A 126,433-nucleotide genomic window follows, 5' to 3' on the forward strand; every position below is an offset into this window, starting at 1 on the left:
ACATGTCATAACTCATGTTGATATGATTTTCATATGACTGGTTTAAAATGAATCTCCATGGATCATAAGGAAAAATCATCTAAAACAATTGCTATGTGTATTTACAATACCCTTCTCCAAACGAATGACTAATTTACCTAGCTGTTATCAACAGCTCTGATCAATTTGTAGATTACAGTTAATGGAGAATGCTGTTATTTCTATTGGAAAAAGAAAGTAGATGCTTTTCCCACTTTGAGCCGGCAGGTTTGCACAACCTTATTCATGGTTTCCTCGCATGTAAAGGTGTCGGAATTATGAGGGAATGAAGTCAAGGTCAGAATATGGTGTATCTGTAGACATACCTCTGCCACACCTTCATTTGGTTGATCTCCACCCCAAACAAATAGTGGGTGAATAGCATGCGGTTCTCATGTTTCAGTTCAAGGTCAGAATACGCATAGAGAGAAAAGTGCACAAAAAGGGAATTGTGTTCCATGTACGCGTGCTTAACTCAGGTCGAAATTCCCCCCAAGGTGAAATAAAATATCTGTTTAAACAAGGAATCAGAAACCATTACAGGTGGCTCTATCTATACTGTAAACCAAACATGAAATGGAAAATGTATTCTGTATACTGTAGAATAAACTGAAAATGGTCAGAACAATACATGCAACATTGGTCTCTTGTTTTTTTTATTTGGGAGTCTAGTTAGTGCAACACAGGTATTTGGAGATTATACTTAATTTTGTGTAGTGAGATAAATCAGGGTCACACAGTGATTCTTAGTAGTCTTGAACAAATCTAGTTTGAAACAAAAGTATGCACCTTACACACATGGTTATGGGCTTTCAAAAATAAGACACCTGTACTATGTCAGATATAGAATTTAAATGTTTTTGCATCACAACATTACACATCATAGAAGACTGAAATATAACAAAACTGTTTGACAGAAACACTGGATTTGAGTTGTTTTTTAAAATTTATTATGAAAAATATTAATAACATGCCACACGTGAGGCCAAAGAGGGCGCTTTTGGTCATTGACTGCAGGAAAGGCTACACCATTGGCCCTTGGTCAATAATGTTATTGTTTTGAATATGGGTCCTGATTCAACTGTGCTAATTATTCAAATGAAAAACAACCTTTCCAGACAGATGCATTTTTTGTGTTAATCTAAAGAATTGTTGGTGTAATAACATCCACAGTAATTTCAATGAAAACAAAATTGAGTCCCTTTTAAAAAAAAGATTACCAGCCCTGCAAGTGACACTTACAGCCTCCAAATCAACAGTTTCCAGATGTTTCTCCAGCAAGGCTTAAAGACGCAATCTGCAGTTCAAACAATAGTAAAGCAGTCACCCACTACTGTTTTGGAAAAAGCTGAGGGATGGGACTGGAGAAATGTTACTACTCTCAAATTCATAGACAGAGCTATGGATGCAAAGATTCATATAAGTTAAATTCTTCTAAAATCAATGGGTATATAGCAGTCATTTAAAAGTATCAATCGCAAATTGCCCCTTTAATGTGTGCCATCTATAAAGAACCACGCTCTCCCATAAAACACTTATGTACATTGTGCTTATGAGATGCAGTGCCTCCGGAAAGTATTCAGACCCCTTTCATTTTTCCACATTCTGTTACGTTACTGTCACAAACTTTGTTGTAAGAATTGGACCAAGGTGCAGTGTGGTTTGGGTTCATCATCTTTATTTAATGTGAACCCGCAAAAAACAATAAAGAAGAAAGAAACGAACATGAAGCTATGTAGTGCGAACCAGCAACTATACACAAAACAAGATCCCACAAAAACCCAGTGGGAAAAGGCTGCCTAAATATGATCCCCAATCAGAGACAACGATAGACAGCTGCCTCTGATTGGGATCCATACCAGGCCAACATAATCACACCCCGACCTAACCCAATTTGAGAATAAAAGTCTCTAAGGTCAGGGCGTGACAGTTACAGCCTTATTCTAAAATTAATTTAATTATTTTTTTCCCATCAATCTACACACAATACCCCATAATGACAAAGCAAAAACACATTTTTAGAAATGTTTGCAAATGCACTACAAATAAATAACGGAAATACCATATTTACGGCAGGTAGCCTAGTGGTTAGAGCGTTGGACTAGTAACCGAAAGGTTGCAAGATTGAATCCCTGAGCTGACAAGGTAAAAATATGTCGCTCTGCCCCTGAACAAAGCAGTTAACCCGCTGTTCCTAGGCCGTCATTGAAATAAGAATTTGTTCTTAACTGACTTGCCTAGATAAATTAAGGTAAAATAAAAATAAACGTAAGTATTCAGACCCTTTACTCAGTACTTTGTTTGAAGCACATTTGGCAGCGATTACAGCCTCGAGTCTTCTTGGGTATGATGCTACAAGATTAGCACACCTGTATTTGGGGAGTTTCTCCCATTCTTCTCTGCAGATCCTCTCAAGCTCTGTCAGGTTGGATGGGGAGCATTGCTGCACAGCTATTTTCAGGTCTCTCCAGAGATGTTCGATCGGGTTCAAGTCCGGGCTATGGATGGGCCACTCAAGGACATTCCGAGACTTGTCCCGAAGCCACTCCTGCATTGTCTTGGCTGTGTGCTTAGGGTTGTTGTCCTGTTGGAAGGTGAACCTTCGCCCCAATCTGAGGTCCTGAGCGCTCTTGAGCAGGTTTTCATCAAGGAGCTCTCTGTACTTTGCTCTGTTCATCTTTGCCTTGTCAATGAAAAACATCCCCACAGCATGATGCTGCCACCACCATGCTTCACTGTAGGGCTGGTGTCAGGTTTCCCCCAGACGTGACGCTTGGCATTCAGGCCAAAGAGTTCAATCTTGGTTTCATCAGACCAGAGAATCATTTCTCATGGTTTGAGAGTCTTTGGGTACCTTTTGGAAAACTCCAAGTGGGCTGTCATGTGCCTTTTACTGAGGAGTGGCTTCGACCATAAAGGCCTGATTGGTGTAATACTGCAGAGATGGTTGTTCTTCTGGAAGATTCTCCCATTTCCACAGAGGAACTCTAGAGCACTGTCAGAGTGACCATCGGGTTCTTGGTCACCTCCTTGACCAAGGCCCTTCTCCCCCAATTGCTCAGTTTGGGCAGGCGGCCAGCTCTAGGAAGAGTCTTGGCGGTTTCAAACTTCTTCCACTTAAGAATGATGGAGGCCACTGTGTTCTTGGGGACCTTCAATGCTGCAGGCATGTTTTGGTACCCTTCCTCAGATCTGTACCTCATCACAATCCTGTCTCGGCGCTCTATGACATTTCCTTCGGCCTCTAGGCTTGGTTTTTGCACTGACATGCACTGGCAACTGTGGGACCTTATATAGACAGGTGTGTGCCTTTCCAAATCATGTCCAATCAATTGAATTTACCACAGGTGGACTCCAATCAAGTTCTAGAAACATCTCAAGGATGATCAATGGAAACAGGATGCACCTGAGCTCAATTATCGAGTCTCATAGCAAAGGGTATTTCAGTATTTTATGTTTAATACCTTTGCAAAAAAAATTATAATAATGTTTTCACTTTGTCATTATGGGGTATTGTGTGTAGATTCCTGAGATTTTTTTGTATTTAATCCATTGTAGAATAAGACTGTAACATAACAAAAGGTGGGTAAAATCAAGGGGTCTGAATACTTCCGAAGGCACTGTATGTAAATGTCAAAAGGCAACCTGGTTTAGAAATTAGCCTTTGGAAAGAGCTTTGGTAATTAAACCCTGGCAGTATGTTATTGCACAGAGAAGGGGATTGGGAGAAGTGTTTGTGGTGCAAGGGCAGAATATGACACCCATCAGGATATCAGCCAGAGAAAGTACTGTATGTGGGGAAGTGTACACTGCAGACTCCATAGTCCTTTATTTATTTATTTTTATTTAACCTTTATTTAACCAGGTAGGCTAGTTGAGAACAAGTTCACATTTACAACTGCGACCTGGCCAAGATAAAGCAAAGCAGTGCGACACAAACAACAACACAGAGTTACACATGGAATAAACAAACATACAGTCAATAATACAATTGAAAAAGTCTATATACAGTGTGTGCAAATGAGGTAAGATTAGGGAGGTAAGGCAATAAATAGGCCATGGTGGCGAAATAATTACAATATAGCAATTGAACACTGGAGTGATAGATGTGCAAAAGATGGATGTGCAAGTAGAGATAATGGGGCGCAAAGGAGCAAAATAAATAAATAAATAACAGTATGGTGATGAGGTAGTTGGATGGCCTATGTACAGGGGTAGTGATCTGTGAGCTGCTCTGACAGCTGGTGCTTAAATCTAGTGAGGGAGATATGAGTCTCCAGCTTCAGTGATTTTTGCAGTTTGTTCCAGTCATTGGCAGCAGAGACCTGGAAGGAAAGGTGGCCAAAGTAGGAATTGGCTTTGGGGGTGACCAGTGAAATATACCTGCTGGAGCGCGTGCTACGGGTGGGTGCTGCTATGGTGACCAGTGAGCTGAGATAAGGCGGGGCTTTACCTAGCAAAGACTTGTAGATGACCTGGACCCAGTGGGTTTGGCGACGAATATGAAGTGAGGGCCAGCCAACGAGAGCATACAGGTGATAAAACGGATGGCACTGTGATAGACTGCATCCAATTTGCTGAGTAGAGTGTTGGAGGCTATTTTGTAAATGACATCGCCGAAGTCAAGGATCGGTAGGATAGTCAGTTTTACGAGGGTATGTTTGGCGGCATGAGTGAAGGATGCTTTGTTGTGAAATAAGAAGCTGATTCTAGATTTAATTTTGGATTGCAGATGCTTAATGTGAGTTTGGAAGGAGAGTTTACAGTCTAACCAGACACCTAGGTATTTGTAGTTGTCCACATATTCTAAGTCAGAACCGTCCAGAGTAGTGATGCTGGACGGTGTGGGCAGCGATCGGTTGAAGAGCATGCATTTAGTTTTACATGCATTTAAGAGCAGTTGGAGGCCACGGAAGGAGAGTTGTATGGCATTGAAGCTCGTCTGGAGGTTAGTTAACACAGTGTCCAAAGAAGGGCCAGAAGTATACAGAATGGTGTCGTCTGCGTAGAGGTGGATCAGAGAATCACCAGCAGCAAGAGCGGCATTATTGATGTAGACCTGTTCAATGCTGAGAAACAGTGAACCAGCACCACAGCACACATTCAGCGCTGCTGTTAGGGTGTTTACAAAGTGTCCCCCTGCTGCCTAAGCGAAGTGTATTTGTAAGTAAATGCTTTCAGAGATTACACACACCAATTCCTACAGGGATTCAACCCCGTCTATTCTTAGGTAATATAACTCCTTGGTATTAACAAAGAGCTATTGAAATAAAATGACTTAATTAACATCCTTATGCTATTGCAATTACCGTCATCTAGCCCCATGTTAATGTGGATTGAACTGATATCCAGGAAGTATTTTCTTCAGAATAGCTTAGTGCTGTTCAATGTTGCTGCATTAATGGTGAACAGATATAATTCTCCACTGCTGAGGAGGTGCTCATTATCATAATGCATTGTTGCTGACTCATTTCCCTAACTCTGTATTTTCTAGGAATTGTTCCTGTCCCGCTAGTTCCATCTCTGTCAGCTGATCAGCTGATCATGAATGGTTACTGTCTGCTTGACATTTCAAACCAATGTTTATTGGGGTAAAAATACAAAAACCCTCTTCTTTCAGACATGTACCTCTAAAAAACACTCCATTAATTATCTATAGGGCTACTTGTTATTTACACAAGTGCACTAGAATACTGTCAGGTACACTAGAAATGTGGTTACACATCAAATGCAAATCTTCTGGCATCATTATGACATGAAATAATAATTGAATACCTCCCTTTCAAGGTCATGACATATAACACATTCAAAACACACTCCAGGTTGGCCAGTAGAAATGTCCTCAATTAATTCTAACACATCTAAATTCTAGTAAGTGGTGTGCTTTTGACTAATCAATGCTACAAAGGACTTTAATTAGCCTGCTGCTCTGACATTTCAGAGTATCTATCTACAAATCTTTAGGCCTTCATTTGCATCTGCGTTTGACAGGGTGGCTACATCAAAACATTGTAGATACAGTAAGCCCATTCCAACGTCTCAGGGCATTTAATTAATGTCCCCGGAACAACAGGAAGCTTATTTCACCTCTTAATTGAGCAATAAACCCTGAAGGTCATTCTCAATTATAGTGTACCTCCGAATGGCAGACAGACAAGAGGCAGACAACATACTGGTGTTCAGAGGTTTTCTCAACCTTACTGCAGCACTTAGTGGAAATCATATACAACCTAATGCTTTGAAAGTATAAGGACGTCTGCTTAGGGTCTTGAGACACTCAGCCATTAGACATGTTAGTAATGTAAACATGGGGACTGGAATGTCTAGCATGAGAGCATGTCAAACTCCCAGACAAAGTCTAATACGTATATTTTTCCTGTATTGATACACATTGACTTTCTTTTGGTCTTTTTTTTTAGACATGCAGCTCCCTCATAACATCATACGGTAATGGGCAATATAATACTAATAAGGAAAAATCTAGTTATACAATGCAGTCAGTGGAATGAGATGGGAGAGATGAAAATGGTAGAGGATACTGTATACAGAGGAAAAACTGGTAACAGGACAAAGTGTGCAGTCATGTAAGATTATAGTAAGTAACAGAATGAGACAACATGAAACTTTTAATAATGTGTTTTGAAAACCAACAAGATTAACCATAATAACATTATTCTCTCAATCAAGAGACTGGAAAATAGAGTATTTCAACTTGTCACATAATCGGTGATTAAAGGCCAACTTGAGCAATCATCGCCAACCCAAGTAATTGCTTCTTGATGCAAACTCATTACCATATTCATTCTCAGCTCACCCCAGGAACTTTGGAGACATGCAGAGTCATGTACACATCCACAAGAGGGAATGATTATCAATGGTTTCCACAATCAAACACTGCAATAAATACACGTTCCTTTTTTTCTCTGAAAGCTGGACAGAATCCACTCAGAACCTGGACATTTTACATTTACATTTTTTGTAATTTAGCGGACAGTCTTAACCAGAGCAACTTACAGTATTGATTGCATACATTTTCATACTTTTTTCATACTTGTGCCCCGTGGGATGTATGGTAGACAAACAGAATATGACTTCAGCTGATTATTTCAGGTTTATTAGCAACACCACATTATTCCCGGAATGATGCAAGTGTCTTGTGTAATTTATAGACCTACTTCCCACTTACTTCCCATTCCAGAGTGATGTAAACGTTAAAGACCAAATACCAAAAGGCTGTTGTAAATGTAATACTGTGGGTAATTCCAGAATGCTATTATTTTAGAATAATTGGCTGTCGCAACCTTATTAAGACTGATAAAGGCCTCCCGAGTGGTGCAGGTGTTTATGGCACTGCATCGCAGTGCTAGCTGTGCTACTAGAGAAAAACATACACAAGGCGTCAAATGCAGTGTTCTGTCTTTTTAATTGCAAATATCAGTTCATGTAATTACATGAATACATATTCTCAAAAGCGAAAGATCATATTATACAATTTAAGATACAGAAGGGTAATCTGGCTGGCAGATGGATGATGAGATGAGACGATCTCGTTGGTCACCTCTACACCTCCCAGCAGGGCCGGTACACCCTTCCCACCATACACCTCATGGTGTCCCTCCTGACGATGGAGATGCTTGGGCTCAGGTCCTGGCCAGCCTCTCTGCGGTCCATAGTCAGGGCTCTGTCAGGCCCGGCGGCTGCAGCTCTCAGCTTGTAGAAAGGAAGTCCTCTGTTTAGGTTCATCCACAGGCCAGAGTCTGCCAACAAGACAATCTTGGAGCTCCTGCCTCTGACTGAATCAGGGCTGTTTTCAGCCACCTCTACACTCAGTAGGGAGTCTAGGGTATCTTGCTCCAAGGCGACGTCGTCCGTCTTGCCGATGGGGATCGCCGTGGACGGTGTGTAGCACTCCAAGAAAAGTGCCACGGCAAAGGAGATGGAGAGGACAGAGTGTCTCATCTTGGAGAATGAGGATCTTCGTTGAGGTTGATGTTGCAGGTTGTTGTGATTTTTTTCGAGCTGGTTCTCTTCTGACCGAGATGTTTGTCTTCCTCTTTTATACCGTTTGGCCTTCCAGGATTTGCAACATTTGACATTTGTTTCATCACTGCTTTTCTTCTCATTGTGTTTCAGGATATTAAACAACAGTATGATGACGTGGTTGATGAGACCCCTATCAGTGTTGGAGTGTTGTGTCTTGTGGAGAGTTAATTAAGCTTATCTGTAAAGTGGCTGGTCTTTCTAAAGTCTGTGAGGATGAAACAGTGGGATTTCATTGAATGAGGACACAAAGGAAGACGCCATTCCAAGAGCCTGCCCTTTAAAATAACTGGAGTGCATTACTCACCCATTGACTACCTAGTGGTTAAGGACTCTCAATGATACATACTCCCCTCTCATGGCCACCTTATGACAATGTAAAATAAGGGATTTCAGGTGGGATTACAGTTGAAAAGTAAACTAGTGAAGTGATCATTGAAGAGCTTGGTGTGTATGTGGCACCAGGAAAACCAGCAGGGTTCTTTGAATACGTGTTGAGAGGAAATTCACAACGTCACTGATGTAAGGCTTTGGTGAAGATCGGAAATGTCTCTTAATTCAGAGCATATCCTTTACGTCTGCTGTCTGTGCTCTCTGTAAAGCTTTATTTGTTCACTTACTGGTACCTGCATATTTGCAACCTTACCTAATTAGGAAGATCAGACAGGGAGTTAAGGTTTGAAAACCTGCTCACATACTGTAGCCCTCTTGAAACAGAATGCTGGTGTGAGGCTGATGGGTTCAAAGTCAGCTTGGCTAGAGATATGCACAAAAAAGGAGATATTGGCTGGTGGACCGTCAATGGTTTTGTTTGGTGATTTATAGTGATGACCTCAGATCAGATATTGCTACGGTCAGATAATGTTACTGCATAATAACTTTTCAAATACGTACGACTCTCGTCCAAAGAAGTGTATCTTTTTGGGGAGCTGTTATTATTGTTCTATAAATAGGCCTACTACAGTATATTTTGGACATTTTGTCTGTTTATTCATACTAGCATGTCTTGCTTCAAATCTTAGCTTTGTTTGACAAGGGTTGGTTTTTGTCCAATGGTCAAACCCAGCTGTAAAACTTTAAAGTGGAGGATGTTTTTGTGTCTTAGAGTAGTTTTCCAGGACATTTTAAAGAAATTGATCACTATAGATAGGAATCCGATTTGTTCAGACATCGTTAGCACCCATATACTGTGTGAAAATTACACTCTAAGATGTTCTCCCATAGTTCCCCAATTAAGAGGAATAAACATGAAGTAGGTGGTCTCTGTGTGTTCGTCTCAGAGAAATGCTTTAATGGCCTCTTTTAATGTTATTTTCCCTTCTCCTTATCAGAGAGGAAATGGTTCTGTTGAAGGGGATCTAGAAGTTTGCATTATTGTTTTCAGCAAATGAATACTCCGGCCTCCTCTTTCTGCAGGTGAATGTTAAATGTCAAAAAAGAATTGGATGCAAACAAGCCGACTGGCTCGAACAGAAAATATTAAACTATATTGCAACTCAAATAATCAAACACGATTCTATTAAAATCAAGCAACTAGCTAGAGACAAAATCAAAATGTCATAAGTATTTCTAGCAGGTTTTAGTACGATATACAAGAAAAACAGCGTATCAGGATGCAGTACTATGGTTTTTTATTCAATTAATGTCCTCTTACTCCATTTATTTAAAAAAAGTTCATCACCCCCCCAAACAAATAATATTCAAGCACTTGATATTTCTTCAAAATCAAAACAACCTTAAAATCTATATCGAACTTACACTGAACAAAAATATAAACGCAACATGTAATGCTTTGGTCCCATGTTTCATGAGCTGAAATAAAAGATCTCAGAAATGTTCCATATGAACAAAAAGTTTATTTCTCTAAATTGTGTGCACGAATTTGTTTACATCCCTAATAGAGAGCATTTCTCCTTTGCCAAGATAATCCATCTACCTGACAGGTGTAGCATATCAAGGAGTTGATTAAACAGCATTGTAACGGTTTTCCTCTTCATTGTCTGAAGAGTAGCAAGGATCGGAGGACCAATGTGCAGCGTGGTAAGTGTCCATTTTAATTATATAAAACTGAACACTAAACAATACAAAATAACAAAGTGCAAAATACTGAAGAAAAAAAAAACCCGAAACAGTCCCATGTGGTGAAAACACTAACACAGGATACAACCACCCACAAAACACAAAACACAAAGGAAAACAGGCTACCTAAATATGGCTCCCAATCAGAGACAACGACTGACACCTGCCTCTGATTGAGAACCATACTAGGCCAAACACATAGAAAAAGACAACCTAGACATACAACATAGAATGCACACCCACATCACACTCTGACCAAACAAAACATAGAAACATACAAAGCAATCTATGGTCAGGGCGTGACAAGCATGACCATTACACAGGTGCACCTTGTGCTTGGGGACAATAAAAGGCCACTCTAAAATGTGTGGTTTTGTTACACAACACAACGTCACAGATGTCTCAAGTTTTGAGGGAGCGTGCAATTGGCATGCTGACTGTGGGAATGTCCACCAGACCTGTTGCCAGAGAATTCAATGTTCCTTTCTCTACCATAGCCTGCCTCCAATGTCGTTTTAGAGAATTTGGCAGTACGTCCAACCGGCCTCACAACCGCAGACCACATGTATGGTATTGTGTGGGCGAGCGGTTTGCTGATGTCAACATTGTGAACAGAGTGCCCCATGGTGGCAGTGGGGTTATGGTATGGGCAGGCATAAGCTACGGACAACGAACACTGATGTTTGGGATGCTCTGGATCGACGTGTACGACAGTGTGTTCCTGTTTCCGCCATTATCCAGCAACTTCGCACGGCTATTGAAGAGGAGTTGGACAACATTCCACAGGCCATAATCAACAGCCTGACCACTCTATGCGAAGGAGATTCTGCACTGCATGATGGTGGTCAGACCAGATACTGACTGGATTTCTGATCCATGGCCCTACTTTTTTTTTTACAAATAGGTATCTGTGAACAACAGATGCATATCTGTATTCCTAGTCATGTGAAATCCATAGATTATTTATTTCAATTGACTGATTTCCTTATATGAACTGTAACTCAGTAAAATCTTAAATTGTTGCAAGTTGCATTTATATTTTTGTTCAGTATATATTAAAAGCTAACTAAGTAAATCAAAAATCACCTGGCCACAGCAGTAAGCATGTATTTTTTTAAATTAAATATTTTTCAATTAGGCCAACAGTTTATAATGGGTCAAACAGTCCATAGTCACATTAAGAACATTAATGTCATTCTGAAATGTGTGCATTTTCTAAAACTATGACCTTTAATGGCTTCTAGTCTGGAACAAATCACATTGGTTATTTTAGTGTGGGTGATGTACTGCCAGTGTGGCCAGATGGGAAATGCCATGGACCATTTCTTATTGAAAAGCGTGTCTGTGTTCTGAATGGTCAAAGTTAGCCAGTCTGTGATGACTAATTAGTCTGTCAGTTGACCATTTCTTCACCTTGTTTTTTATATTCTTTTACAGGGCTCATGTATTTGTCTCTGTAGATAACAAACATTCTTTATTTTTAGAAGGTGGGCGGGTTGGGATAAAGTGCATTTCACAGGCCTTCTGTTCCATAAGACAACATGTAAGGACCAAATGGATGGATGCTATGGAGGGTGACTACAGCTAAGGTGACTGAAACAGGATGTCATCACTATAAATCTACTTTTATTTACAGAAAATCCAGAGAGGGTGACCGGAATGAGGACAAGTGGAGAAACCGCTCAAACAGACAGACATCACTGAAAGTTATGGAAAACACAGAGTAATGACACGGTGAAGACATAACTGAAACCCCATTGAACTTTTATAACCTGTGATTGAACTGATGATAAAACAGAACCTCCAAATCGTATTGTTGATCCATTCATTCATTACTTTCTTCATAAACCACATGTGGAGAAGACAAACAGTCCGAACCCCACCGAGTTATTCATTCGCAGTATGGAACTGTATTGACCTCTGTATGTGTCCAGTGGTGTTGTGGATACTGTAGTTATAACAGAGTGGGGTGTTTATCTGTTGGTGGCCAGTGTGTTTCAGGCCTCTCCCTCCTCAGGTGTTTGCTTGGTGATGTGTGTGGTTATTGGAGTACAGCTGTACACCACATGTTCATGACAGACCTGACTCTATAACATAACTAGAATGCTTGTTTTATGCACTATGGATGCCATTCTATCATAAATAAGGCAACATGAATGACTGCAGACTTTTTATACTCCTCAATATGTCTTTTCTTAACTTTTCTCTCCTTGAAAGTCGAGTGGCAGGGTAGAGGACAGGGTACCCCTTCCATGTTTGCCCTTGGGTGAGGAGAGGGGGTAGCAGCTAGTCCAGAGCAGCGTTCAATGTGTTTGTGTGTTACAGAGCATCACATATTAACTGCAACACTGCCTCACCACTATAGAAAAAAAGTCCCTTTTGAAGTGCGAGGCCAAGATGGGCAGACCAGCTGACTACACTGACGATGCCAACCCAAACACCAGGCCTGAGTCTCGGGGGTTTGAAGGAGGCAAAAAGACCCCAGCCACGCACCGAGGGGAGACAGTGCCTCTCACATAACGCAGGGCCCTTCTGGACACAGCAACACACTTCTTTAAAACAACACCAAGAGGCAGGCCGCACCAAACAGGCTAAAGTGTTATTCCAGCTAGGTAAATACAGTGATGAATGCCACATATTAACAGGCACAAATTTAATTATGTTGTTGAACTTCCATGCATTCTGCTGGCCAGTTTGAGATTGGGGTGATTGAAATCTATGAGTCTTTCCACTTACGGCGTGAGGATTTCTGAACCAAACTCACCTTTCAGAGGCAGATCATGCAATTTCTAAAGGATGGATGACATTGTCCTCCAGTCTTCTATCCTGTGAAGAACCTAGAGAAGGTAATCTAGTGTGTCTTTCATATAGACTTTGGATAACAGTCAGCTCAGCAGGGTAAAGCATTGACGTGGACACTTAGGATGTGTGCCCAAGGACGCTTTCAGGCAGCAGGCACTATTGCATTGGGATTTAGAGATGAATACAAACTAATTAGGGTCTGAATGGAAGATAGAAGTTCAGATCTGATGTAAGGTCAGTTTTGCTCTATAGCTAATGGATAAGGTTAGGCTTGGATAAAAGGCAATGGATGAAAGCCGATCCTAGATCAGAGGCCACCTCCACCTAAATCACTCATTAGATACAGTGCAGAGATACCATAAAAGCTATATGGACCCAAATAGGTCTGAGTCATGAAGGGGTCGCTAAATGCAATAACAAGAGGCAAAGCCATCTTCTCATCTTTGAGCACTTAAGGATGTATAATCTCCCACAGATACACAGGTTACACACACAAAGAGATCTGCAGAGATACCAGTAGCCATGGTGATGGTCAGACAACAAGTAATCATGATGCAGAGTATAAATAGCAACACAAGCTCCCTGGGTGTTGTGTAAGAGAGAGACAAAAAACATGTTTTGCAGAAAGTATTTCGTTTTTTTCCCCTTAGTGTAGCGAAGGAATAATTCATTATATGGACATGCTCGATAGAATCTGATCCCCTTCCAAAACACACACACCTCGGTGACCAACTGTTAATATTGGGTTTCGGAATGTTGTTCCAAGACTCTGGATTATGAGCATTAGTAATGTTGTATTTCAAAGGGGACTTGCACATTTGCTATGAGTGTTGTGCATGGACTATTTTTAAGTAGGAAATTGGTAAGGGTTTGTAATGTGTGAGACCTTTCCACTCTCTTTTCCAATGTCTTTGTTATCAAAGTGTTAATTCAACTAATTAATTCCAATATAAGTAATGCCAAGTAGAAACTGTGTGCGATTCATGGCATGATGTGTTTGTTGCCAAATTGTTATTCTGCTCCCATGTGGAATGATACAAAGAGAAAATGTCTCAAGGAATTCTGATGATTTCAACCAAAAAGTCTTCATAAATCATAACGCATGAATAATCTGGTTGGGAGGATCGTTTTGCACCATATGAAAAATCTAATCTTGACAAGTCTAGCTTCAATAAAACATTGACTGTATTTCTGACCACGCTTTATACTGTGGAGGTACATTCCAGACACATGGGCTGTCTGATGGCTCATGTAAAAAAGAATGGTTAGGCCTTTACAAGAAACTGGCGAAGGGTACCAAAACATTTCTGCAGCATTGAAGGTCCCCAAGAACACAGTGGCCTCCATCATTCTTAAATGGAAGAAGTTTGGAAGAACCAAGACTCTTCCTACAGCTGGCCACACGGCCAAACTGAGCAATCAGGGGGGAAGGGCCTTGGTCAGGGAGGTGACCAAGAACCCGATGGTCACTCTGACAAAGCTCCAGATGGAAGCTACTCCTCAGTAAAAGGCAAATGACAGCCCCCTTGGAGTTTGCCAAAAGGCACCTAAAGGACTTTCAGACCATGAGAAACAAGATTCTCTGGTCTGATGAAACCAAGACTGAACTTTTTGGCCTGAATCCTGTGTCACGTCTGTAGGAAACCTGCCACCATCCCTACGGAGAAGCATGGTGGTGTCAGCATCATGCTGTGGGGATGATTTTCAGTGGCAGGGACTGGGAGACTAGTTAGGATGGAGGGAAAGATGAATGGAGCAAAGTACTGAGAGATGCTTGATCATAACCTGCTCCAGAGCGTTCAGGACCTCAGACTGGGAAGGTTTACCTTCCAACAGGACAACGACCCTAAGCACACAAATACAGGTGTGCCAAGCTCGTAGCGTCATACCCAAGAAGACTTGAGGCTGTAATTGCTGCCAAAGGTGCTTCAACAAAGTACTGAGTATACTTATGTAAATGTGATATTTCTGTTTTTTCTTTTTAATATATTTGCAAACATTTCTAAAAACAATTTCATCCATTTTAGAATAAGGCTGTAATGCAACAAAATGTGGAAAAAGTCAAGGGTTCTGAATACTTTCCGAATGCACTGTACATGCAAACAGCCATTCACTCAGAGATATTTATTATTTCACTGAAATCCCTCTTGCAGGAATTTGAAAGGTCTAGTCATTTTGGGGATGATTGTGCTGTAAAGTTGAACCTTTAGGACGTATTAAAAGTGTGCAGGCACATATTTCTTTTAACAACGTACGTAATTGTTTTGCCTTGCACCTGAACTGAGTAAAGCTGGTGTGGAGCTTACCGTTTTTCTCAATTGCGTAAAAGCAATTTTCGGATCTGTGTTGAAACGTAAAGTATGCTCAAGTTCATTTCAGCACTAGCTAGCGATCTTGCTAACCTTGTCTAGCTAGCTCATGTTATGTTGTTGCATTTTTTTTTTACTACTACACCATATTAAAACGATTAGCCTGCTGGCTCTGGAGTTGGATTTGTCATAAGCATTGATTTAGGTAAAACTTCGCCACAGATGGAAACCACTGGACTACTTTGACTTCGCTAACTATTGTTATCTCCAAATGTGTGTAGTCTTCCATGAATTGCAGCCGCAAATCTGCCAGAAAAATAGTTCGAAAGAATAAGATGAAGCTCCGGTAATATGTATAACTATTGACATGCGAAATTCTAATGGATACGGTACAACCCTTGGTAGGTAAGCTGCTGGCAGGCTTTGGCTCCGGTACAGCAAAGCCAAATCAGGAAGTGCTCATGGTTCTCACATGGGAAGTGAAATTATAGGCTACAATGATTTGCCTCAATATCATGCACGCCGCAGATGACATGTATATTTGGAGCGTGTAGTGAGGCAAAATTCTAGTGGTCAAAACCATTCATCTTGGGGCGACGGGTGGGAGCGGATTTGCAAAATGTTATCATATCACACAATTATACAATTTTATAAAATGGTCAGATATGTATTTTAAATACAGACTAGCTCAAAAGTAAGTGAAAATTGACAAATTATCCAATGGATTCTGATAATTTTATGTTTAAAATAGTGGAGGTTAAAAAACATTAATTTCCAGACCCTATTTTAATTTGCTTCATGGCTCAGGCGGCCAAGTGGACACAAGGATGTTTGGCTCATCTCAGTTGCAAAGAGGAATAACTTTGCAGCTGTTTCTGATTAATTAACTTCTTGTGAATAGGGGGGCGCTGTTTTCACTTTGGAAAAAATTGTGCCCAAATTAAACGGCCTCATACTCTGTTCTAGATCATACAATATGCATATTATTATTACTATTGGATAGAAAACACTCTGAAGTTTCTAAAACTGTTTGAATTATATCTATGAGTAAAACAGAACTCATTTGGCAGCAAACTTCCATATAGGAAGTGAAAAATCTGAAAACGAGGCTCTGTTTCAGGGCCTGCCTATTCAACTGGCTTTTATTTATCGATATGTATGCACTTCATACGCCTTCCACTAGATGTCAACAGGCAGTGGAAGGTTGAATGGGGTGTCTAGCTTGATCTGAGGCCGAATAAGAGCTTTTGGAGTGGCAGGTCCGGTATTTTGTTTTCGACGGCGTGCGGGGGACCTCGACATTGTCTTCTGAAAAGCGTTCGGTATACACAGCGAATTGCTCCGGCTCTGATTTTATTTGATACATATGAGAAAAACATCATAAAGTAGGATTTTTCAACCGAGTTTGATCAGTTTATACAACGTTTATTGGGACTTTTAGAATTTTACGTTCTTTGCGCCAAGAGATGATGGGCATGTTCGCGCCACAATGCTAGCCAAAGTTGCTAATTCGACAGAAGAAATGGACATTCTAAAACCAAACAACGATTTATTCTGGAAATAGGACTCCTTGCACAACATTCTGATGGAAGCTCAGCAAAAGTAAGACACAATTTATGATGTTATTTCGTATTTCTGTGTAATATGTTGACTCCAACTCGGCGGAGAATAGGTGAGCGCTGTCTCACAATAATGCATTTTGTATGTTGTAGTAAAGTTATTTTAAAAAATCTAACACAGCGGTTGCATTAAGAACCAGTGTATCTTTCATTTGCTGTACAACATGTATTTTTTAGTAAAGTTTATGATGAGTTCTTTGATTAGATTAGGTGACTGTCCAAAATATCTCCAGAGAGATTTTGGTGAATTGTTGCTACGTATTCACAATGTATAACCACGATTTGCAGCTCTAAATATGCACATTTTCGAACAAAACATAAATGTATTGTATAACATGATGTTATAAGACTGTCATCTGATGAAGTTGATCAAGGTTAGTGATTAATTTTATCTCTATTTGTGGGTTTTGTGAAAGCTACCTATGCGGTGGAAACATGGTGAAAATATGCCGTTGTGTGTTTGGCTATTGTGGTTAGCTAATATAAATACATATTGTGTTTTCGCTGTAAAACATTTTAAAAATCGGAAATGATGGCTGGATTCACAAGATGTTTATCTTTCATTTGCTGTATTGGACTTGTGATTTCATGAAAATGATATTATATGATATCCCTGTCCCGTTAGGCTAGGCTATGCTAGTCAGCTTTTTTGATGAGGATGCTCCCGGATCCGGGATGGGTATTAAGTAATTAACAATGCCATGCTGGTGGGTGGTAACGTTCAATTAAAACCCAGCCCTGAAATGAAATTTAGGCTGAAAATAATTTGTGTGTCATATCGTAGGAAAATTCACATGGATATGTTACTTTAAGCCCAAATATATCATTCTTTGACTAAAATGATGACTTATTGCCTTAAATCGTTGTGCAACATCATGGGTATGCTCTGGCCATCGTCTTTCAGCTCGCTTTGCGTTTAAATATATATCATCATTCAATACAAAATTCACTGTTAAGTGTTTAGTTCACAGAATATTAACTATTGTTTTCATCACAATATAAATATGTGCAATTGTGTTTATTGTATCGGCAAGCAGTAAATACTACTGCACCAAATTCTAGTGTCATACCATGTACAATATACGGAAAGATCTAGTCAATGGGGACCGTCTAATTGTGATGATTTTTTACAATATTGCGGACATGCAGAGATGCAGAGAATGAAGTTGAGTTCTAAGTCATTTTGGGTTACTCCTAAGTCATCATCTTCAACATTGTGGCCTTCCATTATAGAGCTTTGCTTTGATGTTAATTGAGGCGTATCAGTTGTGTTCCTCCATTGTATTCACCTTTCCTTATTTCTATTGTGGATAGTGCTCCTGTGCACAATGGAAAGTCTACAAAACAATGAGCAAACCTGCCTCTGGAATTGGATTGTGATGATACCATGAATGAATCATGCACACACTATGCTTCTTTCATTTTTTTTTTTATCAGGAAAAATATTTGATTTGATGTGTATGAAATTAGTTCATAGGGGAGATGCTTTGGAGTGAAAAATATAGCTAAATTGTCAAGATTTAGACAGACACAGGGCAGTGTTTCTCCAATGCCTCCAAACACAAAAGCATCTTCTTTATTCACTGTAATTGTACCTCAGGGGGCCATTTCTTCTCTTGGAACCAAAGCAATGCATTTCACATACCTGCATTTCATGCCATACCTTCCATCCTCTACATATCCCTTTCATTTGTCTTTCCTCTCACAAGAGACACCTCAGTCTATATTGTTACACACACATACACGCACGCACGCACGCACGCACGCACGCACGCACGCACGCACGCACAAACACACACACACACACACACACACACACACACACACACACACACACACACACACACACACACACACACACACACACACACATCACATATACTTTTTAAGAGCAGAAAGCATTGGCATTTTTTAATAAAATGGCTGTCTGGTGAATGGACAGGAAGCTACATTTAAATTTTGCTCCATCATCTGGACAGCTGTTGGGAATCAGTGTATACCCTCCCATCCCTCTCCACAGCCCAAGGGTCTCGGGAGAAAACTTGTCATGACTGGCTGCTTTGTGCACAACCAATGGGCACATCTGAGGACAAATCCATCCACCCTTTTAGAGCACGTACGGACTATATGCCATGTAGCTGCACAGTGCAAATACTGAAAACAGGGTTTTGAAATAAGGGTGTGGACACAAATACACATTGAGTGATGTGAATGTTAGCTACATAAAATATAGTGCTTTATGCGCCAAATTATATAAAAACTTTACACCAAGGATTTAATAACAAAATTATATTATAGAATGTTGTATGTGCTGAAATTGCACGTCATGTTTACAATACCGCGTTGGTAATAAGGAATTATTTGTTCGACCGAATGGGAAAACGTCTGTGTGATCATTTGAAATAAGAGCAGGATCAAAAATGTAAAAAAATATCTTTGATACAGATGTTATTATAAACATCATAGCATACATATCGGTGAATGCTGTGACATATGAAATACGAGTGATGGCGTAATCAATGTGTAATCAATGTGTAATAACTACGTAAAAAAATTATGAACGTGTTAAATTATTATGTGACGTGCATTCAAATTCAGGCCCTGAACAAGCTTATTTGACCCGCAAAAACCCAAAAGGATCTCTATGCTTATTTTCTTCGAATGACGTCACGATGTCGTTTGTTTACAGTTGCTAGGGTTACACTTCCACAACAGAATAATAAATAGTGGTAGCTACATTTAGCTAGAAGCAAGCTAGAAGCAAGCTAGCTAGCTACCTCAACTATCTTGGTTTCACAAGATAAATTAGCGATTTCACACTACTAACTAAGTGCATTGTAATGAAAATATAATGACTGCATTGGGCGCTTCTGTTGAACAAAAATCTATTGGAAAATGTTTGCTGTATAACTGGGTAGAGGAGGTGAGTTTTTTTCTTGGCAAAAGTTTTCTCGATATGAAAGCTGGTAGTAGTGTGTGTGTGTGCGTGTGTGAGAGCGAGAGATGTAAGTTAGCGGTAGGCCTACATGTATAGCTAAGTTCAGGTATATGAGGGCTCGCATGTTCTCCCTCCTGTTTTCTCAGTTAGCTATGAGTGCCATCATTAATAGGTAATTAGTACAAGTCACCCCTTTAACTAATTAAAAATGATTGAAAACAACAATATGTTGTCACACATGGCACAGCTTTTTATTAATCTTTGGAATTACATTCATTCAGCGGGCCACTGCCGTCCTTGACAATGAGAGGCCCAGAGCGCACATCCACAAAAATGGACATAAAGGGATTCTCACTATGGATCTGTCATCCAAAGTTCAAGGTGTCACCACGGTGAATGATGCTTTCACCCCTCCCAAGGGTCATGGAGTGAGACAAAGAGGTAGGTACAGAATAAGAACATTGAACACCAATAAGCATCCTACATCCAGCCGACCTTGAATAGATTTTTCCTGGAATGAGTTTTAGATTCAGTGGATGCCACGCAACATTCAAACATACTGTAACCTTACTACTGTGCAAACTGTTCATAAGCATACTGTTGTGCTGTCTCACTGGCTGACTTGATTAAAATTCACTCAAGCATTTTAGAGTTCGGTATGTGTTTTGCCCATCTTTTATTTGTTTTATTTGTTAAGGCCTCAGAGGAGAACTTTTGGAAAATGATCTGCTCAAGAAAATAAGGTAGGCCTAATTGACCAAAGTTTCATTTCATAACAGTTATCATTGTGTGCACAAAACATTCAAGCTTGAAATATATATTTTTTTACGATGTGACTTACTCGAGACGTGACACAACACTGTTCCATCCATGCCTTGAGCGGAACTGGTAGGAGGAAAGGGATGTAATTTACAAGTCTTGGTTAGTTTTACAGTTCTATGAAAACTTTGTGCTTTTTGATTTGACTTCATTATCTGATTTAACATTTATGTGCATTGTAATGTGGTTAATAGAATGTGTCCACAACAATGTGGTTAACATCCCCAACAAGCGATTTTAACAAAGGGAGGTAAGACAGTTAAAACTGGTTGTTGGAGGGGAGAGAGTCTCAACTCATATTCACTGACTTATGCCATACAAAACCACACAGTCACAAAACTGACCTAGATTTTTACTGTATGCTCACAGTTAAATGTAAAGAACATTAACAAGGCTCTAACTAGTTTATTATGACAAAAATAACATCAATTTAAATAAGTAGCATTGGTCATAGAACCTTTAATAGTGGTTTGGAGAGTGTTGCTTTGTTTTTCCATGGCAATAATCTGCTGTAGGGAAACAGTAAGAATAAATGTCAACACATCAACACTTCTTGGAAGCTGCTCAACGTGAGAATTAAATCTGGATCTGTGGACACCAGTTATGAAGAGATAGGACAGGGAGTTTACACCACAAATAAGTATGTTATGACAACCTATATGAATAATGTAGAATAACAGTGGAACAATGTTATTTTGATTCACATGGCAATGCATGTATTATTATGCATATTCATGCACTAATCATGTAAGCCTAAGAATAACTAGCCTTTATCACTGCATAGACCTTACACACAGCAATGCAGCTACTGATAGATTTAAAAAATAGTAATCTAAAGTTGTTCAGCAATGTGAAAATGTGGAAAAACAATGTCAGAGTAGCAGAGACAGATAAGGACGTTGCTGTAGGTTCTCATGTTGATACGACCCTCCTCCTCTATCCCACAGTGAGCAGATACATGCAGAATTTAACCCTGACCCTCCGAAAACAGAGTTCTGCTCCACTACCAAAGAGGACTACAAAGTTGAAGGCTTTCAGCCTTCCCTGCCTTCACCACTAAAGGTCTTCTAAATCAAGTATATTCTATGAACATGATTACCAAATTCCGCTCTTTGTGAGACACCTTGTTTTGGGACTAGCTACCTTTTATAATTTTCCTGTCTTTCACATATATAATTGACATCAGCATTATTCAACTCATACTTGAACAGAATGTTCATTTCTAATGCATTCTTGGTTTGCTGTGATTAGGAGCATGACTACAAAAGCGATCAGGCAATTACCTTTTGGAGTGAGAATCATCATCAGATACAGGTTGGTCTGATTATTACATTACTCCCCCATTTACATAACCCTCTCTACATTATCAGAAATGGAGAGAGCACCATGTTTTCACTATTACTGGATGGCTGCTTAACATTATAGTCAACACTAGACAAAATGCCTTTGTTACATTTTATCATCTTTATTATTTTCAATTATTAAGTCAGCTTTTGTGTGATGGGTCATTTACTCTGCTATAGTACAGTGACTGTGGCGTTAGTGGTCTGTCTGTGTTTGTGAAGCATTTGTTGCTTGGCTATTCCACTTACAAAATTGAATACAATAAATTGCTGGAAGAGACCTCCCACATACCCACAACTCAGTAAAACATTACATGAGTGTGTAAAGAAAGCAATTATTTTCAAAAGCATTTTATTTACCCTATCAAGGTTAGAGGACCATAGCCTTATATTCTTAAGTATTCTTAGGTTTGTACTCTTTGGGACTCACTCCTAACATTATATTATATAATTATATAATATTAATATTCATATAGTATTCATATTATATAGTATTTAATCTCTACTGCACAATCTGGCTTTTATTCTCTCAATTAAACCATCATTATTGTTGGACATCTGGCCCTTGAGTTTTAGTATTTGATGGCTGTTGATATGTAAGATATTAACAAATGAAAAGGATTTAGCATATGTTTGTAATTTTGGTGTCATATTTGATGGCTATTTACAAGCCTCCATTTTGAATGTGGTCTCAAGGAGCCCTTCAATAAGACATCTTATTAGATTCTGCCAATAGACTTTAAAGAGCACAGCTGGTACAGGGTACTGTCGATTTCTGAATGAAATGATACATCTCATCCACTTTTGAACTCAGTTCAGTTAATTTAAGCCTTAAACGAGCAGCAGATACTGTAATAATAGCATACCTGGCATACATTTCACTGTAGTCTGATAATACTCTACAGTCTACACAAAAACCTTTTTAAACAACAGCAAGAAAACATTATGTCCTGTACCATGTTCTGCCGTCTCAGGGTGTGACAGCGGTGAGAACCAGGGATACCCCATTCAAGATGAACGCCACCTTCAGCACACCTATCAGTGAACACATGGATGACAAGCCTATTCTGTACACACCGGAGAATTAAGCTGTTACTCATGTGAGCATTGGACACAGTGGTATTAAATTATTGTTCCATAATATTGTGTATGAATATTGCTCTGTTTATCATTTCAATTAGGTCTAGGAAATTAGGAAAGTGTTTTTCCACCGTTAGAAAGAGAGGCACACAGAAGCCTCCGCCTTACAGATGTCAGAAATATTGATGTTCATGCAGCCTCCTTACTTTAGAGAGCATGGCTCCGATTCAGATTCGTGTTCTGTCAATCAAGAGACAAGTCTACATGGTGTTCCTCTCTCCTCTCGCTTTCAGCAGAGATTATAGGCGGTAGCTATGGCAACAAGTAATTTTAGACTACATTTATGCAGATTTTCCCCCAAAACATTTCATTACCTCATGGGATTAGAGGGGGAAACAATTGATGTCTGAAACAGATGCCATTTAGCTACTTCCAGCCAAGTGAAATATATTGCATATAATTGTTTTAATTCAAATTAACTGTGATAAAGTAAATATTTCCTTGAATAAATTTGACTACTAATTTTTGTCCATGATTCAATTCAATTAATAATGTCTGTTTTGATCTATCCATAACTGTGTATTTGTTTAAGTTTATAAAAAATGTATTGCAGTACTTCATTCTCTGTATTTCCATGTTGTAACGGCTTTCTTCCTGGGATGAATGAGAGGACCAAAATGCAGCGCAGTTAGTGTTCAACATGTTTAATCAACAGAATAAACGGTGAACATTAACCAATAGCAAAATAACAAAACGTGAAAGCCGAAACAGTCCTATCTGGTGCAGAATACAAACACAGAGACAGGAAACAACCACCCACAATCCCCAACACAAAACAAGCCACCTATATATGATTCTCAATCAGGGACAACGATTGACAGCTGTCTCTGATTGAGAACCATATTAGGCTGAACACAGAAACAGACGAACTAGACACACAACATAGAATTCCCACCCAGCTCACGTCCTGACCAACACTAAACAAGCAAAACACATAAGAACTCTGGTCAGGACGTTACACATGTGAAGGGAGCAGTGCTCTGAGTTATTAAAATGGATGTAGTGCTTTTGTCAGAGGAGACAAATGTTGAACCATCTTGTGAACTATGTGCTTGTGATGCAGTAGGCCTACATACCCGCAGTAGAAATTCCTTCAGTGCATTCCCCCGTCAAAAGTTCCCTTCTTGGCTGTTGTTGTCTTTCCTCCCAAATTGTACCAAAAATGCTAATGGTGTTCTTCACCCTCTCTTCAACTCTCTTCAAAAGATAAAACCAGGAGCCTTTGATGACTCAACAATTACTCAAATTCATCCTTCATTCTTCTACTGAATTCTACAGTATCATTTAATTTAATTTAAACATCTGTATGCACACACATGTACAGATTTGGATACTGTACACTCCCTGAAGGGGAGACAAAAGTGATGAGAGACTTATGTGACACTTACTTGGTTGATAAGGGCCCGATTCAGACTTAGGAAATGTATGCTACAGACAGAAATTGGCATATCAGCATTATTGACAGAGTCCCGTGGCGCTTGTGGGGGTCGTAGAGCAAAACCACCGTGTTTGTGAGAGTCATCTTTTCATAGAGTCGTCACATTAGTTCGGACGCTACAGACGTTTCTGTGAGAAGACTGATTTTTTGGGATGTCTTATGATCTGACAAACATCGCTGTAGCTCGGCCACCTTCCACTGCCGATGCGGAAGGCCGACATACGCAGATGGGGCGGATTGAGACGCAGCCCATGCAAATATCTCTAACTTAAACGGACAGATTTTGATGGGGATTTTTTCATTATGTTACTTAGATTGATGCACAGATTAATTTTAAGGATTAATCTGTCTCCTCCCCTTCATCTACACTGATTGAAGTGGATTTAAGAAGTGACCATAAGGGATCATGGCTTTCACCTGGATTCACCTGGTTAGTCTGTCATGTAAATGTTCCTAATGTTTTGTACACTGTATATTGGTGAATCAAAAAAATTGTTTTGATTCATCCTGAAAGTTGCCATATTCAATTTTTCAATCCATTAAACATTGGAAAAAGGGAAAAAGTGTACAATAGGGGTTGACCAGTAGTCCTATAAATCTACCCTAATAATCCTCACTAATCATGAAACTGTGATGACAACAGTTCAGTCTTCGTGAACCGTGTGCCAGGCTCCAGGTTTAAACTCATTATGGTCTGCATTCCATAATGATTCAAATAGGTTACATGTCACAAATTATAGCACAACTTGTAATACGTTAGCCTAACATGATCCACTATTGCTAGCGATCCCCAGAAACAACCACAGGAACGTGACAGAAAGAAATGTAAACTAACGATGAAATGGAATGATGCAAAATGGAATGAAACTAACACTAACATGACAGTTCTAAATTTATGGTGGTATAACTGACGAGGGCTACCGATAGTGGCTAATATTTAACATGATACAAACTGTAAAAAAAAAAAAAAAAATACAGTGAAAAGTTCAGGCATATAATTAAAGCATTCTTGAAATCATAAATCAACTCAGTAGGTTTGGCGCTATAGGGTCATTTGCGCATGGCTACAGGGTGGCAGGTGGTTAAAGCGTTGGGCCAGTAACCGTAAAGGTTGCTAGATTGAATCCCCGAGCTGACAAGGTAAAAATCTGTCGTTCTGCACCTGAACAAGGCAGTTAACCCACTGTTCCGAGGTCGTCATTGTAAATAAGAATTTGTTCTTAACTGACTTGCCTAGTTAAATAAAGGTTAAATAAATAAGCATTATCACTTAATTACGGAATTCCCCCTTAGTGAATTGGAGCAGAGATGAAGAGACACATGATGCACACTGCCATGTCACAGCAGCTAATGACTGGTGATGTCGTTGCAGCTGAACACAGCTGCATCCTGCACAACCTGATAATGACTGTTATTGTACAGTGTACAGGTTCTTCTCACTCTGATAATGACTGTTATTGTACAGTGTACAGGTTCTTCTCACTCTGCATCTCTTTTTTCTCTGTCTGTTCACACCTGAATTTTGCAAACAGTTCATTGTAGTCACTACCTGTGCAGTTTGACAACATTGCCATGTGAAAAGGCAAGAGATTTTTGTCAACGTGCATATGGTGGTGTTCTAACATTTACTAGAAGGTTTCTGATACTGGCAGATGCAATGCAAATACTAGGCTACAGATGATTGTATCGTGGGACTTTAGTTAAATAAAAGAAAGAAAACATTTAAAGCTACTTAGCATTGCATAACTTCTATCTTTCATGTGTGAAATGCAATAGCCACTGTTGGTTTATGAACCCATTAAAGTGATACTGTAATGGACTAAAAGGGACAAAGCAGGGGACAACGCTGTAATTAGAATTTAGGATGTCTAAGGTACCGTAGCAATTTCAACAGAAGGGCCATTCAAGATTCCCAACAGGTTATGCTGACTAACTTACACTTTCACTCCTAAAAAGAGAAACCTTTCAAACAATAAATGAAGCAGATTCTCGAACATGTTTAGAGACGTCATAAGGACACTAAATTCTGTCCAAGTTACATCTTGGAGAAAATATTTGGGTAAGGGTTATCAGGGGAATATGGCCCAGTTATTAAAGCGGGTCCGGTTCCACGAGAGGGAAAAAGGGGACTTAGCCCCCTCAGTTGAAACTTGTGTCCCCTCAGTTTTAGTTGTATGTCCTTATATAAAAATAGCATAAAAGTTCAAATGATTGAGTGACAGGTTTGCGCGAAATCTGTACCTCTGCTGCGCTGTATCAGCACCATAGACAGAGCGCTCCGCGGAGTATGTTTGTGTGTAGGGGGGCTATGGAAAGCCACCGGGTGGTTAGGTATGACACCTTTGGATTTCCATAAAAAGCCGCCAAATATAGATTGTGTCATGCCTTTATTGATCTGATATTTTGTCTATAGGCCTATAGTAGGCCTACCGCTGTTTTGTACTGTTCGCATTCATTCGTTCGCATTCGCAGTTGTTTCAGTATTCAAAGCCCAATTGTTTTGGCATGAATAACTAGGCTACTACTTTCAGCATTTAGTTTGCATTATTTTGGTAAGACAGATGTGTGTAGGGCTGCATTCACATAAAGTAATTCATCTTTTACAAACAGCATATTTATCTTGTAGCCTATATTCATTACCAAAGTGGCATTGCTTTAGTGTGTAGGGCGCTGTCTATTGTATTGATACAGCGCAGCTGAGATGGGCTACAGATTTCACGCCAACCTGTCACTTCAAAAGCACTCAATGGTCTCGGAGTCTCAGCCTTTGAACTGTATGTTTATTGTGATAGAAGCAGAATTCTATATAATTCCAATGCAAGAACCACCAAAAATGTTGCTCCCTCACCGATTTCAACTGCCCCCTTAGTAACTTTATCCTGGCACCGGGTCTGTATAAAAGTTAAGACGTACGGCCAGACACATAAATAGTGAGCTGGTTACAAGAAATGTCCCCCTTTTACCGTCAATGATGATATTTCAAAATGTTATTGTTTTGTAAAAATCTGATTTACTAAATCATGAAATGTTTTTATCAAAAGCACATTAACAATGCAGTGCACCGACTCACACACGACTATGAAAACACACAAGGTTGAACATAAATGATATTATCTGAACAATGTATGAAACACAGTTGTATTGTACTCAGTTTATTGAACAAAATATCTTACAATATCTTGGAAATACATATATCATCTTGTACTCTATAACACCACTGTGGAACTCGGACCTCTGCATTGACATCTATTACACTGTGTGCCCATCCGTTATGCACGCTGTATGGAAATATTAATACAGAATTGACTTCCAAACACATTATACAAATCTTAATATAGAAAGTACTCAATCTCAGGACAGAAAGATTCTCCATACAAAACATCTTACCATTTTTGGGGCAGTAACCGTACACAGGTATTATAAACATACCATTAAACATCCCTTCTTTTCCAAAAAGGCCTAATTCAGTAAATATTGTTGTTCTGCTTTTGGGGAGGGAATCACCTTTAGGCATTATTCTAGAACAAATAAAGCATTGGCTGACTGTGCCACTGTGTAGCCTCTGTGGTTGGCTCCACTGTGGGTACACGCTATCAGCAGGCCTCTCAGATAACGTACACATCAGTCTTCTCCCCCTCAAGCCAATAGGTTCTCATTTTGCCTTTGCCCTGGAAAAACACAGAAATCAATAGGCTCATCAATGGAGACGAGTGGGAGTGATAGATACACAAAAGGGCTTCTCTTCCTTGAAGGGTGACCCTGGCATTAGCTGGGCCTGGTAAAACTAATCTGGCATCCCTAGAGAGAGTACGCTACTCTTCATAACCAGACTTTATGGTTTTCTTCCATTTCAACAGGAGAGTACAGCCATCTTTTCTACGACACTCGTAATCTGAGCGATCCAGAGCTGCAGTCTACTGAAATGTACTGCATATAATAAACAGAATGGGAATCACAAGACCACATTTCACTATAGCTGACCCTGTAAAACAACAGATTTCACTGCACCTATCTGGTGTATGTGACGAAACACTTTTGTATTCTTTAAAAAAAATTCTATCATATTCATTTCTCAGACAAAATTGAATACATGAAGCCATTACAGATAATGCTGACAACAACACATGCATTATTCATTGTGGCCTTACCTTCATTTCTACCTCCCCTCTTTCTTTGAGTTCAAAATAGCCAAACTCATCCAGCACTTCTTTGGTTGCTGAGGAGAGGTGGATCCTCAAGGCTGTGAAACACATCAATGGGACAATAGACAATCACAGTGAGTGCTTTGCAGGGAGTGACACCGAGTAGCATTAATGAAACATTTATCCTCTGCCATATGCACTGTGGTAGATCATAACAATTACAGTACGCATACATACATATGTCAACCAAGTGTATGTTATGTGAAGGTCAAAAGTAGAAATGAACAGTGAAATCTTCCTGTTGCTGTAGAAATAGTCCCTAGAAACAGTTGTTGCCAGTCCAGCCCCAGAGGTGATTCCTACCACTATATGATATTTTATGGTATGCAGTTTATCACTATGGATGTGGCCTGGCTATAAGTGTTATTAATTATTTATCAACGGACGTGAAAGCACACAGCAGGAAGAGAGCAGGAAGTGAGTGGGTTAATCAATAATGTGATGAGTCACTCACAAAAAATCCTGGCCGGCACAGCACCAGCGGTCCAACTACCACCACACCAGTTAAGAACAGCTGCCAGTAATACCAGTCCAGATAACCACTATTAAACTATGATGACAACCTCCATCCCCTCTGTTGCTTAGTGATGATAAATATTCCATTCCCTGTCTACTTAATCTATCCCTTGATGCTTTGTTTCTTACAGGGAAGTATGTGCAAAGAGCTAGTCCACAATATTTTTGTTATGGATTCTCAGACACAAGCATTAGTCAGATTTAGTCAAGACAAATAATGACGGGAAACCAGTCTTTCACAAAACAATTGCATAAGCAAATATACAACAGGGAATGCTCGACAGACGAACAAAATCCAAATCCAAGGAAATACCACATAATCAACAGGAAATAATGAATACTTAGTTGTTTTAGTTTGTGTCAGCTGAAACATGCAGTGCCTTCAGAAAGTATTCATAGCCCTTGACTTATTCCACATTTTGTTGTGTTACAGCCTGAATTCAAAATTGCTTTTTTTCTCACCCAACTACACACAATGCCCGATAATGACAAAGTGAAAACATGTTGTTAGACATTTTTGCAAATGTATTGAAAATGAAATACAGAAATATCTCATTTACATAAGTATTCACACCCCTGAGTCAACACATGTTACAATCAACTTTGGCAGCAATTACAGCTGTGAGTCTTTCTAGGTAAATCTCTAAGAGATTTGCCCACCTGGATTGTACAATATTTCATCCTCAGTTTTCTCCTATCACAGCCATTAAACTCTGTAACTGTTTTAAAGTCACCATTGGCCTCATGGTGAAATCCCTGAGTGGTTTCCTTCCTCTCTGACAACTGAGTTAGGAAGGACGCCTGTATCTTTGTAGTGACTGGGTTTATTGATAACCCATCCAAAGTGTAATTAATAACTTCACCATGCTCAAAGGGATATTCAATGTTTATTTTTACCCATCTACCAATAGGTGCCCTTCTTTGCGAGGCATTGGAAAACCTTCCTGGTCTTTGTGGTTAAATCTGTGTTTGAAATTCACTGCTCGACTGAGGGACCTTACAGACAATTCTATGTGTGGGGTACAGAGATGAGGTAGTCATTCATATTATATTAACTGGATTCCAGAATGTGACACTGTTTAATGCGGCAAAATTTCCACATTAATAGTTTTAAGTGTTAAAGTGCTGACACCAATCAAAATAGAAAATAGGAAAACAGAGATCCAAATCTGAAACTCACCCTCTCCATTCGACTCCATCCGAGATGCTGTGTTGACAGTATCTCCAAATAAACAATATCTGGGCATTTTCAGACCCACCACCCCAGCACAGACAGGCCCTGTACAGAACAAAAGGCAGTGACATTTACTGGAAATGTCCTCCATGGAAAAGCATACTGTAGATGGATAACAATTTCTTTCATCACCAGAACCTCATGATAAGCTAAGTGTATTTAAAAGCATGATCAAGATATGATTGAACTCAAAAACAACATATTCACACAATGACAGGATCAGGCACCTCCCACACACAATTTTTAAAGACCTATCAGTGAAGTGTTTGAATAAGAATATAAATACTGCCTGCATGAGATAATTGTGTCCAAGCACAATGAAAAACCTCCTTTGCATGCAATACAGCTTGTATTTGTTGTATTTGATCATCATGTCAAAATATTGTAGGTACTGGAGATATCTCCAGAGATTTCTGAGCTGAAATACTGTATGTCTTAAAACCTAGATATTGTCATCAACTGTCATAACCAATCACAGCAGTTTATAACATTTAGTGAGCAAAAGCCCCATGCAATCATGAGGCAGGATACATAAGTGGGCAATTTAATCACAAATGACTTCTTGTCTAGACAACTATTTACCGTATAATAAATAATTTTGTGTCATAACATAATTCAGATATTTGTCATAGAATTAAATAAACTGTCATTGGCTAGGGAAGATCATGTAACATTTAGGAGGTATTGAAAGATTTAAATGTGTATGATTTATTAGAGGTTGAGTGGTAACTATATGGATGCTAAGGACCAGGAATAGGATTGGGCAGTCCCCAAAAGCACTGATTCATTCCATTTGAAAAAAACAACAACAACATCTATCTTCCAACAGTAGTTAATAAGCATAAGACATTTTAACCATCATTTCAAACTCTATGTGAAATGTGAAATTTATACCTGTGTGGATTCCTATCCTTAGCCGTAGTTGGTCTTGGGGTCTGTGACGAATCTTGAATGTTTTCACTTGTTCTAGTAAGGCTAAAGACATCCCAGCTATCTCCCTTGCGTGTAGTTTACCATTCCTGACTGGAAGCCCTGACACCACCATGTACGCATCACCAATGGTCTCCACCTCAGATATACATGACAACATGTTAGTAGGTTGAAACAGGTGACTATATATAAAATAACCATATTTACATTACAAAACATAATTCATCTGACTTACCTTGTACACATCAAAATTATCGATGATAGCATCAAAGCAAGTGTAGAGATCATTCAGCACTGTCACAACCTATGAAGAGTAAAACAATACTTTAGCTACAGTACTCAGGTAAACTAGAAACAATGGTTCAATGGTAAAACAATACTTTAGCTACAGTACTCAGGTAAACTAGAAACAATGGTTCAAGGGTAAAACAATACTTTAGCTACAGTACTCAGTTAAACTAGAAACAATGGTTCAAGGGTAAAACAATACTTTAGCTACAGTACTCAGTTAAACTAGAAACAATGGTTCAAGGGTAAAACAATACTTTAGCTACAGTACTCAGTTAAACTAGAAACAATGGTTCAAGGGTAAAACAATACTTTAGCTACAGTACTCAGGTAAACTAGAAACAATGGTTCAAGGGTAAACCAATACTTTAGCTACAGTACTCAGTTAAACTAGAAACAATGGTTCAAGGGTAAAACAATACTTTAGCTACAGTACTCAGTTAAACTAGAAACAATGGTTCAAGGGTAAAACAATACTTTAGCTACAGTACTCAGGTAAACTAGAAACAATGGTTCAAGGGTAAAACAATACTTTAGCTACAGTACTCAGATAAACTAGAAACAATGGTTCAAGGGTAAAACAATACTTTAGCTACAGTACTCAGGTAAACTAGAAACAATGGTTCAAGGGTAAAACAACACTTTAGCTACAGTACTCAGTTAAACTAGAAACAATGGTTCAGGGGTAAAACAATACTTTAGCTACAGTACTCAGTTAAACTAGAAACAATGGTTCAAGGGTAAAACAATACTTTAGCTACAGTACTCAGTTAAACTAGAAACAATGGTTCAAGGGTAAAACAATACTTTAGCTACAGTACTCAGGTAAACTAGAAACAATGGTTCAAGGGTAAAACAATACTTTAGCTACAGTACTCAGTTAAACTAGAAACAATTGTTCAAGGGTAAAACAATACTTTAGCTACAGTACTCAGGTAAACTAGAAACAATGGTTCAAGGGTAAAACAATACTTTAGCTACAGTACTCAGGTAAACTAGAAACAATGGTTCAAGGGTAAAACAATACTTTAGCTACAGTACTCAGGTAAACTAGAAACAATGGTTCAAGGGTGAAACAATACTTTAGCTACAGTACTCAGTTAAACTAGAAACAATGGTTCAAGGGTAAAACAATACTTTAGCTATAGTACTCAGTTAAACTAGAAACAATGGTTCAAGGGTAAAACAATACTTTAGCTACAGTACTCAGGTAAACTAGAAACAATGGTTCAAGGGTAAAACAATACTTTAGCTACAGTACTCAGGTAAACTAGAAACAATGGTTCAATGGTAAAACAATACTTTAGCTACAGTACTCAGTTAAACTAGAAACAATGGTTCAAGGGTAAAACAATACTTTAGCTACAGTACTCAGTTAAACTAGAAACAATGGTTCAAGGGTAAAACAATACTTTAGCTACAGTACTCAGTTAAACTAGAAACAATGGTTCAAGGGTAAAACAATCGCAAACACCACCACTAAAACCAGATAACTGTTACCCTCCTGCTCCTTCATTCTCTATTTTAGAAATACTTCTTCAGCTAGTGGCAAACATTTGTGAAACAAAGCAATTTCAAAGATAGTGTGCAAAGATAATAAGTTCCACTGTGTGTGTTCATGAGACATGTTCCATTTAGTTTGCCCCTGTGATTGACTGAGATGTGTTTCTGCATGAACTCCCAATGGTTCCCCAGTCAGATTAAAATATTTCTGCTCCCCCTGCCTTGGACAAGTGCCCAGAACCTCAATTTACTGAGAAATGTGCTTGCATGAGTTAAACAACGCAACAGACCAAATACTGGGAACACATTTTCACAATATTTTCCGGAATTTGAAGAGTAATACACATCAGCTGTTTATTCAAAATATGAAGTGTTTCTTGTCATTCATCAAATAAATGTTTGTATATTGTAATTCCTTTGAGGGTCTATTGGTCAAGTTAGGAGATTCAGTGGCTTATGGAGAGAGAAATGGTGATAAGAAAACAGTCTTAGTTCTAGTTTAACTTTCAGAGGGGCTTAGCATTATTTCTTAAACCATTACGACTTAATCTGGGGGGGAAATGGCTAAATGTAATTAGATATTTTAATTAAACAGAGCACTAACTGGTAGGTGAGATACCTAGACCTCAAAGCTACACTAATGTTGAAAGAATACCGTCTGTTTTGTGGCCTTAATTGAATAGACATGTGACCTTAAAATCAAGTGCGTAGAATATAAGTGACAATGAATATATTTCACATAATACATCGCCACTGAAACCTAGTGGTTGGATTCTTAGCTCTGAGCTATATTAAAATACATTTGATGAAAGGTAAGATTTATGACTGTACTTGTAAGTAGCTTCTGCTGGATGAATAGAATAGATCAGTCTGAGTGTACCACTCGCCAAGTACAAACTATCGCTCATGCAGAGTTATTGGAAATGATATGACTGACGTGTCTTCACAATTTTAGAAGAAACACTCCAGAAATACTTTGTCTGAATTCATGGCACAAGTAGCATCAAGAAAAAAACCTGGTTCCTCTGGATGAATTTCAGAATTCGGAACGACCAAAATGTCTGGAGAAAATAACATGTTGGGGCACTGCACTTAAAACCATTGAGACCATTGAGACCATTACAACGATCCCATCAAATCAAATCAAATTGTATTTGTCACATGCACTGAATACAACAGTGAAATGTGCACCTTACAGTGAAATGTGCACCTTACAGTGAAATGTGCACCTTACAAGCCCTTAACCATTCATCAGCCATTCATCATACAGTACTTTAGACCCTGGTGAAGGGATTCTCAATATATGAGTGGTCTTGAAATCTTCTTCTTCATCTTCTTCTTCATGAGAGAGAAGACATTTCATAGCAGCTACAGCACCCAGTGACTCAGCAATGCGTCAATGCGCTCTCAGCTACTCACAATAGCTATTTTGAGTTGTGGCCTCTGTGTGGGAATGCTTTGTAACTATGAGACATACGGTAGGTGCTTTAATAGGCTCTGCATGAGTGAGGTCGGTGTAAGTAACAAAGAAGCTCCTCTACATTTCCTCTTCATATTCTCTTCTCTTCCCATAATGTTGTTGGACCAGCATATTTTCAAGCTTTCTTGTCAACTACCTTCAAGTGTCTTGAGGGAGAGTTTACAGGAAGTCTCTAATATCCCATGGTGAATTGATACTTCGACTCAATAAACCTTGAGTGCATTTTACTTAGCAAAACTGACTGGTCACACAGTAAGATTCAAAGTGCAAAATCATGTTGTGGATTTGCTCCTGCTGTTGGTTGGTATAGGATAGCTACTGTATGAAGTCTGTACCTGTTTTTGGTTAGGAGTGAATATATCTACTGACAGTTGTTTACCTGTAGTGGTGTACTCTCAGCTGACATTGACGTGAAACCCACAATGTCACTGAAGTAGATTGTCACACTGTCAAACGCCTCTGCTTGGACCGTCTCCCCTCGCTTTAGCTGCTCTGCTACTGAGCTGTGGACAAGAAAACGCAAAATAAGTAAAACCACAATGAACAAAATGCTTATACAGTGCTTAAGAGATAATGTTATCGTTTGCTATAAATCAACAGTGACAGTAAGCTTGGCAGCTACGATCCACAATGAGTAAATAAGCAGATTCTACCAGTATCATTTCCTGTTCACCAGTACAGTAAAGAGCCAGAGGCACAGTGTAGCACTAGCAGCTAGGTTAATCCAGGACTCTGGTAAAATTATCTGAATTATCTGAATTCTGCAGCGAGAGAAGGTATCTCTCGGATCTATCAGGCCATTTTCTGTCTGTCAAATTGGCTTAAAGTTGGAGGGAGTCATTTGGCCAGACAATGGAAGGATAAATGAGTGTGACTACGGCGCTGAGACAGACAGCTTAAATAGATGGAGGACATGGCTTGTCGTTTGCTGCTTTCGTGTTATCAGAGGTGCTTAACACCCTATCACATTTCTCCTCCTAGTTCTGGTTAATGAGAGGTTTGCTTGTCAGCTCCCATCTTGCCTTGCCCTTTCATCTCCTCTCTGCTTAACTGTGAATGTGTATCTTTTTTTTAAGTGTGAGATATAGAAAGCTGAGATGCTCTTTCTTGGAATTTGAACAATGATCAAGTGGCACAGCATTATACAGAAAATAGTCTCCTCATTTTCTCAATTTGATAAGCAGAAGTTCAGACTGATAATAAGGATAATAGGGCAAGACGAAAATCTGAATAATAATTATTCTTACTGTGGCAAGATCTGGTAAAGTAGATTTTCAGCTTTTCTTTTCTCCTCCAGGTAGGCTTGCGTTCGTTCCTCTACCAGGTTCTCCAGGTTGTTGGCATACTGCTCCATCCTGGACAGCAGGTTGTTCAGAATACTGGTACTGCCCTCCCTGTGATGAAAAAAGACAGAAAGATAACATACCCATTCATTTGTTGCTATTCTGAATGAAAAATATCTGAACTTTCTATTCTGTTAACATCACCTAATGTACAATTCAATGCGTATTTCAGAAGTGACTTCATGGTCTAGGGCCTGATAAAATCTGTAATTTTTTAAGCCTGATTCCGTTGAGTTTTTCCTAAATCCATTTCTCCGTTTTGTTTTTCCCGGTTTCCATTTTTCCAATTTATTTTCAGGTTATCGGCCTCTCAAAATCACACTTTTTTTTATACATCAGGAGGCCACTTTTAGATCTGGGAGAAATCTAAGAAATGTTGAATTTTGTGTGTAGTTACCCTTTAATGCAAGTGTGCACCAGCCAGAGACCATTGTCTGGTTAGCAGGGTTTCTGTAGCGCTCGTGTGATTGCAGAGTTTCCTAAACGAAATGCTCACTGGATTGATGCAAATAATCATGATATAATTCTGTCAGGTAGGCATAGACTACACTGTAGTTAAAATGTAATTGAGAAGGTTTTTGGGAAATCTTTTCCATTTACCAGCAGACGGTTATTATTATCATTATCTCTAACGGCTACACAAAGTGGCGGGTTGAATAAAGAGAAAAAAATACCTTTAAAAAATCTATAAATTTATAATTCTTGTGCAATTTACACTGTGTACAAAACATTAGGAACACCTGCACTTTCCATGACATACACTGACCAGGTGAAAGATATGATCCCTTATTGATGCCACAGGTTAAAGAAGGTTTTGAAGCCTTGAGACAATTAATACATGGATTGTGTATGTGTGGGTGAATGGCTGTGTGAAGGGTGAATGGGCAAGAAAAAACATTTAAGTGCCTTTGAACAGGGTATGGTAATAGGTGCCAGGCGCACCGATGTGAGTGTGTCAAGAACTGCAACGCTGCTGGGTTTTTCACACTCAACCGTTTCCTGTGTGTATCAAGAATGGTCTACCACCCAAAGGACATCCAGCCAATGGCAGGCCAGTGGTCGAAAATGGGTCATTGATGAAAGCGGACAAAGGAGGCTGACGAATTGTGCAGAGCAACAGACAGGCTACAGTTAGTCAACTGACAGTCCAGTACAACATTGGTGCCCAAAGACCCATAAAAGAATGCACAACTCATCGTACCTTGATACGAATTGGATATGGCAGCTGATGACCTTACAGAGTTCCACTTCTTTCAGCAAAAAACAAGAAACTGTGGTTGCAGTGGGCTAAGGAACAAAAACACTGGACACTGGAGAATTGGAATTACATTGCCTGGTCTGATGAATCGTGGTTCCTGCTGTTTTATGCTGATGGGAGGACTATGGTATTGAGAAAACCACATGAGTAGATGCATCCATCATGCCGCGTGTTAACACTGCAGGCTGGTGGTGGTGGTGTTATGGTGTGGTCTTTTCATGGCACTCATTGGGCCCCTTGATAAAAGTGGAGCAACGTTTGAATGCCACAGGATATCTGAACATCATTGCCTATCAGGTGCATCCCTGCATGGCAGCAGTATATCCATGAATGGATTTTTTCAGCAGGATGCCACAAGGATAGGATTGTCCAGGAATGGTTATACGAACATTACAGTGATTTCAGCTTACTGAAGTGGCCTGCGCAGTCACCAGATCTTAGTTATTCAAGTATACATTACCAAAGTTACCATAGATTGACAAAAATGACCTGTTAATACCAATATTACTGAAGATTCTTTGGTAAATTACCGGTACCTTTGCAACCGTAGTTGTGATCTCCCTGGCACAACTGTCAGAATTCAAAAGGAGGATTTCTACTATACCAACACAAAAAAAGCCTTTGTTTGCACTTGTAAGAAATACAGAAGCGTTGAATAACATCAAAACACTTCTGCACAAAGGGGGCACATCTGAAAGTTGTAGGAAAGCTTAATCCAGCGACAAAACAAATACCAGGGTCTGATTTCCTCCCACAGCTCATTAAGTACTTTATTTTCTTTGTCACAGAGGTCACTCATCTGTACATCTTGAAGGTTTTCCTGCTTTTGATCAGTGACAGGTGTGCCCAGCTCAAGGGAAAACATGCTTTTTACATGCATACACGCACACACCACTGAACCAAAATATGCATCTAAATAAGTAAGCCATGAAAAGCAACAAGATAAATATAAACCACACACTTTTGGAGGGAGAAGACTTCCTATCGCTCTGATCTGAAATTATTTGTGTGTGATAAGCATCCCAATTTTATTTAATATTAATAGCAGATCCCTTTTCCAGCATCTCTTGATAATATCAACTTAATGCAATTATTTCCTCCATTCTCTTTTTCAAACATCTTCATAAAATAAATCCAAAGAAAATATTATCTACATGGTATCTGATACAAGATGAGATTGGGAGCCATTTTGGGGCACGACTGTGCTCAGTGCTCACTTGTTTAGTTTGGTGATGTAGATCTTGATGTGGCTGAAGTCTGGCCGCTCGACGGGGTCCTCGGCCCAGCAGCTGTCCATCAGGATGGTCAGCTTCTCACAGTGGCAGCTGTTGTCTGTGGTGGGCCGAAAGTAAGGACTCTGGTCATTACGCACCTTCTGCACTATCTCTGTAATAGACAAGATAGGGGGTGTGTTAGTGTGTGTGTTCTGCATTCTCTGGGAAAACAGTGAAATTGATTGATCAATTAAGGGCGTTTTCACACATAGTTTAGAGCTATAGTTCGAATCAGAGTCAGACTATTTGTTAATATAATGTTTTAATTTGGTCAGGTTGGTTTCACATTGCCAAATGTCAAACTAATAAAATTTCCTAAACGTGTCCATGCAAGTCATTTGCTTATTGGACAAAAATGCATTGATGATTATCATGAAGGATCACTTGTGTTCCCATCTTCATACTACTTTCGCTTTGGTCTTCCAACAACATGCGGGAGGAAACTCTAAACGCGATGTGAATAGACTATATTCAGTATAGCCCCGTCTCTACAAATCTGCATTGGACGCACTCATAAATGCGCTGCTACTCACAGAATGTTTCAGATATCTCAAGTTATGATGCTGTGTGCATTTCATCAAATGCTCGCAGTCAAACAACCAATAATAATGAGCGACTCTGGTTCTTTTCCTGTATTTGGTCTGGACTGCGTTCTCACCTGCAGCGAACCTCATCACGGTAAGAATTGAATCGGACCAAGACCACCCTTTTTGAGGGAACCACGGTACGTAGTTTAGTGCGCTCCCGAGTGTGGATAGAGTGTTTACACCAGTCCAAACGAACTGAACTAAGGGGGTAAATGCACCAGAGTTCGGAAAAACAGCACAAAACCAATTTGGTGTGAAAGCCCCCTAAGTCCCAGGGAGAACTGAAACCAGCAGTACTGCAGCCCTCGAGCCGAAGACTGGAGTTGTCCAACTCTGATGATTGTGACTTTTACTCCATTACTTTATCGATTAGGAACATTCAATCAAGCAGGAAATAATGGCACTTGAGTCATGGTGAACAGGAGGCAAGCTGCCTAAAGTATCTGAAGTGACAGAGTAATTGGCTCAATAATGGAGACAGACACAACAGGGCATTTCCATGTAAAAGGACCCATGAACACCAACGTGAAGTTCATAGGAGCATATCAAATTGGGTGTAAAATGAAAGCTAAGAGTCTATATTTTGGGGAAATGAAGGCATAGATACACTTTTCAACCAGTTTCAATCTTTAAAAAAGTACATCCAACCGGCCTCACAACCGCAGACCACGTGTATGGCGTTGTGTGGGTGAGTGGTTTGCTGATGTCAACTTTGTGAACAGAGTGCCTCATGGTGGTAGTGGGGTTATGGTATGGGCAGGTATAAGCTATGGACAACAAAGATAATTGCATTTTATCGATGGCAATTTGAATGCACAGACATAGATCGTAAGGCCCATTGTCGTGCCATTCATCTGCCGCCATGTTTCAGCATGATAATGCACGGCCCCATGTCACATGGCCCTGTACACAATTCCTGGAAGCAGAAAATGTCCCAGTTCTTCCATGGCCTGCATACTCACCAGACATATCACCCATGGAGCATGTTTGGGATGCTCTGGATCGATGTGTACGACAGCGTGTTCCAGTTCCCGCCAATATCTAGAAACTTCACACAGCCATTGAAGAGGAGTGGGACAACATTCCATAGGCCACAATAAACAGCCTGATCAACTCTGAAAAGGAGATCTATCAAGCTGCATTAGGCAAATGGTGGTCATACCAGATACTGACTGGATTTCTGATCCACACCCTTACCTTTTTTTAAGGTATCTGTGACCAACAGATGCATATCTGCATTACCAGTCATATGAAATCCATAGATTAGGGCCTAATGAATTTATTTCAATTGACTGAATTCCTTATATGAACTGTAACTCAGTAAAATCTTTGCAGTAGTTGCGTTTATATTTTTGTTCAGTATATATCATTTTGGAGAAATTGTTTACCTTCAGTAGGAATAAGAAATGCTTTGTGGGTTGTAATTCCGTTACCAGAAATCCACATATATTTAAGATATTTTCTAATTTAATGAATAATGAAAGTTCACAGAAGTAACAAGTACAGTATATTTGTACTCTACTGTACTGAACTCTGCTGTGCTGTATTGTACTGCACTGTACACTACTATGCTGTGATGTCCAAACTTGTGAAACAATGACATTCATATCCATAATTATGCATTTCTGTTTAGTACAGATCAGGGACCCATGATGTAATTCCATTACCGTAATTCTGTTACCGGGTGTAAATCCACTTCACTTACTGTAGTTCAATAACCAAAATTATATATTTTTCAAACTCAAGGTGCCATGTCATAGCAGACACCCCATTCTGCAAATATTTACGTGGTTGCATAAACATCTGAGGTAGATTTTACCGTAATTCCGTACTAAAGTTTTTTTTCAGTGGAAATTGTTAAAAGTAGGCCTTGTGCATAGAGTTGTATGGTTTGTTAAACTTTGATATCAATGTTTTTGTTTGGCATACATTTTAAAGTGAAACAACTGAATCAACTCGTAATTCCGTTATCAAGGAAATGCCCAACTTGATGTTCAATATGTCAGCCATGTGGGAACTTGCATCCACTACAAGACCATGGTACTTGCCTACGGAGCAGCAAGAACGACGAGACAGGAGGTCAGAGACCTGGCCGGGTGGTGCCAGAATAACAACCTATCAACGTAACCAAGACTAAGGAGATGATTGTGGACTACAGGAAAATGAGGACCGAGCACGCCCACATTCTCATCGACGTGGCTGCAGTGGAGCAGGTTGAGAGCTTCAAAATCCTTGGTGTCCACATCAACAACAAACTAGAATGGTCCAAACCCACCAAGACAGTTGTGAAGAGGAAAATGACAAAGCCTATTCCCCCTCAGGAAACTAAAAAGACTTGGCATAGGTCCTGAGATTTTTTTATTTAACTAGGCAAGTCAGTTAAGAACAAATTCTTATTTTCAATGACAGCCTAGGAACAGTGGGTTAACTGCTTTGTTCAGGGGCAGAATGACAGATTTTGTACCTTGTCAGCTTGGGGATTTGATCTTGCAACCTTTCAGTTACTAGACCAATGCTCTAACCACTAGGCTATGCTGCCACCCCTGAAGATTCTCAAAAGGTTCTACAGCTGCAACATCGAGAGCATCCTGACTGGTTGCATCACTGCCTGGTACGGCAACTGCTCTGCCTCCGACCGCAAGGCACTACAGAGGGTAGTGCGTACGGCCCAGTACATCACTGGGGCTAAGCTGCCTGCCATCCAGGACCTCTACACCAGGCAGTGTCAGAGGAAGGCCCTAAAAATTGTCAAGCATTTCACTGTAAGCATTTCACCTGTTGTATTCGGCGCACGTAACAAATAAACATTGATTTGATTTGATTTGAAGAACTGCCTTCAGGCTATAGTCAAACCCGACACCCCAACCTGAGTACTCTGTTCTGCCACCTCTGATCTCTTGGCCCTCCCACCCCTATGGGAGGCCAGCTCTCGCTCAGCTCAGTCAAAGCTCTTCTCTGTCCTGGCACCCCAATGGTGGAACCAGCTTCCTCCTGAAGTTAGGACAGCAGAGTCCCTGCCCATCTTCCAGAAAATGGCTGAAACCCTACATCTACAAAGAGTATCTTAAATAACCCCACAGCACCCTTGCCTCTTGTAAACTAATACTCGCACACACCTTTCTATTTTCTACTAGCATTGACTTTGCTGATAGCTACTATGATGGACATTTTTATTCAATTTCTGTGTTCTATTCATGTGCTTTTCTAATAACCAATTTCTTTGTTCATGCAAGTGACTGATTGAATGAATCCTCACTATCAGTATCTGCAATTTGGCAGTACGCCCAGAACCTTGTTTTGAGAAAGGGATGTCTTAGTTTCAAGGTCTCAGCTTAGAGAGAAGAAGCCTCATGAGATATTGGTCTGTCACATACCTGACCCAGTATTGGTCGGTCACATGAATTAAGCAAATGTTAGTGATTAATTAATTATGAATGATGAATAAGCTAAATCATGCAAATATAACTTGTCTGTATAAAAGAGAACTAACTGGACTGCCCTGGGAGGAGCTCCTGATCAACATGTGTACTTGAGATGGTTGGAACCTCTCCAGCACGCTGATAATAAACAATGATTCATTTAAGATTGACTTCGAGTGTTCCTGTGTAGAATATCCACGACACAGCTTTATTAAGAAAAAATGTACTTACAATGGCAGAGATATGTTTCTGCCTCACCTAGCTTCCTTAAGAAGAATACACTAACTGTAAGTTTCTCTGGATAAGAGCGTCTGCTAAATAAATGACTCAAATGTCAAAATGTCATTATAATTGTGTTTATAATTAATTTTACCTTTGGGGCTCAGATCCATGCCCTCCACATAGAAGGGTCCATTCCTCAGGGCTATCTCCTGGAGTATGATGCCAAAGCTGTACACATCTCCTTTCTGGGTGCCCTGTGGAGGGTGTCTGTCGTAGATCAACAACTCTGGGGCCGTCCACAGCTTCTCTGGAAACACAACAAACTCACATTATTCACTGAACACCTTTTCCTTTATCCAATCCTCCATTTAGTTTCCTTCCATTGGTGAAGAGGCAAAGTGATCACCTCCACTGACAATGTTGACCTACTTGCATAGAGTGTGTGCGAGTCGTCATTTTCACATGATGAATGGAAACTGGCCAGTCCGTAATCTGTAATTTTCAACACAAATCGACTGTCCACCACACAATTAGATGACTTCAGATTTCCATGGGAGCCGATGTAGCTGTTGTGCAGATAGTTCATTCCCTGGCGGAGCAAGCATGAAATGTACCGTTCAAGACATTTTTCCTACAGTATAGCATACATGAAAACATACTGATCATGTGGAAAATATGTGTTTTGAGTTTGATCGAAATGGAAATGTAATAAAAATTCTGCATGGATCCAAGTGTTCAGTTTACATGTCACATTGGAACTTATGTGGTATTAATGTTCATAACATTTCTACGGGGACTCAAAAGGATACTGCACTCTCATGTATACGTCTAATATTTTGAGGCACTTGTGTACCAGAATGTGGCTTGTAGGCCCTTTTGCTTGTCAGAAGGTCCCTGTTGTTGCCAGCTTGAAGGACTGTTATTTTAACAGCAATGTGGTTGGTGTACTCCATTCTCCATGTACTTCACCAATATAGTATCTCTTAAGATAGTGATTTCAAACAAACAGCCCCTTTGTTAGAGCAGGCTATAAATAACCATTGAAAACATATGGATGATTACTTTTTATTTTGTGGTGAGATTGTGATTATGTTGCTGTCCAAGTTTGATGTCATATGAAGTTTGATGCATATAGCCATGTGACCTCAAAACAACCAAACTGCAGTTACCAACATAGTATTGTTGGCTGCTATCTTACAGCAACATGTGACGTGGCTACACACATGGATTCCCTTTATATTTTCCACAGTATGGCACCTAAGTAGGTGAATAACACATACCTTGACTATGTCGTTGATGAGTGAATAGCGGAACATCCAGTCCAGATTGATGCTCTCATTCTCCAAAATGTCCTAAAAGTTAAATAAACATTTCTGGAATCTTGCTGTCATCTTGCTACATCACATGTATCTGTCTTTTAAACAGTAACACAGTTTTACAGCGTGTCAGTATGAAATGTTTTCACACAATAAGCTCCATTGCTAAAGGTTTCCTATAGTTTAACATTCTTACATTTCGGCAGTTAAATAGTAGCAGTATATCAGACTGGCATTTCAAACTGAAGATGAAAGTCAAGTGTATGTTTCCAAATGTCTCTCTGTCAGGGCATTTTAAACCATACATTTACAGAAATAGTATGAATGAATAGATTAGTAAGATCACACTGAATGGCCATTTTAATATTATATTGGTGGTCAGACAAAACATGCAATACAACTAATATTCCATTAAATATAATGATTGTGAGGTCTTACCTGAAGACTGCCTCTTGGACAATATTCAGTCACGATGCAGATGTTGGGAGGATCAATGCAGGCACCAATGAATCTGGTTAAATGGTTGAACTGCACATCTCTCATCTGTAACCAAACAAGTATAATTATTACATCATTATAGCTATATCGCTCAAGATTATATGGCAATAGATGCTAAAAAAAAAAATGGATGAGCTTTTCTAGAAAAGCTAACAAATAGGACAGACAAAACCTCATCAGAATAGTCTATTTACAGCTAGCAGGTTTGGCACCGTGTCTTTTCTACGTGTCGAGTATAGCATTCACTCATAGGCCATCCAGTTGACACGTGCATGTGAATAAATTAGGCCGAGAGGTTATGAATGAGGCAGTGTTGTGAAAAACCACAGAATGTGAAAAAATATGGAGGTGTTGAAAGGATGTACTAGCTATAATATGAGTGCATAGCTGGCTAACGTGTAAAATGCACTACATGGGATCTAGTCCAAAAATGAATAATGTCAAATAAAATGTCATGGAATTCACCTTGGAAAGCATTGTGAACTCTGTATTTAAAAGTTCCATATGCTGTGTATGTATAAACAACCGAGTGAAGGAATCTTTTAAAGAGACACACAAATTAATTCCTGTCCACATATCCTCTCGGTTTCAATACATCCATGCCCTGGCAGGGAGGATGTACATAATATCTCTGAGCAGCATGAAACTTCTAAAAAAAACGTGAGCATAACCTGTATGGTGTGTTTTGGTCTGGGGCCATTTCATGGAAAACAGAGGTGAGTGACAGCTGCTATAACACCAAAACCAGGGAGTCAGTCGCTCCTGTTTCACGACTCAGGAGAAGTTAGCATACCCTTTGGCCTATACCATTTCCCATGCTGAACGCTAGCTAAGGGAGGAGGGGAGGAGAGGCTCTGGAAGACAAGCAGTTAAGTTTCCATTGGCAGACCCCTCTCTCCCCCATATGGTTGACAGCCGATCAGGTCGCCGGGGCGTCTGAGGAGCTGCTAGCTCAGACTGTTGTCTCTCCTGTGCTCGCAGCCTGCCCACCGCCGTGTCTCACATCCAAAGCTCAGACACAGACATAGAGCGAGAGAGCCCAGGCCGCCCAGAGCCTTATCCACCAACACGGGTGATAACTCAATTAATACAGACCCAGAGATCAGATAATAGCACTGACGTCTGGCTTTTCAGTAGCTTTAACCCTCCTGCTGTGTTCCGGTCTAATTGGTTTTCTCTCTGAAAAATGTAGTTCACTTAATCTGATTGTCATAAGATTCCATGACTTTGTCCACACAGAGCATCTCAACACACAAAATACATTCGGATGATTTTCACTACATTTTGGGTGTTTTATTTAACTTTTGTACACCTGTGGTGTTCCAGGTCAAAGGAAATGAATAGGTGAGACTACAATTAGTGTATAAAATGTAGTTCAGGCATATGCCCATTCATCAGATGGACACATTTCTTCTCCCAGACCCCCACATGCCTGTGTGTTTGAGCACACACACCTCACTCCCCTTCTTGGCTTCCATGGCAACCCCCATGGGAACCTTTCCACAATAAAATCTTTCCCCCACGGGAATCACACCTGTTGGCATTCTCACAAACAATCGCAACATTGTTTCAATAATTCATAGAACTTTTCTCGCAGCTCTGGTATATAAAGCTTTTTTGAGTCCTTGCTCACAATTCATTCCGTGGAAGCACAACGACCAAACGATATACTGTATGTTAGGCTCTTGATCATATCTGTGATCATGACACTGGTGAGGAGGAGAGATAGTCCTTGTTAAACTTTGACACAAAGTAGTCTGTGATAACTAGCACAATATGTTTCATCTGAGTATTTGTTATAGTCAAAATAATTCATACATTATGCTTTTTTTTACTCAAAAATGAGTTATATGAGCTCAGGTCAATGAGACCTAGAGTCCATAAATAGCAAATAGAAGTTAAAAACTTGTAATGTTCAAAATAACTTAAGTTGATAAAAAGATCTAACACAACATTAGGTGATAATATATGGATTATTATGGATTTATAATCAGCTATAATGGGGCGGTCATTTTGGACCGTGAACACAGAATTAATTAACATGAAACGAGCACGACAGGAGGGTTAAACTAATATGTTTCATCAATGTTTGCCTTTTCCACATTGTGTTTCAAGTATTAGTTGTTTTTTCCCCATTTCCTTATCACTGTCTCATAAAATGTCATTCCCAAAATGGAGACAATTTTCTTCATCCACAGCTGATGTTGGAGGATGTTTGAGGACATTTGAGGATCTGTCTTTGTAACAGCAGCAAGAGCACAGGTTCCGTAATGAGACATCTCCTGCAGCAGAGTTAAAGAGACCCTCCTGTGAACAACCTGGTAATGATTCAGTACACATCCCCTTCACATCCCCCAAAGTCTACAGTGGCTTAACCACCTCAGTGGGAGAGACTCATTCTACTACTGCTGTTGCAGAGGGGTCATAAACAGAGGTATGATCACCTACAATAACAGGAGGCAGGGAACAAGGCAGGCACATTCAACTCTAGTCCTGGAGGGTCCAAGTGTTAACTACTTTAGTCTTTTCATCAGTGACTGGTTTAAATCAGGTGAGTGGACTCTCTATAGCAGCCAATAAAACTAAATCATCAATGAGGTATAGGAGGGAAAAGACCACAATATTTTTACATATGAGTCATTTAACAGACACTCTTATCCAGAGAGACTTACAGTAGTAGTGAGTGCACACATTTTCATACTTTTTTCATACTGGCCCCCTGTGGGAATTGAACCCAAAACTCTGATGTTTAAAGCACCATACTCTACCAAGTGAGCCACACGGGACCATCTAGCTGAATGAATCTTAACAAACACTTACTTAGGGAATGAATACCCCTGCAGTGAGGTAGTAAAGAGTTAAACAACACACCAGACTTTATGATAATAATGTTAAGTAATAACATCACACATACAGTACATTCGGAAAGTATTCAGACCCCTTGACTTTTTCCACATTCTGTTACGTTACAGCCTTATTCTAAAACGGATTAAATCGTTTTTTCCCTCATCAATCTACACACAATACCCCATAATGACAAAGCAAAAACAGGTTTTTAGACATTTTTGTGAATGTATAAAAATGTTCTACTGAAATATCACATTTACATAAGTATTCAGCCCCTTTACTCAGTACTTTGTTGAAGCACCTTTGGCAGCAATTACAGCCTCGAGTCTTCTTGGGTATGACGCTACAAGCTTGGCACACCTGTATTTGGCGAGTTTCTCCCATTCCTCTCTGCAGATCCTCTCAAGCTCTGTCAGGTTGGATGGAGAGCTTGCTGCACAGCTATTTTCAGGTTCAAATCTGGGCTCTGGCTGGGCCAGTCAAGGACATTCAGAGACTTGTCCCGAAGCCACTCCTGCGTTGTCTTGGCTGTGTGCTTAGGGTTGTTGTCCTGTTGGAAGGTGAACCTTCACCCCAGTCTGAGGTCCTGAGCGCTCTGGAGCAGGTTTTCATCAAGGATCTCTCTGTACTTTGCTCCGTTCATCTTTGCCTCGATCCTGACTAATCTCCCAGTCCCTGCCACTGAAAAACATCCCCACAGCATGATGCTGCCACCACCATGCTTCACCGTAGGGATAGTGCCAGGTTTCCTTTAGACATGACACTTGGCATTCAGGCTAAAGAGTTCAATCTTGGTTTAATCAGACCAGAGAATCTTGTTTCTCATGGTCTGAGAGTCCTTTAGGTGCCTTTTGGCAAACTCCAAGCGGGTTGTCGTGTCTTTCACTGAGGAGTGGCTTCCGTCTGGCCACTCAACCATAAAGGCCTGATTGTTAGAGTGCTGTAGAGATGGTTGTCCTTCGGAAAGATTCTCCCATCTCCATAGAGGAACTCTGGAGCTCTGTCAGAGTTACCATCAGTTTGGCCGGGCGGCCAGCTCTAGGAAGAATCTTGGTGGTTCCAAACTTCCTCAGTTTAAGAATGATGGAGGCCACTGTGTTCTTGGGGACCTCCAATGCTGCAGACATTTTTTGGTACCCTTCCCCAGATCTGTGCCTCCACACAATCGTGTCTCAGAGCTCTGGTTTTTGCTCTGACATGCACTGTCAACACTGGGACCTTATCTAGACAGGTGTGTGCCTTTTCAAATCATGTTCAATCAATTGAATTTACCACAGGTGGACTCCAATCAAGTTGTAGAAACATCTCAAGGATGATCAATGGAAACTGGATGCACCTGAGCTCAATTTCAAGTCTCATAGCAAAGGGTCTGAATACTTTTGTAAATAATGTATTTCTGTTTTTACATTTCCTAAAATGTCTAAAAACCTGTTTTTGCTATGTCATTATGGAGTATTGTGTGTGGATTGCTGAGGGAAAAAACGATGTTAATCAATTTTAGAATATGGCTTTAACGTAACAAAATGTGGAAAAAGTGAAGGGGTCTGAATACTTTCCGAAGGCACTGTATACAGTAAAACATTTGGCACTGATCTGGACTTACATGTTTGAGTTCAAACAGCACTTGTCTGGTCATCTCTATCCTCTTCTTGTTCATATGTTTGATGGCCACCAGGTTGCCCTGTGTCAAAGAGACAGAAGAGCAAGATAAAGAGACAGATATGAATAACCTTCTACGCAGGCTGCGTGACAGACTACTGTGTGGTGTACTGGAAGAGATGTGTTCTATTATATTTCTATAATAGCAGAGAACTAAATGTGACCATCTTTGGGAACTGTGTGACAGACAGTAGGAAAATAGCGAAAAGAAAGGACATGTATAAGGTTCATGGGAACATTGACGTATTCCATTCTTATTCACTGAATTCTTGGAAGGAAGAGAAAGGGAAAAACATAAGTAAAAATAGGTGTACATTAGCGTTCCTTTAACAGAGTATGGTATCTGTATGCCAGGTATATTTAACATGAACTCTATGCTACCGGGATGGAGAGTTATATCTTTCACTTTGATATGGGATGATAAGTCAATCTACAGAGAAGGTGGGGAAGCGAGAGAAATCCAGGGAGACACAGTACATGATAGACTGCTAGGTACAATAGGATGAATATAGCAATGGAGCAGCTCACCATCAAATTCAAGGTGTGCATTCTAAATAGAAAAAAGGAGAAAATATAATGCTTTGGATACTTTACAACATATTTCTATAGAGAAGAAATGTGTTACATGTAGCCAACAACCACGTCTCAACATTTAAAGCCTGACGTTTTTCACATAATCCTCCCCCTTCTCAGTAGACTCATTAAACAGAGAAATTAACAACAACAACACGTTGCTAGCTGTGTCCAGACGAGGTGTGAACCACACTGTCTATCACATTAAAACCAGCCAGCTGAGCTGTGCAGAGCTCGCCCACTCTCTTCTCCATCTCCTCTGTGAGCGTGTACATGTGGGTGAGCAGGAGTTGAAAATGTCAGAACTCAGAAAGCCTTACCTTAAAATAGCCTGTTTTAGCAAATAGCTGATATTTTCCATGGGCAGTTATCAATGAGCCGTAGCTGGAGCCTCTCTGGAAGGAGTAACAAGTATCCTTTCTCAGATAAGATACAGTCAGAGAAATGTTCAGGTACACTACAGTTAGGTTCAGTTTGGTTATCATTACATATACAAATATACAATGTTCACTTAAACAATTCAGTTGAGTTCTTTGCAATAGCTTGAACATTTTATTCATATGTAAGTGCAATGGGTATATTTGCCAGTTAAATGAAGAATTGCTGTGTTCATACGCTAAACCGAATCTCGGGGAGACGTATGTGTAGCAACGGGTGTACAGAGAGTGAATGAAAAGGGAGTGAGGGTAATGTATTAAGTGTCAGCATGCACTACATATGTTTAGATAATGCAAATACTGGCAACACATGGCATACTGGAAATAAACTATTATCCCAGGAATTGGACTGAAAGCTTGTAATGAAGAAGGTGTGTGCATGTGCGTGCATGAATGTCTGCACATGTGTACTGTAAGATTTGGGATTATTTTAACAATCATTTAATATGTGTCTGCCACTGCAAACCCAGCCACCTTCAGTAAACCACCGGGAAGACTTTCAAGAATGTTTAAACTAACAAAGGATTTGGACCGTCTTTCTCTCTTTCTTTGTGTTTCGCTCTCAATGTAAAACATATACTGTATGTACAGACACCAACATGTACCTACAGTTTTAGTACATTCCAATGCCAGTGTTGTTACTGCACATTTTGTGTGCTATTAAACAACAATGATGTCATGAATTGTACCACGGAGACAGATATCTAGTCCTCTGTTGCATATAATAATAATAATAATAATAGATGTATTTTATATACCACTTTTCATTACAAACAGAATCTCAAAGATGCTTTAAGAACAAAGCAATGAGAGCAGTAGCAGTGATACTGTGGGTCTGTAGAGAGGTTTTAGCAAGATAAACTGCATCTGTTGAGCCTTTTCTTTCCCACTGGCTAAAATGGAATTCTAATCTGCTAGAGAAACAACAACATCTTAATCTCCGATGCACGGCAGTGCCAGGACTACTGACCAAATTAAAACAATATTAAGATCAAATTGTGAGGAAATGTTTTAGGCTGCCAGCATGTCATGATATGAGATCGCTCTGAACGACTAATAAACAACATAGTACAGGTCATTCATTGGTTTGAACTCTTGAGTTTTGACAGGATATTTCAGAGACAAATGTACCTGTGAGAGGGTGAGACGGCTGCCTGCTTTTTTGGAATATTTGTTGGGGCTTTCAAACTGCAGGTCCTCCCACTTTATCCTCCACAGCATTCCAGCCAACTCCTTTTCCAGCTTCAGTTTCCTTCAACAGGAACAGCAGGAGGACACATTAGTAAAAGTGTTTACAACAGAGGCACAGAACTGAAACTCTAGCATGTAGATACATTATGCATACATTGTTGTTATCAGATTGTTCTAACATGATAGAATCATTACTGTTATGATCATTCATCATAATTGAAACTTGCCATTTCAAATGAGATATTAAACTTTTGTCAGTGGTATTTCCTCAGATACTATCTGATAAATGCAGTAAATTAATGATTTGGGTTCAGCAATCTAACACTGACAAAGGGTAAAGTTTGAACTGTCCACAGCTCTATGACAAATTATCAAAATAAAGTTGTGGTATTATGATAATAACTGTAATGATGTAATGTTACAATTCTACCTCCCCAATGTCGATCAAACTGTAAGTTACCAGAACAAAACTAAATACTGTGTGACCAAAAATATACCACTTAAAAATGTATTGACTTTTTATTTTTTAAACACCAGTATAACTAGAAGTCACTCTGAGATGTGAAAAAAAAATATCCAAGTGAATAAACACATCTGGTGCAGATCTCTCAGGACCTGGTGTTTCTCAACATCCCCTCGATTTGCTGCAAAAATTCCATGTTTTTGAAATCCTCAAGCATGGCTTCAATGTTAAGAATGTGAGCGTTTTGAGGGGGAAATCGTTATTAGTTTGATACGTTGAAAATGAAGGGGGAAAAAGAGCCGAGCCCACACATTCCAGGTCAGTCTAAAAGGTGCAAGACACTTCCAGATAGTGCCAGTATATAATTGCAGTGTTTGCATATTGGTGGATTTTACCCCTCTGCTGAGCCACCTATTGAATGATTATTTAACTACATGTACCGTACATGTGACTTGAAAATGTATTCTGGAGAAACAAATAAAACAGCTATTTTCGCTCACATGTACGGTACATGTAGTTAAACAATTATTCATATATTCCTCATTTCCTCTTTCTGCAAGTGCTGCATTTCCACCCACAGTGGCCAATCACCATTCATTCTGATCTTAACTCCCATCCTCCTTTTGCTGGGTCTTAACATTGAAGACTTGGAGCTGTTCTTGATGTGTATGCACAGGAACCAACTTCCATGGCCCTGCATTCCAGAGAAGCCAGTTCAGAGTAGAAAACATAAGGTACTGGGCTTTCAAGTGACTCCTTGTCTAAGTAGGAAACTGTATTAACTGTAGGTATGTCTAAAACAGACATAAATTGTACCCAACATAAGAACTTCAAGATAAGCCTCATCTTAGTAAGTAAGTTTCTGATCAGCTACATTTACTAATCAGCTACTTTTAGTAAATTCATAAACCAGATAAAAACTTGTAAGGCTCTTGGGGTATGTCTCTATGTTTCTATAAGCTTGGCACATCTAACCACTGGGATTTTTGCCCATTCTTCAAGGCAAAACTGCTCCAGCTCCTTCAAGTTGGATGGGTTCCGCTGGTGTACAGCAATCTTTAAGTCATACCACAGATTCTCAATTGGATTGAGGTCTAGGCTTTGACTAGGCCATTCCAAGACATTTAAATGTTTCCCCTTAAACCACTCAAGTGTTGCTTTAGCAGTATGCTGATTGGTTGTTGATTTGTGTAAAGTTATTTGTATATACAGTATATACAGTTGAAGTCGGAAGTTAACATACACCTTAGCCAAATACATTTAAACACAGTTTCACAATTCCTGACATTTAATCCTAGTAAACATTCCCTGTTTTAGGTCAGTTAGGATCACCACTTTATTTTAAGAATGTGAAATGTCAGAATAATAGCAGAGAAAATGATTTATTTCAGTATTTGGTAGCATTGCCTTTAAATTGGTTAACTTGGGTCAAACTTTTCGGGTAGCCTTCCACAAGCTTAATAAGTTGGGTGAATTTTGGCCCATTCCTCCTGACAGAGCTGGTGTAACTGAGTCAGGTCTGTAGGCCTCCTTGCCCGCACAAGCTTTTTCAGTTCTGCCCACAAATGTTCTATAGGATTGAGGTCAGGGCTTTGTGATGGCCACTCCAATACCTTGACTTTGTTGTCCTTAAGCCATTTTGCCACAACTTTGGAAGTATGCTTGGGGTCATTGTCCATTTGGAAGACCCATTTGCGACCAAGCTTTAACTTCCTGACTAATATCTTGAGATGTTGCTTCAATATATCCACATAATTTTCCTTCCATGATGCCATCTATTTTGTGAAGTGCACCAGTCCCTCCTGCAGCAAAGCACCCCCACAACATGATGCTGCCACCCCAGTGCTTCACGGTTGGGATGGTGTTCTTCGGCTTGCAAGCCTCCCCCTTTTTCCTCCAAACATAACAATGGTCATTATGGCCAAACAGTTCTATTTTTGTTTCATCAGACCAGAGGACATTTCTCCATAAAATACAATCTGTGTCCCCATGTGCAGTTGCAAACCATAGTCTGGCTTTTTTATGGGGGGTTTGGAGCAGTGGCTTCTTCCTTGCTGAGTGGCCTTTCAGGTTATGTCAATATAGGACTTGTTTCACTGTGGATATAGATACTTTTGTACCTGTTTCCTCCAGCATCTTCACAAGGTCCTTTGCTGTTGTTCTGGGTTTGATTTGCACGTTTCACACCAAGTACATTCATCTCTAGGAGACAGAACACATCTCCTTCCTGATAGGTATTTTTTATTCTACTAGGCAAGTCAGTTTAGAACAAATTCTTATTTTCAACAACAGCTTAGGAATAGTGGGTTAACTGCCTTGTTCAGGTGCAGAACAACAGATTTTTACCTTGTCAGCTCATGGACTCGATCTTGCAACCTTTCGGTTACTAGTCCAACACTCTAACCACTAGGCTACCTGCCACCCCACTGGAATTGTGATACAAGTGTATAAGTGAAATAATCTGTCTGAAAACAATTGTTGGAAAAATTACTTGTGTCATGCACAAAGTAGATGTCCTAACCAATTGCCAAAACTATAGTTTGTTAAAAAGAAATTTGTGGAGTGGTTGAAAAACGAGTTTTAATGACTCCAACCTAAGTGTATGTAAATTTCCGACTTCAACTGTATAAGCTCTCTGGACTCTGCCCGTGTGGAAGAATGGAAATGTCACATTATCGCTGGGGAGTGGTGCAATCTTTTAGGCCAGGAAACACTATTAAACCAATTCTCTCTCCCCCAAAAAGTATTTTTCTATTTAAAGGCCTTCATTTGCAGTCTGGCAGCCGCAGCACCAAAGTGCTCCACACTAGCTCTATTGTTTCATAAATCCCATATGTGAATACCTTTGCTGGACAAACTCTCCATTAAACTACAGAGCCCTATAGTAGGTTCTGCTCAACATCCCCTAACACTTCACCAGGGATGGGGAGTTATAATCCGTTACATGTAAGGGATTACAAAAAAACACTAACTGTCATCGTTACATTACCAGCTAAAATATTGTAATCAGATTACAGATACTTTTGAAAAACTAGATGATTACTTCAAGGATGACTTTTAAATTCAGAAAAGATGTTTGCGTAAAAAAATATTTGACACTTCTCTGTTTTCGCAATGACATTCAAATCAGCATTGAAAAAAGGCGCAAGTTTAAGTTTGTTCCACCTGAGCGAGTCTGACCACAAGTCAGAGACCACTATGATGACACACCAAATGTGTTTGATGGATCGCGGGAAAAAAGCAGGAATAGGCTTTGGTAGGCTACAGTCCAAGCTATGTCTTCCAATGGTGTGACTGCTGTCGGCATCCAAAGATTGTCCAACTTGAATAAACACTTGGAGGTAAGGATGACAGCAGTGGTGTAGTCTACAGCGATATGGATATCACTTATTATTGATATCTACATAGTACATTGATGTGAATCACACTGCTGCTCTCTCATTTAGCTATTTGCGGCTTACGGATTGTGGTTGTTGTGGATGGCTGTTCACAAATTTAAATGTGTATTTGAACCCAATAAAGGTTGAATTCAAGAAGTTTAAGCTGCCTATCAATCATTATTTTTGAAACCAGTGGACAGCCAGTGAAAAATGTGCTCTTGGAACAGCTGCATAGTGCAGATCCCAGCCTAAGGAATAAAAGTCTGTGTTTTATTGCTCAATCTAATTCATGCTGATAAAAAAAAAATCCATAGTCCTAATGGACACATGCTCAAACTCACACACTTTTGATAGACTTAAAGGGGCAATCTGTAGTTGCTACATCCATTTTTGGACTTATAAATTATATATACGGTAGCAGTAAAAAGTTTGGACATACCTACTCATTCCCAGGGGTTTTCTTTATTTTTACTACTTTCAACATTGTAGAATAATAGTGAAGACATCAAAACTAGGAAATAGCACATATGGAATCATGTAGTAACCAAAAAAGTGTTATACAAATCAAAATATATGTTATATTTGAGATTCTTCAAAGTAGCCACCCTTTGCCTTGATGACAGCTTTGCACTTTTTTGGTTACTACATGATTCCATATGTGCTATTTCATAGACTGCTGCATATTGTCAAGATATCAAAGTGTCACCAACGAAAAGGTAAACAATGGGCCTATAGCAAATGCAGCATATGGCATTCATTTTCCAAATGAAAATAGCCCTCTCAGTAGTTCTCAAAGCATGCCATTCCATGAGCGCAGCATTTATTTTTCAACTCGAATCAATGAGCCCAATCAGTCCTCCATGACAACAAAATCATAAACAACAGAGTAGGGCTGTCTTATAAATCCTTAGTTTTGGGGCTATTCTCAGGTAAAATAATTTGGCTAATCTATACTTCCATATTTCCAAGTCCTATTCTTAAAGATCAAGGGGTATATCATTTATTGTAATGACTGGAATTCTGATAGCCTTTGGTTTTTAATGTAAAGATATAATTTAATTGTATTATTATATGTAGTAGAAAGCGATGGGTTAGAAGAAGCCTACATAACCAACCCATAAAGTAAATGTATCTATATATGGCCAGCTATGTAAACTTCAACATTGATTTATCCTGCAATAGATTTCGTTCAATTGGTAACATACATTTCTGTCTTCTTCTAATGCCTCTTAAGGAGAAAGTAATCTAAAAGTAACTGAATGTAATCAGATTACGTTACTGAGATTGGGCAATCCAAAAGTTACGTTACTGATTACAATTTTGGACAGGTAACTAGTAACTGTAACAGATTACATTTAGAAAGTAACCTACCCAACCCTGCACTTCACACACATTTAAACCCAGTCAGTCTTCATTAGAAAGCCAAGATGACCCTTCTTTGAATGTTGTAAAATACACATGGAAGGAAATTACACCTTAAATTGTGACGTCTGTGAGAAAATGTGTTTGTTCACAACCCCTATAAGAGAACCCTATATAGTCAAATCATGGAGTTTCATATAAAGCCAATGACCAAAACATAAGTTTCACTCCAAAAATGCAATTCTGCCTATTCCCTGAGGAATACCTAGTATCTAACTAGTATCTAACTGTGAGAAGTAATTATATAGATTTGGTCATTAAAATCCTGGCAAATAGAGGGAGGCCAATTAGTGTTTTGATATTAAACATAACTAATATGAAATATCAGTGTTCCACCTGTGACGGACAACATTAACATCAATATTAGGGGTGACAGTAGATGCATTCATTTACTGCCAAAACTCCATCTGCATGAAGAGCATGTGCAAACATTTACATGTCGCTCTAGATAAGTAAGGGGTGTCAAATGTCCGGACCACGGGTGGTCTAAGTAAAAAATAATATTGGGAAAACTAACTTAACATACTTTAAAATGACTAAAACCAAATCGAAACGGTGTAGAAATGAAAATTGACCTACATTCATACATTTCCTTGACTGTGTCCAGCTCGCTAATAATCACAGAAATTAAAGTTAGACATTCAGGCAGCTTCGGAAATTCCAGAAACTATGGCTTTTTGCACATTTTGACGGCGAGGAAGTATAACCAATTTTCAGAGCAGCCCTCTAGACCTTGTTGAAGACCGAATGCAGCCCGTACATAAACAGTGTTGAGAGTACCAATCATTTTTCCAGCAGATGCACAAGCACATGTGGGTGTTTCTAGCCTCCGCATTTAAAAAGCCAATTATGAAAAACTAGAACTTATTTCCAAAAGCTCACCGGAACTCTATTTCATTTCACAAACAGGTTCATAGCAAAGTTCATAGAATGCGACTGGAGATCAAGCAAAGGTCTCTGTCTACATTCAGTGTAAAGAATAATAACAAAGGAACGTGTTAATTACTATTATGTGAGCGTAACTATGAAGTTGTTCAAATATTTAGGCCAGGTAGTGTAACTGAGTTTACCTTGGGAACTGACATACTTTTCTGCTTAACTTTTCCACCATCACTTGCTGAGTGGTTGCTCCTGGCAACAATCATGTACATTTCATGCTGGCACCTATAATTGTGCTCCTAATAAATCCTCTTTGAAACACATCAATTCTCTCTCTCCCTCTCTCCCTTCCTTGCTCTATCCCTCCCTCCCTCTATCCCTCCCTCCCTCTCCCTCTCCCTCTCTCTCCCCCTCCCTCTACCTCCCTCCAAGATGAAAGATGTTAATTTCACTGCTTGGTCTTCAGAGCACAAGCCTGAATGAACAAAACAACTCACCTGTAAATGAGGAAGCTGGAGATTCCAAAAATGATGAGGGCTAAGCCAGACCCGACAGCTACAATCCCCAGCACTGGAAGATGAGCTGGAAATACAGGGAAGCACAGCAATCTACACATTTCTCCTTTTATTAACATTTCAAGATTTATAATATTTGTTTTCAAAACCAAATGATACTTATTCGAAACAGGCTTCTATTTGAGCCAGGCGTCTATTTCCTTAATTCAGACAGCTTTTGCTCATTTGCATAGTTAATTGTTTGATTCCAGCATTCACTTCCAGCATTTTAATCAACGTCTTCATTTCCTGCACTAATGTGTCACATTTCTTTTAACTTAGTATGTCAGAATAATTATTCTCCTCTTTAACTGTGCGTTTTTGATAGTTCTTACTTTTGCCACTATAGGGCGATTGAGACTACCGTGCAGCTCCCCCAGGGCCTGCAGAGACTACCTCGCAGCTCCCCCAGGGTCTGCCGAGACTACTGTGCAGCTCCCCCAGGGCCTGCCGAGACTACCTCGCAGCTCCCCCAGGGTCTGCCGAGACTACTGTGCAGCTCCCCCAGGGCCTGCAGAGACTACCTCGCAGCTCCCCGGGGCCTGCCGAGACTACCTCGCAGCTCCCCCAGGGCCTGCCGAGACTACCGTGCAGCTCCCCCAGGGCCTGCAGAGACTACCGTGCAGCTCCCCCAGGGCCTGCCGAGACTACCTCGCAGCTCCCCCAGGGCCTGCCGAGACTACCGTGCAGCTCCCCCAGGGCCTGCCGAGACTACCTCGCAGCTCCCCCAGGGCCTGCCGAGACTACCGTGCAGCTCCCCCAGGGCCTGCCGAGACTACCGTGCAGCTCCCCAGGGCCTGCCGCTTAGCCCACAGAGAGAAGCACAAGGTTGAACTTCACTCAACTTTCTAGAGCAGTGGTCACCAACCGGTCGATCGCGATCGACTGGTCGATGTCCAAGGCATTCCAAGTCGATTGCCAAACATTTCTGTAAAAAAAACAATAATAAAGCCTTGTCTTCCTATTTTTTTTATTTGTCTCGGGCTGATGGCAGTAGATACACCTGATTCAGCTGCCTTGCTGTTGCCATTTTGAACCATTTCATATGGTAGAAGGTACAAACTCTGCCTTCCCTCCAGGCCCGGAGAGCAAATCAAGTGCACTATAGGCCTAACGCTGGTCAATCGGACTACCGTGTCTGCAGTAACGTAGCAGGAAAAAAGAAAGCTATAGCAAAGTTGATACTGTGAGATTTCAAAACTAGAGAGATTCTAGAGATAGACTGTCAAAGAGCGAGTGAGTTCATGTTTAAGTTCTTACTCAGCACTGTCAATACTTTGTATTCAACACTTTTATAAGGCATAAAATGTGTGTTCTTCATATTTCCACTCAGCGCTACAACAAGCACTGCAGCAGTAATGAATGAGTAGGAAAGTGTATCTATAGGCTTGATTTGTTGTTATAATTAGCGGCTTGGGTCTTTTTTAATATCAAGGAATATTTCACTTTCTCTGTTCATAGGAGTAACAACATGAATTACTTAAATGTATGCTCACTCAGCTGCGCCTCACAAGTAATACAACAATGGATCTATTACCGGTGTGTTCATATAGCCTACCTCAAATTTTTAAATAATGCATTGGCAGGGCAATTCAAGCAAAGCCAATATGCGTAGATCATTTATTGGGCCTATAGCTTACTGTACAAACCTCATTGCTACAGTACAGTTTTTAAATGGTTAATATTTCATAGGCTTACGTTTAAGTCATGTAAAAAAAATTACTGAGCGGTAGATCTCGTCTTGCATTTTGACTCAGAAGGTGATCTTGCTAACACGATCAACGTTTCCCTTTACTGTGGCAATTGTGATCGAATCAACGCAATATTATCCACTTTCAATGCAACATACCGAAACAAAACTAACTATTCAAGAGATTTGGTTGTAGGTTGTACTTTGATCTAGACTGTGTTTACAGCATGAGCGGTCATAAGTAGATGCGCTTGTTTTGAGATCAAAGCGAGAGCTGCATGTAGCCATGTGTGCACATTTGTTCATATCCTTTACTAGTTAGTTAGTTATTAGCCCAGTTATAGATCATTTGTAGTCAGCAATAAGGGAGTGTTTGCTTCCTGCAAGGGCACAAAATGTTTACATTTCTAGACATATTTGAAAAGCGAGTCAGGTAATGAGCTTTTTTTCTTCTTAAAGGGGCAGTGTTGTATTTTGAGACCGGCTTGAATAAGCTAAGTAGCCAATAGGCAGTGGGTTGCATAATTTGTCTGATTCGCTGTAATAATAGTATGGGAATAATAATGCATTTTATTTTGTAAAGGGATTTCTTGCATCAAACAACACAACAACATTTCCAGTCACCTCCTTGTCTGAAGTACAAGTGGATAAACAGGTTAATGTCAAGTCCTGCATGTTTTTTTTCCAAAAGTCTCATGGAATGTAGGCCTACATTGAACACCACACATTGACTGCTACTGTAGGGTGAATGATAAAATTGTTATGGGATGCATTTTCTCCATTGTTTTTGATGGTAGGCCACTCTGGTAGGCCTACATTAGGATCAAATAGCCACAGTAGGCTACTTGGGTACCGCCTCAGTGTTCACAGTAAACGCTCACTCAGTAAACGCGCACTGCATTTTCACAATGTTCAAGTTTGTGCTCAGCAGACCTGAAATATGCTCAGTGCTGATTTTTTTTTTAAGGAACATTGGTTAGCAGCCAATGGCTAGCAGTTTCTTACTTGCGATAAAAACGGATGATTGCCATCATTTTTCCAATCATTACTGAATTATTTAATGTAATAAGTCAAACATTAAACCTCGCAAACAATTCATGATATTTTTTAAAAAACGTTTATTTAATCAGGGGAGCCCAATTGAGACCAGGGTCTAATTTTCAATGGTTCCCTGAAAACAACATTACATTAGAACATCACAGGCATCATAAACAAATTATCAATGTCAATCAAAACTAATTTATCATCAGGGTTTTCAAAATTCCCTAGTGGCACCAGGGAATCCAAATGTAATGAATGTCGTAAGTGATTCCAAAATGTGTAACTAAAAGCGTATTTACCTAGTTCCGTGGAGACCCGAGGAATCTCAAGAGTTAACCAAACCTGTGAACGGGTTTGGTGTCTTGTGTTTTTATACTTTAACAACGAAGTTAGGTCATTCGGAAGCGTGTATAGTAGAGCTTTGTAAACAAAAATGTAGTAATGAAGTGATCTACGGGACTTTAATAAGGACCAGCCAACCTTTTGACACAGGATGCAGTGATGCGTATTAAAACTATCACCTGTGATAAAGCGAAGGGCACTATGGTTGACGACATCCAGAGGTTTAAGAGTAGTGGCTGCTGCATTCCGATAAATGGTGTCACCGTAGTCAAGAACTGGCAGGAAAGTTGACTGTACAATCTGCCTTCTGCTGTTCAGGGAGAAGGATGATATATTTCTATAAAAGAAGCCAACTTTAAAGCTCATCTGTATGTTTTTAAAACATCAAATTATTATCAATCCAAAACCCCAGATATTTATAGGAGGGAACCTGCTCGATGAAAGAACCAACCAATGCATGAATGTGTAAGCCATCTGAAATATAATTAGAAAACAGCATACATTTAGTTTTCCTGCATTAAGTACCAATTTTTTATTAACAAGGACTTTCTGCAAGGCAACAAAATCAGATTGCAGCTCCAACATAGCCTGGTCAGCCATAGGGGCAATGGCATACATAACAGTGACATCTGCATACAGATGAATGTTGCAGGTGTTTGAAAATAGACCAATATTATTTATATAAATAGTAGAGGACAGGTCCCAAAATCGAGCTCTCAGGGATACTTTTAGTAATATTATGGTAACCTTGTAAATAATTAATTTAGACCAGGCGTTTATTTGAAACTGTCACGCCCTGACCATAGAGAGCTGTTTATTCTCTATGTTGGTTAGGTCGGGGTGTGATTAAGGGTGGGTTATCTAGGGGAATTATATTTCTATGTTGGCCTGGTATGGTTCCCAATCAGAGGCAGCTGTTTATCGTTGTCTCTGATTGGGGATCATATTTAGGTAGCCATTTCCCCATTGTGCTTTGTGGGATCTTGTCTAGGTATAGTTGCCTGTGAGCACGACTCTGAGCTTCACGTTGCGTTTGTTCGTGGTTTTGTTCTTTAAGTTTCTCTTCTTTAAGTTTCTCTTCCAAATAAAAGGATGGAAACATACCACGCTGCATCTTGGTCCACTCCTTATAACGATCATGACAGAAACAGGCTTTTATCTGCTGAAATGTGTGCCGTTGCCTGGCTATTAAAAGGAACAGGCGGCTATTTGAGACTCACCGTTTCATTGTAGTTTTAGGGTATTCTATATTAGCCAGCACATACAGACATAATATCCACCAGTAACATTTCCTAAAAATAACATATTGTACTTCCACACTAGCCTAAATTAAGCTCACACTAACCTAAATTAAGCTCACACTGGCCTAAATTAAACTCACACTGTCCTAAATTAAACTCACACTGGCCTAAATTAAACTCACACTGGCCTAAATTAAGCCCACACTGGCCTAAATTAAACTCACACTGGCCAAAATTAAACTCACACTGGCCTAAATTAAGCTCACACTGTCCTAAATTAAACTCACACTGGCCTAAATTAAACTCACACTGGGCTAAATTAAGCTCACACTGGCCTAAATTAAACTCACACTGGCCTAAATTAAACTCACATTAACCTAAAATAAACTCACACTGTCCTAAATTAAACTCACACTGGCCTAAATTAAGCTCACTCTGGCCTAAATTAAGCTCACACTGGCCTAAATTAAACTCACACTGGCCTAAATTAAGCTCACACTGTCCTAAATTAAATTCACACTGGGCTAAATTAAGCTCACACTGGCCTAAATTAAGCTCACACTGCCCTAAATTAAACTCACACTGGCCTAAATTAAACTCACACTAACCTAAATTAAACTCACACTGGCCTAAATTAAACTCACACTGGCCTAAATTAAGCTCACACTGGCCTAAATTAAACTCACACTGGCCTAAATTAAACTCACATTATCCTAAATTAAACTCACACTGGCCTAAATTAAACTCACACTGGCCTAAATTAAGCTCACACTGCCCTAAATTAAACTCACACTAACCTAAATTAAACTCACACTGTCCTAAATTACACTCACACTGGCCTAAATTAAACTCACACTGGCCTAAATTAAGCTCACACTGGCCTAAATTAAACTCACACTGGCCTAAATTAAACTCACATTATCCTAAATTAAACTCACACAGGCCTAAATTAAACTCACACTGGCCTAAATTAAGCAAACTGGCCTAAATTGGTGTCTTGAAGATATATGTAACGCACCACTTGCTGCATCACCGCAGTTTTTCAAATGTGCCTTTTTCAACCATCCTCCTATAAGTGACCCTCTGCGTGGCTCCATTACAGTTCTCCTTCCGTCCAACTCATGCTAACTGAGTCAGAAGGTCATTCCTAGACAAGGCAGAATCCTGTTTGCCTCTTAACCTTGTTCAGCAGGCATACTGTAGTATATCATTGTGCATGAGTGTCTCCCTCCTGTCTTCCTCATATACCACTGAGACAGCCAGACTCACAAGTCAGATAATTATTTGTGGATGGACTCTATTTGGAGAGATTGTTACTTCTCATCACTCTCCCCCTCATTCAATATCTATAGATACCATATCAACACATTACAGTGGACTACCTAAATATTATTTATTAGCTAATGCATGTATATTACTTCATAACAAGTGTTGCTCCTTCTACAGTAGTCACATTTTTTCATCCATATGTTCCTTCCATGAAAAACCATGTTGCACATGAAATAGAATCAACGCAGATAACATGTAGCAGAATTAGTCAAACTGCTGTACTACTATATAAGCACCTGACTTAACTATGAATCACTTGTACAGGAGCCAGCCTACTTTACATACCATCAGCACAGGTGGGGTCATCAAAAGAAAAGACGCACGGTGGGTTATCCAGAGGTGGGCTTCCTTTGGGCCAATGAATCCTCTCCGTTGAGGACCAGATGATCTCTTTGTTAGTTCCATTGTAATGGGCCACAAGCTGCAAAACATCAAGAAAACGCTTATGCAATTTTTACAAATGCGATGGCAGAAATTCCCATGACCAAATGATACATTCAGAGGGATGAAAATGGAGCATTTACCTAATTAAAATGAGCTGTTTTTCTCCCACTTCAAATAAGAGCACAAAGCACAGTATTACTCTAATGAGTGCCTGTTTAAATTCACAGTAGCATTAAAGCTGCATATTAAAATAGCTGTTACTCTTGTTCAGTGCCTTTAAAACAAGCCCATCAGTGAAGAAAGCAAATCTTTGGCATGCTTTTTTGGGGCACGTCCATAATAAATAACTATGTGACTAAAATATTCAACATTAACATATACTAATACGTATAGCAAGACACGATATTGTTGACTTAACAGAACTGTCACTTTTCAGACAAATTAGCTGTTTGGAAAAGGTTGTCTGAGAAACGGTGGCCTTTCAGCTCTAGCAATGGGAGGTTTATTGTTTGATGCTATGGGATTTGTCAGCCCAGTCAATAGCTTCCATTTTCACAAAAGGGCATTGTGAAACATGACTCCCATGTCTCTAACCAGCCGCTGGAGAATGTCAATTTAGCCTGCCTCCTTAGTGGAGGGCCAGACAGGCATGTTGGGTCTCATTAATAGCCAGTCTGTGAAGGGGAAGGGCAGCCCCACTCAGAGGGATGTAAAAACAATGCAGGTTGTAACAGTTTGTTGTGGAGCAGGAGGACCACTCAACTCAACCATTTATCAATGGATTCACTAGTTGCTGGTTTCTACAGAACCGTGTCTTTCTAATCAGCTATTTATTCACATCGGGAAGTTTTGGTTAGGTTAGTGGACTCTGATCGACCTGGAATTTTTTTGTCCTCCAGAGAGCAACTCTGGAACAGTTCAGAGAGTCATGGAAGTGTTTGTAGAGCACAAGACAAGATAAACAAATATCTTCATTTGAATTTGAGGGAAATTTTTGTTTTTTACACATCTTATCATTAAAAGAGTACTGTACTCCAGAATACTGTATCTCCCAAACAGTAATAGCCCTTAGCCTTTGCATGATGTTGAACATTTGCTTTTAATTACATTGATGGCATATTGGCAATTCCCAAGCAAAGCATTGGGATTTCAGCTCCACATAATTCATTATGCGGAGAGGAATTTCGAGGGAAATTGTTGTTACAGTAATTACAGCAACTGTAACATCTGTAACAGATTAGACCGGTCCCCCAAAAGCACTGCTCTCACTCATTACTAGTATTTACCACTGAAATTTCAAAAATAAAAACCATAAAGTAAAAAAAAATATCTTTTGACAACATATATTTTTGTAGTTTAGAAATATAAATGTCTATGGAAATGTTGGCTAGAGCCATAAACAATAACTATAAATAAGACTGTATAAATCATCTGCATCCCTCATCACCTCTGTGGGATATTGTAAAAGCAGGAATTTGAAAATGAACACTGTTATTGAAAGTTCACATAGGAAAAGACATATTGATAATGCCAAATGTTTACTTGGAGAACTCTTAATGATTATCTTGTAAATCACACTCAAAACTAACCTAAAAGTACCTTTGTCATAGTGAACATATGGCCATTCGTTAAAGCATATTTGCATGACATCATTACATGTAGCTCATGTCTACCACTATGGTAAATTAGCAACAAATGTATTGTGTAATGTTTATAAACTATTGGCCCTTTTTGAAATAGTAATAAGTATCATGACTTTAACACAACTGTACAGTTAACTTGCCAGAAAAACAAAGCATGAAAACAAAATAGCAAGTTGTCTTTCTGTGAGTGGCTTCTAAAATAGAAAAGCTTTAGATGTCTTGCTTAAATTGATCTACCTGCAGAAGTATCACTTACCCCATACTCTCCAGATTCCTGGTTTGTCATTGCCCAGAGGTTAAAATCAGTGTTCCTGGCATTGTTTTTGTCTGTGGTCACAAGTCCTGTAACCCCTTAAACACAGAAAACCTTCACATTTCATATCACTCATAATGCAACAATGGGTTTAACAAATACAATACCTTTTTCCTTACCAATTGACACCAAATAGATGAATGCAAAGTCAACTAAAAACATCACCATGATCAACTCATAATATTCACCCCAGAATCGCAGGTTTTGCATCTTCTGTGTGATGCTGATTCCATCGTTCTGGGAGCCCCCCTCAGCTAGCGTGTCCTCCAAGGCCTTAGCATACATCACAAAGCCATCATAGAAGCAGCCAGCGATGAAATCCATCTGAAAGGAATGGAGGTCTGTACATAAGCCAACAAGAGAGTAGTCTTCATGATCTTCATGTCTGAAACAAGTCTGGAACCAACAGGAACCTGAACAGCTTCTACCCCCAAGCCATAAGACTGCTAAATAGTTAACCAAATAGCTACCTGGATTATCTGCATTGACCCTTGTTGCATTTGACTCATCACATATGCTGCTGCTACTGCTTATTATCTATCCTGTTGCCTAGTCACTTTACCACTACCTATATGTACATATCTATCTCAATTACCTTGTGCCCGTGCACATCAACTCGGTACTGGTACCCCGTGTATATAGTCAAGTTATTGTTACTCATTGTGTATCTATTCCTTGTGTTGTTATTTTTCTATTATTTCAAAAATGTTCTCTCTGCATTGCCTGTATGTAAGCATTTCACCTGTTGTTTACGAAGCATGTGACAAATAACATTTGATTGATTGATTGACTTCGTTTACTATTTGCCTGGAATTCTACCTTGACCCCTATAGGCATGGGTCTATGGCTGTCTCTAGTTAAATATCTGTTTGCATACACTTAGTCTGCCAAAAGGCTATACATCTTCACAAAGAAGAGTGAAGTTTTTCATGAATCAAAGAAGTCCATTAATAACTATGCATAAATGATCTGCTTTATGATCTCTCGGGTTCTTTGAAAGATATTTCAAAAACACAGTGCTTTTTTCTAGTGTGGAGAATCCTATCAAAGGTGTTAAAGCCTTTCAACAAATAAACTTTGTGGCTCTGATGCTGAGATGTGGCATGATTTCAAACAACTTACCAGAGAGGGTTCAATGTTCACATCAAAGTCCTTCTGAGCTCTAATGTGGAGCTCATCTTGAAACTGTTTGTACTCTGGATTATCAGGCTCCCTGTATGTTATTACCAACACAGACTGGGAGGAAGAGAGAGACAACAATGAGAAAGTGGAGCATTCCTGGGGAATTACACAGGGACGTAATTTCAACCTCAGTCAATAGGGGACTTCGCTTTGGGACACAACATCGGTAGTCTGTGTATTGCTTGGACTCCCTGAGTTGTGCATCGTTCACTATCAAATAAACATGAATCCAACTTTTGTCCAAACAGCAGATCGGGCAATTCACGTGAGACTTCCTACCACAAAATCTACCACTGTCTACACAGCAGGAATATGGTACGGTTTTGACAAAAGTTGGATTCATATGTTTATTTGATAGCGAGGGACACATTTCACTTCACGTCTGGTGGGTAGAGTTCCTAGAAATTATACATATACCTGGGTTGACAGGAAAGGTTTATTTGGTGTAGTCGCAACCCACCAAAACAATTCACAACTCAGGGAGTCCCAACTAATATACAGACTCTCGATGTTGTGTCCCAAAGCTATACATTCTACAAACACGTCACACAATAATTTGATGCTACGCACTAGCTCAGCACCTGGATTAAACTCTAGTTTCATGTCAAGTCAAACAGCAGTTACCTAGCCAAAGCAATCTAGTACAGCCATCTTTACCTCTGCACAGGTCCCTGCAGCTGCACTCTTCATAAAGCCAGCCAGCCATACAAACCGCCTCCCTCCCCGCTTCCATGCATCTGCATGGTCCTAAAATCAGAACCTAATACCTCTAAACTGCATTTTCCTTTTAATCGGGATTGGAATGATTTTAGTATCCTATTTTAAATTGTTGGTGTTGAGCTGCCATACCCAACTGACGTGCCTGGAATTACACCCAGAGCATCATAAACATGTACCAACTACTGTTTGACAGATTTATAACGGTATGCAGAGTGATTTCCTACTGGGTGGAAATGTCAATGATAAACATTACATTTGAAGTGTATTGTAAACACCAGAAGTAGGATTAATTACGAACAGATGTCTCCTCTTTTATAATCTAAACGGTCTAATTAAAAGTCCATTATGAGTAAACAGCAACAACATTATTTATAGTGAAGAATACATAATCTGCTGTATCCAAATGCACTTAAACTTATTGACATGTCTTGAAGAGAAGGCAAAAACATAGAAGAGCAGCTGTTGTAACTCTGTATATTGCTTATGTTATCCCTCATTTCTAGTTGCACCACTTGTTACAAATGTGCTATTACACTGCAGTTGTGACTTGTTGCATATTGTTTGATTATGTCTGGATGGAAAAGCACAATTTCTGCCAAAGACTCAATATAAGGTCATCACTTGAGTTTTGACTTGTACTGTGCCTTGATATACTGAAATAAGCTTCATCCTGCTGAATGGCTCGACACAGTAATGATCAACAACCCACAACCAACTTCCAAAAGCAATCAACGTTCTATGTGCAGCATATTGCCATTTTACTGAGTTACAGTTCATATGAGGAAATCAGTCAATTGAAAAAAATTAATTAGGGCCTAATCTATGGATTTCACATGACTTGGAATACAGATATGCGTCTGTTGGTCAAAGATACCTTACAAGCTCTCAACAGTGCAGTACACATTTATAAGAAAAAGTACATAATAAGTAATAGAAAAGTAGTAAGAAGAAAAATAGCCATGTTTGGAAATATATACATAATATGTTTTTCCATCTAGTGTGTCCCACTATCTCCATCTACAGTGCCTTCAGAAAGTATTCACACCCCTTGATTTTTGCCACATGTTATTGTGTTATAAAGTGGGATTAAAATGGATTTAGTTCTCATTTTTGTCAACGATCTACACAAAATACTCAGTGGAAGAAAAATTCTAACATTTATAAAACATTTATGAAAAATAAAATACTAATATCTTGATAAGATAAGTATTCAACCCTTGAGTCAATACATTTTTAGAAACACCTTTGGCAGCAATTACAGCTGTGAGTCTTTCTGGGTAAGTCTCTAAGAGCTTTACACACCCGTATTGTACAATATTTACCTATTATTATTTTTACAATTATTCAAGCTCTGTCAAGTTGGTTGTTGATCATTGCTAGAAAGCCATTTTCAAGTCTTGCCATAGATTTTCAAGCCGATTTAAGTCAAAACTTTAACTAGGCCACTCAAGAACATTCAATGTCATCTTGGTAAGCAACTCCAATGTATATTTGGCCTTGCGTTTTAGGTTATGTCCTGCTGAAAGGTGAATGACTTCCAGTGGCTGTTGGGAAGCAGACTGAACCAGGTTTTCGTCTAGGATTTTGCCTGTGCTGAGCTGTATTCCGTTTCTCTTTTAAAACTCCCTAGTCCTTGCTGATGACAAACATACCCATAACATGATGCAGCCACCACCATGCTTAAAAATATGAAGAGTGGTACTCAGTGATGTGTTTTGTTGGATTTGCCCTAAACATAATGCTTTGTATTCAGGACAAAAAGATAATTTCTTTGACACATTTTTTGCAGTATTACTTAAGTGCCTTGTAGCAAACAGGATGCATGCATTGGTATATTTTTTATTCTGTACAGGCTTCCTTCTTTTCACTCTATCCTTTAAGTGGAGTAACTACAATGTTGTTCCATCGTAATTTTTCTGATAATAAAACCGTTTCGTTTCCCTTACCGCAACTTAGTTAGGAAGAAGTATCTTTATAGTGACTGTGTGTATTGATACACCATCCAAAGCCTAATTAATAACTTCATCAAACTCAAAGGAATATTCAGCTTTTCATTTTTTATATATATATATTTTTTTCTACAAACAAAATTCCACTTTGACATTATGGGGTATTTGTGTGTAGATCAGTGACACACCTTTAAATTCAGGATGTAACAACAAAATGTGGAAAAAGTAAAGGGGTGTGAATACATTCTGAAGGCACTGTAAGTGCCTTGATATTCAGTCTGATATCTCAATCCTAAACTTTTGTATTGTAACACTTCAGAAAAACATTTGCAATTGCCAGACAATGGCAGACACGTTTTACACCACTTACTAATTAAGATGACTCAGTCAAGTTAATTAGCCTAACTTTTCTTTATCAATCCAAAGCCATTCATAGCACCTTTCATTTGGAGTTCAACACCGGAATCCACATTCCCAATACTAAGTAGGTGACTACAGTAACTGCAGTGCAGTCAGTGACATTTAACAGACAAATTGGAAGAGGAGCATCTGTACCCCCACTCACTTATTTTTCGACACATTAATATGCATAAGTAAGTGGCTTTAAGCTGAAAAAAACACTTTCTCCTTCATTAAGTCCATCCAAGTATTAAAGTCCAAGCAGAGACGGGGAGGAGGCAGGGAGTAAATTATGACCTTTCTACAGATTATTGCCTGCCGGAGTCAGAACCATTATGACGTTTGCATGTTGCAATTTCCTTTTGCAATTTGTGGTGATCACTAATTGTTATTATAAGCAAAGGTCAGTTCTGACTTGAATGCAGTGTGTTAGCCTGGTTTAGGGGAAATTTGTGGGTAGGATTAAAAGGATGTGATGTAGCCCTGTATGCCTACTGTAGAAGGCAGGGCTGGGTTAGCTCATTAACTGTTAGGTTATGGATCAGTGAACCAAAATTGTTCCAAGCTGGTTGTCAATGGCTGGTGACAAACAACAAACATATACATTGTACCTCATGCAATTTGTATTTGTTTACTGTTTATAAACATTTTTTATGTTTTAAGATAAAACTTTACAGTAATTCATACACGTAGGCTACATGTGGGTCAACCTCAGTCAACTTGATGAACTTTGTGTTCCCTTTAATACAGGTTCAGTTGGAACAGAGGGGTACGAAAGTATTCTTTTGATGGACAGGCCGCTGATTCACACACGAATGAGAGGTTTTGAATTGAATTTCCTCAGTGAAAGACATCCATTTCACATGCCAAATGGCAGTTTCAGACTTGTAATCCTGTCTGGTTCCAATTACCGAAGGGGGAAAAGAACTGACAATTCAGCACCAACTAATTGACAGAGTATTTGGACACAATTACTCAAAAAGGATTCTGCAATAAATTTAATTAATCAAACGTAATGAATGAAATGGAAGGAATATTTCACAGTCTCCATCCATGTTTGTCTGTCTGTCTGCCTGTCAGTCTGTCAGTGCAGTGTACCTTGAAGACCTTGATGGGATCAATCCAGAGGCTGTCGTTGTTCAGCCAGGGTTTGCGCTCCGTTAGGCTTTCAGCAAACACGTCCAGATAGAAGATGGCGTAGTTCTCAGGGTCTGGGATCTCACTCTGGAAAAGCTTCATGATATTCAGAAACGTGTCTGGAGGCCCGCAGATATACACAACTGTAGGGAAGACAAAAAACACAACACAAAAGTTACTTATAACTGTTTATCTGAATTATGGTTGTATTTCCTATAACTGCTTTAGCTATCAAACCTCTCCATTTTGTTAATTGCTTATCATTGGTAGACTAGATGTAGATATGAACCACATGAGGTATGGAAGTCAATCCAAATCAGTAACTTCTGGGGAATGCTGTTAAGAGTAATCATGTGTAGGTACGCCTACTGAAGTTGCACAGTGTCTGCTATTTAGGGGGAGTGTGCATGTGTGTTTAGAGCGTGTAAAACTGTCTGTGCTGTACGCCTGCCTACATAATACCATCCCATTCTGTTTTCATGCAGTCTGCTCCATAGACAGCATGTCTGTAGGCATTATTTCCATTCGCTGCATATGTCATAGTGACTGCTGCCAGCTCTAAGGCAGCCCTCCCAGTTAGCAGACATTTCCTGTTAGACCAAAGTCGGCACAGAACACCGCTCAGACCCCAACTCTCATCTCTCCCAACATAGCTCACAAGGAGCCATGCCAAGTAGTCCTGCTGTCTCCTGGACATCGTCCAAAACAAATGTACAAAAAGGCAGGGGAAAAGTCAACCTGTGTTGTAGGAATCATAAGGATCTGCCTGGGCTTAACTTATTACAAAGCACATCAAATTGTTTGGTACATTTTGTTTCACTTAGCGGCCAGCCCACCTCACCTGAACTCTCCATTTCTAGTAGAAGGCAGCATTAGCTCCCATGACTCACACAACATCTAGACGTAGAGAAACTTAATGCTGCAATGACTATTAAATGCATCCCATTCTGTTCATAATCAAGCGCCTGAGTATCCTAGCCTATATCATGAATACATTCCATTTGTAGTTTTCCCAGGTGTGACGCTTGAAAGAAGACCAATGGAACAGTCTCTGCAAAATTGTGTAACAGTATAACTTTAGTACGTCCCCTCGCCCCGACCTCGGGCGCGAACCAGGGACCCTCTGCACACATCAACAACTGACACCCACGAAGCGTCGTTACCCATCGCTCCACAAAAGCCGCAGAGCAAGGGGCAACACTACTTCTAGGTTTCAGAGCAAGTGACGTAACTGATTGAAACGCTAGTAGCGCATACCCGCTAACTAGCTAGCCATTTCACATCCGTTACACTCACCCCCCTTTCAACCTCCTCCTTTTCCGCAGCAACCAGTGATCCGGGTCAACAGCATCAATGTAACAGTATAACTTTAAACCGTCCCCTCGCCCCGACATGGGCGTGAACCAGGGACCTTCTGCACACATCAACAACGGTTGCCCACGAAGCATCGTTACCCATCGCTCCACAAAGGCCACGGCCCTTGCAGAGCAAGGGGCAACACTACTTCTAGGTTTCAGAGTAAGTGACGTAACTGATTGAAACGCTACTAGCGCGTACCCGCTAACTAGCTAGCCATTTCACATCCGTTACAATTGCATGTTTAGAAACTACTATCAACTTTACAGTGTTTTGTGTAATATCTATCTTACTTATTAAAGTGTAATACAAATATGACAGAGATCATTTTAGAGATAATTATTTTGTAGACCATTGTGTTACCATGGTCTAATCTGTCAAATGGGCTTTAACAACTCTCGTAAGAGAACTTAGGAAACGTACGCCTTCGTCGCATGTCTTTGTTCTCTTCCAGGAAGTTGTACACAACTTCCATGAACACATTTATATCTACGATAGACAGAAAAGAGCCAGTCACACAACACAAATGTGATGCATGCTGAGAGTTTTTTATGTACAGAACCAGTCAAAAGTTTGGACACACCTACTCATTCCAGGGTTTTCTTTATTTTTGCTATTTTCTACATTGTAGAATAATAGTGAAGACATCAAAACTATGAAATAACACATATGGAATCATGTAGTAACCAAAAAAGTGTTAAATAAATCAAAATATATTTTATATTTGAGATTCTTTGCCTTGATGACAGCTTTACACACTCTTGGCATTCTCTCAACCAGTTTCATGAGGTAGTCACCTGGAATGCATTTCAATTAACATGTGTGCCTTGTTAAAAGTTAATTTGTGGAATGTCTTTCCTAGTTAATGCGTTTGAGCCAATCAGTTGTGTTGTGACAAGGTAGGGGTGGTATACAGAAGATAGCCCTATTTGATGAAAGACCAAGTCCATATTATGGCAAGAACAGCTCAAATAAGCAAAGAGAAATGACAGTCCATCATTAATTTAAGACATGAAGGTCAGTCAATTAATAAAATGTCAAGAACTTTTAAAGTTTCTTCAAGTGCAGCTATGTTTAGACTGTTGTTCATGTTTTGCTGTGTTCTAGTGTACTATGGAATATATTGCTTTCTTATTCTTGACACTTCTCCCAGTAATATTTAAGGTTAGAACTACCTTTCTAAGTGTTCTGATACTTCTAGCTTGGAGTTGTATGTTTATGATAACATAGCTACAGTATTTCGCCTTTTAATGTGTATCTTATTGCTTACTAGGTGTGTCCAATCAATTTTGTAACCACTCCCTCTTCCAATTAGGGCTAATTGGAAAAGCTGTTCAAAAGAGGACATTGTATTCTCTTTTTTTGTACTCCCTGACGAAGGCCATGCAGCCGAAACGCGTCGGTTTTTAAAAAACGTTGTTTCTATTGAACATGCCATACTAATAAAGGCATTTTAATTAATTATATGAAGAGTGCCTTGGTCCTCCTTTCTTTTCTTCAAGTGCAGTCGCAAAAACCATCAAACGCTATGATGAAACTGGCTCTCATGAGGAAAGGAAAGGAAGACCCAGAGTTACTTCTGCTGCAGATGATAAGTTAATCAGAGATAACAGCACCTCAGATTGCAGCCCAAATAAATGCTTCTCAGAGTTCAAGTAATAAACACATCTCAACATCAACTGTTCAGAGTAGACTGCGTGAATCAGGCCTTCATGGTCGAACGCTGCAAAGAAACCACTACAAAGGACACCAATAATAAGAAGAGACTTGCTAGGGCAAAGAAACATGAGCAATGGACATTAGACCAGTGGAAATCTGCCCTATGGTCTGATGAGTCCAAATTTGAGATTTTTGGTTCCAGCCGCCGTGTCTTTGTGAGATGCAGAGTAGGTGAACGGATGATCTCCGCATGTGTGGTTCCCACCGTGAAGCATGGAGGAGGAGGTGTGATAGTGTGGGGGTGCTTTGCTGGTGACACTGTCGTGATTTATTTCGAATTCAAGGCACACTTAACCAGCATGGCTACCACAGCATTCTGCAGCGATACGCCATCCCATCTGGTTTGCGCTTAGTGGGACTATCATTTGTTTTTCAACAGGACAATGACCCAAAACACACCTCCAGGCTATATAAGGGCTATTTGACCAAGAAGGAGAGTGATGGAGTGCTGCATCAGATGACCTGGCCTCCACAATCATCCGACCTCAACCCAATTGAGATGGTTTGAGATGAGTTGGACTGCAGAGTGAAGGAAAAGCAGCCAACAAGTGCTCAGCATATGTGGGAACTCTGTTGGAAAAGCATTCCTCATGAAGCTGGTTGAGAGAATGCCAAAAGTGTGCAAAGCTGTCATTAAGGCAAAGGGTGGCTACTTTGAAGAATCTCAAATATAAAATATATTTTGATTTGTTTAACACTTTTTTGGATACTTCATGATTCCATGTGTTATTTCATAGTTTTGATGTCTTCACTATTATTCTACAATGTAGAAAATAGTACAAATAAAGAAAAAACCCTTGAATGAGTAGGTGTATCTAGACTCTTGACTGGTACTGTATATATATATAAATATATTACAGGAAACACACTTTGTGTGATTTCAGTGAGGGGCCTATATTGTACCTGTGCTACATTATGTTGGTAACCCTGTTAGCACTCGCGTAGTCTGCAACAAACATTCACATATGTGCCTCCACAAAAGAAAGGATACAGCTTGATGTATTCTTCCTTCCAGCCATGTGGCATTTTTTTACCTTTATTTAACTAAGCAAGTCAGTTAAGAACTTGCCTCTACCTTCTTGCCCTTTGTTCTTTTGTTTGTACCCAATAATGTTTGTACCATGTTTTGTGCTGCTACCATGTTGTTTTGCTACCATGTTGTCATGTTGTGTTGCTACCATGCTGTGTTGTCATGTGTTGCTGCCTTGCTACTTTGTTGTCTTAGGTCTCTCTTTATGTAATGTTGTGTTGTTTCTCTTGTTTTGTTCTATATTTATATATTATATATATATATATACAGTATATATATATATATTTAAATCCCAGTCCCCGTCCCCGCAGGTCTTTTGCCTTTTGGTAGGCCGTCATTGTAAATAAGAGTTTGTTCTTTACTGACTTGACTAGTTAAATAAAGGTTAAAAAAAATATAAATATATATATGTCTTATTTACAATGACAGCCTACACCAGCCGACACTGGGCCAATTGTGCACCGCCATATGGGACTCCCAATCACAGCCGGTTGTGATAGAGCCTGGATTTGAACCAGGGTGTCTGTAGTGTACGCTAGCACAGAGATGCACAGCCTTAGACCGCTGTGCCACTTGTGAGCTCAAGTGTATGTGTGCTTTTTAGTGGTCTGAAAATGATCAAGGTGTGAGCTTTCTCCACAGGTAACCTGGTGGGACTTTGAAAACATAATTGGCCTCATGTTCAGTCTGGTTGTTTAGGTTTGTTTATTTGAGGCAGGTAAATGTTTTTTGGGGAGATATTACATGTTTCTACCATTTGAACAAATCTGATAGGAGGCTAATAATTAGACTTCAAAGGGTTTTCCCATCAGATTCAGAACACAAAATCAGAGGGACTGTGTCGGAGTGAATCAATTTACATTACAAATCTGTACCTGACAACAACTGGCTTAAAAACAATCAACACTCAACGCTATACAGTACTGTCAAGACGTCGACCAAAATGAGAGACCACACAGTTGAGGTAAAGGTTGACAACCCAGTGGTTATATGTTGGTGATCTCAGAGGGATGAATGTGAATGGAATGTCAAGCCAGAACTCCAAGCTTGGACAAGCCATGCCAAAACCATTAGCTTCCGTGACCCCAAGCTCACCATGGCGGGCCCATAATTCAGCTAAGAGGTTTGGCAGCTTTCAAAATGATTTTCCTGATATGACAGCAGTTAAGTACCATATGCAGTGTTTATTGCACTATTTGTTAATGTTACTGCTGGAAAAGTTTTTTCAAGTGCTTTAAAAGCGAATAAACCCAGTCATTTACATGCATCACTCATTGACAACACAGTCGTATCTGTATTCTGTGCTATGCTGGTTAGTGCTGAGTCACTCTAGTCTATAATGTTCTTCTCATCCACTGATTTCTAATCAGTACCCTGACAATAACTATGGATGAAAACAGTGAGCCAAGAGTATCATTTTGTGGTTATAGTAATGTTTCAGGGTTATTGAGAAAACCAAAGGCCAGTATCTTCCCAGATGATGTGAAAGAGTTTATTGCCTTTACTTCTTCCAGATGAACCTTAACCAACACACAGCATCAGACGGTTCAGACAAACAGAACAGTTCTGGGCCAAAGCACACATCAATATCACTTGCCAGTATTTGTGTTTCGCTGTTGGACTTTCAACACTCCAATTCCTCTCTATCGGTATAGATATTTTGATATTTTTTTTTTTTATTATTATTATTTTTTTTGGGGGGGGTGGATCAGCTTAATATTGCGGAAAGAATGTTGCTTCCAATGTAATTGTCTGCATCATTTCCAATCCCCCATATTTTTTTGGGTAAATATATATATCCATTCACGTATGCATACATATACACATATATACATACACATACCTACATAGACATACATACTTTTTTTAAAGAGTATACCTTTATTATTATTCCCCGCAAACCCTACCACCGATCCCCCAATTGGAGTAAACTGATAAACATTTCTGTTTTTACCTTCAATTTATACATCTTATACACATTTTACAGACACAGTCTACTTTATAATAGTTCTCTCTTGTTTGTTCTTAGTCCTTCCTCTATTTCTGTTGTCCATCCAGTTTGATTTCCACTTGTAACTGTGCTATTTCACAATAGCTCCGCACCTATACACATTTCACAGATCCCGTATGCCCTACATTGTTTATCTTGTTATTAGTCCCACCCTTCAGCTCCACTCAACCTTTCCCATCTATCTTCCAACATCATCCATTTCGGATTTTTATTTGCCATATATTTTTCAACTGTGCTGTGATGCTTCACAAAAGATTTGAATCTTCCTATTCTCATAGCTTCCACGGATTGTAAATTAAAAATAAACATTTTTGCTAAAATAATTATTATATTATTGATTGATTGACTATGGCTTTTCAAATCCCCCAGTATTGCTATCTGTAGCGTTAGTTCTACGCAAATGTTGCAATTCTTCAACCATTCCTGGACCTGTGACCAAAAACGAGCTACATGCGGACAATACCAAAATAAATGGTCTAATGACTCTGCCTCCTCACAGCAGAATCTACAGAGCTGGGAAGATTGTATCCCCCATATATATAACATTCTATTAGTTGCAAGAATTTTGTACAATAATTTAAATTGAAAAATTCGAAGTTTTGAATCCGGCGTTGTTTTGCGTATCAATTCATAAACCATGTGCCATGGAATGGGTACATCGAAAATCTCTTCCCAACTATTTTGCAATTTATATGGCACAGCTGTAAGTTTTTTGGTCCTTAAATGAAATTGGTATATGTTTTTATTTATCACACTTTTTTTTAACCATTTATGTTCTTTAATATAAGGCCGACATACAAGTTCCTTACTTTTATCCCCTTCCACCTGCCTCTTCCATTTTTGTGGTAATGCTGCAATTAATTGGTTGTAATTTTGGGTAGAGCAGACATTTCCATATGTCTGTGTTAGCTGCATGTGTGACATTACTCCACCAGTCCTATTTATGATATCATTCACAAAAATTATACCTTTTTTAAACATTTCTTCGATAAATACAGTTTTTTTATCAATTACTATATTTGAATTTAACCACAAGATTTGTTGTACTATTTGTTCCGTCCTTTCAGGTGGATTAAACTGAAATTGCAACCAACTTTCTAAGGCTTGTTTAAAAAATAAAGATATTTTGGAGATTATTTCCTTTTCAAGCAACCGAAAGTGAGCAGGTGTAATCTGAATAAAGGGAAAAAGGCCCTTCTTGAACATAGGATGAGACATTCGTACCAATCTACTAGAGAACCAGTTTGGATTTAAGTATAACTTTTGTATGACTGATGCCTTTAGTGAGAGGTCTAATGCTTTAATATTTAATAATTTCTGCCCTCCGAATTCATATTCGTTATATAAATAGGCCCTTTTAATTTTATCTGGCTTGCCGTTCCAAATAAAATTGAATATTTTTTGTTCATATAATTTAAAAAGCAGGTCACTAGGTGTAGGCAAAACCATAAGCAAATAGGTAAACTGTGATATGATTAAAGAGTTAATCAGGGTGATTTTCCCACAAATAGACAGGTATTTTCCTTTCCATGGTAGCAAGATCTTATCTATTTTTGCTAACTTTCTATAAAAATTTATTGGAGTGAGATCATTTCTTTCTTTTGGGATTTGTATACCGAGTATGTCCACATCACCGTCAGACCATTTAATTGGTAAACTACATGGCAATGTAAAATGTGTATTTTTTAGTGATCCAATACGTAATATGGTACATTTATCATAATTTGGTTTTAATCCAGAGAGGATAGCAAATGTATCTAGATCCTCTAAGAGGCCGTGGAGAGATTCTAGTTGTGGTTTTAAAAGAAAACATGAATCATCAGCGTACAATGACACCTTAGTTTTTAGGCCCTGGATTTCTAATCCCTTAATATTAATGTTTGATCTAATTTTAACAGCTAACATTTCGATGGCAATAATAAATAGATATGCCGATAGTGGACAACCTTGTTTTACTCCTCTAGATAGTTTAAAACTTTCTGAGATGTAGCCATTATTTACTATTTTACACCTAGGGTTACTATACATAATTTTTACCCATTTTATAAGAGATTCCCCAAAATTGAAATATTCTAGGCATTTATATATAAACTCCAGTCGTACTTTATCAAAAGCCTTTTCAAAATCAGCTATGAAAACCAGGCCTGGTGTCCCCGATATTTCATAGTGTTCTATTGTTTCCAGTACTTGCCTTATATTATCTCCAATGTATCGTCCATGTAAAAAACCTGTCTGATTAGGATGAATAATATCTGACAAAACTTTTTTTATTCTATGCGCCAAGCATTTTGCTAGGATTTTTGCATCACAACACTGAAGTGTAAGAGGTCTCCAATTTTTTAAATGGACTGGATCTTTATATATACCACTTGGGTCCTGTTTCAGTAATAATGATATCACACCTTCTTGTTGCGTGTCTGATAATCTATCATTTATATAGGAGTGGTTAAAACAAGCTAATAATGGTCCTTTGAGTATATCAAAAAAATGTTTGTATACTTCCACTGGTATGCCATCCAGTCCTGGAGTTTTCCCATCCTTAGTTTTTTCAAGTGCTTTAAAAGCGAATAAACCCAGTCATTTACATGCATCACTCATTGACAACACAGTCGTATCTGTATTCTGTGCTATGCTGGTTAGTGCTGAGTCACTCTAGTCTATAATGTTCTTCTCATCCACTGATTTCTAATCAGTACCCTGACAATAACTATGGATGAAAACAGTGAGCCAAGAGTATCATTTTGTGGTTATAGTAATGTTTCAGGGTTATTAAGAAAACCAAAGGCCAGTATCTTCCCAGATGATGTGAAAGAGTTTATTGCCTTTACTTCTTCCAGATGAACCTTAACCAACACACAGCATCAGACGGTTCAGACAAACAGAACAGTTCTGGGCCAAAGCACACATCAATATCACTTGCCAGTATTTGTGTTTCGCTGTTGGACTTTCAACACTCCAATTCCTCTCTATCGGTATAGATATTTTGATATTGCAGTATAACACTATGGCCCAAGGTGATTGTTTAGCTGATGCAACTATGTCAGTAGAATTGATCGTTAACATCATTCCCTTGTGTTATTGATATGCAGCATCCAATTTTGATGGAATCTGAGTTACCAACAAATATGAAGAATTTGAAAGCAACAAATTCCTAAAATACTTAGTCTGAATTTGTGAAATATTTATTCAACTGAGACAAAAAAAGCATTGATGCCACTTAATTGTCTTGATAAGGGTAAACAACAAGAAAGTCTAGCTGCATAAGGCAACTGTGAGCTGGCTGTTCCTGATGATTAACAGAGAGCAAACACTCACAAATAACTGGTAGCAAACAAATTACCCAATTTCAACCTTAGATGTGTCAACACAATGGGTCATTTGCCACATCAAACAATAAATCTGAGTACATGTTGTATTAAGACAGAGGTCTAATGGGTCTCTACAGACAAAATGTCTCTACATCACTAACAATATTATTTGTAAATGTAATATGTTATATATATGTTATATCATGGTTTTAGACCCCATCATAGCACTGAGACTGCACTTGTGAAGGTGGTAAATGACCTTTAAATGGCGTCAGACCGAGGCTCTGCATCTGTCCTCGTGCTCCTAGACCTTAGTGCTACCTTTGATACCATCGATCACCACATTCTTTTGGAGAGATTGGAAGCACAAATTGGTCTACACGGACAAGTTCTGGCCTGGTTTAAATCTTATCTGTCGGAAAGATATCAGTTTGTCCTTGTGAACGGTTTGTCCACTGACAAATCAACTGTACATTTCGGTGTTCCTCAAGGTTCCGTTTTAGGACCACTATTGTTTTCACTATATATTTTACCTCTTGGGGATGTCATTTGAAAACATAATGTTAACTTTCACTGCTATGCGGATGACACACAGCTGTACATTTCAATGAAACATGGTGAAGCCCCAAAATTGCCCTCGCTAGAAGCCTGTGTTTCAGACATAAGGAAGTGGATGGCTGAAAACGTTCTACTTTTAAACTCGGACAAAACAGAGATGCTTGTTCTAGGTCCCAAGAAACAAAGAGATCTTCTATTGAATCTGACAATTAATCTTGATGGTTGTAAAGCCGTCTCAAATAAAACCGTGAAGGACCTCGGCGTTACTCTGGACCCTGATCTCTCTTTTGACGAACATATCAAGACTGTTTCAAGGACAGCTTTTTTCCATCTACGTAACATTGCAAAAATCTGAAACTTTCTGTCCAAAAATGATGCAGAAAAATTAATCCATGCTTTTGTTACTTCTAGGTTAGACTACTGCAATGCTCTACTTTCCGGCTACCCGGATAAATCACTAAATAAACTTCAGTTAGTGCTAAATACGGCTGCTAGAATCCTGACTAGAACCCCCCAAAATTGATCATATTACTCCAGTGCTAGTCTCCCTACACTGGCTTCCTGTTAAGGCAAGGGCTGATTTCAAGGTTTTACTGCTAACCTACAAAGCATTACATGGGCTTGCTCCTACCTATCTTTCCGATTTGGTCCTGCCGTACATACCTACACGTACACTACGGTCACAAGACGCAGGCCTCCTAATTGTCCCTAGAATTTCTAAGCAAACAACTGGAGGCAGGGCTTTCTCCTATAGAGCTCCATTTTTATGGAATGGTCTGCCTACCCATGTGAGAGACACAGACTCGGTCTCAACTTTTAAGTCTTTACTGAAGACTCATCTCTTCAGTGGGTCATATGATTGAGTGTAGTCTGGCCCAGGAGTGTGAAGGTGAACGGAAAGGCTCTGGAGCAATGAACCGCCCTTGCTGTCTCTGGCTGGCCGGTTCCCCTCTCTCCACTGCGATTCTCTGCCTCTAACCCTATTACAGGGGCTGAGTCACTGGCTTACTGGTGCTCTTTCATGCCGTCCCTAGGAGGGGTGCGTCACTTGAGTGGGTTGAGTCACTGACGTGATCTTCCTGTCTGGGTTGGCGCCCCCCCTTGGGTTGTGCCGTGGCGGAGATCTTTGTGGGCTATACTCGGCCTTGTCTCAGGATGGTAAGTTGGTGGTTGAAGATATCCCTCTAGTGGTGTGGGGGCTGTGCTTTGGCAAAGTGGGTGGGGTTATATCCTTCCTGTTTGGCCCTGTCCGGGGGTATCATCGGATGGGGCCACAGTGTCTCCTGACCCCTCCTGTCTCAGCCTCCAGTATTTATGCTGCAGAAGTTTATGTGTCGGGGGGCTAGGGTCAGTTTGTTATATCTGGAGTACTTCTCCTGTCTTATCCGGTGTCCTGTGTGAATTTAAGTATGCTCTCTCTAATTCTCTCTTTTTCTCTTTCTTTCTCTCTCTCGGAGGACCTGAGCCCTAGGACCATGCCTCAGGACTACCTTGCATGATGACTCCTTGCTGTCCCCAGTCCACCTGGCCGTGCTGCTGCTCCAGTTTCAACTGTTCTGCCTGCGGCTATGGAACCCTGACCTGTTCACCGGACGTGCTACCTGTCCCAGACCTGCTGTTTTCAACTCTCTAGAGACCGCAGGAGCGGTAGAGATACTCTTAATGATCGGCTATGAAAAGCCAACTGACATTTACTCCTGAGGTGCTGACTTGCTGCACCCTCGACAACTACTGTGATTATTATTATTTGACCATGCTGGTAATTTATGAACATTTGAACATCTTGGCCATGTTCTGTTATATTCTCCACCCGGCACAGCCAGAAGAGGACTGGCCACCCCTCATAGCCTGGTTCCTCTCTCGGTTTCTTCCTAGGTTTTGGCCTTTCTAGGGAGTTTTTCCTAGCCACCGTGCTTCTACACCTGCATTGCTTGCTGTTTGGGATTTTAGGCAGGGTTTCTGTACAGCACTTTGAGATATCAGCTGATGTACGAAGGGCTATATAAATACATTTGATTTGATTTATAATGTAGAGTGATGTGTGTGTTACGACTTGGCAGAGTCTCTGTTTATATGCTTTATCAGCCCATTACAAGTAGTGAGGATTATGAACCATTTCTAAAATAGATTTGGAGTTCATAAAATGTTATGACAACATTCCAGTTGTAATAAACATGTAATAACATATTCTACAGTGGGGATTACCATGGAAACAATGTTACAACAGCTGTGTGTCACTACGATTTTACACTAGGTAAACAATCAACACTATTTGTGTAATGATAAGAATGTATTTCTAATTGTTTTGAGATAAGCAATAGACTACATCAAGTACATAACGGTGAACTGTAAATAGAATGAGCTGGAAAACAAGCTGGTGTGAGTCAACACGGCATGACATTGGAAATGAACATTGGGCCATTGTAGGCTAATTAATGAACAATAATAATGCCTTAGCCTTATTACAGGTAAAACTGAATATTTACAATCATTTTTTAAGTTTCAGCTGAAAATGCCTGTCTACTTAATTGGAATAGATGCTGTAAATAACATGTATGAAAGACCTATTGAACAAGAAACAAAGAAAGAAAATCTATGCGTGCAGGCACATAATCTCTCTCTCACACACAAACACACTTTCAGTGATTACACAGGTGGTTCACAGCAATAAATGGTGGTCTGGTAAGTCACATACTGGGTTTAGAAGTGCATTCTATACTGTTCATCTCTTCACTTCTCCCTTTTTGTTTACAAAGCTCTTCTTCACAAGCTTTCAACACATCTCACTTATCTGTTAAAGTACAGAAATAAGGACCACCAAACCCGCTCACAGGGTTGGTGAACTCTTGAGGTCCCTCGTGTCTCTACCAACCCAGGCAAATCAGCCTTTACTTTTAATACCTCATTACATCTTGAATCCCTGGTGCCAATAGGGCTGTTTAGAATGCTGATGAGGAGTTAATTCACTTAGGTTTACAAGTGTTTTGGTTGATTGTGGTGGTTTATTTGTGTTGTTGAGATGTGGTGTGTCTATCTGCTGTATCTTCTAGTTTATTTTTAACAGTTTTATTGATTTATGTTGTGAGTGGTTTGTTCTCAGGGCACCATTGTGAATGAGACCCTGGACCCTGGTGAATGAGACCCTGGAATAAATAAAATCTAAATAAATAAATAAAATAGGTAGGCTTACTAAATATGTTTTTATTATATTAAATAAATATTCCAAGAACAGGTTTAAATCCACTGTAGGCCTATGTAAGAATATGCTTTGACTAACACTGAGTGTACAAAACATTAGGAACATCTGCTCTTTCATGGCATAGACTGACCAGGTGAATCCATGTGAAAGCAATGATTTCTTATTGATTTCACTTGTTAAATCCACTTCAATCAGTGTAGATAGATGAAGGGGACGAGACAAGTTAAATAAGGATTTTTAAGCGTTGAGAAAATTGAGATATGGATTGTGTATGTGTGCCATCACAGAGTAAATGGGCAAGACAAAATATTAAACGGGGTATGGTAGTAGGTGCCAGGCGCACCGGTTTGAGTGTGTCAAGAACGGCATCGCTGCTGGGTTTATCACGCTCAACGGTTTCCCGTGTATATCAACCACCCAAAGGACATCCAGCCAACTTGACACAGCTGTGGGAAGCATTGGAGTCAACATGGGCCAGCATCCCTGTGGAACGCTTTCGACACCTTGTAGAGTCCATGACCCGACGAATTGAGGGCAAAATGGGGTGAACTCAATATTAGGAAGTGTTCCTAATGTTTTGTACACTCAGTGTATATGACCAACACTGGCTACTCATAAATTAAAAACGTAAGCCCAAAAATCATATTAGCCTACTATCAAGCCAATGTTCCACATTTTTAGGCTATCTTATAATGGAACATCTACATTTCATATTGCATATGTAGAAATAGCCAATTTATAGACTTACTTCTCCCGTGGTCTTTCATGAAAGTAATGATTTCTTTATAGCTTGGCGAGTCTTGATATGGCAAGGCATCAACTGTGACATTTTCCGCTTTCAAAATTATGTAAATTCCTTCAGAGAGGAAGTAGTGAGGTCGGTCATCTTTTTTCACATCGTGAAAAATCAGAATGGCACGAGAGGTCCAATTAAACTGCGCGTGAATAATACTAGCAAATTCTCCCAATTTTGTGGTCGAGGGCCCGGTGCGCACAATCGTTTTGTACTCATCCCTGTTAACAAACCCATATGCTGTTCCTCCCGCAGTTATCAATGGGAGTTTCCAATGAGATGCAAATCTTCCAACGGAGGCCACTGAATACACGCAACCAGGTCCAAAGAAAGCATCTGGTTTATTATAAAGTTTGGTATCCACGGCTATAATCTGTGCCCTATTTTCTGCGCAGACACCGGTTGAATCCTCCGTGCTGAAATTCAAGAGTTGAATTAAGTGGCCTTGGAGAACTCCGTGCTTCTTCTGGAGATTCTCGTTCGCCATAATAATTGCTGGGAAAACCCGAGGCAAAGCCCAGGGATACTTGTGGTAATTGTCGGGAAGCATCACCGCAACTGTTATATTATTTCCCATATTCGTTCGACACCTGGATATGAGAGAGTATGTGAATGCCACAAAGAAACAGTATCCAAGATCCGTTTTAGATCCCATTGCTTTAATTTGTAGTATAAAATAAATCCAAGAAAACGGACCTCGTGTGTTCTAGTAAGACGCCTTACTGTCCTGAAACCTAACCATATGCCTCTATTGAAATGCAACTTCAGTCAATAGAAGAAATGTTTAGGTAATCCATGTGTCATGTATCATCTTTAACGTTGCTCTAATGGTTATCCAGCAGTGATTCTGTGCGTTGTTCACTTCAGCGCATTTCTCGGACTGATGTTCCTTAACTCGCCCCTCCGAGTGTGATAACATCCATCCAAATGACTGGAACTTAAATCACAGAAACATTCAGTGCAGCCCCCCACACGTCATATCACAGGTCTGAGAAAGACTAGGAAGAGGCGCCCCCTGCCTGCTGTCACTGTTCTTCCGTCCTGGTCCTTGGAGACCCACAGGGTGTGCAAGCTTTTGCTCAGCCATAGCATAACTGATTCAACTACCCTTGAATCAGGTGTTCCTGCTGGGCTAGAACAAAAACCTGCACACCGTGTAGATCTCTATGACCAGGTCAAGAGACGATCAGTTAAATATTGACAATAATCTGGAAGACACAATTTCAGCAGTTGCAAGCCTTGTGTTAAACTCCGTGAGAGTTGAATAAACAAAAATACAAGCATGCAGTACACATTCCAAACTGAGACGCTGAATTTGATTTACACAAATCTGAGATTCCACAATGATCCACTAGAGGTCAGGAGTTCGTCACAAGGCTTCGGCGAGCGCTACAATAATCTTTAAGACAAATACAATCATATTACATATTCATGTATTTTTATTACCTCAGACAATTGTCATGTTATCAAAAGGGGAACTTCAAATTACACAAAGTCCAACCACGTGTCAATTCAATGTGCAACTTTGTTTTAAAAGCATCAAAACACAATGGGTTGAAAGTATGATTTTGAGTCCTCCAAAACTCATAACAAAGTCAAGCAACCTGGATGGTCAACAATAAAGACAGAATGAGAGGTTCATGCTCCTTATAGCCATTATTATTGTAAGACATAGTAATTCAGCACGATGCTTGGCATTTTCAGTTGCCTTCGAAACCTATTTCTGAAAAGGTTAATCTGTGAAACTGGAGTCTCCAACTGCAATGCTGCATCATGTACATTTCAGAAACTAATCAGATATTTCCACTTTTCAGTTGAACCTCCTCTTTTCTCCTCTCTTCTCCCCATCCTCAGTTGGTGGACTTGGGCAGTCTGTAGACGCCTGCGGACACGATGAGCTGATGGTCTCGCACTTTCCTCTGCAGGAAGGCCTGCAGCTCGTTCACGTCCATCTCTGTGACAATTGGTCCCGTGGCAACGAACATCCTGAGCATGGAGTGGATGCGCTCTAGGGTCATGGTCTCCAGGTTGGTCAGCATGGCCTGGATGTAGGCCCAGAACAACTGTACCAACAACCACGCACACAGGGGAGAGAGAACACTGCTGTTAGGGCTAGCTTGATTTGTATTTGACAGGAGATTTGTATTTGAATTCCATGCCTCCAATGTGTGTGTGTGTGTGTGTGTGTGTGTGTGTGTGTGTGTGTGTGTGTGTGTGTGTGTGTGTGTGTGTGTGTGTGTGTGTGTGTGTGTGTGTGTGTGCGCAATGCACCTGTAGTTTCTCCTCCCTCTGCTCTGACTGAGTGGTGGTATTGGAGTCTCCCTCCTCGTCACTGTCAATCAGCATCACCCCTCTCTCAGGTCTCTCCCGGGACGAGCCTGTTTCCAGGACAGAGTAGCGCCCCCCAGCCTCCTCCTTTAGGACCCCCTGCTGCTGCCACAGAGCCAACTTCCTCCTCACCATTTCCTGGGGCACGCCCAGGACCCCACTCAGATCCTCCAGAGTCCACGAGCCTTCAGGACACATAGACAGAGAGAGCGATGGTAAAGGTAAATCTTAGTTACTTGTACAATGTTTGTATGCATTGATAAGTTGTACATAAGGCAGCCTGTGATGGCCATAGTACTAACTTTTGTCTTGGAAGTGCAGGATGATGGCAGCGTGGATGGGGGACACAGTCAGGTTAGTCAGAGTCCTGTCCTCCAGCTCCACATCCAGGGTCACTAAGCCCAGATGAGGCTTCCAGCTCAGGGTCCTCATCGCCTGGGGAGGGAGAGCGTTTGAAGTATGGAATGACATTTTTAAATAGAATGTCCCTATTCATTCTCTGTTGGCCTGGCTGCCAGTCTGTTTATAAAGACTTGACTAAAGAAGAAACAGACTGGCACCCAGGCTACGGCTCCATCATCAAGTACCTTGAGTTTCTCGTAGCGGTGTGTGTAGGCCTCCATGGCTTGGGAGGCCAGGGGCGGGAGCTCCATCTTCTCCTCCTTCAGTGTGGGCCAGAACTCAGAGGACAGGATCATGGCTGACAGGGACAGAGGGGGCTGCTCCTCCTCAGCCAGCCTGGACTCCTCCTCACGGATGTTGGTGTTGATCCTTCGTGAGTCAGCCACGTCCTGGAGAGAGAGAGGGAAGAGAGGAGAAAAGAGTGAGGCTCTGTCCTAAAGTGCTCTAATGGCCTCTTTGCCTCATGTACTGTCCTGTGTCCTCAGCTTTTATCCTATGATAGATGGGACTGCATGTATTTTTAAAGATACTGCTTTGATCAGTGGTGATTAGAGTATGTGAGCGGAGCGCAGCGTGCCCAATTTGACTGGAGGTGGAGCGAGATTCCCCAAGGCTGGAGCCTCCAGTACTCACTTCACGAGCTCAGGCCATGCTCGGCCCAGCATGCATTTGTAGTCCACTTGTGTACTGCTATATTCCCTTGATTTAGCTACTGTCATCCAGTTTGCTAAATATTTTCATAAACAAACTGATAAAACAGGAGGACTAAGAGCAAGAGAGGGAGTGCAGTGATGTAGTCTCCACAACTAAATAATAATTGTGGAATCTGAAAAGACATGTATTCCCGAAAGCAGGATGGTGTACTTACTACATGCTCATGCTAACAGAAAGGAATGAGGTTGGTAGCTAGCTAAGTGTGTCATTGTAGCAAAGTATTTATAAACCAAAAAAATCAGATCTCTTAAAAGTTTTGTTCAGTTTCGTTCATTTATCTATACAATAGGCCATAATTGATTTGGCACCAAAAAGCCTGGCAGTTTTCCATTTTCCATTATGATAGGGTTATTTTACCTAAAATCCTTTAGGCTTACCTGTAGAAAAATAAAAAAACAACTATGCACCCTGCCCAGCCTGGCCCAAAGGGTGTTTAGCATCCCCAGTGGCTCTGCAAGTGTGGAGAGGATATTCTCCACTGCTGGCCTTCTCTCCAGGCACCATCGCATGAGTCTGAAGTCACAGACTCTGGCCAAGCTCATGTTTCTAAAAATTAGGCACTGTAGACTGAGCCTAATAAGGCATTTTTCATTTAATTTGTATTTAATTTTAAGTCACCGCATATATGCGCAATTTATAGACTACAATGATTTAATACAACGAAATGTTGTTTAAACGCTGAGCACTTAATGTCCCCGACTCCCTACCAGCCTAGTGTGTTGCACTCGCAAATGCTTCACCATGTATTTCTTTGTAGGCTATAGCCTTGAAATAATTGAAATAATATAGCCTAGATAACACATTTTTGTTCCTTCTTACGCTCCCTGTCTGGCTCCTGACTTATTTAGAATGTTTATAAGCTGGTTAATATGACATGTAGCCTATATAAAATTATGAGCGCTTCTTACAGTCACCTTTTCCTGTTGTTTTTAAAAATACTTTTCATTCAAATCATATGGTTTGGTTTGAATAGTTCAAAACCAAATGACCCCGTGACCCAGTAGTCACAAAAATAGATGAGTGTTGGTTAAATTGTGACTTTAATGAATGGAGCGGCAGTTTTTTTCCCAGTGAGCGAGGAGTGATTTTTAGCAGAGCGGTTTGAAAGGACGTGGAGCACCGGAGTGGTGCGCAAGCACGGCTCCATGAGCAATGAGCATGATTTCCCACCGCTCAACTCCGCTCACATACTCTGATGGTGATCAGTTGTGACACAGCTAGGGAGTCATGATGTCAAAGCTCACGCTGGTATGAATGGGAACTTAAGTAGACACAGAGTAGTGTATGTACAGTACTTTACCTTCAGCATCACCTCGCAGTAGTGCATATGGGACTCTCCGAATCTCAGTTTGAGCAACTCCACATTACGAATCTCCCTGGAGGCACATGAGAAAAGTGACTTATAGAACAAATATGGAACGATTTCACTCACCCAAAATGACCAAACAGAGAATACATTATAATCAACAAGACTACCAACACCAGTATATCTGCGTAATAATAGTGACTCCAAAGTGTCTCAAGTGTGTAGATGGATGCTGAGTAGTAGGATTTCATGGTGTGCAGTAAAGGAGTGAAGTGAGTAATGTACAGTATAGCAATGGGATACATGCCTTTGGAGTGCAGGTACTAGCTACTGTACATGAGTGTTGCGTACCTGGCTGTATTGTAGTTGAACTGGTGGAGCAGCCTGTCTGCCAGGACAGTTCTGTACTCATCTATGAAAATCTCTTTACTGCCATATATGCTGACCAGAAGAGTGATGATGTCAGACGAACGTCGCTTAGACCCTGTCTTGTCTGAGAGAAGAAAGAAGGTGATTTTGCATTTAGTGAAAGAGATGTGTTGGAGAGGTGTTCTTTCGGAGCAATTCTAGTTCAATACAGCAGAAACAGGAAACTGACAGTTTGTCTAGTGTGATGACAACCTGATAGTGATAATCATATACAATACATCTCCAATGGAGAATTGGAGTTCACAGAGTAAAAGAATGCAGTGTGTGTAAGGTGGGTACACAGAGGGTTCGACCTGTCACAGCATCCTTAGGGTCTGGGGTCCATTCCTCTGGGTCGCTGCCCTCGTCCTCACTGTCCTGGGTCTCCAGGGTCACGGGGTCGGCACGGGACAACTCATTGGCCAGGTCACTGCAGCCCTCCGCATCTCCAGTAAGGCTGGCCACTATCTGACGCACTGTATCCTCCCGCGTCCTAGCAGCGGCACACAAACGTTACGTCAACATCACAGCAACATGCTATGGGAATCAAATCAGTAAAGTATCAAATAAAATATCTGTCACATAATTCGCACACAACGTGTAGACTAACAGTGAAATGCTAACTTTCCAACAATAAAAAATTGAATATAGAATATAGAGAAATAAAATAATAACACAAGGAATAGATACACAATGAGTAACAATTACTTGGCTATATACACGGGGTACCAGTACCGAGTCGATGTGCAGTGGGTACGAGGTAATTGAGGTAGACACACCAAATATATAAACATTTGTGGACACCCCTTCAAATTAGTGGATTCGGCTATTGGTACTTTTTAACTTTATTTAACTAGGCAAGTCAGTTAAGAACAAATTCTTATTTTATAATGACGACCTACACCGGCCAAACCCTCCCCTAACCCAGACAACGCTGGGACAATTGTGTGCCACCCTATGGGACTCCCGATCACGGCCGGTTGTTATACAGCCCAGGATCGAACCAGGGTCTGTAGTGACGCTTCTAGCACTGAGATGCAGTGCCTTAGACAGCTGCCTCACTTGGGAGCCCCATTTCAGCCACACCCGTTGCTGACAGGTGTATAAAATCGAGCACACAGCCATGCAATCTCCATAGCTAAACATTGGCAGTAGAATGGCCTTACTGAAGAGCTCAGTGACTTTCAATGTGGAACCGTCATAGGATACCACTTTTCCAACAAGTCAGTTCGAAAAATTTCTGCCCTGGTCAACTGTGCTGTTATTGTGAAGTGGAAAATGTCTAGGAGCAACAACGGCTCAGCCGCGAAGTGGTAAGCCGCACAAGCTCACAGAACTGGACCGCCAAGTGCTGAAGCGCGTAGCGTGTAAAAATCGTCAGTTGGAACACTCACTACCGAGTTCCAAACTGCCTCTGGAAGCAACGTCAGCACAAGAACTGTTTGTCCGGAGCTTCATGAAATGGGCTTCCATGGCCGAGCAGCCGCACAAAAGCCTAAGATCACCATGTGCAATGCTAAGCGTCGGCTGGAGTGGTGTAAAGCTCACTGCCATTGGACTCTGGAGCTGTGGAAACGCGTTCTCTGGAGTGACGAATCACGCTTCACCATCTGGCAGTTCCGGCAGACGAATCTGGGTTTGGCAGATGCCAGGAGAACGCTACCTGCCCAAATGCATAGTGCCAACTGTAACGTTTGGTGGAGGGGGAATAATGGTCTGTGGCTGTTTTTCATGGTTCAGGCTAGACCCCTTAGATCCAGTGAAGGGAAATCGTAACACTACAGCATGCAATTACATTCTCAACAATTCTGTGCTTCTAACTTCGTGGGAACAGTTTATGGAAGGCCCTTTCCTGTTTCAGCATGACAATGCCCCCATGCACAAAGCGAGGTCCATACAGAAATGGTTTGTCAAGATCGGTGTGGAAGAACTTGACTGGCCTGCACAGAGCCCTAACCTCAACCCCATCAAACACCTTTGGGATTAATTGGAATGTCGACTAAGAGCCAGGCCTAATCTCCCAACATCAGTGCCCGACCTCACTAATGCTCATGGCTGAATGGAAGCAAGTCCCCATGGAAATGTTCCAATATCTAGTGGAAGAAGAGTGGAGGATGTTATAGCAGCAAAGAGTGGACCAACTCCATATTAATGCCCATGATTTTTGAATGAGATGTTCGACAAGCAGGTGTCCACATTCTTTTGGTCATGTAGTGTATGTACATATAGGTAGGGATAAAGTGACTAGACAACAGAATAAATCATAAACAATAGCAGCAGTGTATGTGACGAGTCAAAAGAGTTAGTGCAAAAAGGGTCAATGCAGATAGTTAAATAGTTAACCAATAGCTACCCGGGCTAACTATTTAGCAGTCTATTGCTTGAGGGTTGAAGTTGTTCAGGGTCCTGTTTGTTCCAGTAGAGAGCAATATTCTCTAACATTTGCCTCACAATGCAACATGTAAAGCGTTGGTCCAATATTTCATGAGCTGAAATAAAAGACCCCCAAAATTTTCCATACGCACAAAAAGCATATTTCTCTCAAATGTTGTGTAGAAATTAGTTTACATCCCTGTTATTGAGCATTTCTCCTTTGCCAAGATAATCCATCCACCTGACAGGTGTGGCATATCAAGAAGCTGATTAAACAGCATGATCATTACACAGGTGCATCTTATGCTGGGGACAATAAAAGGCCACTCTAAAATGTGCAGTTTTGTCATAACACAAAATAACACAGATATTGTTTTGTTTTGAGGGAGCGTGCAATTGGCATGCTGACTGCAGGTATGTCCACCAGAGCTGTTGCCAGAGAACTGAATGTTAATTTCTCTGGCATAAACTGCCTCCAACGTCGTTTTAGAGAATTTGGCAGTATGTCCAACCGGCCTCACAACCGCAGACCATGTGTAACCACGCCTGCCCAGGACCTCCACATCCGTCTTCTTCACCTGCAGAATCGTCTGAGACCAGCCACCGGTGAAATATTTCTGCATAAACTATCAGAAACTGTCTCAGGAAAGCTCATCAGCATGGTCATCGTCCTCACCAGGGTCTTGACCTGACTGCAGTTCTGCGTCGTAACTGACTTTAGCGGGAAAATGCTCACCTTTGATGGCCACTGCCATGCTGGAGAAGTGTGCTCTTCACAGATGAATCCTGGTCTCAACTGTACCGGGCAGATGGCAGACTGCGCGTATAGCGCCGTGTGGGCGACGGTTTGCTGATGTCAACGTTATGAACACAGTGCCCCATGGTTGGCGGTGGGGTTATGGTATGGGCAGGCACAGATGGCAATTTTAATGCACAGAGATACCGTGATGAGATCGAGGCCCATTGTCGTGCCATTCATCCACCACCATCACCTCATATTTCAGCATGATAATGTACGCCCCCATGTCACAAGGATCTGTACACAATTGCTGGAAGCTGTAAATGTCCCCAGTTCTTCCATGGCCTGCATACTCACCAGACATGTCACCCATTGAGCATGTTTGGGATGCTCTGGATCAACGTGTATGACATCGTGTTCCAGTTCCAGTCAATATCCAGCAACTTCGCACAGCCATTGAAGATGAGTGGGACAACATTCCACAGGCCACAATCACTAGCCTGATCAACTCTATGCAAAGAAGATGTGTCGCGCTGCATGAAACTCATGGTGGCCACACCAGATACTGACTTGTTTTCTGATCCACGCCCCTGACTTTTTTTTAAAGGTATATGTGACCAACAGATGCATATCTGTATTCCCAGTCATGTAAAATCCATAGATTAGGGCCTGATGATTTTTTCCCCAATTGACTTATTTCCTTATATGAACGTTGAAATTGTTGCATGTTGCGTTTATATTTTTCTTCAGTGTAAATACAGATTACAATAATACATGTGTACCCACCTGAGGTACTTGCGGATTGGTTGGCACGCAACCTGCAGGATGACCATGGACGGGTCCAGCTCCCGTAGGGCCTTTATAGCTGAGATGTACACAGTGATGATGTCAGAGGTATGGACTCCTAGAGGGGAAGAGGAATGTTGTTGGGATGGGATTCATATACACAAGTCTAGTTTCTTCTCTAACATTATGTTTGCAAACAACACTTAGTCTTCACTGCTTTAAATGTGTAACAGACAAAATAAACAGCAAACACCAGTCATTGTTTGTAATCCGCCATCGGTTCACTGACCTGGGTGAAGCAGACGGGTGTCAAAGGCTGTCTTAAGGGACGTGAGGAGCTGCTGCCTCTGATTGGTTCTCTCCAGGCAGAACTTGAGGTCATCGATGGCAGGCTTTGACTCAGGAAAATCTGACAGGGACAGAACAAACCACAGCATGTGAGGGGGAAGAAATAACCACAACTCTCCGCCCTCTCTGTATCTCCTTCCCACCAAATCTCTTCCCTATGCCATCAAGTGCCCAACACTGACTGCTTTCTCTTATTATTCACCACCTCCCTATCTCCTCTCTCTGTTCCCTAACCCCTCACCTCTGATGATGCTGAAGAGCTCCTCGATCCTCATGTTGACGTAGATCCTGCAGAAGAACTGGTGCATGTGACACCTCCAGCGCTGCAGCACGGCATTAGCTGGCTGGCCCACCACCCCAGCCCCGCTGCCTGTGCCGTTGGGCACCGTGCCCAGTCCACTGACTCCACCCACATCACTGGCAAACACCCTGCTCAACCAGCCCAACACCAGCTCTAGCCACTGGAGAAAGAGAGAATCAAAGAGGAATTTGAGAGAACGTTTTTAAGTAAGATAATAAGTAAAACAGATAAATTATCACATTTCTGAGATTTGGACTTGGTGTAGTAAATTGTTTGAAAAACAAATTTTATTTGGTCAGCGACCTATTCTGTTGAGTAAGGCAAGCTGGAAAAGTCAAACTTGTTGATAGGTCATGCCACTTTATTCTGTGAGGTGGTCCTCCCATAGACAGGCTCTTTGGTCTACTGTACCTCCTGAAAGTCGAAGAGAAAAGAGCTCTCGTACTCCCCCCTGCAGTGCTGCTCCATCCGCTGCTCTATCAGTTTGTGTAAGATGGACGTCACCGCCTCTGAGCTGACCCGCTCCAATAGCTGCAACCTGGACCTGGGGAGCGGGACAATCACACTTTAGCAGATTTGTAGGAAGAGACAACTGCACAAGAGACATTTTAAACACAGCAGGCACACAAAGGTAGAGATGTAGACAATAGTTAAGGAAGTGAACCCTGATCTAAGACATTTGTGATGTTGTTGTTTGTTGTTGTCATATTTGAATGTAAGACATTAAGCAGTACCACAATTAGGGTCTAGAAAACAGAGCAGACAGTGACACAGCACCCCTCCATTCACTCACAGTACTTGGCTGAGCTCTTGCAGCTGCTCCAGGGCTTGCTGACACCAGCATCGCTGAGTGGGGACAGTGCAGCCCTGACAGACCCCCCCCTCAGGCCCCCCGCCCCCCTCCTCAGCCTCCCCTGCCTCCCCCTCCTGGGTCATGTGCACAGAGAAAGTCCTACTGTAGAACTCCAGTATTCTCTCCTGGAGCACAGCCGAGGGGGAGAACAGCAGAATGGCCCTGATGACGGAGAAGGCCCTCTCACGGAGACCCCTGGCACCAGGGCCACACAGACCACCCCGGCCCTCGTCCTGCCAGGTACCCAGCCTCTCCAACCCTCCTGGGGAAAGGGACATGGAGCACATTTTTACACATTTGACAAGATTCTGTTCAGTCAAAATTCTAGCATTATTAAGGGTGCATTTAACTGTAACTTGAATGTTTGAACCCACCTAGGAAAGGTTGCAGTCTGTCCAAAAGGGTACGGAAGGCCATGAGTAGGATCCTGGCCCTGTCCTTCTCCTCCAGCTCATTCTCTGGTTGCTTCATTCCAGCCCAGAACTCAGGGGCAATAGCAGTAGTAAGACGCACCTGCAGGGTCTCCATTAGCCATCCCTCCAGAAACTGTCCCAGGCTGTTAGAGCACAGCAGGCTAAGCCCCTCAGAGAGAGACTCATCAGACATGGTGATGTCATTGGACACTGGAGACACCTACAGACAGAGGAAATTGTGTATGTTCTTATAAACAGATACGGTCTATGGTGTGTATGTACATTGATAGGTCAACATTGGTCTTAGCTAGTTAGCTAATGCCTGGCATGTGCATCTGTTAACGTTAGCTATCTAACGTTACATGTCCAGCAGTCAACCACAGTGGTACAATTGATCTTATTTAATTCTCACATAAAAGGCAAGCAGGCTATATCAACAACACAAGGTACTACCGTAGGCAAGTTAGGTCCATCTACTCACCAGAGCTGCAGTTACGGTGTCCCAAGCAGAAGATAGCCCCTGTGGTACTGAGAATAACATCTCAGTAGAGTCCATCATCCCGGTTGGACCAAATTACTCAGCGAGAACCACTCGATTGTGTACTTACAAAGTTATCGTCTGTGTTATATCACTCACCCATATTAATAAGATGTACGTAGCATGGCTTATAAGAAATAGTAATATGTATCTAAAATGTAAATATAGATGCCATTTGATTGAAGTTATCGCGCTCTTGCTAAACCTGTGGCGCATAATAGTGACGTATGTGTGGTTGCGGAAGTCATAAAAGTGTGGCGGAAGTGTATGTGACAGTTTGTTAGCTAGTTGTCTTGGAAACTAGCTAAATGGAGGGATTTTGAAGCTAGTGAAGGACAGAGTCGGTGTCGAGAAGTCCATATCGACTGCCTAAATCTTTGCACAAATGAGCCAGTTTGCCAACTAGTTAGACCTAGCGAGAGTTATCTGTAGCAATACTTGGCTTTAAACTGCAAAGTTATCATTGAGTCGCTAACTAACGTAGATAGTACTCTGGCTGTGCGCGCGGGGAAGGGCCCTGAAGAGCTGGAAAAGTAAGTATAATCTACAACATCATGACCCAACAAGGAGCAGCGCTACAAACCTACAACAATGAGCTTGTCAAGTGTAAGTGAATGTGGCATTTTGTATATTTGTCGTTAAATAATTTGTCAGTTAACTTAGTGTTTTGACATAGACACCAAATCCGGTTTATAAAATACTACGTTGCTTTAGTTAGCTAGTTTCTACCTAGCTAACAGTTATGTCAATATGTTAGCTAGCTAGCTTCTTGTTTTCACTTGTTTGGGTCCGTTGTGGAAATATGGGTATTTTTATGCTGTACTTAGGCCCGTCAGGGACAAAGATTTACTGAATGTATCATATTTCAGCTCCTCCTTTTGGACAACTACAGCTAATTAGGCACGTGTGACTGTGACTATGAATCTGGTTAGTTAACCTTGAAAGAGTACGCTGCTTCTATCCCATGCTTTGATGCAGCCTGTTTCTAGGCTCTGTCTTTAATGCGGTTTCCTTTTCTCCCCATAGAAAATCATTATTTCCCTAGGTGCATGTGCAGACAGTTCTTTTTTTCCTATATCACTACACAAGAGTAAGTGTGATTTAGTCAACTGAGTTGTTGAAAGGTTAGGGAGGGGGATTAAAGAAGGCAGAATCATGTTATTCCTTAGTCTGTATTTTATAGGCAAGAGACGCTAGACTTGGACCCAGTCTGTGCGGGAATATGTTTAGTTTGAAATACTTTTGTATTAATTTATTTCTTTAAGCCTTCATTTAGTTAATTACACACTTGTGACACCCAGTGTGTGGTTAGTGGGAGGGGATAGAATTGTTACAAGAATATTGGTATCCAAGTAGTAGGTGTGTGTTTGTACTGCAAATACTGTCTGCAGCTATTCCAGACTACAGCAGACCCATCGGAAATATCCAGACTATAACTGACCTTGCTTTAGCACAGCCATCAAACCCCTGACACTTAGTTTAAATCAACACATGGCATTCTGCTTGTGTAGAATTGAAATGCATCCAACTCTGAGTAACTGTTTGAGTCATGTATAGATGCCCATAATCTGACTAACATGACTGGTAATGTCAGAGGAATGTGATCTAGACTTGCAGACATCTCGAGTCTAGTTTAGCCCAGGTGTTCTGCTTCATAAGACTATTTTCATTGGAATTGTCAGTAAGATTAATTGAACCCTTGATTCTCAACCCACTCATTATAGTTTTGATAGACTTTATGTCAGCAGTTTTGAATCATAATGGCTGGCTTTGAAAATATAGGCTAGTATTATGGAGCTGATTCGATGGAGTGTTGATGCAACTAATGCCTATCTTTATACTGTGAAAGATCTTAGTCCGTAGCTATGGAATTAGATGTGACCTCTGGCAGTGGGATTTCATTAATGTATGATTGACTCCGTCTCTCACACACTTTCATCCATCACAGGCTGGAATGGGCTGATTCAACAGGAAAGGGGTGCTGAGTGAGGGGGACCTCAGTTTAGACCTCCCCCTGCCTGTTATCCCTCTTACATTGTGCACAGGAAGTCTGATATATATTTATAAGGATAGATTATAGGCCTCTAGGTTGTTTTCTCTTTAAAATACCCTGATTTGTTACTATTCACATGCTGTTGGGACTAGGAATGTAGGCCCAGGCTATATTTGATGCTAAGCATTCATAATTATAAGTAATTGATTTAGGCTACAGCTACACTGTAAAAACAGTCACATGTACACATGAATTGAACTGAATACCATGGTCGTATCCACATTTAATTGTACATTTACGCTCCATCTCCTAAACAGCCATTGTTTCCTTCTCCCCAGGTATCGAGGAGCTGTGCTCTAAGAGGGATGAGTTGAACCGTCAGATACAGCTGGAGGAGGAGGAGAAGGGTCGTCTACAACACGACATTCGTGTCCTCACTGAGAAGCTGAGCCGCGTCAATGAGAGCTTGGCCAGACGACTCACCGCCCGCGCTGACTTTGACCGCACCATCGCTGAGACTGAGGCTGCCTATATGAAGGTCAGGCCAGGGTTCAGGGGGTTTATTTTTCTTATGTTTAGGTTTTTCAACGCAAGTTTAGTCTCACAAAACCCTGAATGGACATGTCAGCGTTACAGGATCGCTCATGTTAATTTGACTGCAAAAAGACCCTACAAACGTACAGGGCAAGACATTTTCTGACTCACAAAAGAACCCTGGAATTACTTGTAATTCAAGACAACATACATCCCACGTGTTTTCTTATCATTCAACTCCCTTGGTGTTACTAAGAGCTTAATGGCAGAGCAAACAAACGCCCGTAAGTGTCGTTAATTAAAAACAACGGAGTGCTCAGTCAGACTTCCAATCAAATTGTTACACAGCACATTGTCATGCTGCATCTCATTCCCACTTACCTCGGGCTATATGGTATTTCATACTGAGGCAAGTGTTTAATTTAATTCATGCCTTATTCTCAGATTCTGGAGAGCTCTCAGACACTGCTGAGTGTACTAAAGAAGGAAGCGGGAAATCTCGGCAAAGCCACTGAACCCAGAGGGAAAGATCACTGACGTCCAAACTACCTTCCCTCTCACCCAGATACCAGCACTTCCCCTCACCATCTTATCTAGAACTGTTTGTAATATATTTATGTAAAAATGTTTTGAATATCTAATTCTGCTCTTTACTGGTGTACTTATTTTATATCAATTGAATTATTTTAATAAAGTTTGAAGATTCCCTTCAGTTGTCGTGTATGGAACCAACTCAAGTCCTTCCATTTGTTGTGAGTGCTGTGTCTTTCAACAAATACCCACACACACTCTTGGAAGATTCTGCCTTCACATGAGGGCTGGAGACTAGTCTGACACTGCAAAAGAAACTATTCACTGTCAAGGCTTCATCTATTTATTGAGCTTTCATTTGTACAGTTCTGACATCTTTTTTTGCCCAAATCATTGACAACTACAAATTTAACAGTAAGCACATCTGATGCTGGAGAATATTAGATGAGGCTTCCAGGTACACTGTTTCTTAACAGGAATATACAATGGTCCCAGGCGTCAATATTCTCTCAAGGGAATCCGTCTCACCGTATGATCACTGGAACATGCCATTATAAAGCTCTGGCTCTTGGTCCCCCGATTCAATTAAAGGCACAATTCCCAGGAAAAGCTTTTGGCCTTAGGGATTTGGTCCTAAATGCAGCAGTTGGCACAGATGAATGGCAGGTGTGCTCTATATGCTTTGAATCCAAGGATTATCAGTGGACACTAACCAGTTATCATTCCCTGGTTTCCCCAATAGGGTTGTGGCAGAAACTGAGATCATGCATTCCTTATTTTCACCCCTTGTTTCTCATCGACGTACATCGATTGACAAGCACCCCTTTCCTCTTGCCTGTATTTCTTGTGAGGTGCAAAACAAAATAAAATCTTGACAAAACAAAGTCTAATCATGATACATTGTTACAGTATAGAGAAATGTTGACTCTCCCATAGCCAGTCCTGTCTAATCTAAACCCCTTCCTTTGAAGATGTTCAAAAAGCAATACATTGTGGAGTATAGAAACTGTACATCAATACTGTCAGAAGGAGTATGTTTGAGAATGCGAGTCCTGGCCACCACAGTAATAAACACTTGAGTAAAAATCTTGAAGACTTAGAGCCATCTTACACTGGTCTCAGATAAACAATTGTGTGTAAGTTTCATATCAATGTCTTCATTACTAAAAATAGACCAGCTCACTCTGTGGCAGGGGTTCCCAAACTCAGTCCTCTGGACCCCAATGACTGCATGTTTTGGTTTTTACCCTAGCACTACACAGCTGATTCAAATCAACTATTGATCAAGTGTGTAGTTTTAAGACAAACACGTGCACCTCTTGGTCCTGAGGACCAAGTTTGGGAAACCCTGCTCTATGGAATTTGAAAGTGTAGGAGGTCTGGCTGTAGAGGTCAGAAGCTGTTCACTGGTCAATGAAGTAAAAACATGGCCATGAGGACACACCCTTCCTTGTTCCATCTATAGCAGCTATTTGACCCATACACTACACAAGAACGAGTATCTGACAGGCAACCTTTCAAACGCACATGCTGGTGAATTGTTTCAATAGTTGCTATTCTTGGTATCTTTCACACTTGGCAGTGTTCAAACATGAACACTGAAAGGGGGAAATTGTTTCTAATAGTATTCTAGACAATGGGTCTAATTCCAGGCTACACCAAGGCATTTATACTCTATTGTCCCTTTGACATTAAGCTTCTTGCAGAAGGTATATCAAATGGGCATGAGCTGCCGAGGCAATATTTGAAGCAGTACTTCACAGATCTTTGATGATCAAACAAAGTTGAGCAGGTCTACAAAGCATTTCTTAATTATAAGAGGGAGTGTTGACATTCCCTTGCTCCTGGACTTCTGGCAAAATCTCCAACACAGCATTGGAAACATAAAAACTAAAAGGCACACAGAAGAAGCATACACTAAGGGGAACCAAGTCAATTGAAATCAGGTAGAAAAACAAATTACTAGTATTGTGGAACCCTTGCCGTATTTAAGTCTTGTTTAATGTTTGTTTTTGTCTGCCCATTCCCTATGAAGTGTGGCGTCCTCAGCCTACATTTTGGGACTCCAGGACACAATAACACTGAGTCTCTTCTTTACCATGATAAGAATGGGCACTGATGGCTTCCTTGTTTAAGGAATTTGGTCACCACCACTACACAACTCCCCTTTACAAGAAGGAGACAGACACCATACACTGCATTCGGAAAGTATTCAGACCCCTTGACTTTTTCCACATTTTGTTGCAGCCTTATTCTAAAATGGATAAACAAAACATTTCCTCATCATTCTACACACAATACCCCATAATGACAAAGTGAAAACAGGTTTAAAATAGTTTGCACATTTATTAAAAATAGAAACAGAAATACCTTATTTACATAAGTATTCAGACCTTTTCTATGAGACTGGAAATTGAGATGTTTCTATAACTTGATTTGAGTCCACCTGTGGTAAATCCAATTTGATTGGACACGATTTGGAAAGGCACACACCTGTCTATATAAGGTCCCACAGTTGACAGTGCATGTCAGAGCAAAAACCAAGCCATAAAGTCAAAGGAACTGTCCATAGTGCTCCGAGACAGGATTGTGTTGGGACACAGATCTGGGGAAGGGTACGAAAAACATTTCTGCAGCATTGGAGGTCCCCAAGAACAGTGGCCTCCATCATTCTTAAACTGAGGAAGTTTGGAACTACCAAGATTCTTCCTAGAGCTGGCCGCACGGCCAAACTGATGGTCACTCTGACAGAGCTCCAGAGTTCCTCTATGGAGATGGTTGTCCTTCTGGAAGATTCTCCCATCTCTGCAGCACTCCACTCATCAGTTCTTTATGGGAGAGTGGCCGGACGGTAGCCACTCCTCAGTAAAAAGGCACAATGCAGCCCGCCTGGAGTTGGCCAAAAGGCACCTAAAGGACTCTCAGACCATGGGAAACAAGATTCTCTGGTCTGATGAAATCAAGATTGAACTCTTTGGCCTGAATGCCAATCGTCACGTCTGGAGGAAACCTGGCACCATCCCTATGGTGAAGCATGGTGGTGGCAGCATCATCCTGTGGGGATGTTTTTCAGCGGCAGGGACTTGGAGACTAGTCAGGAGAGGGAAAGATGAACAGAGCAAAGTACAGAGCGATCCTTGATGAAAACCTGCTCCAAAATTCTCAGGACCTCAGAATGGGGCAAAGGTTCACCTTAGAACAGGACAACGACCCTAAGCACACAGCCAAGACAATGCAGGAGTGGCTTCAGGACAAGTCTCTGAACGTCCTTGAGTGGCCCAGCCAGAGCCCGAACCCAATCGAACATCTCTGGAGACCGGAAAATAGCTGTGCAGTGATACTCCCCATCCAACCTGACAGATCTTGAAAGTATCTGCAGAGAAGAATGGGAGAAACTCCCCAAATACAGGGGTGCCAAGCTTGTATCGTCATACCCAAGAAGACAAGGCTGTAATCGCTGCCAAAGGTGCTTCAACAAAGTACTAAAATGTAATTTATAAAAATCTGTTTTGCTTTGTCATTATAGGGTATTGTGTGTAGATTAATGAGGGGAAAAAACTATTTAATCCATTTTAGAATAAGGCTATAACATTAAAATGTGAAAAAGTCAAGGGGTCTGAATACTTTCTGAATGCACTGTATTGTGGTCATTCCTGTTATACATACGCAGTATATATAATATGACAACAATGATGGAGACACAGAGATAGACATCAAGGCAGACAGAATGGAGCCAGATAGCCGCCTTCTAGAGATCGTAAGCCTGGAAAACCGCATTATAATGCATGATTATCTTCCAAGTACAGATTTCTTTGGACAATCAAATACAGTCTGTCAGAGATCTGGTTCAGACTTCACCGCTCAATGGCAGTCAGTGAGAGGAATTGGTAGTGGTTGAGAGAAAAGACAGATCAACTGTACATGTAAGGTGAGGACAGTCCAGCTGCTTGGGTTATGTGGTTGGTTGGTTGATGTCTATGTATCAAACTAAACAGGGAGTGGAAAAAGAGTGCTTTGATTGTGTTGGAGTGCGACTTGAGGTCCAATTCTGTTAAGTCTCACTGGGCACTGGTAGGAGTCTGGTCCCAGCCTGGGTTGTGTAACTGTGGTTCTGAGTCCAAGCTGTAGGGCAGTGGTCATTCCTGTTTGGTCCAGGCATATCAGAAGTACAGAGCAGGTTCACTTCTGAAATCTGACAGAGAGGAGCTGTCTGCTGGGATGAGCTGATATATATATATATATATGGAATGAAGAGCAGGGTAAGGGTGGAGAGAGAGAAATAGAGTTACTTTAGTAAATGATGTGCTGCTATGCCATTCTGATACTTTTAAAGTAACCCCACAAAAGTTGAGGTTGATGAATGAATGTGTCACATCATATACAGTACCAGTCACAAGTTTGAACACACCTACTCATTCAAGGGTTTTTCTTTATTTTTCTACATTGTAGACATCAAAATCATGTAGCAACCAAAAGAGTGTTAAACAAATCAAAATATATTTTATATTTGAGATTCTTCTAAGTAGCCACCCTTTGCCTTTATGACAGCTTTGCACACTCTTGGCATTCTCTCAACCAGCTTCATGAGGTAGTCACCTGGAATGCATTTCAATTAACAGGTGTGCCTTGTTAAAAGTAAATTTGTGGAATTTCTTTCCTTCTTAATGCGTTTGAGCCAATCAGTTGTGTTGTGACAAGGTAGGGGTGGTATACAGAAGATAGCCCTATTTGATGAAAAACCAAGTCCATATTATGGCAAGAAGAGCTCAAATAAGCAAAGATAAATGACAGTCCATCATTACTTTAAGACATGAAGGTCAGTCAATTTATAAAATGTCAAGAACTTTTAAAGTTTCTTCAAGTGCAGTCGCAAAAAACATCAAACACTATGATGAAACTGGCTCTTATGAGGACCACCACAGGAAAGGAAGACCCAGAGTTACTTCTGCTGCAGAGGATAAGTTCATTACAGTTACCACCCTCAGAAATTGCAGCCCAAATAAATCCTTCACAGAGTTCAAGTAACAGACACATCAACATCAACAGAGGAGACTGCGTGAAATCAGACCTTCATGGTCAAATTTCTGCAAAGAAACCACTACTAAGGGACACCAATAATAAGAAGAGACTTGCTAGGGCCAAGAAACACAAGCAATGGACATTAGCCAGGTGGAAACCTGTCCTTTGGATGATGAGTCCAAATGTGAGATTTTTGGTTGCAACCGCCGTGTCTTTGTGACACGCAGAGTAGGTGAACGGATGATCTCGACATGTGTGGTTCCCACCGTGAAGCATGGAAGAGGTGTGATGTTGTGGGGATGATTTGCTGGTGACGATTTATTTAGAATTCAAGGCACACTTAACCAGCATGGCTACCACAGCATTCTGCAGCGATACGCCATCTCATCTGGTTTGCGCTTAGTGGGACTATCATTTGTTTTTCAACAGGACAATGACCCAAAACACACAACAGGCAAAGGGTGGCTACTTTGAAGAATCTCAAATATAAAATATATTTTGATTTGTTTAACACTCTTTTGGTTGCTACATGATTCCATAGTTTTGATGTCATCACTATTATTCTACAATGTAGAAAATAGTAAAAATAAAGAAAAACCCTTGAATGAGTAGGTGTCAACTTTTGACGGGTACTGTTGCCTCACCATAACTTCCCCTGACATCTGTGTGCGCTGGAAATTGGTGTCCCCCTGGTAAACAGGGTCATCAAGCTTATGTTCCTGCCAGCTGTTAAAATCCACAGTGTGCTTGGGAATGTAACTGGAGAGATCTGAAGACATAGGAATGGGGGAAAGCACAATGTAAGTCTGTAGCACATTGGTTATTTATTATACATAATTTTTTTGCACGAGCTCATGTACATGTTGATTAAAGATTGGCAATAAGCTGTGTAATGAAAAACGAATCTAATTATACTGCATGTCTACTGTTTAAATGGGGAGACATTTATGGGAGAGCAGATAAAAACGACAGATATGTTTAGTTACAACTCACTGAAAGATAGTTTTTGCCTGCTGAACCCCAGCGGTTTCTTCGTTAGGATGTAATGCTAACTCTGACCAGTGGGTGTCTCCCATGCTACATCAAACAGTAGCAGTTCAGTGCCAAACCACCATGCAGCCATTTCCAGATTACTAATACATTGTATGGAATTCATTACTTTCCTTTTCCTTATCTTACCCTCTTTACCATTAGAATATGTTTCATTTAGTCAGTTTGATTACTTTCCCTTTAACTCTGTCCTCTTCTCACTCCAATTCCATCCCCTCCCTCTCATTCTATCCGTTTCCTGCTTTCCTTTCCCCTCCCCCATTCCCTCTCTCTCTCACCAGTGCCATTGCTGGTGTAGCTTGGACGAGGGATGTGGATGCGGCCCACCATGCTGGGCTGATCTTCCTCCTGTCCTCCTCCCTTCCCTTCCGCCGCCGCCTCCTCCTCCTCATCCTCCTCGCTGTCCCACACGCTGCTCTCTGAGGGGTACTCATAGCTGCTCTGCAGGCTCGACTCGTTGAACGATATCTTCAGCTGAGTGAGGGGGAACGGAGAAGTCAGTCAGTGATTTAAAAACACTCAAACATAAGACTCAGTGGTGAAATGGTAGGCCTGCTGTTTTCTATGGTTCTCTTATGTGTTGAGTGCTATGAATTGAATTGATCTCCTATCAGCACTTTCAATTAGTAAGTGTACCAGAGAGAAAATGTCAGCTTCATGTTAATTCATGTACAATGCTTAACATCATTAGGCTAACTCAATGATTGGGATTTCCCCTAGCTCTGCTTGCCACAATAATAATTTTCTTCCTCAGCACTACAGAGTCAGTTTAGTATGATAGTACTGCCACAAAAGATTCAACGCTGCAGAATTAAAATACCACCGGTTTATTGTGCATACTGTACTTTACTCCCCGATGACAGAATAGTTATATGACCACATTGAACAATAACAAAGAATTTTGTTTCCTTATTACTGTATCATTAAATGTAATTTGGCTTTTCGCATTGTCAGGCTGGCCTACTTTGATTGGATGAATTTCAACACCAACATTATATGGTATGTGTACGTGACCCAAACTGAACCTAGTAGCCTACACAAGCACATTATCTTGATTTATTGGGGTTACCTTAAAGGCACTTGTAATTATGAGAATATGTGCTTGACCTGCGAGTTTAATTTCCCAGTGTCGGTCTCTAGTATCATAGCACAGGGCAGGTGGCAGCCTTGCAGGGGCTGCTGGCATTGTGATTGATGGCTGGAGAGCTCGTTGTACGACATCTCCGTTTGGCAACACCCCAGCGCTGCACAAACATGCCACCGTGGGGTGAGACTTTGTGGCAATATGTTGGACGTGACTATCAACTTCACAACAGCCAACCTCAATAGTCTGAAGGCTTAATAAAGCTCAAAACAACATTGACCTTTAATGGCTAATAAGCTGTGAAAATTAAGCATACAAGTACATGTACACACACACACACACACACACAGAGTACTGCTGCGTCTCCCAAGAGTCAGCTGATGTTGGTGCTGAGGCTCTGATGTGCCTCTCTCCCCCCTTGGCTCCATCCCACTCAGTAGGCTCTAAATTGGCCCTAATCTCCATCACAAGGCCCAGCCTCAACCCCTACCCTAACTCCTTCCCCAGCTCCAACTCCAGTCTGGCCTGCTAGACGTATGGATATAGGGCAAGACAGGGACAAAGTCCCTGTGCTATCAGAGAAACCTTAATGCACACAGGCTAAGTAAGCATTCTGTCAATGCAATCACAAGACATTAGAAATGTTCTCCTCTAAAGACAGAATTCCAAGCAAATGAGCTTAGTTCTTAATCTAGATCAATATGTTATAATTTAGTCTCATCAAAATGAGAATAGGCTATATCTCATACATTCAATAACTCAGTCATTTCTCAACTTCTCAGCCCTGCTGATACTGTATGCTTTGATAAAACAAAAACCCATTGAGGCGTGCTGCCTTAACGCTGATTTAGAAAGTGCTTTCATTTTCACTTGTGGTGCATTTTTCAGTTCATCATCATAATAAGCATGTGCTTTCAGAAGGGAAAGGGCATGCATTGAACTCTATTAATCTAAGCACTATAATTACAGACAGTTTTATAAATCAGTCATTTTAATTCTTTACAATTAAAATGACTTTAAAACCCAAGAAAGATGCAGATATCATATTAGGGACAAAACCAACTTGTTTTTTAATCATGTGATCTATCAAGACAGTGAATTAGTTGTGTGTTTGGCCTGGTTATGGCTGAACCAAAGTGGCAGCCGTGGCCTTCCAGTGACAAAGACCAAATGAGGAGCACAAATACTATTTTTAAGGTATTAAATCCAGTCTAAAGCCATATCACTGGAGCTCCAACCCCCAAAAAACCATCAGCTTTTACAAATCAGCTTTTTTAATGTCTAAAACCCTTGCTCTCTCCCAAGTTCCCTGATCAACTTAATCACACCAAAACATTTCACCACGTGGCCCATGTCCTGCTTTAGGAGTCTATCTCCATGCCAGAAGAATGTATGAATAAAATCAGACTAGCCACGGGGTTAGCTTCCTCTCTGTGTAGATCTGGGCTGAGATGTCAGGGCTGCCCCTCTCTCTCTGCCCACCCGTGGCTATGAAGGCCTGTATTATTCAAGAAGTGATTGCTGTCCTCTCTCTGGGCACTGAGACAGGCCAACAGAGGGCCGATTCAGGCCCCAGGCTCTTCCCATTCACCACTGCACACTTCAGCAGGACAGAGACCACAGAACCAAATTGTCTGAGTGCTCTCTCACTCCAAAAACGGGACAATGACACGGAAATGACTCAGCTGAAGAGGATTTGAGCGTTTGCTATTTGGTTTTTATGATTTTTTCCCTCGAGAGTAGTGAGAGTGTATCAATATAGTGTGTTGAAAAAAATGGTGTCTTTGTTTGCAATTCTGTCTGTGCGGAAGAGAAAGTACACAACAGAAAGAGTAACAATGCGAGAGAAGGAGCGAGACAAAGCGAGAGGGAATCAAAATTTTCCAGGCCACCCAGCACGCTGTCCTAGTTTAGTAGAGGGTACAGTGACATGGTGCACATTGAGAGACACACACACGGTAGAATCTGGTAGAGTTCATCCCAACATTCTGGCAGCGGATTGGAGGTGAGCTCTGCTGTGGAAATTGGGTAGGCGCTACAGCAAGTACAAGAGTGCAGGGTTTGGGCATTTCCATTTAAAAGGACCCATGAGCACCAACATGTGAAGTTCATAGGATAATATATATATATATAGTACCAGTCAAAAGTTTGGACGCACCTACTGATTCCAGGGTTTTTCTTTATTTTTACTATTTTCTACATTGTAGAATAGTGAAGACATCAAAACTATGAAATAACACATGGATTCATGTAGTAACCAAAAAAGTGTTAAATCAAAATATATTTTATTTTTGAGATTCTTCAAAGTAGCCACCCTTTGCCTTGATGACAGCTTTGCAAGAGGTTCTCCTGCTCCCTTATAATTATCCATGAATTCCTTTTTGATTGGTTGTTGTGAGAGATGTGGCCACTTTCGTTTGTTTCCCGCCGTTTTAATGGAAGTGCGTTGGGCTTCTCTTTTGCGGTAAAACCATGTGTGATTATTAGGAGGAGGAGGATAATTGGCTTCAACTTGGCCTTCTATACAAATCCAACCCCCAAAAAAGAAACCTGTTTTTTGGTCACTTTCTCATTATAAAAACAGCAATGGTGAGTTTCAAATGGTGAGATGAATGCTACAGATGGTCATGGCTTTATGTGTCCCTGCATCGGCCACAGAAAAATCTCCATGCATCCAATCTATTTAGTCAGGCAATGTCCATATTATTCTCACATTTTAGAATGTAATAATACTTTTTATAATCGCTGCATTGGCAAGGCCTAAAAAAAAACGATTATTCTTAAAGTGGTAATGGCCTACTTTGACACTTTTTACATGTTATTTGGAGCAGTAGGGTTCTATATTAGGCCCTATATGTACAATTATACACTGCTCAAAAAAATAAAGGGAACACTTAAACAACACAATGTAACTCCAAGTCAATCACACTTCTGTGAAATCAAACTGTCCACTTAGGAAGCAACACTGATTGACAATAAATTTCACATGCTGTTGTGCAAATGGAATAGACAAAAGGTGGAAATTATAGGCAATTAGCAAGACACCCCCAATAAAGGAATGGTTCTGCAGGTGGTGACCACAGACCACTTCTCAGTTCCTATGCTTCCTGGCTGATGTTTTGGTCACTTTTGAATGCTGGCGGTGCTTTCACTCTAGTGGTAGCATGAGACGGAGTCTACAACCCACACAAGTGGCTCAGGTAGTGCAGTTCATCCAGGATGGCACATCAATGCGAGCTGTGGCAAAAAGGTTTGCTGTGTCTGTCAGCGTAGTGTCCAGAGCATGGAGACGCTACCAGGAGACAGGCCAGTACATCAGGAGACGTGGAGGAGGCCGTAGGAGGGCAACAACCCAGCAGCAGGACCGCCGCCTTTGTGCAAGGAGGTGCACTGCCAGAGCCCTGCAAAATGACCTCCAGCAGGCCACAAATGTGCATGTGTCAGCATATGGTCTCACAAGGGGTCTGAGGATCTCATCTCGGTACCTAATGGCAGTCAGGCTACCTCTGGCGAGCACATGGAGGGCTGTGCGGCCCCACAAAGAAATGCCACCCCACACCATGACTGACCCACCGCCAAACCGGTCATGCTGGAGGATGTTGCAGGCAGCAGAACGTTCTCCACGGCGTCTCCAGACTCTGTCACGTCTGTCACATGTGCTCATGTGCTCAGTGTGAACCTGCTTTCATCTGTGAAGAGCACAGGGCACCAGTGGCGAATTTGCCAATCTTGGTGTTCTCTGGCAAATGCCAAACGTCCTGCACGGTGTTGGGCTGTAAGCACAACCCCCACCTGTGGACGTCGGGCCCTCATACCACCCTCATGGAGTCTGTTTCTGACCGTTTGAGCAGACACATGCACATTTGTGGCCTGCTGGAGGTCATTTTGCAGGGCTCTGGCAGTGCACCTCCTTGCACAAAGGTGGAGGTAGCGGTCCTGCTGCTGGGTTGTTGCCCTCCTACGGCCTCCTCCACGTCTCCTGATGTACTGGCCTGTCTCCTGGTAGCGTCTCCATGCTCTGGACACTACGCTGACAGACACAGCAAACCTTTTTGCCACAGCTCGCATTGATGTGCCATCCTGGATGAACTGCACTACCTGAGCCACTTGTGTGGGTTGTAGACTCCGTCTCATGTTACCACTAGAGTGAAAGCACCGCCAGCATTCAAAAGTGACCAAAACATCAGCCAGGAAGCATAGGAACTGAGAAGTGGTCTGTGGTCACCACCTGCAGAACCATTCCTTTATTGGGGGTGTCTTGTTAATTGCCTAGAATTTCCACCTTTTGTCTATTCCATTTGCACAACAGCATGTGAAATGTATTGTCAATCAGTGTTGCTTCCTAAGTGGACAGTTTGATTTCACAGAAGTGTGATTGACTTGGAGTTACATTGTGTTGTTTAAGTGTTCCCTTTATTTTTTTTAGCAGTGTATAACATTGAGGTCCTTGAACATTACAACGAAGTGCTTGAAAATGTCCCTGAAAGTCCTTGAATTCTACTTGCCAATGTCTTTATGAACCCTGCTTAGAGTATGTATAGTCCTAGGCCTATGTTGTTGTATAGGTGGAGTTATGGGCCAATATGCATATATTCATTTTTATACCTCTAAGTACACATGTGGAACTGCATGATAATCTTTTCGATTTTTGTTTCAAACCATTTGGAAATGTTGATCCCGATGTTACACATTGGCCCCATTATTTATAGAAAGACCCATATACCTGTTTAAACAATTTTCCATGCCAAAATTAGGAATAAAAAAGGCTTTGATTTCTGGTCAAATAGATGGAAAAAGGTTATTAGACCAGTTGGTCCTGCCCTGCCCCCCCCTGGGTGCACATTAAATGTAAATACTACAGTATTAACAAGTGTTTTTCACTACAGTGAATACTACAGTAAAGTCCCCAAAAACACTACAGTGAATACTATACTATTTATAACATAGTATTCTATTGTTTTTTCAAAACAGTAAAAAAAAAGAAAAGTACAGTAGAACACACTAGAGTAGTGCCTACTGTACATATTGTATCTGATTTGGTCTGGTCTGAACCAACCAAATATGGTGTTTGGGGTCAGAGCTCATTACAATAACAGCCAGTGTGTACAATAATTTCCAAATATGCAAAAGAAGGATATTGTATATTTCTACCTTTGTGTTCAGGATACATTACCATGAAGAGAAGGACATTCATATCCATAATTATACATTTCTGTATAGTACAGTTCAGGGACCCATGACGAAATTTTGTTAACAAAATAAAACATTTCAAAGTCAAGGTGTCATGTCATAACTGACACCCCATTCTTTCTGCAGACATCTTTGAATCTTTATTCGGAGCAGATATTTAAGAGCTTTTGGACAACGTGGTCTCATAAAATACTGAGGGAGATTTTACTGTAATTCGGTTACCAAACTTCTCCACACAGTTCTTCCAGCAAATGTGTTTTTGTGAAGTTTTCTGTGTAAATTGTTCAAAGTAGTCTTTGTGCATAGAGTTGTATGGTTTGTTAAACTCTGAAATCTGTTTTTGTTTGGCATACATTTTAAAGTAAAAAATCTGAATCAAAGCGTAATTGCATTACTGTGGAATTGCCCATTTGTAGGTGTGTGTGGGTTTACATGGGTGTGTTTTGTGATAGGAGGGGAGGAGGGATTGCCCTGTTAATGCCCCTCATTGAGGTGTGGGACAGACTGACCAGATGCCTGATTAAAGCTCATCTCCTGCCAGCCAGTTAATATTACAATCCTACTACAGTGGAGGAGACAGACAGCCACTCGCATACATTATCATATAGAGAGAGGAGATTTGAGCTTGAGTTTAGAGGGTCCCTGGTTCAAGCCCAGGTTGGGGCAAAGACAGGAACGGAAGCAACACTGTTAGATGAGCATGGATTGGAGTTATTCCACTAACATGCTGACTAAACCATTGCAAAATAAATTGACACGTTATTCAATAATTTCATTCAAATTGCTCGCGGGCGTTTACGTAGCCAGGCGCTAAAATAGAACTTGGTTCTAATTTTAGGCACTTGACGCACTGCAAGTCCCGCCTCTCCCATCTACTCATTTGTTTATAAAACGAGTATATTAACCCACGTGGGTGTTTGAAAGATGAACGATGTCCACACTCCAGTCGGTGCCGGTAATGCACCTTAAAAGGTGGTTACCAACAGCCATATATAATCCACAGAAGAACAAGACCACAAACAACGAGAAATTAATAAAAAAATAATTTCTAAAATAAAAAAACTGATTTCCCCAGTAGATTCCTTTTCCGAGTAGAGAAAACATGATTTTGTATGACTGAAAAATTTATAAAAATTATACAAAAATCCTGCAATAAATAAATAAAAATTCCCATATGCATCAGGTAAAATAACAACCCAATCTTTATCTCCCACAACAAATAACCTAGCAACAGCAAGCTAGCTAAATGTCCATGAATGTTTGTGTTAGGACCTGTCCTCAAATTAAAATACACTACATAACCAAAAGTATGTGGACACCAGGTCGAACATCTCATTCCAAAATTATGGGCATTAATATGGCGTTGGTCCCCCCTTTGCTGCTATAACAGCTTCCACTCTTCTGGGAAGGATTTCCAATAAATGTTGGAACATTGCTGCTGGGACTTGCTTCCATTCAGCCACAAGAGCATTAGTGAGGTCGGGCACTAATGTTGGGCAGTCGGCGTTCCAATTCATCCCAAAAGTGTTCGATGGGGTTGAGGTCAGGGCTCTGAAGGCCAGTCAATTTCTTCCACACTGATCTCGACAAACCATTTCTGTATGGACCTCGCTTTGTCCACGGGGGCATTGTCATGCTGAGACAGGAAAGGGCCTTCCCCAAACTGTTACCAAAGTTGGAAGCACAGAATCATCTACATTAGAATGTCATGTTGTAGCGTTAAGATTCCCCTTCACTGGAACTAATTGGCCTAGCCCGAACCATGAAAAACAGCCCCAAACCATTATTATTCCTCCACCAAACTCTACAGTTGACACTATGGATTCTCCTGGCATCCGCCAAACCCAGATTTGTCCGTCAGACTGCCAGATGGTGAGCGTGATTCATCACTCAAGGAGAACGCGTTTCCACTGCTCCAGAGTCCAATGGTGGCGAGCTTTACACCACTCCAGCTGATGCTTGGCATTCCGCATGTTGATCTTTTCATGAAGCTCCCGACGAAAAGTTGTGCTGACGTTGCTTCCAGGTAGTGAGTGTTGCAACCGAGGACAGAAGATTTTTACGTGCTACACGCTTCAGCAGTCCCGATCTGTGAGCTTGTGTGGCCTGCCACTTCGTGGCTGAGCTGTTGTTCCTCCTGGATGTTTCCACTGCACAATAACAGCACTTACAGTTGACCAGGGCAGCTCTAGCTGGGCAGAAATTTGTAGCACTTGTTGGAAAGGTGGCATCCTATGACAGTGTCACGTTGAAAGTCACTGAGCTCTTCAGTAAGGCCATTCTACTGCCAATGTTTGTCTATGCAGATTGCATGGCTGTGTGCTCGATTTTATACACCCGTCCGCAACGGGTGTGGCCCGAATCCACTAATTTGAAGGGGTGTCCACATACGTTTGTATATATAGTGTAGTTTGTTCACAGTTGGTTTTGGTATTTTAACCTGCGTGTCATGAACGTGTCTGGTGGAGATAATCAACATGCGCACGATGACACGCGGTTTGATCAGCATGTAACGCACAACATTTCAATTCCAATTTTTTAACCAGCCTTAAAGTAGACAGCTCTACAGAACACAAAATAGTAGCAGGAACCATTGGTTTCTGAACTCACTAACAACCATTTGCAAATCTTCAACCATGTGTAAGTAACCACACTTACTGATTTAGTGCCTTGAAGTACCCCCCCCTCCTCCTTACACACAATCAATCATGTAGACAGAATCTCTCAGTTGTGGATGAAAGTGTTTGTTTGCTATAGTGTGAGCCATCTCTTAGATACAGTCAAAGAGAGAATATGTAAAATGAATGAAAAAGTGATATGGTCCATTACTTAATTACAATGTCAAAGCTAAGGTGAATATATACACCGAATGCACAAAACATTAGGAACACCTTCCTAATATTGAGTTGCACCCCCTTTTGGCCTCAGAATAGCCTCAATTCGTTGGTGTCGAAAGTGTTCCACAAGGATGCTGGCCCAGTTCTTGACACACTCAAGCTGCTGCGCCTGTCACCTACTACCACACCCCGTTCAAAAGGCACTTAAATATTGTCTTGCCCATTCACCCTCTGAATGGCACACATAAACCATCCATGTCTCAATTGTCTCAAGGCTTAAACATCCTTCTTTAAATCAGTCTCCTCCCCTTAATCTACCCAGATTATAGTGGATTTAACAGGTAACATCAATAAGAGATCATAGCTTTCACCTGGGTTCACCTGGTCAGTCTGTCATGGAAAGAGCAGGTGTTCCTAATGTTTTGTACACTGTGTCAGGAGTAAGAGAGAAAGCAAGTGCTGTGTATGGACCTCTTCCTTATCCTGGAATCCTAATGGCAATACAGAATGGCCGCGGCTTGCGTTGCCAGGGTGACAAATGCCATGGATAAATGGGAGAGAGGAGGTGGAGCACGAACAGGCAGTACAGGGCTGAGAGGGAGAACGAGAGAGTGGAAGAGGCATGCTAGTAGACAGACAGACCGTGTTGTATATGCTCATTGAAGGAGGGAGAAATAGGGCATAGCGTGAGAGAATTAACTGAGTCCGATTATAACCTTACCACAGAAACACATAGTGCAAGAACATAATAACCCACAGCAAACCATGGCACTACAGACACAGATATGATCTGTGAGAAAGACCATCTACAATACATGCAGTTGGTGCTGTAACTGTCACGGTGGGGTTAGAGGGGAACGTGAATATTATTTGTTTGTATATAAATACACAGTAGCACTGAACACACACAGTGTTTCATATACAGTCAGGCAACATTATCTACAAGAACACACTGAGAAATAGTGATATTAATAGGTGCTGTTCCATCTGCCCACATGACCTCAACACAGTTCTGTTTTTATACATCGCCGAAACCACCTCCGCATCATTCTATCCATCTGGTTCTCAAACACTTCTCTTTTCCTCATTCTTTCGATCGCTCTGACACACACAGGTCAGGCCTGAATTAAACATGACACTGACGCTTTGCTGGATGAATTCTAATTAGTGACTGGCGGAGCTATACAAATGACAGGCTGTATGAGAGCTGTGTGTGTGTGTGTGTGTGTGTGTGTGTGTGCATTTTGTGTGTGTGCAATATTTGACTGTGTGTGCCATCTTCATGTTGTTGGCATTGCCCCAATAGTTTTGTTTCTCACCCTGCCCGCCCGGGCTCACAGAACTCTACAGCCGGATCACACTCACTGGAACTGTCACGCTTGTCACAGACGCCGACGAACCGCAAACAGGCCGGAATGAAGCTGAAGACCCAGTATCAATGGCATATTTACACCTCGGTATGGGTCCCGAGGGAAACACTGGTCTCTGCTGCTGCAGTAGATGCACATTAAATACACAGACCTACTGGAGAAGCACAGGCAGGCAAGTGTGTGACAATGGGACACAGTCATGATGAATGTTCCAAGCTGCTGAGGAGATAGTGGCTGAAACGATTCATCTAAACCGCACTGAGCCTCTTGGGTACGACAAACAAACAGGCGAACACACAGATACACACAGCGCGTACAGAATCAAGCACACCCAGGCAGGTACAGTTGAAGTCGGAAGTTTACATACACCTTAGCAAAATACATTTAAACTTCCTGACATAATTCCTGACATAATCCTAGTAAAAATTCCCTGTCTTAGGTCAGTTAGGATCACCACTTTATTTTAAGAATGTGAAATGTCAGAATAATAGTAGAGAGAATGATTTATTTCAGCTTTTATTTCTTTCATCACATTCCCAGTGGGTCAGAAGTTTACATACACTCAATTAGTATTTGGTAGCATAACCTTTAAACTTTTAACTTGGGTCAAATGTTTCGGGTAGCCTTCCACAAGCTTCCCACAATAAGTTGAATGAATTTTGGCCCATTCCTCCTGACAGAGCTGGTGTAACTGAGTCAGGGCTGTAGGCCTCCTTGCTCGCACAAGCTTTTTCAGTTCTGCCCACAAATGTTCTATAGGATAGAGGTCAGGGCTTTGTGATGGCCACTCCGATACCTTGACTTTGTTGTCCTTAAGCCATTTTGCCACAACTTTGGAAGTATGCTTGGGGTCATTGTCCATTTGGAAGACCCATTTGCGACCAAGCTTTAACTTCCTGACTGATGTCTTGAGATGTTGCTTCAATATATCCACATAATTTTCCTACCTCATGATGCCATCTATTTTGTGAAGTGCACCAGTCCCTCCTGCAGCAAAGCACCCCCACAACATGATGCTGCCACCCCTGTGCTTCACGGTTGGGATGGTGTTCTCCGGCTTGCAAGCCTCCCCCTTTTTCCTCCAAACATAACGATGGTTATTATGGCCAAACAGTTCTATTTTTGTTTCATCAGACCAGAAGACATTTCTCCAAAAAGTACAATCTTTGTCCCCATGTGCAGTTGCAAACCGTAGTCTGGCTATTTTATCGCGGTTTTGGAGCAGTGGCTTCTTCCTTGCCGAGCGTCCTTTCAGGTTATGTCGATATAGGACTCGTTTTACTGTGGATATAGATACTTTTGTACCCGTTTCCTCCAGCATCTTCACAAGGTCCTTTGCTGTTGTTCTGGGAATGATTTGCACCAAAGCACATCCATCTCTACGAGACAGAACGCGTTTCCTTCCTGAGCGCTATGACGGCTTCGTGGTCCCATGGTGTTTATACTTGCGTACTATTGTTTGTACAGATGAACGTGGTACCTCCAGACATTTGGAAATTGCTCCCAAGGATTAACTAGACTTGTGGAGGTCCACACATTTTTTTCTGAGGTCTTGGCTGATTTCTATTGATTTTCCCATGATGTCAAGCAAAGAGGCACTGAGTTTGAAGGTAGGCCTTGAAATACATCCACAGGTACACCTCCAATTGACTCAAATTATGTCAATTAGCTTATCAGAAGCTTCTAAAGCCATGACATAATTTTCTGGAATTTTCTAAGCTGTTTAAAGGCACAGTCAACTTAGTGTATGTAAACGTCTGACCCACTGGAATTGTGATACAGTGAATTATAAGTGAAATAATCTGTCTGTAAACAATTGTTGGAAAAAATCTGTGTCATGCACAAAGTAGATGTCCTAACCGACTTGCCAAAACTATAGTTTGTTAAAAAGAAATTTGTGGAGTGGTTGAAAAACACATTTGAATGACTCCAACATAAGTGTATGTAAACTTCCGACTTCAACTGTACATAGATACACACTAGACAGAAATACAGACAGAGACCGACACACACAGTCAAGGAGGGAGCAAGGAGAGAGGCAAAGACGGAAGCGTGCAGAAGAAAACGAAGTGAGATAAGAGAGAAGGAGGAAGTGTGATGAGGGATAGGGAATGACTCGAGGTGGTAAATAATTAAACACAATGGACCATCACACCTGGAGCACACAATAATTGGATTTCCTGTGTTACAGACACGGTGCATTGGCATTATTTAAGTATAGACATTTTTTACTTCCCTTACGCATGGCATGACTTTCCCACAACCAATAAAAAACAGTTTCTCTTAACATTGGACAGAGGAATTTGAGATATTTCAACTAGGGCTGATCCCAATTAGTTGACTAGTTAAGTGTTTGGTCGATGGGTTGTTGGTCAACCAAGATTTTTTTATTTGTCAAGCAGTAGGCAGTGTGTGAGATGGATAGATAAATAAGTAAAATGATGGCACACGAGACACCTGCCTGATTTGTACCCATCTCAGTGAACTAATCTATTGCGGAGGCCGCGTGAATGGCACAGTCCAAGAAGAAGGGAATTGTGGCTAAAATGCACATCTCTCTCCAGAATGTGCTCTCTCCCAACAATTGGTCCACATTCATTGTTTCACAACTTCATTGTGTGAATTGTTTGTCTTGATTGTTTTTACATTTTTGTATTTAACCAGGCAAGTCAGTTAAGAACAAATTATTATTTACAATGATGGCCTACTCCGGCCAAACCCAGACGATGCTGGGCCAATTGTGCGCTACCCTATGGGACTCCCAATCACGGCCGGATGTGATACAGCCTGGATTCGAACCAGGTACTATAGTGACGCATCTTGCACTGAGATGCAGTGCCTTAGACCCCTGTGCCACTCGGAAGCCCTATCAGTTCCCCATTACATATATCACCAGTAGTAGCCTACATTTACTTTGAATTCCTAATCTACAATGTTTGTTTGGTTATGGTCATTTCTATTAATGCATTCAATATATTATTATTCCAGTCTTTCACCATTCACATTGTCGGAGTGGACACGTTGTTTGCACAGCGTACAACCTATGCTACACATGTGAGAAACACGTTTTGGTTTATTTCATTCAATTTAGTCATTTGTTTGAAGCGCTACTTGTCAATGTTGAGTAAGGACGCACCCCTGATTACGCGTAGAAGTAGGCCTATAGGCAACCTGGCCTGCCTGCAAATGTAGGCATATAAATGTGCGCACATTTGGGGATCGGATAGTATTTCTGATTGGCTTAATGCACCACCACTAATGACCTGTGGAGCTTCTCAAAGTAATGTTTTCTTCACCTCAAACAGCAGGCAAACAAAGTCTGTTTTTACATCCATTGAGAATGACAATAGTTCATCAATGTATCTTTAAAGGCTTTCCAGCTCTCTCCCTTTTCTATAACCACTCAGCGTGAAAGGGAAAAATGTCATGCCCTGATCCAGTGGAAATGTCATAAAATAGGTCTACTTGATGAGCTCTTAACTCTAGGGAAAAATAGCCTACAGCTGTGTCTGTCTCAAGCTCACTGGTGGAAAGAGGACCCTAAATATTTTTTTCAATGTTGCAAGTTTGCTAGCACGAGCTTCTGGCTGGACCAAAGTTGATACAATTGTTTAAAGTTGGTTGCAGACAGGCCATGCGTAGCCAATGTGATTTATAGATTTTTATTTATTTTAAATTTTGATATTTTTTACCTGCAGGCTGCAATGTTTTTATTTGTTGGCTTTATGTAGGCTATTTTTACATAGTTGGCAATGTCAATAGAAATAACTTTTTAGGTTGGGGAGGCAGGTAGCCTAGTGGTTAGAGCGTAGGACTAGTAACCCAAAGGTTTTTGATCTTGTATCCTTTGTTTTTTTCCTGTCAAGTTTGGGCACCCATCAGTGGTCACACTGGATAACTTTTCAAAACTCAGTACCAGCTTTGCCATACACTTACTAACCTCCTCCAATAAATCTTTCCCTGTGGTTGTGCTCTTCGTTGACTACACTGAAGCAATCTCCTCCAATTTCAAAGTCTGGGGTTATGGCTCGTAAGAATATCAACAACTGCACCGTGTCACGTGCATCACTGCTCGCATCCAGGGCCAAGGAGAAATGGGTGAAATCCTCTACATTGTCTTTCAACTGTTCCATATTCTCTGCGATGTCCTCAACACGCCGTGTCATTGCTCGTCTTGACAGGGAAACCTTTTCAAACAGCTCTTTCTTGTCTGGGCAAAGTATTGCTGCAGAGTCAATTAAACATTCTTTAACGAATTCGCCCTCAGCGAATGGCTTGCTGTTTAGCAATTTTGTGGGACAGTACATAGCTAGCTCTCGCAATTCCGTAATTTGCTGAATGCAGTTTTGTAGAAAGTCCTTGCTGCTTTTGCAACTGAGAAAGCAACTCTTTCGATAAACTTGTCCTCTGTTCAAAAGACATTCTTATTTCTCTGCATGCTTCATTTGGAAGTGTCGGGACAAGTTGTAGTCTTTCAAGACAGCGATGCTCTCTCTGCACACTAAGCACACAGCTTTCTCTGATGCCTCATCACTGTTGACGTTGAGGTAACTCCGGGATGCTGGCCTTCTAGGCAGAGTTCCTCTGCCCAGTGTCTGTGTTCTTTGGCCCATCTTAATTTTTTATTTTTATTGGCCGATCTGAGCGATGGCTTTTTCTTTGCAACTCTGCCTAGAAGGCAAGCATCTCGGAGTTGCCCTTTCACTGTTGCCATTGAGACTGCTGTTTTGCGGGTACTATTTAATGAAGCTGCCAGTTGAGGATTTGTGAGGCATCTGTTTCTCAAACTAGACACTAATGTACTTGTCCTCTTGCTCAGTTGTGCACCGGGGCCTCCAACTCTTTCTATTCTGGTTAGAGCCAGTTTTCTCTGTTCTGTGAAGGGATTAGTACACAGCGTTGTACAAGATCTTCAGTTTCTTGGCAATTTCTCACATGGAATAGCCTTCATTTCTCAGAACAAGAATAGACTGACAAGTTTCAGAAGAAAGTCTTTGTTTCTGGCCATTTTGAGCCTGTAATCGAACCCACAATTGCTGATGCTCCAGATACTCAACTAGTCTAAAGAAAGACAGTTTTATTGTTTCTTCAATCAGCACAACAGTTTTCAGCTGTGCTAACATAATTGCGAAAGGGTTTTATAATGATCAATTAGCCTTTTTAAAATTATAAACTTGGATTAGCTAACACAACGTGCCATTGGAACACAGGAGTGATGGTTGCTGATAATGGGCCTATGTAGATATTCTATTAAAAATCTGCCATTTCCAGCTACAATAGTCCTTTACAACATTAACAATGTCTACACTGTATTTCTAATCAATTTAAATGTTATTTTAATGGACAAAAAATGTGCTGTTTCAAAAACAAGGAAATGTATAAGCGACAACTTTTGAACGGTGGTGTACGTGCCTTCAAAATGTCCCACAAGCAGTGGGAGTTAAATCAGTACACAGACGAATATTCATTGGGCTTTTAATTTGAAGAACAAATACGTTTTTCAAAACTTCACTATCGCAAATTCTTTGATCTGAGCATGATTCTGCGGGCCATATTGAATCAGGTCGAGGGCCACATGCGGCCCCCGGGCCGGCCTTTGCCCAGGCCTGATCTAGACTAACTACCTAGAACTAGATCTGATTTTTACTACTGTATTTCCAAAAGGTCCTTGTAGCATATTCAATTATGTTTTATGAAGTTGCAGTTAGGGCTGTCCCCAACAACAACAAATCTTGGTCGACCGAAAGTCGTCAATTCTCTCTGGTCGGAAATTTTTAAAAAGCAAGACAAGAAAAACCTTAACCTGACCATCCTCCTCCCGTTCCTGCTGGCCTTCGCAGATTCTGCTATTACTCTCCGGAAGTTGCCGGTAATAGGCTACACGAGGAGTCGGCAACCTTTCTCATGTGGAATGCCCATTTATCTTACCATTTCTACCAATCTGTGTGGCAGTTGTGGTTTTCATATGCACATTTACGTGGCACAGTTTCATTTAATTTATAATAACGTCTTCGTATCTCAATCATTGTCATGTTGTTAATCAATTCTATTTAAATAAATGATAAACCTTTTTTCTTTCTTTTAACCTTTTAGGCAAGTCAGTTAAGAACACATTCTTATTTTCAATGACGGCCTAGGAACGGTGGGTTAACTGCCTTGTTTTTACCTTGTCAGCTCAGGGATTCAATCTTGCAACCTTACAGTTAACTAGTCCAACGCTCTAACCACCTGCCTCTCATTGCATTCCACGAGGAGCCTGCCTGTTACGCGAATGCAGTAAGAAGCCAAGGTAAGTTGCTAGCTAGCATTAAACTTATCTTATAAAAAACAATCAATCATAATCACTAGTTAAACTAGTAATATCATCAACCATGTGTAGTTATCTAGCGTGTCCTGGCGTTGCATATAATCGATGCGGTGCGCATTCGTGGAAAAAGGACTGTCGTTGCTCCAACGTGTACCTAACCATAAACATCAATGCCTTTCTTAAAATCAATACACAGAAGTATATATTTTTAAACCTGCATATTTAGCTAAAAGAAATCCAGGTTAGCAGGCAATATTAACCAGGTGAAATTGTCACTTCTACTGCGTTCATTGCACGCAGAGTCAGGGTATATGCAACCGTTTGGGCCGCCTGGCTCGTTGCGAACTAATTTGCCAGGATTTTACGTAATTATGACAACATTGAAGGTTGTACAATGTAACAGCAATATTTAGACTTATGGATGCCACCCGTTAGATAAAATACGGAATTTTTCCTTATTTCACTGAAATAAACATTTTGTTTTCGAAATGATAGTTTCCGGATTCGACCATATTAATGACCTAAGGCTTGTATTTCTGTGTGTTATTATGTTATAATTAAGTCTATGATTTGATAGAGCAGTCTGAGCGGTGGTAGGCAGCAGCAGGCTCGTAAGCATTCATTCAAACAGCACTTTCGTGCATTTTGCCAGCAGCTCTTCACTCAGCTTCAAGCATTGCTCTCTTTATGACTTCAAGCCTATCAACTACCGAGATTAGGCTGGTGTAACCGATGTGAAATGGCTAGCTAGTTAGCGGGGTGCGCGCTAATAGCGTTTCAAACGTCACTCGCTCTGAGACTTGGAGTAGTTGTTCCCCTTGTTCTGCATGGGCCGTGGCTTTTGTGGAGCGATGGGTAACGCTGCTTCAAGGGTGGCTGTTGTCGATGTGTTCCTCGTTCCAGCCCAGGTAGGAGCGAGGAGAGGGACGGAAGCTATACTGTTACACTGGCAATAGTAAAGTGCCTAGTATTGGCACAAAAGTGTTGAAGTAAAAGTGCAATATGTGCCATGTAAAAAAGCTAACGTTTAAGTTCCTTGCTCAAAACATGAGAACATATGAAAGCTGGTGGTTCCTTTTAACATGAGACTTCAATATTCCAAGGTAAGAGGTTTTAGGTTGTAGTTAATACAGTATTTATAGGACTATTTCTCTCCATACCATATGTATTCCATATACCTTTGAATATTGAAGTCTCATGTTAAAAAGGAACCACCAGCTTTCATATATTCTCATGTTCTGAGCAAGGAACTTAAACGTTAGCTTTTTTACATGGCACATATTGCACTTTTACTTTCTTCTCCAACACTTTTTTTGGGGCATTATTTAAACCAAATTGAACATGTTTCATTATTTATTTGAGGCTAAATTGATTTTTATTGATGTATTATATTAAGTTAAAATAAGTGTTCATTCAGTATTGTTGTAATTGCCATTATTACAAATAAATAAAATTTAAATTAAAAAAATGTACAAAAAAAAAAGGCAGATTAATCGGTATCGGCCTTTTTTGGTCCTCCAATAATCAGTATCGGTGTTAAAAAATCATAATCGGTCGACCTCTAAAAATGACATGCTGTTGGTTTCCTCTCCTTTCACCTTCAATGTGGATAACGCTCCCACTGACCTGCAACTTGAGCTTATCGATCTTCAGTCTGATGCAGTGACTGGAGAACTATTCAAAACAATGTCACTAACGAGCTTCTAAAGATTAGGAGTCATGCTTAGAAGATGTATGTACTGTTTGGGACAACCCACGTATGTGAACAGACATTTCAGTGATGAAATATAACATGTCAAGGCACAGATAATCTCTTACTGACTCTCACTTCTCAACAAATCCTGTGCATGGCGACGTCAGAAACTATACCTGACTTCACTGCTCTAGTCAATGCCCATCAGAGACTTCACTGCTCTAGTCAATGCCCATCAGAGACTTCACTGCTCTAGTCAATGCCCATCAGAGACTTCACTACTCACACTGATTGAGTAGTTTAAATGTAATGTTGAGCTTATTTATGTGCATGTTGAAAAAGTAAAATAAGTAGCATATCTGGATGTGATTTACAGTAGATATATCTTTCGACACAGTCCTACACATGATGTATAATCCTGTAATATGATACCTTGCTGATTCATCATATCATTCTACTTCATTCTGGCCTATGTGGCAGTGTAACATCATGGGTCCAAACTACAGTAGCCTACACTCCTCATCATGAGTCCCATATCTCGATAACAGGCCCTAAACTGAGAGCTGACAGACAGCTGCTGCCTGACCAGCCTGGAAGACAAACAGCAGTTGAGTGTACTATCAGACAGCCAATACAGCTGACAGTCACAGGCCCCTCCACTCACTTCCTGATGATGACGACATGTGACATGGCCTTCTGCTGAGAGCCAACATGACAATTCATCGACAAAGACCCATGAAGGTGCTATAGAGGTGTGATTGGGACTGCTATTTTATGTTTTCTGCTTGATAAACAAGGAAATCTGTACAAAAGACACAAGGATCAAAGCATTTTAAATAAAGGTTATAGGTTTTCAGTGATATGTTTGTGGAAAAGATTCAGACCATATCATGAGAAGGATGTACATTTGAAAATAGTCCAGCCTCAAGGATTAATCTATGACCAGAACATCTCGTTAGGGGTATGCTCCTGGCTGTACTACTATGGGTATTTAGGTTCCATTGGGTATTATCAGCTTGTCACAGCTTGAATGAATAGATCAGTTCTATCAATTACACATTACTCAGCTGCGTAGGTCCAGGCCTTCCACTGAGAAAACACATGGAAATGGCAACATGGAAGCGCAGGAAGAATACAAATGGCAGGAATGGTCTCTTCTCGTTCTGTCACGAACACATGGGCCATCTCCTGTTTCCAATAATAACTGGTCACCAACCTCAAAAACAACCAGCCACTCCTCCCCATCTCTTCCTGCCAGCTCCATTTCTATTCAATGACAGAATTGCCATAGACCACAACAAAGAAATACATCAAAAGCTGTTCCAAAAGGTATTAAATGCATTCGGAAAGTATTCAGACCCCTTGAATTTTTCGACATTGTTACGTTACAGCCTTATTCTAAAATGTATGAAATAGTTTTTTTCCCACCTAATCAATACCCCATAATGTCCAAGCAAAAACAGTTTAAAAAATAAATAATTTAGCAATTAAAAAAATGTCACATTTACATAAGTATTCAGACCCTTCACTTTGTTGAAGCACCTTCGGCAGCGATTACAGCCTCGAGTCTTCTCGGGTATGACGCTACAAGCTTGGCACACCTGTATTTGGGGAGTTTCTCCCTTCTCTGCAGATCCTCTTTTCTGTGTTTAATCTTTCCCTCATTCCTGACTAGTCTCCCAGTCCCTGCCGCTGAATAACATCCCCACAACATGAAGCTGCCACCACCATGTTTTCGCTTTGTCATTATGGGGTATTGTGTGTAGATTGATTAGTCAAGGGGTCTGAGTACTTACTGAAAGCACTGTATGTTACTACACATTGTCAAATTAATTACCATTGAGAGAATCTAGGCCAATCAAATTATTAAAGCCTTATGCAAATCAACCCTGGTGCAGTGTGACCTATATAACCAACTATCACTCCTTAAAGATAACATCACAAGCTAAGAG

The 126,433-nt window shown here is 40.6% G+C and overlaps 5 protein-coding genes across 6 annotated transcripts; 2 read left to right on the top strand and 3 right to left on the bottom strand.

The window, feature by feature from the left end:
* Positions 1–7,429: 7,429 nt before the first annotated feature.
* On the bottom strand, positions 7,430–8,031 carry LOC120026451 (pro-MCH 1). Its single transcript, XM_038971313.1, has one exon. The coding sequence runs from the start codon at positions 7,975–7,977 to the stop codon at positions 7,579–7,581; it is 399 nt and encodes a 132-aa protein (XP_038827241.1). The 5' UTR covers positions 7,978–8,031; the 3' UTR covers positions 7,430–7,578.
* An 11,570-nt stretch (positions 8,032–19,601) lies between these two features.
* Positions 19,602–23,555, top strand: spag8 (sperm associated antigen 8). The gene is made up of 6 exons (XM_038970095.1): positions 19,602–19,790; positions 20,087–20,246; positions 20,503–20,548; positions 21,572–21,686; positions 21,876–21,938; positions 22,942–23,555. The coding sequence occupies exons 1-6, from the start codon at positions 19,719–19,721 to the stop codon at positions 23,053–23,055; spliced, it is 570 nt and encodes a 189-aa protein (XP_038826023.1). The 5' UTR covers positions 19,602–19,718; the 3' UTR covers positions 23,056–23,555.
* A 4,116-nt stretch (positions 23,556–27,671) lies between these two features.
* Positions 27,672–86,288, bottom strand: LOC120025760 (atrial natriuretic peptide receptor 2-like). 2 transcript variants are annotated; one of them, XM_038970377.1, is made up of 22 exons: positions 85,320–86,288; positions 71,352–71,533; positions 67,126–67,239; positions 66,192–66,327; positions 65,947–66,041; positions 63,949–64,084; positions 57,964–58,048; positions 51,263–51,383; positions 50,015–50,089; positions 49,066–49,143; positions 44,556–44,660; positions 44,082–44,153; positions 43,231–43,390; positions 42,953–43,108; positions 38,517–38,685; positions 35,946–36,092; positions 35,078–35,201; positions 31,663–31,731; positions 31,392–31,566; positions 30,444–30,542; positions 28,694–28,785; positions 27,672–28,213 (listed from the first exon to the last, which is right to left on the bottom strand). In XM_038970377.1, exons 1-22 carry the CDS (start codon positions 86,017–86,019, stop codon positions 28,151–28,153), a joined length of 3,153 nt encoding a protein of 1,050 aa, XP_038826305.1. In that variant the 5' UTR covers positions 86,020–86,288; the 3' UTR covers positions 27,672–28,150. The 2 variants fall into 2 exon arrangements, with proteins under 2 accessions (XP_038826305.1, XP_038826303.1); XM_038970375.1 differs by having other exon boundaries at positions 50,015–50,110.
* A 519-nt stretch (positions 86,289–86,807) lies between these two features.
* On the bottom strand, positions 86,808–97,075 carry anapc2 (anaphase promoting complex subunit 2). Its single transcript, XM_038970640.1, has 14 exons — positions 96,817–97,075; positions 96,297–96,555; positions 95,863–96,184; positions 95,481–95,613; positions 95,010–95,229; positions 94,710–94,829; positions 94,421–94,538; positions 90,837–91,015; positions 90,466–90,607; positions 90,109–90,184; positions 88,280–88,483; positions 87,995–88,127; positions 87,636–87,877; positions 86,808–87,427 (listed from the first exon to the last, which is right to left on the bottom strand). Exons 1-14 carry the CDS (start codon positions 96,892–96,894, stop codon positions 87,215–87,217), a joined length of 2,439 nt encoding a protein of 812 aa, XP_038826568.1. The 5' UTR covers positions 96,895–97,075; the 3' UTR covers positions 86,808–87,214.
* A 62-nt stretch (positions 97,076–97,137) lies between these two features.
* Positions 97,138–100,112, top strand: ssna1 (Sjogren syndrome nuclear autoantigen 1). The gene is made up of 3 exons (XM_038971119.1): positions 97,138–97,479; positions 99,205–99,404; positions 99,845–100,112. Exons 1-3 carry the CDS (start codon positions 97,428–97,430, stop codon positions 99,935–99,937), a joined length of 345 nt encoding a protein of 114 aa, XP_038827047.1. The 5' UTR covers positions 97,138–97,427; the 3' UTR covers positions 99,938–100,112.
* Positions 100,113–126,433: the final 26,321 nt, after the last annotated feature.

Source organism: Salvelinus namaycush, chromosome 31 (genome assembly GCF_016432855.1).
Source record: "Salvelinus namaycush isolate Seneca chromosome 31, SaNama_1.0, whole genome shotgun sequence".
NCBI classification, from domain to species: domain Eukaryota; kingdom Metazoa; phylum Chordata; class Actinopteri; order Salmoniformes; family Salmonidae; genus Salvelinus; species Salvelinus namaycush.

Excerpts from the sequence above, each read along its gene's own strand:
- LOC120025760 (XM_038970375.1), bottom strand. The coding sequence starts at position 86,019 with ATGGGATCTAAAACGGATCTTGGATACTGTTTCTTTGTGGCATTCACA. Across the intron at positions 64,085-65,946 it reads AGGAATCTGGAGAGTATGGG|CTTGTGGCCCATTACAATGG; the intron begins GTAAGTGATACT and ends GATGTTTTGCAG. Across the intron at positions 44,154-44,555 it reads GTCCAAGAGGCAGTCTTCAG|GACATTTTGGAGAATGAGAG; the intron begins GTAAGACCTCAC and ends TTTAACTTTTAG.
- spag8 (XM_038970095.1), top strand. The coding sequence starts at position 19,719 with ATGACTGCATTGGGCGCTTCTGTTGAACAAAAATCTATTGGAAAATGT. Across the intron at positions 21,687-21,875 it reads CCCTGCCTTCACCACTAAAG|GAGCATGACTACAAAAGCGA; the intron begins GTCTTCTAAATC and ends TGCTGTGATTAG. Across the intron at positions 21,939-22,941 it reads AGAATCATCATCAGATACAG|GGTGTGACAGCGGTGAGAAC; the intron begins GTTGGTCTGATT and ends CTGCCGTCTCAG.
- ssna1 (XM_038971119.1), top strand. The coding sequence starts at position 97,428 with ATGACCCAACAAGGAGCAGCGCTACAAACCTACAACAATGAGCTTGTC. Across the intron at positions 97,480-99,204 it reads CAACAATGAGCTTGTCAAGT|GTATCGAGGAGCTGTGCTCT; the intron begins GTAAGTGAATGT and ends CCTTCTCCCCAG. Across the intron at positions 99,405-99,844 it reads CTGAGGCTGCCTATATGAAG|ATTCTGGAGAGCTCTCAGAC; the intron begins GTCAGGCCAGGG and ends CCTTATTCTCAG.
- anapc2 (XM_038970640.1), bottom strand. The coding sequence starts at position 96,894 with ATGATGGACTCTACTGAGATGTTATTCTCAGTACCACAGGGGCTATCT. Across the intron at positions 96,556-96,816 it reads ACACCGTAACTGCAGCTCTG|GTGTCTCCAGTGTCCAATGA; the intron begins GTGAGTAGATGG and ends CTCTGTCTGTAG. Across the intron at positions 95,614-95,862 it reads CAAGAGCTCAGCCAAGTACT|GTCCAGGTTGCAGCTATTGG; the intron begins GTGAGTGAATGG and ends CCCGCTCCCCAG.
- LOC120026451 (XM_038971313.1), bottom strand. The coding sequence starts at position 7,977 with ATGAGACACTCTGTCCTCTCCATCTCCTTTGCCGTGGCACTTTTCTTG.